Genomic DNA, 144,179 nt, shown 5'->3' with positions numbered 1-144,179 from the left:
TACTCTCGAGCATATTTGCTCAACCGTACAAATTCTCTCATACTCGGTTAGAGTCATACAGCCCTGTTTTAATTCTAAAAACTCTTTATGCTTTTGATCTAAAAATCGTTGACTTATGTATTTCTTTCGGAACTCAGTCTAAAAGAACTCCTAGGTAACCCATTCTCTAGGTACCACACATACTAGAGTATTCCACCACTATTATGCGGTGTCCCTCAGAAGTGATATAGCACATTTTAAACACTCAGCCGGTGTGCAAGAAAGCTCATCAAATACTTTGATAGTGTTTTCAAGCCAAAACTTGACTCTCTTAGGATCATCGTCAACATTAGCTCTAAAATCTTCAGCCCCATGTTTACGGATCTTATCAACTGGAAGCTTATTCAATCTTAAAAGTTCTACACCTTAAGGAGCTACGGGAACTAGTTGTAGATTAAAAGGGGGTGGAGGTTGTTGAGCAGTCGAATTTGTTTGAACATACTACATGAACCATTCGTTCATCATTTGGAAAAAGGCCTCTTTAGCCTCTCCCCTGTGATTACTCGACATATGTCTAGAATCAGCCGGCACTGCCCCTTGAGCGGGAGCTGGAACTAGCACATTAATTTCAACCTCATCAACTATAACTCGATTAGGATCCATTTACCATATGAAAAAACATTTTAAAATGTCAAAAGTCATCACACTATCACAGTTTATAAATGGCATGTATAGCTAGACTCTCACACACACTACGTTAGTCCTAGAATCGGCTAAACCGTAGATCTGATACCAATAAATGTAACACCTTTTACCCGTATTCAATGCCGAAATAAGGCTATAGAGCATTACCGAACTTATAACACATTTATACATACTTTTCACATACATTTAGTCAATTCATACAATCATCATTCAATCTCAATCAATTTGTCCCTAATATGAGCCTACAAGGCCCTAAACATATATTGGGAGTGGTCTGGGACTAAACCGATCACTATGGAAACATTTGGAACACTTATAAAATTTTTGTTAAAACAGAGGACACACGCCAGTGTGGCCAGGCCGTGTGTCTCACACGGCCACCAGACACACCCGTGTCACAGGTCGTGTGGACATTCAAAACAGGAGCACAAGGTCGTGTCTCAGCCCGTGTCCTACCCCGTGTAACTATCTGACTTGGGTCACGCGGCCAACACACACGCCCGTGTGCCCTAAAAATGGCTATACACACCCGTGTGCTAGGCCGTGCCAAACCTGTAAGGAATACTGACATCTGCCACACGGCCAAGTCACACGCCCGTGTGTGAGGCCATGTAGGGTATACTGACTTGGTTTTTAATTCAAAACCAAGGGACACAAGGCCATGTAACATGACCGTGCGTCACACATGGCTGAGACACACACCCGTGTCTCTGCCCGTATGGAAAAAAATAGGCTATTTACCAAGCCATTTTGCCACCCTAAAAACATGTGCCTACACCACAATTCAAAGGCACCAACAAAAGGCATAATAGACATTAAATCAATCTTATATCAAGCATGTTCCATACCATTTCATCACCCATCAATGCAAATCACAATCTACCACAAGATGCCATCTAATTTTTATACCAAATTCACATATACAATTCAATTAACTATACATTCCCAAATATGCATCTTTTAGCCTAATTTCACAAACAAAGCAATGTCCAAAAATTCATCCACAACCATCAACCAACTCATTACACAAGGCATAAACATGTATATATATACAAGCTTCAACCATACCAAAATAACCCAAAATAAGCCATTACTCAAAACTATATATACAAACCAATTCAATTGGCCAAAATCATTACCAAAACATAACCAACATGACATAAAGACCCTATACATGCCATATAATTAAAATACCAAAGTTTATAGGTACCAAGAGATAGGTAAATAGTGTGAAGCGAACTCTGACGATCCCCGAATTCGAGATAGCTGGTAACACTATAAAACACAGAAAAATAAACAAAGTAAGTTATAAAGCTTAGTAAGCTCGTATGAAATAAACCCGATATAATCATAACCACATAATTCAACAATTGATTATAGATAAATGAATTCACATGAACTAAAAAACCTTTCAATTTCTCATTAACAAAACTATATACTTTTTTTACAATTTCTTCGATTCAAAGCTAATATGGTTTATGCACATACTTGTACCATCTTGTACCAATTTCATTCTCAACCACATCATTGTTTTACCCTTTGAACCATTTGGAATAGAGGTTAGATACATAGGAGTCTTACACGATAGGTACCTATACCATGGCCTAAAGCCAAATCAAGGTAACTTATATCCGAAGTACTGATATCATGGCCCAAAGTCAAATCAACCAATATTCATGGCCTGAAGCCAAATCGATATAACTCGCACCTGAAGTGCTAATAACATGACTGTGTCATCTGGTTGTGTGCCACACACGGCTGAGACACACGCCCATGTCTCTACCCGTGTGGACAAAAATAGGCCATTTTCCAAGCCTTATATCTCACCCAAAGTGGTACTATCCTACACAAACCAAATAACATAAAACCATATCATCAATAGACATTCAAACCAATCTTAACCAAGTCCAAATCATTCAATATCGATGCCAACAACCATAACGCTCATAAGCATCACAATTTTCCATTCAAAAAAATATACCAATATCAATTTCAAAAATTCACCTAAATGGTCAAGTGCATAAATTCACTTTTGTGCCTAACACATAATCTATATACCATTTCTAATTTCAACTATATGGGACTCTACTCACACAATCAAAATTTGATCATTTTCAAGACATTTTATACATCATGAAGCTAACCACACACATATACATATACATGCCAATCCATAGCAATTCAAACCACATTAAAATGGCCAATTACATAATCAAAAACATATAGGCTTTCACTAACCAAATGACCTATACATGCTATATAACCAAAATACATAAAGTCCAAAAGTACCAAAATAAGAATTCGATAGTGTGATGCAATCTCAAACAACTTCCAAAATGAGCGAGCTTTCGAATCACTATAAAACACGAAAAAGTAAACAAAGTAAGCAATTAAGCTTAGTAAGTTCGTATAACTGCAAATATAACTTACCAATCAACCACAATTAAGCAAGTAATTTAAACCATAATGCAGTTCAATTCAGTCTCATTAGCTTAACATATAACCAACAACAAAGTTAATTATGAAATCACAAATCTCATAGATCCAATTTCCACATGATTCACGTACATACCTGTACTTGTTCATATTAAACTCAGACATTCCCGGTACATAACCATGCCCGTTGAACCATTTAGAATAATATCGAATACTTGAGTATCTCGCACACTAAGTGCCAATACATGGTTCAAACCATCTTTATCTCATATCTCATATATATATATATGCTTACTCTCGAGCTACCACTAGGTCTGCTCACACAAGCTGACGGTTAAGAGGTAACTACATGGTGCTGCTCACACAAGTTGACGAGTAACCGCAACACATGCCAGAAAACTCAACCACTAGTAGAACATATGGGACTAGCACCCAAAACATGGTAACCCCTAATGACATGTCATTTCTATCTTATCTATTCTTAAGGTTCAACCGAGATCCAAATAATTGACTATATCTCATAGAGAATTTTCATACTATCGTATCATCCTAATTGTATTAATTAAGCATGTAAACACATATAAATTAAAGCTTATTAATATACGAACTTACCTTAAATTAATACGAATAAAATTGACTGATAAATCTACTACTTTATTTTTCCCCGATCTAATTCCGAATATGGCTTTTCTTGATCTATATAATCAAATTTGACCACTTTAATATTTATTCTATTCAATTCAATCCAATATCATATTATGGAAAAATTACCATTTTGCCCCTAAACATTTGACTATTTTACAATTTAGCCCCTAGCTCATAAAAAAGTAAATTCATGCAATTCAACCCACACCCATACAAGCCAAATTCTATATAGACCCATAGCAGCCCATACATTTCATTATTTCACACGTTTACCACATAATTTTCACATTTCTCAATTTAATCCCTATTTAACATTTTCAACCAAAATCACTTTACGAAACTTGTTTATCTAACAACAATCATTTATTTTCTACCACCAAACATCAAAACACATACACATTCATCAATGGTAAAACCCTAATACTTTAACAGTTTCAAAAATTAGTCTATGGGATAGCTAGACTAAGCTACAACGATTCCAAAACCATAGAAATCATTAAAAAACAGTCGAAAATGCACTTACATGCAAGGGGACTATTGCCGAACCTTCAAAAGCACAACAGTGGGCGTTTTTACTTCTTTTTTTCGGTTGAAGATGCACTTAGGAAGATGAAAAATTTTGTTTTCATTATTTTACTAAGTTTATTTTTTAAATTACTAATTTAACTTTAGCAATTAACCTTTGAAAACATCTATTTAGTGTCCATAAATGTCCACTCACTATAAAAATGGTGTTTTTTAAACGGAGTTTTTCATCCAATTTTTCCTTAGTGACAAACTGTGCGGAAGTATATGGACCACCTCCACTTTATGTTTCCATAGCTATTAGACACCTCTAGCTATTAGAACCTTACTTTTACATTTTACGCAATTTAGTCCTTTTTATTAAATTAAGCATACAAATGGTAAAATTTCTTAACGAAATTTTTTATGTGACTCTACTATCATGCTGTAGATATTAAAATAATAATAAAATAAATATTTTCACTTCGGATTTGTGGTCCTGAAACCACTGTTCCTATTTCACTGAAAATGGACTGTTACAAGCAGTCTGCTCCTTGTTGCCACACCTGTCGCATGTCCAGCTCCAGTAGCTCGTTAGGCCTGCTTGATGCACCTACTTGCTACCTAAATACACGTGGCACATTCATGCCCTGCTGCTTTCGCAGGGATCCGCTCGACAATGTCACTTGCTGCCCACGCATCTGCTCACACCGCACAATGCTACTCGCACCAACACCCTTGCCTATCGTACCACACCATCAAGACACCCTACAACCATCCTTAAACCAACCCCTTCTGCTTTATATTTATTTTCTTTGAGTTCTTAGTTTTTATAAAAAGGTGTTATGACAAATTTTTCTCCTAAATTTTTATTTTATTTAATTATTTAATTTTCCAATTTATTGAATTATTAATATTTTATACTAATTAAATTTTTGATAAAATATTTGTTTCCATATTATGTTCAGGTTAATCATGCCTCGCAAGAAAACTTATGCCTCTGTCCAAATTGATGAATCACAAAATAAATTCCACTGTGAAGAAGCCAAAGCGAGATATAAAAGCGTTTTCAAGAATCAACAGATGCACCAAGAAAAAGGCTTTACACTGAAAGAAAGCAACTATATTGATTTCATGGCGTGGATTTGAAAAATTGCTGAAGCTCTCAATTGGGAGTTATTTTGTGAGAAAAAACCTAGTGCAGATGAGCAGTTAGTTCATAAATTTTATGCGAATTTGACCTCAAGCGAATTGATAGAAGTTTCTGTTCACAAAATCAAGGTACCAATAACCCCAAACGCTATTAATGAATTCTTTGAATTAACTGATTTCGAAGACGACAAATGTTTTTCCTTGATGAGCAATATTGAGTTTAAAAATCTGGAAGAAATTCTCGAGGAACTTATAGTTCCAGGTTCTAAGTGGACTGTGTCAAAGCAAGGAATTCATACTTGTCACATAGAATATTTGACACCACTAGCGAAGGTATGGTTCGATTTCATTTGATTCAGCCTTATGCCCATTTCACATGGGACTACAATTTCATTAGTACGAATGGTCTTATTATACTCAATTTTAACTGGAAAGACCATTGATGTGGGAAAATCATCTTGAGAGAAATGCGGAATTGTGCTGTTAGACATTCTGGCCCAACTTACTTTCCCTTTACGATAACAGTTTTGTGCTTGAAAGCTAAAATTCTTGCAAACGTAAAGAAGATAGGTTATAAACAGGGCACAATCACAGATTGGGACCTCTACCGAGTAGTTGGAGACTCTGTTCTATAGCAACGAGTTGAAGAGAGTGAGGATCCTGAAGAAGAAGAAGAAGAAGATCCCACAGAGATTGAACTAATGCAGTCAACTGAAGTCCCTAATAAGGCAGAACCAATGGAACCAGTAACCGAACTTGACGTCAAAACTTCAATGTTCAAGACTCAATCACCTTGCCCAGATCTTCGAGATGAGCTGTCAAAATTGATGGACATCATGCAACATATGCAGTGGCAACAACAAACTTATTAGAGATATTCAAAAATACGGGAGACTCAATGTAAAGTGCTCTTACGAAAATATACAATGACTTTTTTTTTTGTGCCTGAGTTTCCAGATTTCATATTTAAACCATGGAGGCCACTATCGAAGAAGAAGTGAAGTGATTCATGCAAAAACAAAGACGATGGAGAAAAAGATGAGCCCAATTCAAAGGGATTTGCCAATAAATAAAAATGGAGGATCTTGACTTTATTCTATTCTTAGGTTATTTAATAGGATTATGTTTTATTACAAATTTTTATTTTTGCATAATAAAACAAGAGGTGGAAATCATAAATAAAAATGAACAAGTTGCAAAGTAAAAAATGTGGTAATAGATATACACATGTCTAGGATTGGATCTAGAGAGAGCTTGGTACTTAAGCAGTCAAATTGACTCACCTCCACTTTTCTAAAATCCTACCTGGTGTATAGTATCTATTCACTTTTAACAATGAGGACATTGTTCGTCTTAAGTAGGGGGACCGAAAAATTGAAATTATTTCTTCTCAGAATAAATTTTTCTTTCAGTTATGATTAGGTTATATTTTGTTCAAAAATTTGAAATTTTGTTAAGTATGCTAAACTTCAGTATGAATAAAGTTTGATTATTTCAATAATTGTTATGTTAACTAAAATATTACATAAATGTAATTTTAATAAAGCATGCAAATCATACTATAAAATTTTTAGTTCCTTAGGAAAGTTAGGCATGCATGAAAGTTTAAGTCTTGAGAATTGACTTAGTAGTTTCTCGAGGCGAAATCCTAGAAAGCATGGAATGTTGAAAATGAATTAGGCAACTTTTCTTTGGACTGTTTGAGCCTTTCAAGCCAACCTTGATGAATTTTTATCCTTTGAAACCCAACTTTGAGACTATATGGCCTAATTTTATTTGAACCTTTGTAATATTTAGCCATCACTTTTCTCTTAATTATCTTTAAATTGTCCCAAACACTAAACTCAGTACTATTCAGAATATTCTTTGAAACAAGTTTGGGGGAGCTGAAAAGAAGTATCAAATGATCAAAAAATTGTAATACATACAGAAAAATGCTCGTGAAATTAAAAAAGAAAAAGAAAAAAAGAGAGCATACGTACTCGACAGAAATACATGTATAAAAGAGCATGTGAAAGTGAAATAAGTTGGTGTGTTGAAGGTAATTATTTTGAAGGTCCGATTCAAGCTGAGTTTTTAGCCTAAATTTATCTATCTTTTACCTACCCCTAGCCTAGCCACGTTGCAACCTATTTAAAAGACCTATTGATTCAAGTTTCTGTGCTACCTATTTTAGTGGAGAGAAATTGCTATATTCAACATATAAAGGAATAAATTAAACTTAATGATTGCAGTTTAATCTTAAATAAGGGAATAAAATCAAATCGGTAGGGATTTACATGTTTTTATTGAGGAAGCATTTAGTCTATTTTTGCTATCATAGTAGTTGTTGAGATTAATTTAAATATGTATGCTTAAGTAGCATAATTATCAAACTTCTTGTTTTTTAGCATGAGTATACTAAATTCATTATTTTGGGAAGAATGTTGTTCCGAGGAAATTTTTCAAAGGTGTTTCTGAGAAATTCTTTTCAAATTTGTGCTTTACTTGGGACGAGTAATGAATTAAGTTTAGGGGTGTGGAAACACGAAAATATACACACTTTTTCATGCCCTTTTTAACTCAAATCCATGCAGTTTCGTAAAATTCGTGTTGAAAAATAAATAATATTTATAAAATAATTAAATTGCACCAAAATTATAAACATGTTTAATTTTAATTAATTTTATATCAAATTTTGATTAATTTTGATTCATTTCAATAGATTCGCACAAAGGGCCAAAAACGGCTCGGCAGACACTACTAGAAGCGCAAAATCGAGAAGCAATTTTGAAGCATCAAGGTGAATTAATTTTTCAGACTAAGATGGTCCAAATTATGTGTATTAATTCATAATATAATTAATTTTAATTTTAATCCAATTTAATTTGGGTTAAATAAATTATTGTTAATTAATTATGAAACGGGCCCCAGTTGAGCTGAACCAAGAAAACTGATCCATCTGAGCACGAGGCAACCCAAAATCGTCCCATATGCTGACCCAATCAGCTTGCTTGGCTGATTATTTGGCTTGAGAAATGGCCCTTTAAGAATCCTTCAAATTGCATTCAAATACCTCCACTATTTATGCCTTTCTAGATTTGCCCCTACCTTAAAATAGCATGTTTGAAATCTTCAAACATGCCAAATGTGTGGTCGGCCATGAGGGGAGTCTTTCGCTGCTGATTTTGCTATTTTTAGCAGCCTTCTAAACTGATAAATACCCCATTGGCTGCTCACTTCAAACACATCTCAACCCTTCTCATCTCTTCACATCTTTCTCATTTTTCTCTTTTCATTCCCTTCCATTATTCTTTATTTTCTTCCCCTCTTCCCTTGCGTTTTCACCTCTTGAAAAAGAGTCAATCAACCATCATTTGGAGCAGCATTCAAGTGTTCGTAGAAGCCTCGGTTCAACAAGAACAAGTGGAGAAGGAAGAGTGGAGCAAACTAGTCAAGCCACAAAGAAAACACTAGATTTGATTCTTGTTCCCTATCCTTTTAATTTTGTTGTTATGATGAACATGTTTATGAATATTTTTTATGTTGAATTGTTTAACTTAATTAATATGTCTTGAATTTAATTCATGTTAGGCTGATTGCATTTCATCTACTTGAGTTATTAAAATTGTGTTGGTGTTGTTATAGGTCTCGGTAAGATGTTTGATTAAGTAAAACCATGACTAAGTTATTCTTGCATTACAATTGTAAGGTAACTAATGAAATAATTATTTAAACAGATTGAAATTGTAATTAATTGACACAATACTTAATCAGTGCATGTTTAATCATCTAAGGTAGCTGAGGGTTAAATTGGCAATGGTATCTAACGATACATTAGCCTTGCATAACTTGCAAGATTATTGTGATTAAACTATTTCAATGTAGAAATACATTGTTACCTTACGTAATCTTTTATGTGCTTATGAGATTGAATTAATTGTTTGAATTGGCATAGAGATATGTGCAAGAGATTATTTTAATTTCATAAGTATGTATGTGCATTAACACATTTGCTTATTAAAAATTGTTTAATCGGTTGAATTGACGTAGAGATATAGTCAAAAGATAAATGGATTTTGGTAGGTAAGTATGTTCATAAGTTAGAAAATTACCGAGTTGCCGTGAATTTATTTGTAACAACATGAACATGAGTTTAATAATTCAAAGTTAAGAAATGTAATTTAATCTAACACAATTATGTCATCTTGATTAAAATCATCTTTTGAAATCGTGCATTGGAACTTTTATTTTATTTTTATTTATTTTACTTTGTTAAAATTCTAGTTTTTAATCACTTCTTCAAATCAAAATATTTTTCTTCACCAAAATGGTTTTAAAATTGCATTCATAAATAATTCTTTTCACAGTAATTGTGGGTACGATAACTTGACATTTACTTGTCACTTTATTGCTTGTTGCGATTGTGTACACTTGCACATTTGCGTCATTCCAATCTCTTACGTGAGAAATCTAGGACTAGTTCCTATGGGGATTCCCCTTGGTCTAATTCCACGCCTTATGACGAAAGGGGAGTCGGCGTGGCGTAAAGTGAAGATTGAGGGAAGTAGAGAAAAATTCCCTTCTGGGGTATTCCGAAGGTGTAACCTAGGCAACGAAAACGAGGCCCGATGTAACACCCCTTACCCGTACCCAAGGCCGGGATAAGGTACGAGGCGTTACCGGACAAACATACAAACATTAAACTAAAATACGGGCCATAAAATTTCATTCATATTTCAAAACGTTCATTCACTTACACATTTATACCAAGATTATCATCTTACAAAATATCTTCAGCTTAATCATCAAGCATTCATATTTAAAACTAGATCATATCTTTATAAAATACCACAATTCAAATACGCAAAATAACATGTTTGCCTGAAACATTTCAATTCAACTCCGTACCCAACAAGCATTACATTGAGACTAGTCATATATATATATATATATATATATATATACATGTCATGATACATATCATTCTCTTTCTGTTTTCTTATAAACACATATCATTTATTTCATTATATCAATATTTCATATACCATAGTTTCCATGTATTCCACATATATTTATTTTCCTCCTCCTCCTCTCCATTCCACATCCTTAATGTATATAGCATTCTTGTAAGTACGATTTCACAATTTACTAATAAATGCTCACATCAAACTGTCCACACGAGTCATAGTCACTTACTTATTTATAATTCAAGATACAGAGCTCCATATTAAGATCCGTAAATTTCCCCTAAAACTAGATTCACATATCTTTCCACCATAAAATTTTCATAATTTTTGGTTTATCCAATTAGTACATTTTATTCATTAAAATTTCTCCTGTTTCACATTCTAATAGTTTTGACCTCTCTTCACTAAAAATTAATTATCTCATAGTACAGAACTCAGATAATGTTCTTGTTGATTTATCTTGAAAATAGACTCATTAGGGATTTTAAAAATATAAGTTTAAGCCTCTAATTATTTTTATCCAAAATTTTGTGATTTTCCAAAGTCAGAATAGGGGATCACGTAATCATTCTGAACCAGTCTCACAAAAACATAAATATCTCAAAATATAGAACTCATTTTCTTTCTATGTTTCTTTTATATGAAAATAGACTCATTAAGCTTTAATTTTATATCTTATTCAGTCTTTGATTAAATTTATAATATTTTTTGTGATTTTTCAAAATCACGTCACTGCTACTGTCCAAAATAGTTTTATTGCTAATTCACTCTTTCAAACTTTCTTTGTATTAACCTCATTTTAACATACATATCACAAATCATTTTCACCACATTTCATAGATCACAAGTATAGGCCCATGATCACAAGGTCACCATAAAATCATCCTCATGTATAACTTACTTGTTTATAACCTTACCACATCCTGGTCACTTAATGAACACATCATTCACATAACCAAGTTCCTGCACTTATTCATCACAAAACTCACAAAGCAATACATAGAGAGTCTCCCGTTGAACACTTCGGATCAATCTTCGATACTTGGTGGTTTCAGCACATACCTCCACCCATCATATAGTTCGGCTCTCTTGTACACATGGTGAACACTCAGTACCACCCATTTGACCTAGCCAATTTATCTGGTAGCTCTCTTGTCTACATGGTGTCCTTCACCTGGAACCATGCATGCGACCTAGCTACATATATCCCGTAGCTCTCTTGTCTACATGGTGTACACATAGTATCACCCATGTGACCTAGCTACATCATAATGTCTTGTAGCTCTCTTGTACACATGATGTGCACTCAGCACCATACATGTGACCTAGCTACATACTATTTGTATCACCCAATCTTTCCGAAGGTTCAACCGGGATTTCTCTCTCTTTTCCAACAATTTCACCAATCAAGTAATTATCCACAAACATATTCCAATATTATTATAAAATATCATAATACAAGTAATATTGATGTATTACTTACATATAAACTTACATCTCATTTAATATCAAGGCAATAACATTAAATTGCACATTGCCTTATTAAAAATCATATGAACTTACAATTTCCCATAATATCCATAATCATAGAAATCACATTTATGTATGATAATTCAATGCACTTCATGTACCATAGACATATTTTTAAATCAATTCATAAACTTGGCACCATAATCATTTAATTTAACATAATTCAATTAATTCATTAAATTTAACTTTCAAATATAAATTACTGACATTATTGTCGTATTATTATCATACCAACTTACATACTTTCAACACCTCAGAAATTATAATAAATATATCAATTTTACATTGAAACATGCATAAATTAATGCTTATTATACATATGAACTTACCTCGATACTAAAACGGCCATTTTACAAACTTTCCCAACTTTCGATTTTTCTCTCATTCTAGGTTCAAATCTCATTTTTCAGGATCTAAAACATTATATTTTACTTATTTAATTAATGTACTATTCAAAACAATCCTTAACTCAAACTTTTGAAAAATTACAATTTTGCCCCTAAACTTTTGTATATTTACACTTTTGCCCCTAGGCTCGGGAATTAAACTTCATCCGTTATTCTTATGTTTTATGACATGCTGATCACTTTTCCCTTATATGGCAACATCAAATTCTCACTCTAACATTACTTATGACTATTAGGTATTTTTACCGATTAAGCCATTTTACTCGTTTTCACTCAAAACCGAGTAGCACAAGTTGTCTAACATAATTTAAAACCTCATATTCTATCATAAAACAGCAAAATAAACACATTTCACCTATGGGTATTTTTCCAAATATGAACCCTAGCTTAAATTATTGCTAGAATAAGCTTAATCAAATTATCAGGATTCCAAAAACGTAAAGAATTTGAAAAACGGGGTTAGAACGAACTTACTATTGAGCTTGGAAAGCTTTAAAACCCTAGCCATGGCTTCCCCCATGCTAATTTTGGCCTCCATGAAAAAGATGAGTCAATTTTGGCTTTATTTTCCCTTTTTATTTCTTTTAATTACCAAATGACCAAAATGCCCTTCCTTACTAAACTTTCAAAAATTCCATCCATGTCCAATTTTTGTCCATCACTTAGAAATTGGTCAAATTTCTATTTAAGAGCTCCTAATTAATATTTCAAAGCAATTTCATGCTAGAAACTTCTAGAATGCAAGTTTTGCAACTTATTCAATTTAGTCCATAACTTCAAATTGAGCACTTTATGCATAGAATTTCTTCATGAAATTTTCACACAATCATGCAATCATATCATAGACCTCAAAATAATCATAAAATAATTTTTTTATCTCAAATTTTGTGGTCCTGAAACCTCTGTTCCAGCTAAACCCAATTTTGGGCTGTTACACCCGATACTTCAACTAGAGGAGCGACCAGTTGGTTCACCAAACCCCGACCCAGCGTCACACGTTCTCCAGGTCCGAAGGGATCCAGTGCCCAACTACCGACTCCTCCCGGAATTGCGTTATCGGAGCCGAGCCAGGAATGGCCGTTAGTGGACACCCACCACTTTTCACCGGTTAGAGAGGCCCTCTTTAATACATTAAGAAAAGATGTTCACAGGGGCCAGAAAGACTCGGTCATAGGAACTTAGACCACCTACGCGCTGGTAAACGAAAACCACCTCGACCGGATCAGAGAAAACAACAATGTCGAATCAGGCCGCCCCTTGCCTTGAAAGAATTCACACGCGGCCACCAGCTTTCCCAAAATAAGGGGGGATCCGCTGCTTACTGCTCACGGAAACATCCGACCTAAACTATAGTAAAGTCGTCCGCGTATCTTTCTGATCTCTTTTCCTTCTATTCATCAGATTTTTGGCTTTGACCCAAACAAGGTGAAAAATGGTGTTGGCTAAAAAAGGGGGGGAGAGGAGAGCTTTGGGATACGCTCACTTCTGCATTTTTGTTTAGGTTATCGAGATTATCAATCGCTCTTTTTAGTGGGGAAGAATAGTGCGTGAATGGCGGTTCTCAGACGAGGGAATCCTCTCTAAATCAAAATAGGCTAGAATGCTTCTATCGATAGAGCTTTCACGTCTGCGCATAGAATCGTTTTTTTGCCTTTTCATTCCGTTCTTACCATATCATGGGCAGTTGGGTTGGAATCCGTGTGATGGTTCGAGAGTGGTTTCAAATATTCTTCGCATCTATCTTCGGCCTTGTCTTAGAAGTCCCGCGAGACTAAGTTAGTGGTCGAGTCGTTTTTGGTAATTGACACCCGTCGCATTAGTTTCAATTCATATGTTACCATTCATAGTGAAGTAGCCCTCTTTTTGATGTCTGAGTGCCTTATTCTATCTATCTAAGTCCTTCCTTTATCTATAGCTCAGGTCAATCCCCAATGGTTTGCTTGATTTTCTCGAATAGTGTCGGTTCGCATCAGGGGCTCTCGTATGAGCCATGCAATGTTCTCAGGCAAGAACTGCTCCTTTCCTTAAGCTTCCTATTTATTTCATCCCAAGTGTTGATCTAGTAAAAACATTGCTTGAACAATTAGGCAACCAACTAAACAGGTCATTCGGTTACCTAAACATATCAAGTTGTCACACACAGTACTCTAATTCAATTCCAACTAGGTCTAACCTAAACTCTAATGATGCCCACCAGGCTATTGTTTCTATATAAGGCAATCCTACTGCTCCGCGAATTAACAAGTTCACCCAGAATGTTTGGGGTTGGCGAATGGTATTATAAAAGAGTTTGTCAAACCCTAGAGTTCGCCAACCTTAGAGTTCTCCAAATGACGAATTCCACCAAGGCGAACCTTTTAATGGTGTACTGAAGAATTCATGAAACATACGAACCAAAAACTTAGCTGATAATTCACCCTAACACTACTTTAGCTAACTCAATTATAAGCCAAAAGAAAACTAGAATGATTTACACCAGGTGAGTTGTTACAATAAGTGCTTTGTTGGGCCACTAAGGCTTCAAGAAGATGTGTTTCGTCACTTGATCTTTGAATCAGGCCAATGGGTCAAATGAGCCCCATTTAATATGTAGACCTCCGTGACACGCTCTTTATGATTTTTTTCATGGGCTTTGAACCATGGCCCAAGACTTTTTCCCCCACTCATTCTCGCAACATCCTCATTGTATCCTTAGAATGACACTGGTTTGATTCGTCATGGCCCTTTCTTGACTAGTCTCACTATTGGGTAGTCTCGCTCCTCAGAACTTTTTCCTCGACTTCCGTCATCTCCTAACACGAACTATTTCACTCATCTTTCGTTAATCTCATTCACAGTTGCCTGTCGCTCTTATTTGCCCACATTATGACTTGCCTCAATCAAGAATCCCTTTATCTGCACGCATCAACTTCGGTATGGCCACATTGAACATTGGGTTAACCTTGAGTATTCTCGCTAACTCTGGTTTGTAAGCCCATCAGCTTCCTTACTTTATAACTCTGAAAGGGCCCATGTGTCCTTATTAAGCCAACAAATCAAATTGAAAAACACAACAAAAGTGTTTGAGACGTACCTCACTCACAACATTTACTCGTCTTAACTGCCCAATTTGTATCACCACTTGAACCCTAAAGTCTGATGCACAACCCACCTCTCTCATAGATGGTAGCGCCACTGATGACTCAACAGGCTTCATATCGATTTTTTGTCCAAGTAACATTTCTAAAGAGGCTTTCTCAATAGTCTGATCTACCAATTCAATGTTCCTCCCATAAGAAACATCCTTGACTAGCTGGGTTGTCGAAAATACCTTAGTCCCAACCCTAATGTCTCAATTTACCGACACAATAGTTCAAGATATCAAATCATCAAATATATGAATGCAATCGACAATAGGAAAAAAGACACGCCTTAATCCTCTCAAGGAAGTTCAATCCAAGAAAAAAGTCATAGTCATCTAAATGGATTACCTTGAAATCTTCATTTCCCTTCCACTCATCGATTTGTAGCTTTACTCCTCGTGCTACTTGGAAATACAAAAATATATAGACTTTTTTAGCACATTTTGAACATGAATTCATGCAAATTCTAAGTAATTTCAGTCAAATTTTATGGTTTTATTGTAAAATAATTAAATTGAGATTAAATTATATTTCATTCTAAATTTTAGTTATTTTTATATTAAATTTGCATAATTTGGCCATTTTTTGACAGTTTTGCACAAAGGGAGAAAAATCAGCTCGGAAATCACCTTTAATGATTCAAGTATCGAGGCACCTTGGGTGTAATACCCCTAACCTGTATCTGTCGCTGGAATAGGGTTACAAATTGTTATTGAAGTTTTCAAAACATTTACAGATAATTCATGTCAAATACTATACATTTTCTGAGATTATTCATAACGTCCCTTAAATGGACTCTCGAGGCCCAATACGAGTACTAGAATCGAATCGGGACTAAATCAGGAACTTAGAAAATTTTTCATGAAATTTCAATTTTTTTTTCTAATTACAGGGTTCACCGTCCGTGTGGCCAAGGGACACGCCCGTGAGGTCCCATGACATGCCCGTGCTTCAGGCCATCTTTTACCCCGTGTAACTCCCTAACTTGGGTCACACAACCAACCGCATGCCCGTGTGCTAAAGTGTGGTCAATTTATTTTCCTAAAATTAGGTGCAATTTTCACACTGAAAATTTTAAGATGCAGGGAACACACGGTCAGTCTACCCGCCCATGTGCATAGCTGTCTGTCACACACAGCTGAGACACACACCCGTGTGGACGAAAATAGGTCATTTAAAAGCCACTTTTCTCACCTTTTTCACAATCAACCTGCATACAACACTCTCATATACCAATATAACCCAATCAAGCAACCAATACAAGCCAAAAATCAAGTCTTAAACCTAGTATATCATCACACAACTTATTTGCATAAACTTACCACATTAACTCCATTCATTGATTACTATAAGTTATTACTAAGTACATGCATAAAAACATACATATATGTATTTTTACCACTCTCAACCATATTGCAAATTTTCTTCTTTTCAATTTAACCCCACACATGCCATATAAACCTTAAGTTGCATAACAAAATCTACTGGAGTTTCTAGATAGTGTGAACTGATATGTTGATCCGATCCTTCGAACTTCTTGAAAATCTACAAAGAACATTGAAAAACTAAAGTAAGCTTAAAGAAGCTTAGTAAGTTCATTGGCTTTAAATTGGCTTTAAACATAAATCTTACCAAACATACTATAACAATTCATTTAAGTAAATCATTCAATATACTAGTCCTGCCAAACACAACTTCAATCAATGGATTCACTTATTTCAAATCAATATCAAAATAATTTTAAATCTTTAGAATTTAATCCCATATATCACTTATCAACCTTGTCAAATCAGAGAAAATCTTACGGATATGAGTACATCGTATACAGAAGCCTGAATGTTGCACAAAAGCACATAAGTGCTAAACAAAAACCCGTAAGGGTTAAACTGAAGCTTGAAAGAGCTAAATGGAAACCCAATAGGGTTAAACTGAAACTCATATGAGTTAACTAAAGCTCATTTAAGCTAAACGAAAAGTAAACATAGAAATTCGCAACAAATGCTGAACCTCGTTTACTTAGGTAATTTACTGTCAATTCTTTTCTTGCACTGAATGAATGTACTCAATCATGCATTCCGATCGCTTCATACTTTCACTTCAATATACATAGTTTAGTAATTAATATATTTTCAACAATAAACATAAATACTAATTGTCAATTAAATAAATAATATTAAAATTTAACTATACAAACTTACCTGGACTAGTTTGTAAAATTTTGTTGTAGCTTAAGAACTATTCGAATAATTTCCTTTCCTCAATTTTCTTTTTACTCTTGATCTATAATATAAAATTATTCATTCATTAGTACATATATTTCAGCCTCATTCCACTTCACAATTTATATTCAAAATTACACATTTACCCTAAATTTTACAATTTTTACACTTTAGTCCCTAATCAATTAACCCATCAATTGAACTAATTTTTCTCAATTAACACTTTATTCCATTATTTTGAACTACTACACAACCTTTGATATTCTAAATTTTAGCATCAAACCCTAATTTGTAACTTTTTCACAATTAGGTCCTAAAATCAATTTCTATCAAAATCATTTAATAAAATCATCATATAATAAAATTAGAGCTTCAAATCCATGTTAATTCATCATAAAATTCTAGCACTTATCCATGGAAGCTTTCAAAATCACTCATAGAATCAAAAACTAATATCAAAAACTAATGAATTCAATAGTTGGACCTAGTTGTAAAAGTCTCAAAAACATAAAAATTACATGAAATAATCAAAACTTAAACTTACATGAAGTAAAACTATGAAAAACCAGCTTCTTGGATACCTTTTATGGTGTTTTTAGCTAAGAATTAGGAAGAATGGTCTAGATTTTTCAATTTGGTCACTTGTTTTATTTTTTAAAAATTTTAACCAAATTACCATTTTGCCCTTAGTTCACACCAATTTTGTCCATTTTTTCTTTCCACATGCCGTCCAGCCATGGCCCATGTGTCTAATTACCTATTTGGTCCTCCCTAATTACACTTATACTACTTAACCTTTAATTAGCAAGTTTTGCACCTTTTTCTATCTAGTCCTTTTTATTTAATTAACTATCAAAATGTTAGAATTTTCTAACGAAACTTTAATTTTAAATCAATGACACTCCGTAAATATTTATAAAAAAATTTATGGCTTGATTTATGAAATTGAGATCTCGATACCTCATTTTCGACCCAATTTACCTAATAAATTCTTTTAAATCACAAAATTCATTATTCAAAAATACTTTTAAAATCTCACTTAACTAATAATAATTAATTTATTAAATTTTCAAACTCACTCGTCATATTTAGTGATCTCGAATCACTATTTTTGACACCACTAAAAATTAGGTTGTTACAACTCTCCCCCCTTTAGGAAATTTCGTCCTCGAAATTTGTTACCTGAGAATAAGTTCGGATACTGTGATCTCATTGACTCTTTTGTTTCCCAAGTTGCCTCCTCCGAACCATGACAATGCCATAATACTTTAACTAACGGTACTCATTTATTTCGTAGTTCTTTAACTTCTCAAGTTAAAATCTTCACTGGTTTTTCTAAATAAGTCATATCCGGTTGAAGATCAATTTCAGCATGAGGAATCACGTGTGAAGGATTTGATCTATATCGTCTCAACATGGATACATGGAACACATTATGAATCTTTTCAAGTTTTGAAGGCAGAGCTAACTGATAAGCTACAGGGCCAATTCTTCCAATAACCTCATATGGTCCAATAAATCTTAGACTCAATTTCTCATTTCTGCCAAATCGTATACTTTCCTCCATAGTGAAACTTTTAAGAGCACTTGATCGCCAACCGCAAATTCTATATCTCTTCTTTTCAAATCTACATAGGATTTCTAATGGCCGGAAGCTGCTTTCAAACTATCCCAGATCAAGATGACTCCAACTAACTTAGATTCACTCAATTCAGACCAATACAATGGAGTCCTACATTTTCTTCCATAAAGAGCTTCAAATGGTGCCATTTTTATGCTGGACTAATAACTATTATTGTAAGCAAATTTAGCCAAAGTTAAATACCTTTCCTACCTATCTCCAAACTCAAGTATACAACATCTCAACATGTCTTCTAAAATCTAGATCATACATTCTGATTGCCCATCAGTCTAGGGATGAAATACAATGTTGAAATTCAGCTTAGTACCTAGAGCTTCCTGTAATTTACTCCAAAATCTCGAAGTAAATCTTAGATCTCGATCCGAAATAATAGATGTTGGAACCCCATGCAATCTTACAATCTTCGACATATACAATTCTGCTAACTTCTCAAGTGAAAAGTCTATTCTGACCGGGATAAAATATGCTGACTTAGTCAATCTATCCACAATGACCCAAATCGAATATTTCTTTCTCAGAGTCATAGGCAATCCAAACACAAAATCCATAGTGGCATGCTCCTATTTCGATTTAGGAATCATGACAGGTTGCAACAAACTCGTTGGTACCTGATGTTCTACTTTGACTTGTTGAAAAATTAGACATTTTGCAACAAACTCACAGATTTCCCGTTTCATACCAGGCCACCAATACATCTTTTTCAAATCACAATACATTTTCATACTACCTAGATGAATAGAATACATGCTACTGTGAGCTTCAACCCGAATTATTCAGAACACATTTTTGTTGCGATAATATAACATACTGTTATCATCAATGGTATACTCTAAACTCAAATTGCCTCGAACCATCTGTTTTTTCAATACCAATTTCGAATCATCATCTTGCAACTCTTGAATTAGCTGAAGAAACACAGGTTTTGCTCTCAATTCTGCTAATACAGAATTGTCTTCATTAAGAAATAAATGAAGTTCATAACCTAAAGTGCAAACAATGACGATTTTCGACTAAGTGCATCTGCAACCACATTAGCCTTTCCTGGGTGATAATCAATAACTAAATCATAATTTTTTAGCAACTCTAACCATCATCTCTGTTTCAAATTCAACTCTTTCTAAGTCATCAAATACTTCAAACTCTTGTGATCTGTATACACATAACATTTCTCACCGTATAAATAGTGTCTCCAAATTTTCAAAGCAAAAATAATTGTAGCCAATTCAAGATCATGTGTAGGGTAATTTCTCTCATGTGATTTTAACTGTCGAGAAACATAGGCTACTACTTTTCCTGACTGCATCAATCATAACCCTAACCATTGAAAGATGTATCACTGTATACAACATATGGAATTTCAGATTCTGTCTAAGTCAAAACTGGAGACTCTGTCAACATCTTCTTCAATTGATCAAAGCTCTGCTGACATTCAACAGACCACACAAACTCAACATTCTTCTGTAGTAACTGGGTCATTGGTGAAGCGATCATCGAGAAATTCTAAGCAAAACAGTGATAGTATCCTGCTAATCCCAGGAAACTTCGCACTTCTGTTATATTCTTTGGAATTTTCCAATTCACCACTATAAATACTTTGCTCAGATCTACACGAATCCCTTCAGCTGATACAATATGACCTAGAAATCCAACATCGTAGAGCCAGAATTCACATTTGTTGAACTTTGCATACAATTGCTTTTCTCTCAAAATTTGTAATACAATTCTCAAGTGTTGTGCATGTTCAGATTCTGTCTTGGAATAGATTAGTATATCATCAATAAACACAACTACAAATCTATCCAAATAACGCTAAAAAAACTAATTCATTAAATCCATGAAAGCAGCAGGTGCATTAGTCAAACCGAATGGTATTACTAAGAACTCATAATGACCGTACCAAGTTCTGAAAGCAGTCTTTGATACATCAGACTCTTTAACTTTCAACTGATAGTACCCAGATCTAAGGTCTATTTTCAAAAATACTGTAGCACCTTTCAACTGATCAAACAAATCATCAATACATGGTAACGAATATTTGTTCTTAATTGTAACTTTGTTCAACTGTCTCTACAGTCTCAAAGATCCATCTTTCTTTTACAGAAATAATACAGGTGCACCCTAAGGTTGCATACTCGGTTTGATGAACCCTTTGTCTAATAACTCTTGTAACTGTGTCTTCAACCTTTTAACTTAGCCAGTGTCATTTTGTACAGTGTTATAGATATTGAAGATATTCCTGGAATCACATCAATCACAAACTCAACTTCACAGTCTGGTGGTAAACCCAGTAATTCCTTAAAAAAAATATCAATAAACTCATTAACCACTGGTAATTGTTCTAGCTTCGATTCAGAACCTTGAGTATCAAGAATATAGGCTAAAAACACCTCATTACCTTTCCACATTAACCTTTGAGTTGATAAAGTTGAAATAATCCTGACCATTTCTTTCAAATTCTTAGATTCAACATTAATCATTTCACCTGTATGATATTTTAGATCAATCCATTTTTCTTTACAATTCACTACAGCATCATGCTTCGTCAACCAATCCATTCCTAAAATGACATCAAATTCTCAAAAAGGTAGCAACATCAAATCAGTATGGAATTCACAGCCTTTTATTTCCAGTGGACAACCACGACACACTAGATTAGCTACTACACTTTGCCCTATTGGATTAGTGACTTGAACATCATAATCTGTAGGTTCAATAGACAATTTCTTTTCTGATGCTAATGCAGTGCAAACACATGAATGTGTAGACCTATGGTCAATCAATGCATATACAGAATCATCAAAAAGATAGATAGTACCAGCAATTACATCTAGAGCTGTTGCTTTTTCTCTAGCTCAAATAGCATATGTACGTGTAGGTGCCCGAGCTTTTGACCGAGTAGCTTTATCTCTCACATTCGAATGAGTAGCCCCAATGGCACTACATTTGCCTAAGCGTTTGCTTTTTTGAAAACTGACTATTTTCTTTTATTTTTGTTCATCTTCCTCTTTTTGTTGTTGAGGACAGTCTTTAATGAAATGATCAGTAGCTCCACATTTAAAACAAGCTCCCACTTTGCTTTTGCGTTCACCCAGATTATACTTACCACAATATTTGCATTTAGACCTCGATACATTTTGTACACTACCCACACTAGTTGCAAGTTTAATAGTTACTCTAAATTCTTGTTGAGTTTCTTTGTTTCTATTTGATCATTCCGGCATTGAAGAAGATCAGCTAGAATCATCTCTAAACTTTTTAGTAGGAAATGTTGTAAATGACTTAGAGGAGCTTCTTTTAGAGGATTCTTTATTTCTTCTTTCCCGTTGCATTTTTCTATTGTACACCTCTTCCATCTTTTGAGCATGATTTGATAGAACAACAAATTCTCGTATCTTTCGGCCCTCAATCATCATTTTGATCTCATCATTTAGCCCTTCCTCGAATCAAATACACATTTCCTCCTCAGTTGATACAATATCTCGAGAATATTTACTGAGGTATACAGACTCTCTCTCATATTCAACTACTAACCGATTTTCTTGTCGTATATTAAGGAATTCCCCTTTCTTTTTATCCAGGTATCTCTTACCAACATATATATTTTTTTAAACTCACTCTGGAAGAATTCCCAAGTGATTTTCTCTTCTGGTACCACAACCTCAACTATAAGCTTCTTCTTTTAATAAAGAAACAACATATCTGAAATAATCATTTGGGGAACACACTATTTCTATAAAAACTCTTAATATATTCTAGAGCCAATACTCAGCTTTGACAGGATCATCATCTGATCTACCTCGTAATTCCTCAACTCCAAACTTTCTGAGCTTTTTTATCAGACAACGCTTACTAGATTCAGTTATTGGAGGAGGTGGAGGAACAACCAGGGGTACTACAGATGGTGTAGTAGGGGGAAGAGGTTGCTGAGGAGCCTGATTCCTTTCTTGCACCATCTCATTAAACCATTTGTTCATAAACCCATAAAATATATTTTTGAGTTCTTATTCTTGCATCAGAGAAATTGGAACACTACTACTTGTCCCATGCTCAGATGTTTGTATTTTTCCATTAGCTTCATCACATTCAGTATGTTCAGGTCTATCAGACATCTTTACAATCTATAAGAAAGACAAAGATTAGATCGGATCATACACATTACACTATCACAGATTTATATGGAATGTATTTCTAACCACTTTACACATTACATTCATTCCGAGAATCAGTTAAACCGAAGCTCTAATACCAATAAAAGTAATACCCCTAACCCATATATGTCGCCAGAACAGGGTTACAGAGCATTACTGGAGTTTTCAGAACATTTACAGATAATTTATGTCAAATACTATACATTTTTCGAGATTATTCATAACGCCCCTTAAATGGACCCTCGAGGCCCAATACGAGTATTAGAATCGAATCGGGACTAAATCAGGAACTTAGAAAATTTTTCGTGAAATGTTTTACAAGGTATACATGATAAAATGGTTCAAGTTTTTTCTGGTTTCTTTAAAACGGGTCTAAAATCAAGAATTTCAAAACAAAGTTATTGTTTAAAAAAAATTTAAGAAATTCTATTTTCTGTGACTAAATACATGGTTTGTGGTTTTAAATGGTTTGGAGAAAGAAGTGGCACACTGAATCCCCGGCACCAAGTCTGTAAGTATTTCTGTTACTCATACTACACTGTATTAAGATATTACTGTAGACAGAACTGAGACCATATCATGACTTTATAACTAGGGCAATACTAAAAACTCTAGAATATCGAGATTGTAGCTAGGCTATGATTCTGTGAAAATAGAAACTCTAAAATACTATTTCTGCATAAGTCATATGAATAAATAGTAAAATTTTTGAGATCTTTGTAGTTAATTGATATGTGTACTGGTAATGTAGAGTATTGATATGGATTCTGAGGGTAAGCAAAGTCTACCAACTTCGGGTAGCGCTAACTTGGAGCTTAGTACTGAGGCACTGGCCGAGTTAGTAAGGAAAGTGGTAGAGGAAGTATTGGATACCAAAATTAAGAAAATTAGGGAAACGTTTCAAGTAGGGTGCTTGGAGTGTAAGAAAAGGAAGGATCCTAGTTCTTAGAGAACAGAGCCCCGTTCTGTGAAACATGTTAAGGCATGACCAAACTTTTCAACCTGCAAAGACTGCAACGGGCGTCATCAAGGTGAATGCCATAGGAAGACAGGAGCATGTTTTAGATGTGGGTCCAAAGAGCATCGAGCTCGGGATTGCCAAGTTTATTCTATTTGAGTGTGTGTTACGAATTGTATGCGTGCTTGATAAATGTTCCTTTACTTTGGTAATTAGATGTTCTAGGTCGTACTAAGAGTTATTTTTAATTAGAGTGCGCAGCGGAAGCATAGAGGTTTGACTTGAGTAATACGGTTAGTTGATAGTTGGAAATTTCGAGGACGAAATTTCTTTAAGGGGAGTAGAGTTGTAACGCTCTGATTTTTGGGGCCTAGAAGAGTTGGGCTTTGAGTCTGGGATTCGAATAGAAGGAAACCTGAATAATTAAGAAGTTTTAAATATTACCGGTTAAGAAAAAAATTTTGAGTTACTACTAGAAAATTTTTACTATATTTATTATTACGGATATTTTAAATTTTTATGAAATTTTAATTAGTATTATGAGATAAAATTATTATTAGAAAAATATTATTGTATGTATGTTTGAAAATTTTATGAAAATTTTTATTATTTGTTGTATTATTGGTATTTGAAATTTTATTATTAGATATGTTTATGAAATTATAATTATTATTATTATTATTATTATTATTATTATTATTATTATTATTATTATTATTATTAAATATGTAACGAAGGGGTATAATGTAGGGAAAGGTCCAGGGCTCGACCCATAGCTTTAGCAAAATTCTTAAATCTTGCCTCTTAAGGGAATCTGGGTAGTAGGCTTCATTAATAAATTAGGGCTGAGTTTTAGCACAAGCAGGCATCTGGCCCAGTGGCTAAGGACGCTAGGAGGGCGTGGGAGGTGTCTGGGTTCAAGGCGCGGCGTGCGTAGTTTGGGTGTTTTTTTTAATATGCAGATCGCGGCTAGAATAAGGGTTAAAAGGAGTTGCGAGTATAAGTTAATCAAAAAGAGCTTATAGCGCAGTGGCATTAGGGTGCTAAGAGTTCCATAAGGGCACGGGTTCGAGTCTAGGCACAGGTATGTTTTAATGTTATATTTTTAAATGAAAGGGACTTCAGCAGGTAACCTTTAAGATAAAATGTGACGGTATATTGTTGAAAGCAAATGCGCTGGCGTCGGTGGCAAGAAGATGTTGGGCAACTGGAGGTCCCAGGTTCGAGCAGCGTTACGCGCAAGAGGGTGCTTCTTTTTGCTATACGCACGTGGGAAGGACCGTAAGGATTGAAACTCTACCAGCAACAGGAGGAGTCGGCTGAGCGGTGGACTGCTGCTAAGCAGTGGAGAGTTTAAATTAAATCCAAACTTTGAATTTGGCCATGGATTAAGAAGGGATAAGGGGAGAGATTTGGGAGAGGGATTGGAGTTGGCCGAATAGAGGGAATTGGAGAGGGGATTTCGGCAGAGGAGTATTAGATTAGCATTTTCGAAATTTAGGAGCTTGTTGTGTCGTTTTCTTCTGTGTAAACCATAGGGTTACTCTTTTCTTCTTTTTCTTTCTTCTTCTCTAGCCGAACTACCACCCTTTCATCCATCTTTCTTTATTTTTTCTTTTTCCAAAACTAGTTCACTATTCCCTTTCTCAACAGCACTTTTGCAAAAAAGCCTCATATTTTAGTGATTCGGGAATTAATATTTAGATCTATTTTCTACGCACGTTTAGGTTGGATTCACAACAGATCTGGGGTAGGAAGGTATTTGGAACGTTCTTCAATGAGTAGATCTCTTGGTAAGTATTCGAACCTTCTTTCCATTTGTATCTTGTAGTTTAAGAAAAGCTGAAAACCCCTATATACATAGGGTGGCTGTCGACTAAGACTGAAAGGGTTTTTTGGTGTTATTTGGTTTGTTGGTGCTAATGAGGATTAAAGGCTGCCGATCGAGGAGTGTGTGAAAAGCTTGGATCATCGGAGTGACTAAATCTAGATCTAGTCATCAATTTCGGGAAAGGTATGAATTCTAAGGCCATTATGGATGGTGGCCGAATATATAAGTGATAATAGGTACTTTTTGATTTGGTTTAAATATTAACATGATCTAATCTATAAGCGGTTGATTATAGGAGAAATCGCATAGGAGATCTTGTCAAGGAATATCTCAAATTAGGTGTGTAACGAACCCTCTTTCGTAGCTTAACTCGATATTTGCCGAAAAGCCGAAATGCCAAAATTCTGGCATTTCGAGGACTTGTGAGCATGCGAACGCTTATTGGTTAGTTAGATTCGCTAAGTAGATGATCGGGATCGTTGGAACTAGTAAGAGCATGATTTTTGGCATCATGGTAAGTTGGGCCTCGAGGGGCTGAAATTGGGCCCAATGGGCTTCCAGACCCATTTGGGTAAATTTGGTAAAAATTGGAATCTTGTCAGATTGCACATTAATACGGCTAAGACCGTTATAGAAATGGGCTAAATGGGCCTATATGACTAATTCGACTATGTAGGGCCCATTAAGGGTTTTTGGCCCAATAACTCGGTTTCGCTAAGAATGGACTAGAATCGCTGTCAAAACACATGAAATTATTAGTAACTATTAATAAACTTAGAAAACCCTAATATTTGGTAATATTACAAAATTACCCTTATAATACAAAAAATGATTATTTTGCCCCTAGGTAAAAATGACCATTGTACCCCTAGGGTTTAATTATGAATTTGATGCATGAGATTTTGATATACATGATTTGACATGATATGCACATGATATGTATGATATGCACATGATAAATTCATATATGCATGGGTTGGGTTTTTATATGGATGGAGGAAGTGCAAAAGGGCTTTGCCTCAGTTTACCGAAAAGGGCTTTGCCCCAGTTTATCGAAAAGGGCTTTACCCCAGTTATTAAAAGAGGCTAGGCCTCCAGTTATATGTTAAAGCAGCTATGCTGCCAGTGGAGAGTTTGGTTGGGTGGGTTGAGTTATTCCCCACATGGAGAGCTTGGTTGGTACAGGTGGAGAGTAGCGGTTAGTGGGTTGAGTAGTCTCCCCAAATGAGCTTGCATATGTTTATTGATGTTGCATGTATTATTGAAATGGGCCTATGGGCCATATTGTTACAGTAAAGGTTTCGGCCCAGTGATATGAATAATGAAAAGGCTTCGGCCCAGTGATATGAATAATGTAAAGGCTTGACCCAAGATATCTTGAGATTGAATTTGGGCTTAGGCCCAAGAGTGATATTGTTTTGGGCTCGAAAGGGCTTGTTGCACACTGAGTTTCCAAACTCACCCCTTCCTTAACCTTGCAGGTGAGCCTTGATGTGGGGGCTTGGAGCCGGAGGGGATTCAGAGTGGCCACGGTAATCGCTTTTGGGCTTTTGAAATAAGTGATTGGTTTTCTTTAGTTATCTTATTTACTATTTATTTTTGGGTTGTAATAAGGCCATTTTAACTTTATTTTCTTTTCTTTTCTGGGATTATTTTTTTTATATAACTTTAAACTGGTTGATAATAATTCAAATGGGCTAGAGTTAGGACGCGTTTTCAAAACGATACTTGCTTTCAAAATAACACAACGTCACGATTATTCGATTTATCAAAGATATCTACTCAAAGAAATTTCAACTCGTTGTAACCAAGTGTGGCAATGCTTGTGGGCATGTCTAGGATTGGATCCAATCAAAGAGCTTAGTACTTAAGCAGCCTTCATGGCTCACCTCCTCTGTTACGGATTCCTACCTGGTGCCCAGCTTCCATTCACTTGGTTAAGCTTAACAAAAGTTGGTTTTAAAGCGCTAAAACGAAACGTGGATTTTTAACTTCAATATGGCACGTCGGATTCGGCCGTAACGTCTGGGCCGAGTTTGGGGTGTTACATGAAATTTTTAAAAAAAATTCTAAGTACAGGGGTCACACGCCTGTGTGGCCAAGGGACACTCCTGTGTGGTCTCATGACATGCCCGTGCTTCAGGCCGTGTGTTACCCCGTGTAACTCCCTAACTTGGGTCACATGGCCAACAACATGCTCGGTGCTAGATCGTGTGGCCAATTTATTTTCCTAAAATTAGGTACAGTTTTCACATAGCAAAGCCACACATTCATGTGCCTCACACGGCTGAGACAAACGCCTATGTCTGTAATAGCCCAATTTTGGCTAAATCGGAACAGTGGTTTCAAAACCAAAAATCTGATGTTATAAAATTATTTTAATATTATTTTCGATATTTACAGCATATTATTTGATATGTGTGAAAATTTCGTGAGTTAATTTTATCATTTGGTTGGTTAATTTGATAAAAAGGACTAAATCGTGTAAAATGCAAAAGAGTTGTTCTTTTAAAAAAAGGTGCCTAATAGCCATGTTTTAGTAAAATTAAGGTTCTTATGTTGTAATTAGTCCATTTTAATTGTGAGTGGACAAATATGGGCATTAGTATGATGACTTTAAATGGTTTATAATAAGTTTAATAATGTAATTTAGTATTGAATGATGAATTAAATTAAAGAAAAGCAAGATATCATCTTGTTTTCCTCATAAAACACCATTAAAAGGGTTTCAAAGGTTCGGCACACTCCTAGCTTGATTAAGGTACAGGTTTAGCTCGATTTTTTATGATTTCTATGTTTTTGTAATCCTTGCACCTCAATCTAGCTAGCTCGTACCTTTAATTTTGAAACTGTTAAAGACTTTGAGAGTTTCCATTTTTTAATCTATGTTTTCTTTGATGTTTAATGTTTAAATATGAAAGCTTGATGATAGTTTAACAAGTTTTGTTAAGTGATTTTTAGTCAAAATGCATAATAGGGATTAAATTGTGAAATGTGCAAATTGTATGGTTGAAATGTGAAATAAATAAAAGTTTTGGGCTGGTAGGGACCTATATATAATTCTACCAAGTATGGGTTTTGTTGAATTGTGTGAATTTTGTGTATTTGTGAAATAAGGACTAAATTGATTAAATGTGAAAGTTTAGGGGTTAATGTGTAAAAATACCCAAATGTGTATTTTTGGATTAATTGAATGAGTAGATGAATAAGTAAGTTAATTTTGAATTCATATAGATTAAGAAAGAAAGAATTCAGATTTAGATTGGGGGAAAACAAGGTTATCGAGTAGTCAACCCGATCTGTCAATTTTGAATACGAGGTAAGTTTGTATGTGATTATTACATTATAAATGTATGCTAAAATGCTTTAATATTTCATAAATTGTTAAAATGGGATTTTGGATAATATATGAAGTGTGAAAACGACTCTACGAGTGCATTTGATGATAGAAACGAAAAGTGTGAAAGCCTAGTTGAACCGTAAGAATAGTTTTGGCTACTATTGACATGTCAGTAAGTGATATGTTGAGTTGGCTTTAGGCAATGATATTAGCACTTTGGGCACGTATTTTATCGATTTGGCTTCGGGCCATGCATATCGGATGATTTGGCTTCAAGCCATGATAGTAGTTCTTCGGATAAGTTACCTTGATTTGGCTACAGGCCATGGTATAGGTACTTATCGTATAAGACTCCTGAGTATCTGATTTCTATTCCAAATGGTTCAATGGGTGAACGAACAATGTGGTTGAGGAAGAGGTTAGTACAAGGTGATACAGGTATGTACAGAACCTATTCGAGTATTAAATAGTGAAAGTTTGATGAGATGGTATTTGATCATGTTTTGAGACATGAGAAAGGTTTGTACTTAATGTGTATATGGATTTTTCATGTGTAATTGGTTGATTTGCATTGATTCGATGAATTAAGTTATTCACCTGCGAGCTTACTAAGCTATGAAGCTTACTTCATGTTATTTTTCTATGTTTTATAGTGAATCAAGGCTAGCTTGGATCCGAGAGTCGTCGGGAACATCATCGCACTATCAAACATCTAAGTTGGTACTTTTGAGTTAAGTTTTAAGTATATGGCATGTATAGGGACTTTGATCATTATGGTATATGTGAAGCTTATGAAGTTAGCCATTTAAAATGGCTTGTAAATGTATATGTTTTGGTTTGTATATATAGTCATGAGTGATGCCTTATTTTGGTATGTTTTGGTATGATTGTGGTTATGGTTTTATAGTTGCTCAAATGGTTAATTGATTTGTGGAGTATAAATGCTTGAGAAATACCTTGATGAAATATGATTTTAGATGTCGTGTTGGTTATTTGTAGGGTAAGTTATTTATGTGTAAATTATGGTAAATAAGTCATTTATGTGTAAATTATGGTAAATAAGTCATATTGTTTGATATTGTTTTGGTATGTATTTGGCTAAGTAAATGGTATTGATTTGATATTTGGAATAGATGAAATTATAATGATATGAATTGTGCATTTGGTTGATGATTTTGGCTGTCTAATTGTATGATGAAATGGTACCATTTTTCCTTGTGTAGGTACATTGAAGTTGGGGTGGCAAATTGATCTTACGAATGGGCTATTTTTGTCCACACGGGCAGAGACACGGGCATGTGTCTCAGCCATGTGTGACACACGGTCAAGTTACAAGGTTGTGTGTCCCCTGGTGTTGAAATTGAATTGAAATCAGTATGCTCCACACAGTCTCACACACAGGCGTGTGATTGGCCGTGTGTTACAAGTCAATATACCCTTAATTGGCACATGGCCAAGCACACGGGCGTGTGTGCCACTTCGAAGGGCACACAGGCTAGACACACAAGCGTATTGTTGGTCGTGTGACCCAAGTTAGTATGTATGCCCTATTTCCACATGGCCTAAGACACGGGTGAGTCTGGAGCCGTGTAAGGCACACGACCTGCTCACACAAGCGTGTAACCCTTGTATGGTTGAAATTTTTCTAAGTTTCCAAAATTTTCATATGTTATCAATTTAGTCCCGAACCATTTTTAAAGCATGTTTAAGGCCTCGTAAGCCCTTATAAGGGACAATGTGATTGTGTTGAATGATTTATGAGAATGAATGCTTTTTGTTTGATAAATGTATGCTATATGTTGTTAATTGATCGGTAATACCTCGCAACCCTACTCTGGCGACGAATACGGGTTAGGGGTGTTATATTTTATTGGTATCAGAGCTACAATTTAGTCGATTGTAAGACTAACGTAGAGTATGTGAGTCTAGCTATTCATGTCCTATATATAAACTGAGATAGTGTGATGACTCCTGACATTTTAAACTATTTTTTTATATAGTAATGGATCCTAATCGAGTTATAACCGATGAGGTTGAAAGTATTACGCTTGCTTCTACACAAGGGACAGCGCCATCTAATTCTAGACCCATGACGGGCAATCAGGGAGGAGAGGCTAAAGAAGCCTTCTTCTAAATGATGAATGAATGGTTCCCTCAATACGTTCGTATGAATCTGGCTGCTCAGCAATCTCCCCCTACCTATTCCTCAACAAATCCCTATTGTTCCTCAAATTATAGATCCGATCTGGTTGAATAAGCCGCTAGTAGATAAGATTCATAAATATGGGGCTAAAGAGTTCTGGGCTACTGCTGATGATGATGTTGAGAGAGCTAAGTTTTGGCTCGAAAGTACGGTTTGAGTATTCAATGAATTGTCTTGTACTCCTAATGAATGTATTAGATGTGTTGTATCTTTGCTGAGAGACACCGCATATCAATGGTGGAACACATTGATATCTGTGGTTTTGAAAGAATGAGTTACTTGGGAGTTCTTTGAATTCAAATTCTGAAAGAAATACATTAGTCAAAGATTTCTCGACCAAAAGCACAAAGAGTTTCTTGAATTAAAAAAAGGCCAAATGACTGTAACTGAGTATGAAAGAGAATTTGTACGGTTGAATAAGTATGCCAGGGAATATGTTTCTACCAAAGAGATTATGTGTAAGCGGTTCGTTGACGGGTTGAACGAAGATATAAAACTACTAGTTGAAATTCTAGAGTTGAAAGAATTTGTCACTCTGGTTTAAAGGGCTTGTAAAGCCAAGGATCTTAGCAAAGAAAAGATAAAAGCAGATTCAGAAGCTAGAGACTCGAGAAAAAGATCAATGAGTAAGCCGTATTAATCTTCATCAAAGAAATCCAAAGATTCATACGCTTCAAACGGGTTCTAAAGCTCAAGCTACATCAGTATCGAGTGTTGGCAGTGTGAGAGACAACAAACCCGAGTGTCAGTAGTGTGGGAGATGACATTTTGGAGAATGCTGGAATAAAAGTAATAAATCTTGTTACAAATGTGGTTTGTAAGATCACTTCATCTGAGATTGTCCTGAGCTAGATGAGAAAGATAAAGTTCAGAATGTGAGACCAAGTAACACATCGAATAGAGGTAGACCACCTAGAATTGCTGAAAATGTAAGTGGTAGTAGAGGGAGACAAAAGATTTAGCTGTGAGATCTGAGGCCAGAGCACCTGCTAAATCCTATGCTATTCGTGCTCGTGAAGAAGCATCTTCTCCAGATGTTATCATCGGTACTTTCACTCTCTATGATACTAATGTGATTGCATTGATAAATCTAGGATCAACTCATTCTTATATATGTATGAATTTAGTATCTAGTAAGAATTTTCCTGTAGAGTCTACTGAATTTGTGATTAGAGTATCGAACCCCTTAGGCAAATGTGTTTTGGTTGACAAAGTCTACAAGAATTGTCCGTTAATGAATCAGGATTTTTTTTCGGCTAATCTGATGTTGTTGTCATTCGATGAATTTGATGTGATTTTGGGTATGGATTGGTTAATGATGCATGATGCTACAGTGAATTGTAGATGAAAGACAATTGAACTAAAATGTCAGAATAATGAGACTATTAGAATTGAATATGATGATTTGAATAGTTTGTCAGTTGTGATCTCATCTATGTTAGCTCAAAGATTTATGGGAAAGGAGTGTAAAGCTTATCTTACTTATGTACTTGATACGAAAGTGACAGAAAAAAGAATGAATTAGTACCAGCTGTGTGCAAGCATCCAGATGTATTTTTCAAAGAGTTATCGGGTTTACCACCTATCAGAGAGGTTGAGTTTGGTATTGAATTAGTACCGGGAACAACACTGTTATCGATAGCTCCATATAGAATGGCTGCGATAGAGTTAAAAGAATTGAAAGCTCAGTTGCAAGAGTTGATATATAGAGGTTTTGCAAGACCGAGTTTCTCTCCCTAGGGTACACCAGTGTTATTTGTAAAAACGAAAGATGACACAATGAAAATGTGTATAGACTATCGACAACTCAACAAAGTAACGATCAAGAATAAAGTTCCTTTGCCACGAATAGATGATTTGTTTGATCAGTTAAAAGGAGCAACAGTGTTTTCTGATTTGAGATCGAGTTATTACCAGTTCGAGTTAAAGACTCATATGTACTAAAGACTGCATTTAAAACAAGGTATGAACACTACGAATTTCTTGTTATGCCTTTCGAACTAACAAATGCACCTGCTATTTTTATTGACTTGATTAACCGAATTTTTAGGTCGTACTTACAATGATTCGTAATTATATTTATTGAAGACATTTTGATGTACACTCGTGATGAATCTGAGCATGTCGAGCATTTGGGAATCGTGTTACAAACTTTGAGAGATAAACAGTTGTTTGCAAAGTTTAGCAAATGTGAGTTTTGGTTACGAGAGGTTGGTTTTCTGGGACATATAGTTTCAGCCGCGGGTATCCGAGTTGACCCGAGCAAAATTTCTGCAATTATAGATTGGAAACCTCCGAGAAATGTGTAACACCCCAAATTCAGCTTGACGCTATGGCCGAAATCTGGCGTGTCACATTGAAGTGTTTTTTGAAAACCATGTTCTCATTGAAAACCCTTCTTACTATTTAAAACCTCTGGCCATTTTAAAACTTGTGAAAACCTCAATTTCTGTTGATTTATTAAAAGTCATTCTCTTGTAAAACATTATTACCTTTAAAACTTTGTTTGCTGCGGAAGCTTAGTTTAAAGTTTTGCGGAAACGTGATATTTTGAAAAATAGTTATTGATTTGGAAAAGAAAACCGTGTTCTACTCCAGCAGTTATAAAATAGTATATAAAATTCAAAATTTAGAACCAGAAATTAACAGAGGCCTTGTTACAACCTAGATCAAATATAAGTACTTGTAAATAGATAACTTAAAAGAAAGTTGGAAACAATAGCAGTTGTGTGGCCACCTCCGAGTCCCTCGCAGTATCGATCCTCCTAATGCTGGGGATTACCTGCACAGTTAATAAACAGGGTGAGTTTATGAAAAATTAGTGTGTAACCCCCTCCTAAACTAAAACAGTTAGTAAACAGACAAAATTCAGAATCAGTCTGTGCCGAAGCACATTACAGAATCAGTATCATAGCAGATATGCAGATAGATTACCAGCCCAATCCAACCAACACAGCACCCATACCAACCAGCACACCATGTGGGATAAAATCGACCCACCCAGCCAACACACCAAGCTTAGCACCGATTGCGGCACTAAGTCAACAGGACGGCTGTAACACCCCATACCCGATACCGTTTCCGGAGTTGAACACGAGGTGTTAACGGACTTAATTCATTAATTAAACAGCTCATACAATTCATTTTAAAATTTCCAGACAAGCTGGCTAACTGCATCACAGTCGCTTTAAAAATCATATCTCGAGTTACAAAACTCGAAATCCAATTCCGTAAATTTTTCCTGAAACTAGACTCATATATATATCTACTAATTTTTTTCTAGAATTTTTGGTTGGGCCAATTAGTACAGTTTATTAGTTAAAGTCTCCCTGTTTCAGGGTTCAACTACTCTGACCTCTGTGTATTACGAATCAGATATCTCCCTGTACAGAGCTTCAATGACTATGGCGTTTGTCTCTAATAAAACTAGACTCAATAAGGAATCTGTACATATAAAGCGTGATTTCTAATTATCTTTGTAAAATTTATGGTGAATTTCCAAAATCAGAACAGGGGATCCAGAAATCGCTCTGGCCCTGTTTCACAAAAATTTAAACATCTCATAAAATATAGCTCATATACCTGTTTCGCTTATTCCATATGAAAATAGACTCATCAAGCTTCGATTACATAACTTATTCATTATTTAATTCCATTTCTACTATTTTTAGTGATTTTTCAAACTCACGTCACTGCTGTTGTCTAAATCTATTTTATGGTAAATTTTACCTATTTCATGGTTTCCATGGATTAGCTAGCAATTTGACATACGTAATACCAAATATGATCATGATTAGCCATTCCAATGGCTAATCATTACCAAGCATTTCTATTTCCATACCACTCAATAACCATATCATAAGACCATACATATAAAATGATTATAATGCTATACATGCCATACTCAAAATATACAAGCCATTATGCCAAGATGGTATACGGATAGTGTGAGCGTGCCTCCGACCGCTTCCGATTTCGAGCTGGCTTGTCAACACTACAAGGAATAAAAGGAGGAGTAAGCATAAATGCTTAGTAAGCTCACATGCAAATAGCAAGTAACATAACCATATAAGCAAACATAAAACATCATTTGCATAATCATCACCAAGACATTCATATCACCTTTTCATTTATCATCTTACCATATTGTTGTTATATCGAGTTTTCAACCCGAGGGTTAAGTACATACCTGTTCAAAGTATCCATTTCACAACACTTACCAATACGTCCCTTTCATCTTGAGTATTCCTCCATTTGAGTAGAACTTACCCGTTGAACACATCGTAATATAATTCGGATACATGGAAAGTTTGCACATAAGTGCCACATATGTAGCCAAGCTACCATGTAACCCGCCCATAAGTGAACTCGGACTCAACTCAACGAGCTCGGGCGTTCGCATCCATAAGTGAACTCGGACTCAACTCAACGAGTTCGGATGCCTAGTTACATCTCACGAACTCGGACTCAACTCAACGAGTTCGGACGCTCGCATCCATAAGTGAACTCGGACTCAACTCAACGAGTTCGGATGCTCAACCATCCTAGTGACATGTCACTTGTATCCTAATCTATTCCTAAGGTTCAAACGGGCGTTTTCCTTGATCACACATCTTTGCCATCTTCCACGGAATATCGAAATTGATACTTCGGTGATAGTTCATACTCATCAAGTAATTCACATAATTACATATTATTCAACAATAACCACAAAGCATAATATTTCATGATAATAATCAGCATCATATCATATAAACAACATTAAATTGCTTAAAATGACAATTATGTTACTACATTTACACATGAACTTACCTCGTATGCGAAAATGGCTATTTTACCATTTCGTCCACAACTTGGTATTTTCCCCATTTTAGCCCAATTTCAGTTTTCCTTGCTCTATCATTTAAAATATAGTCTAATTAGGACTCACATTATTCAAATTGACCCAAAATCATATTTTGGAAAAATTACAATTTTGCCCTAAACTTTTGCATATTTACACTTTTGCCCCAAAGCTCGTAAATTAAAATTCAGCCTATTTTCTTATGTTTTATGACATGCTGATCATTTTTCCTTCTATGGCAACATCAAATTCTCACTCTAACATGTACTTATGACTATTAGGTATTTTTATCGATTAAGCCCTTTTGCTCGTTTTCACTTAAAACCGAGTAGCACAAGTTGTCTAACATAATTTAAAACCTCATATTCTATCATAAAACACCAAAATACACAAATTTCACCTATGGGTATTTTTCCAAATATAAACCCTAGGTTAAATTATTGCTAGCATAAGCTAAATCGAGCTAGGGACTCCAAAAACGTAAAAATCATTAAAAGCGAGGCTAGAACAGGACTTACAATCGAGCTTGGAAGCTTGAAAACCCTAGCCATGGTTTCTCCTTGCTATATTGGGCCATGGGGTTGAAGATGAGCAAAATTGGCTTTTAATTTTGTATTTTAATTCATTTTACCCTAAATGACCAAAATGCCCTTACTACTAAACTTTCCAAAAATTCCATCCATGTCCAATTTTGTCCATAGACTTAGAAATTGGTAAAATTACTCTTTAAGGGCCTCTAATTAATAATCTAATTCAATTTTATGCAAAATACTTCTAGAACACAAGTTTTACAATTTATTCAATTTAGTCCCAAATTTCAAATTAAGCACTTTATGCATAAAATTTCTTCACGAAATTTTCACACAATCATGCAATCATATCATAGACCTTAAAATAATCATAAAATAATTATTTCTATCTCGGATTTTGTGGTCACGAAACCACTATTCGACTAGGCCCAAAATCGGGATATTACAACTCTCCCCCTTCGAGGATTTTCGTCCCGAAAATCTTACCGAAAAGTGGTCTTCACTTTTAATCTCATATTTGGTGCCGAAGAACTTGCACTTAGACTGTACCTCCAATACATCTCTTCAATTTCTCATATGATCTAAAAGCTTACAGTCTCAACTCTCAACTGTTCTTAAATTTTCAACCCTTCTCAATTTCCCATGATATCATGACATAAAACCCGGATCTCAACTTGATTTAATGGAGACCGGAATTCCAAGAAATCCAACAATCAAAGACACCTGAAATTCCATGAATCTGATGAGTAGGAATTCATTCAATACAAATGTGATTTATAGATCTTGCCAAACATTTAACAATAGGATACATCACATTTTCCTCTTTCCGCCATAGAAATAATTCTGATATGGCCTCAAGAATAATCCTTCTCATTTCCATCCCAATATCAACATTGACAAGGATAATTTTGATAGATCCCAATGCTCGGCTTTAACCCCTTTAACAACTCCGATTTTATGTAACATCGGATGCTCTAAACTATCACATTACCTCACTGTCTTGAAACACATCACAATTCATACAACAATACATTACTGAAAGTCAAGAAGTCTTTGCTCAATGTAGACTAGTCTAGTTCGGATGCTTTGTTACCAATATTCTCATCTATCCGAACTCTGTCAACATGTAATAAACTTTTCAGCTTTCACAAGATGGAAACCTTATCATTCGTAGTGACTTAAACTAATATTCAACTCTTTCTAATAAATATAGACTTCTCGTTCAAACTATTTACTCTTTGATCTGTACAAAATGAAATTCTATTATCAAACTTGGGAAAATAATCCGACATAATTGTCACATGAAATCTTTTAAATAAATAATTTACCATACCGACTAAAACTCGCTTTTATCACCTATGCCTTTCTTGATGTCAAATCCTTACATAGAAATTAGAAAAATCCCAATACTAAAATCACCACATTACCAAGATCAAATTAGAAGTATAGTCATATTTGACATGATTATCATGAGCTGAAGAACGTACTTCGAACATGAGTCGTAATTGACAAATTATGGAACAAAGATAACAAGAAAACCGAATAAAGAAATCCAAGATAGAGAAACCCAGAATAAAGAAATCCAGAATAAAGAGATCCAGGATAAAGAAACCCAAGATACGATACTATGCCGGAGAATCGAAAACCAAATTCATAGAGAAAATACAGAATACCCTGATAATTCTTCAAAGAAAGAAAGTCCAAAAGAAAACATCATTTAATCCCACTGAAATCAAATATAACAAGATCAATATATCTTCCCATACATATATATCAGATGAAGCATCAAGTAGAAGAAACAGAATCATAATATCATATGAATTCTCTCATCAATTCTTATTAGATGAAATGAAATAGAATACCCGATGAAATAGAGCAATATAAATTATAAACCATCGGACTACCAATGCTTTCATCCAACACCGAATTAGAAGACATTCCCATATAACAAGAATTTCTTGAAGATCAATAGCCATAGAAATATTTCGAGAACGGGTGAACACATAGAACATCTCAAAAGAGATCGCTAAATCTGTCCGGTCATAAGCTGTCACACTCGGATAATTCACATTTGAAATATCATTTCCCCAACTAGTTCTGTAGTCACAAATTTCATATTAAATCATTCACTAAAGAATGTCAGTTCTGAATAAATTTTGATTTACCAAAGAGAATTCCTTCTCTAACTGGGACAGTGCATAATTCCAATAATCTTTATATCAATCAGATACTTTCTGGCTCTGACTTTACTTATCAGCTCATTTTCAATCTCGGATCATACTTATAATTATTCTATCTTTGAACTCTTTGGGTTCTCAACCGAAAACTTATTCAATACAAATCTCATGAAATTCCATTATAAGTACCACTTTGGTAAGGGGAGGGTTGTAGGACCTCGACTCGACTTTCTTATACATACACATATGACACAACTTCCATCATCATAGTAACATCATCAAAATCATGTCATTCATTCATGTTGGCTTACACCAATTTTCCTATTGTCCCATTTAGACAATATACTTATGCATACATTCTATGTTTTCTAGACAGCTTTACTTATCCATTCAATTAATTAAATTAATTCATGCTCATGACATTATATAAGGCCAAACAAACATAGATATTTGCATCACAATCACAACTTTCATTTCGTGCATCATCATGTACATATCATTACAATCATATAATTCAGTCCAACAATTTAACATAGATAAGTTCATTTCATTATAATCCTTTACCTCATAAAAATTATATACCATTAACATTCATCAACATTCGACATCCAATCAAGACAAGGACATTTTCATTCAGTATCATAATATTATGACCTTTATTCATACCTCTACTACTTTCTATTTATTCCGTTCATCTTATCAAGTAAGCCACATACACTACATCATATGAGCATTAAGCAAATATGAATATTTATCACAACATGAACTTTCATCTCACATATTATCACATATGTATCATAAACCTTTATTCATACTTTTCTGAACCGAGACTTATCATAATCATAATTTTACTCAAATATCTTTACTTAACATTGAACATGGTTGGCGCAGCTCGGTTGGAGAGTACCCTGTCTAAATAAGACGGTACTTATACGCGTCGGAAGACATCACATTATCACAGATCAGTGGCATGTATAGCTAAACTTTTACACATGCTAGGTTAGTCCGAGAACCGACTAAACCTGCTCTGATACCACTAAATGTAACACCCCATACCCGATACCATTTCCGGAGTTGAACACGAGGTGTTAACGGACTTAATTCATTAATTAAACAGCTCATACAATTCATTTTAAAATTTCCAGACAAGCTGGCTAACTGCATCACAGTCGCTTTAAAAATCATATCTCGAGTTACAAAACTCGAAATCCAATTCCGTAAATTTTTCCTGAAACTAGACTCATATATATATCTACTAATTTTTTTCTAGAATTTTTGGTTGGGCCAATTAGTACAGTTTATTAGTTAAAGTCTCCCCTGTTTCAGGGTTCAACTACTCTGACCTCTGTGTATTACGAATCAGATATCTCCCTGTACAGAGCTTCAATGACTATGGCGTTTGTCTCTAATAAAACTAGACTCAATAAGGAATCTGTACATATAAAGCGTGATTTCTAATTATCTTTGTAAAATTTATGGTGAATTTCCAAAATCAGAACAGGGGATCCAGAAATCGCTCTGGCCCTGTTTCACAAAAATTTAAACATCTCATAAAATATAGCTCATATACCTGTTTCGCTTATTCCATATGAAAATAGACTCATCAAGCTTCGATTACATAACTTATTCATTATTTAATTCCATTTCTACTATTTTTAGTGATTTTTCAAACTCACGTCACTGCTGTTGTCTAAATCTATTTTATGATAAATTTTACCTATTTCATGGTTTCCATGGATTAGCTAGCAATTTGACATACGTAATACCAAATATGATCATGATTAGCCATTCCAATGGCTAATCATTACCAAGCATTTCTATTTCCATACCACTCAATAACCATATCATAAGACCATACATATAAAATGATTATAATGCTATACATGCCATACTCAAAATATACAAGCCATTATGCCAAGATGGTATACGGATAGTGTGGCGTGCCTCCGACCGTTTCCGATTTCCGAGCTGGCTTGTCAACACTACAAGGAATGAAAAGGAGGAGTAAGAATAAATGCTTAGTAAGCTCACATGCAAATAGCAAGTAACATAACCATATAAGCAAACATAAAACATCATTTGCATAATCATCACCAAGACATTCATATCACCTTTTCATTTATCATCTTACCATATTGTTGTTATATCGAGTTTTCAACCCGAGGGTTAAGTACATACCTGTTCAAAGTATCCATTTCACAACACTTACCAATACGTCCCTTTCATCTTGAGTATTCCTCCATTTGAGTAGAACTTTACCCGTTGAACACATCGTAATATAATTCGGATACATGGAAAGTTTGCACATAAGTGCCACATATGTAGCCAAGCTACCATGTAACCCGCCCATAAGTGAACTCGGACTCAACTCAACGAGCTCGGGCGTTCGCATCCATAAGTGAACTCGGACTCAACTCAACGAGTTCGGATGCCTAGTTACATCTCACGAACTCGGACTCAACTCAACGAGTTTGGACGCTCGCATCCATAAGTGAACTCGGACTCAACTCAACGAGTTCGGATGCTCAACCATCCTAGTGACATGTCACTTGTATCCTAATCTATTCCTAAGGTTCAAACGGGCATTTTCCTTGATCACACATCTTTGCCATCTTCCACGGAATATCGAAATTGATACTTCGGTGATAGTTCATACTCATCAAGTAATTCACATAATTACATATTATTCAACAATAACCACAAAGCATAATATTTCATGATAATAATCAGCATCATATCATATAAACAACATTAAATTGCTTAAAATGACAATTATGTTACTACATTTACACATGAACTTACCTCGTATGCGAAAATGGCTATTTTTACCATTTCGTCCACAACTTGGTATTTTCCCCATTTTAGCCCGAATTTCAGTTTTCCTTGCTCTATCATTTAAAATATAGTCTAATTAGGACTCACATTATTCAAATTGACCCAAAATCATATTTTGGAAAAATTACAATTTTGCCCTAAACTTTTGCATATTTACACTTTTGCCCCAAAGCTCGTAAATTAAAATTCAGCCTATTTTCTTATGTTTTATGACATGCTGATCATTTTTCCTTCTATGGCAACATCAAATTCTCACTCTAACATGTACTTATGACTATTAGGTATTTTTATCGATTAAGCCCTTTTGCTCGTTTTCACTTAAAACCGAGTAGCACAAGTTGTCTAACATAATTTAAAACCTCATATTCTATCATAAAACACCAAAATACACAAATTTCACCTATGGGTATTTTTCCAAATATAAACCCTAGGTTAAATTATTGCTAGCATAAGCTAAATCGAGCTAGGGACTCCAAAAACGTAAAAATCATTAAAAGCGAGGCTAGAACAGGACTTACAATCGAGCTTGGAAGCTTGAAAACCCTAGCCATGGTTTCTCCTTGCTATATTGGGCCATGGGGTTGAAGATGAGCAAAATTGGCTTTTAATTTTGTATTTTAATTCATTTTACCCCTAAATGACCAAAATGCCCTTACTACTAAACTTTCCAAAAATTCCATCCATGTCCAATTTTTGTCCATAGACTTAGAAATTGGTAAAATTACTCTTTAAGGGCCTCTAATTAATAATCTAATTCAATTTTATGCAAAATACTTCTAGAACACAAGTTTTACAATTTATTCAATTTAGTCCCAAATTTCAAATTAAGCACTTTATGCATAAAATTTCTTCACGAAATTTTCACACAATCATGCAATCATATCATAGACCTTAAAATAATCATAAAATAATTATTTCTATCTCGGATTTTGTGGTCACAAAACCACTATTCTGACTAGGCCCAAAATCAGGATATTACAACGGCTCAACACAGTAGACAGGATAGCAAATAGCCGTAAACAAGACAGCACATAGCCGTAAACATCGCAACAACACTGCCAGATAACAGAGCGGCTGGAAGCCGTAAGCAGAATGACACAATGGCACAAAGCCATCGATAACTGCATTATGTTAGGCATATAGCCCTCAACTCGAGTAACATAACCGGCATACAGCCCTAAGTAAATGTGATCGACACAGAGTCGTCAATAATCATATATTGGCACATAACCTTAGGCAAATACGTTTGGCACACAGCCATAATCAGGTTGGCACAGAGCCATACGTAGGTTGGCGCAAAGCCATAATCAGAATAATTGGCTTTAAGCCATCAGTAGTTGTATCATGTTAGACACATAGCCATCAGCGATGGTAATATAGTCGGCACAGAACCTTGGGTAAATATGATAGGCACAGAGTCGTCAATAATCATATATTGGGCTTAAAAGCCACCGGTGGATCCACGATAGTCAAGCAACCATGTGATCCTTAATCGATGGATCCACAGTCGTTAAGAAACCATACGATCTTCAATCGATGGATCCACGATCATCAAGCCACCATGCGATCCTTAATCGGTGGATCCACGGTTATCAAGCAACCATGAGATCCTTAATCGGTGGATCCACGATCGTCAAGCAACCATGCGAACCTCAATCGGTGGATCCACGGTCGTCAAGCAACCATGCGATCCTCAATTTCTTCCTCCATTTCATAATCTCCACCCATGTGCAACATAATATTACATGAATGCAGCAAATATACACATGACAAACAAAATCATACAAATCACAGTCACAACAGTCCAATCACAGTTATACATTCTCAGTCAAAAATAGTCCAATCAATCAAATTGTATTATCAGTGAATCATATACCCTAGAGGGGTAGAACGGTTTTTTTACCTATTAAGGGTATTTTAGTCATTTCACCCTACGAGGGTGTTTTGGTAAATCTACAAACCAAAGGTATTTCGATAATTTTGCAAACCAATGGTATTTCTATAATTTTTAAAAGTTAACAGTATTTCTGTAATTTTATAAATCAGGGGTATTTCTATAATTTTCCAAATCAAGGGTATTTCGGTAATTTTCCAAATCAAGGGTATTTTGGTAATTTTAAAAATCGAAGGTATTTCAGTCATTTTAAAATTCGAAGGTATTTCGGTAATTTTACAGGTCAAGGGTATTTCAGTAATTTCACAAATCAGGGGTATTTTGGTAATTTTACAAACCAGAGGTATTTTGGTAATTTTACAAACCAAGGGTATTTTGGTAATTTTGTAAACCAAGGGTATTCAGTAATTTTGTAAACCAAGGGTATTTCAGTAATTCTACCCTACAGGGGCATTTCAGTAATACTAGCCTACAGATATGAGATTCACATAGTCTAATCCAATATTTACTACACAATCATACAATTTATCCACTTGGGCCCATTGGCCCACACGGCCAATCCCAACCCATCGCGGCCCAAAGTAACCTAAGCCCACGAGAGCACTCAGGATGGCCTCAACCATCACGTCAAAGCTCCAACACGTACGCTCGCACGCTCGTGTGGCTGCCATCTCCGTGTGATCGGCATTTCGGCATTTTGGCATTTGTCGTTCTACAGCTAGAGTAGTGCGAAATACACACCTGTTTATGAGAACACACCGAAGTCCACAATCACTAACCTTGGCAGATCCTGCATTGAGTCTTAATCACTTTTTCCCTCACCAACTCATCTTCTTCGCTCTATTTAAAGCCAACTACTCACTAATTCCCATGTTAGCTTCCCGATGTGGGATTACTTTCAACCATTAGGAAAATTCCTTATTTTTTTATGACCACTTCAACCATAGAGTTCCAGTTCAACTCCACCTCCTACATTGCTCGAATAGCAAAATAAATACCCAATTGCGCACCCCAAGACTTGAACCTTAGACCTCACAGTTACACAACATGACACCTTGCCACTCCACCACAGGCTCTTTCTGTGTCATATTTTATCCTCAATTAATTATAAGGCATATGTGCTAACGTCCAAATTCCTTTAAAAGAAAAACTAAAATAAATTGCAAGAGCCAAGACTTAAACCCAGGCTCCCTTGCAACCTTAATGACGCCACAACCACTAGACCACATGCTTTCTTGAGTCATTTATTTACCACAATAATTTAAAAGGCCTTCATCCAAGCACCCAGGGTTTTATTCACTTAAAACCAAAATTTTTGCTAAAGCCCAGGTTTGAACCCAAGATCTCTCCAACACTTCTCAGGGCCATTTACCACAAAAGCAGACATTTAATTGTGTCATTACCTTGTACAATTAAATGCTTATATACAACCTCCTTACGGACCCATACACAAGGCCCAATACTTCTAGGCCCAAATTCGGGGTGCTACAAAATGTTTCCGAAATCTATAGTTTTCTGGGACTAGTAGGCTATTATAGACGATTTGTGAAAGGCTTCTTGATGATTACGATGATAAGATTACTTCAAAAAGATGTTAAATTTGAGTGGTCAGAAAAGTGTCAGCACAGCTTTGAACAGTTGAAAGCATTATTGATAGAGGCACCAGTGTTAGTTCAGCCTGAGTCGGGTAAAAAATTAGTAGTTTTTAGTGATGCATCGTTAAATGGCCTGGGTTGTGTTTTGATGCAGGAAGGTAAAGCTTTAGCTTATGCCTCGAGACAGTTGAAGCCGGACGAAAATAATTACCTAACGCACGATCTAGAGTTAGCCGCGATAGTGTTTGCATTGACAATTTGGCATCATTACTTGTTTAGTGAGAAATGCCATATTTATACCGACCACAAAAGCTTGAAATATCTGATGGCTCAGAAAGATTTGAATTTACTACAGCGGAGATGGTTAGAATTGCTAAAAGACTATGAATTAGTGATGGGCTATCATCCGGGAAAAGCAAACGTTGTTGCTAATGCTTTGAGCCGAAAGTCCTTATTTGCTTTACGTGCTTTGAACACACAATTATCTTTGTCTGATGATGGTTCGATAGCAGCTAAGTTGAAAGCGAGACTCTTATTTCTATAGTAGATTTATGAGGCTCAAAAATTTGATAATGAATTGCAAGCAAAACGAGCTCAGTGTGAGTCGACTTCTGACTTAGAGTTTCGAATAGGGCCTGATGACTGTTTGATGTTTCGTAATAGAATATGTGTGCCAAGAAATTCTGAGCTCACTCAGAAGATTCTAAATGAAGCACATAATAGTTTATCAGTACATCCGGGAAGCATGAAAATGTATAATGATTTGAAACAGCTTTATTGGTGGCACAGCATGAAACGAGATATCTCGAAATTTGTTTCAAAATGTTTGATTTGTCAGCAAGTCAAAGCTGATCATCAAGTGTCGTCAGATTTATTATAGCTTATTATGATTCCTGAGTGGAAGTGGGATAGAATAACAATGGATTTCGTATCGGGTTTGCCCTTATCTCCGAAAAAGAAAGATGGGATCTGGGTTGTTGTTGACAGATTGGCGATGTCAGCTCATTTTATTCCAGTACATATAGATTTCTCGCTTGATAAATTAGCTAAGTTGTATATTTTCGAAATTGTGAGATTACATGGGGTTCCCCTATCTATTTTTTCGGATAGAGATCCAAGATTTACTTTGCGATTTTGGAAGAAATTGCAAGACCCTTTGGGTTAAAAGCTGCATTTTAGCACTACATTTCACTCGCAAATGGATGATCAATTCGAACGAGTTAATCAAATACTTAAGGATATGTTGCGTTGTTACATTCTTGAGTTTGAAGGTAGCTGGGAGAAATATCTACCACTGATTGAATTTGCTTACAATAATAGCTTCCAATCGAGTATAAAGATGGCAACCTATGAAGCTCTATACGGTCGTAAATGTCGAACACCATTATATTAAAGTTAGCTCAGCGACAATAAGATTCACGGAGTTGATCTGATTAGAGAGACTGAAGAAAAAGTGAAAGTAATTCGCGATAGTTTAAAAGCAGCTTCGGATCGACAGAAATCGTACGTAAACTTGAAACAAAAAGATATTGAGTTCCAGATCAGGGATAAAGTGTTTTTCAAAGTGTCACCATGGAAAAAGATATTACGATTTGGTCAAAAAGGGAAATTGAGTCCGTGATTCATCAGACCATATGAGATTACTAAGCGAGTTGGACTAGTGGCATTTCAGCTCCCCTTACCATCTGAGTTAGAAAAGATACATAATTTGTTTCACGTATCAATGCTACAAAGATATCGATCAGCCCCTTCACATGTTATTTCTCTAACTGAAGTTGAGATACAGTCAGATTTATCATACAGTGAAGAACCAATTCGAATTTTAGCTCGTGAGATCACAGAGTTGAGAACCTGAGGATGCTATGAGAAAATAATACCCGAACCTATTCACTGGTAAGATTTTCGGGGACGAAAATCCCTAAGGGGGGACAGTTGTAACAGCTTGATTTTGGCTAAATCAGAACAGTGGTTTTGGAACTACAAATCTGATGTTGAAAAATTATTTTAATATTATTTTGGGTATTTACAGCATTTTATTTGATATGTGTGAAAATTTCGTGAGTTAATTTTATCAATTGGTTGGTTAATTTGATAAAAAGGACTAAATCGCGTAAAATGCAAAAGTGTTGTTCTTTTATAAAAAGGTGTCTAATAGTCATGGTTTATTAAATTTAAGGTCCTTATGTTGTAATTAGGCCATTTTAATTGTGAGTGCACAAAGATGGACATTAATATGATGATTTTAAATGGTTTATAATAAGGTTAATAATGTAATTTAGTATTAAATGATGAATTAAATTAAAGAAAAATAAGATATCATCTTCTTTTCTTCTTCACCTAGCCGAAAGTAGAAAATAAAACACCATTAAAAGGGTTTCAAAGGTTCGGCACACACCTAGCTTGATTAAGGTATAGGTTTAGCACAGTTTTTAATGATTTCTATGTTTTCGTAATCATTGCAACTCAATCTAGCTAGCCCGTACCTTTAATTTCAAAATTGTTAAAGATTTTGAGAGTTTCGATTGTTGAATCTATGTGTTCTTCGATGTTTAATGTTGAAATATGAAAGCTTGATGATAGTTTAACAAGTTTTGTTAAGTGATTTAGTGAAAATGCATAATAGGGATTAAATTGTGAAATGTGCAAATTGTATGGTTGAAATGTCAAATAAATGGAAGTTTTGGGCTGCTAGGGACATATATATAATTTGGCCAAGCATGGGTTTTGTTTAATTGTGTGAATTTTGTGTATTTGTCAAATAGGGACTAAATTGATTAAATACGAAAGTTTAGGGGCTAATGTGTAAAAATGCCCAAATGTGTTTCTTTAGATTAATTGAATGAGTAGATGAATAAATAAGTTAATTTTGAATTCATATAGATCAAGAAAGAAAGAATTCAGATTTAGATCGGCGGAAAAGCAAGGTTATCGGATAGTAGACCTGATCCGTCAATTCTGAATACGAGGTAAGTTCATATGTGATGATTACATTATAAATGTATGTTAAAATGCTTTAATATTGCATAAATTTTTAAAATGGGATTTTGGATAATATATGAAGTGTGAAAACGAATCTACAAGTGCATTCGATGATAGAAACGAAAAGTGTGAAAGCCCGATTGAATCGTAAGAATATTTTTGCATACTATTGACATGTCAGTAAGTGATACGTTGAGTTGGTTTCGGGCCAAGATATTAGCACTTTAGGGGTGTATTTTACAGATTTGGCTTCGAGCCATGCATATCGGATGATTTGGCTTCGGGCTATGATGATAGTTCTTCGGATAAGTTACCTTGATTTGGCTACAGGCCATGGTATAGGTACTTATCGTACAAGACTCCTGAATATCCAATTCCTATTCCAAATGATTCAACGGGTGAACGAACGATGTGGTTGAGGAAGAGGTTAGTACGAGGCGATACAAGTATGTACAGAACCTATTCTAGTATTAAATAGTGAAAGTTCGATGAGATGGTATTTGATCATGTTTTGAGACATTAGAAAGGTTTGTAGTTAATGTGTATATGGCTTTTTCATGTGTAATTGGTTGATTTTCATTGATTCGATTAATTAAATTATTCACCTACGAGCTTACTAAGCTATGAAGCTTACTTCGTGTTATTTTTCTATGTTTTATAGTGAATTAAGGCTAGCTCAGATCCGGAAGTCGTTGGGATCATCATCGTACTATCAAACATCTAAGCCGATACTTTTGAGCTAAGTTTTGAGTATATGGCATGTATAGGGACTTTGATCACTATGGTATATGTGAAGCTTATGAAGTTAGCCATTTAAAATGGCTTGTAAATGTATATGTTTTGGTTTGTATATATAGCCATGAGTGATGCCTTATTTTGGTATGTTTTGTTATGAATGTGGTTATGGTTTTATAGTTTCTCAAATAGTTAATTGATTTGTGGAGTATAAATGCTTGAGAAATGCCTTGATGAAATATGATTTTAGATGTTGTGTTGGTTATTTGTAGGGTAAGTTATGTATGTGTAAATTATGGTAAATGAGTCATATTGTTTGATATTGTTTTGGATGTATTTGGCAAAGTAAATGGTAGTTATTTGAGATTTGCAATAGATGAAATTATAATGGTATGAATTATGCATTTTGTTGATGATTTTGGCTGCCTAATTGTATGATGAAATGGTACCATTGTGCCTTTTGTAGGTACATTGAAGCTGAGGTGGCAAATTGGCCTTACGAATGGCCTATTTTTGTCCACACGGGCAGAGACATGGGTGTGTGTCTCAGCTGTGTGTGACACACAGTCAAGTTACATGGCCATGTGTCCCCTAGTGTTGAAATTGAATTGAAGTCAGTATGCTCCAAACAGTCTCACACACGAGCGTGTGACTAGCCATGTGGTACAAGTTAGTATACCCCCTAATTGGCACACGGCCTAGCACACGAGCGTGTGTTGCCATTTAAAAGGGCACACAGGCTAGACACACGGGCGTGTGGTTTGTAGCACCCCAAACCCGGCCCAGAAGTTATGGCCGGATCCGGCATGCCACATCAAAAACGTAAAAAAAAAATCCATTCTAAGACCAGAAAATCGTACTTGATGTTCAAAAGATTAATTCATTAAGGGTTAAAGTGAATGGAAGCTGTACACCAGGTAGGAAACCGGAAAAGAGGTGGTGAGTCCATCGGATCGCTTAATACCAAGCTCCTTCGGATCCAATCCTAGACATGCATACCGCCATTGCCACACCTTAACGTCATGGATATTTCTAGGAAACCGATTTGATTAAGTCATTTTTAGGAAAAGTGATTAATTTTGGAAAATACTTTCATTGCGGAAGTTTTGCTTGTTGTCGTGTTATTTTGAAATCAATTGTTGTTTTTGAAAACGCGCCCTAAAGCTATCCAATTTCAACAGTTAAAATAAGTATTACCTATCTTAGTAATACATATTAAAAACCATCAAAAATAAATAAGCGGCCTTATTACATTTAAAAGCCCAAAACCTCAAACGTAATTAAAATGATGTCCAGTTCACCAGAAGAAAATCAAACTTTCAGAATGGGTGGCCACTTCGAATTCCCTCACAGCTCCAAGCCCACTATGGTTGGGGATTACCTGCGTGGATAAAAATAAAAGGGATGAGTTTGGGGAAACTCAGTGTGTAAAATAACCCAACCATAGTCTAAATCAGCTCAACCTACAGAAACAGAATAAGTTGGCCTTAGCCCAGAACAGAATTCAGAATAAACCCCATAGGCCCATAGCAGAACAGAACAGATATTACATGTTCATGCAAAAACCTAACCGTATCCAACCGTATACACCCCCATACCAACCTTACACCGTGTGGGGAGACAACTCGACCCACCCAACCGCTACACACCACAGAATTTGCAGCATGGTTGCCAAAACAGATAATGTGACAGAGTGACCAGATACAGATAATCGTGGCGAGCCACTGAATCAGATATATGTGGCGAGCCACAGATCGAATATTTGTGGCAGAGCCACCTGATCAGATATTTGTGGCATAGCCACCAAAACGCTTCCTCCATAATATAACCCATGTCCCCATGCAACTGATATATAATAATGGCATACATCATACAGAATCAGATCGTCATGCTTTTCACCAAATTAACCCTAGGGGTATAACGGTAATTTTGCACCTAGGGGTATAACAATAATTTTCCATACATAGGGTATTATAGTAATTTAGCTACTTTTAGGGTTTTCATGCATATCCTAACTATTTACGTACTATCAAAACACTTATCACAAGATACTTATCAATTGGGCCGTTGGCCCATGAACCCGATCTTTGGCCCATTAAGCCCAAATTATCAAAATGTACGAAATAGCGCGTCTTGCAGTTTATTACTTTAGATTACCAAATATACAAACCCAACTATCTTACGAGCATTCAGACATCAGAAATTCCCAAAATACCGACTTTTAAGCATTTCGCTTTTCGCTTTTGCCAATCTAGTCTATGAGAGGGTGTCAGTTACACACCTATTTGCGACGATATGCTGACGAGATCCACACACGAACCGTCTACAATTGGATTACTAACACGTTAATCTAACTATTCAAATACGAACTACGTATTAATCCCTTACAATATTGACCAACCACACCTACAAATCATAGTAAGCTTATAAGAAATCAATAAGCAACTCATTAACAAATTTTTGTCAATGTTTACCACATAATCATAATTTCACCGCAATTTGTCTTCCCGAGCAACAATCACTAAATTATTTATAACTGGAGCTATGAAACTCCAAATCAAGTGCCGTTAATTTTCCTGAAAATAGACTCATATATCTTTTATCCATAAAATTTTAAGAATTTTGGTATGGCCAATCAATACCATATTTTTCTTAAAGTATCCCATATTTCTTTGTTTGACTAATCGACCATATTTTTCTTAAAGTATCCCATATTTCTTTGTTTGACTAATCGACCACTCTTTATTACTGAATCAAATTTCTCATTGTACAGAATTCAAAATATGTTCTTGTTTATTTCATTAGAAACTAGACTCAATAATATTTAATTACATAATTTATTAATCTTCTAATTCATCTCCCACAATTTATGGTGATTTTCCAAAGTCACGTTCTCTTCTTTGTCCCAAGCGGATTTATTACTGAAATCACTCTTTCACACATACCTTGCATGCATGTTACTTAAACATGTATATCACCAATCAATCATCACATATCTATGATTTTACTTAAGAATAATCTCCATTTCATCATTTTAAAGCACAACATGTTAGCTGATTTTTCCCTTTAACATCTAAGGCACATGCATGCTCATTTGTTTGGCTCAACTTCACCTATCTTCCATTTTTTCATCAAAAGAACATGAAACAACAACCATTTCCTTCATTTTAATTCATGACTAAATGCTCACAACACAACTAAAAACCAAAATATGCTTCAAGAGTTAAGGTAGAATCAAGAAGAACTCATGAACCTCAAAATAGAAGCAAGGTACCAAGAACTTACCTTCAATTTTCCTCCTCCTAATGACCGAATACTCAAGAGCTTTCTCCTCTCCTTTCTCTTCTCTAACTTTCAGCTATGATGAACAAAGATGGACAAAACTTTGTTCTTTTCACCCCTTTTTCTTTTAATAAAACTTCATATTTCATCCATTTAATTCTTTAATACAAAAGACATGAAATTCTTATCATGAAACATTTACCTAACCCATTATCATGAAACATTTACCTAACCCATTATCATGGAACATTTACCAAACCTATTATCATGGAACATTTACCTAACCTATTATCATTGAACATTTACCTAACCTATTATCAATTTGTACCATAAATTATGGATATCAAGTGTACATTTTGTCTACAACAACATGATGGCTGGCCACTTCATGTAAAATGGGAGGTTTGTCATGCAAATCCTCCTATTTTGCACTCCTATTTATTTGGCCACTTCAATTTAGCCTATAGCATTTTCAAACATTTTCACATAGGTCCTATTTCATAATTTCACCCCTTTTTCTTATGGAACAAAAATTAACTAAAATTGTCGGGTTCTATCTTAAGTTTGGGCTTTCTAGAGGCCCACTAACATAATTAAACCTATTCCAACAATCACAGAATTCCGAAAATTGGGCGTTATAACTCTACCCTCCTTAAAGAAATTTCATCCTCGAAATTTACCTAATCCAAACAGATAAGGGTATTCTTTGTTGCATCGTCTCTTCGGCTCCCAAACTCGAAGTTTCCTTCCTTAACTTGTTGAAAACGAGCGACCAAAGACTCATCGTTCAACTGTTTTTCCTTAATCGATCCACCAGTTGGCCTCACTTGCAACTCACCAGCAGACTTCCATCATCATACTGAGACTCGAGACAAGCAAACATTGCTCTCGGATCGAATCTGACTCTACGACTTAGAGCATCGGCTACCACATTAGCCTTGCTTGGGTGATACTCGATTGAGCAGTCATAATCCTTAAGCAACTCAATCCATCTCCTTTGCCTAAGGTTCAGCTCCTTCTGAGTCAACAAATACTTAAGACTCTTATGGTCAGTGTATATAATACACCTTTCTCCGTACAAGTAATGTCTCCAAATCTTAAGTGCAAATATCACTGCTGCCAACTCTAAATCATGAGTCAAATGGTTTCCCTCATGAGGCTTAAGCTATCGTGATGCATATGCAACCACCTTACCCTCTTGCATTAACACGCAGTCCAAACCCACGTGTGATGCGTCACTATACACAGTAAAATCCTTCCCAGACTCCGGCTGAATTAACACAAGTGCTTCAGTAAGAACTTTCTTCAACTTCTCAAAAGCTTCCTGCTGTTTCTTAGTCCATACAAACGGTACTCCTTTCCTTATGTGTTTTGTTAGAGGTGCTGCCATCACAGAAAAACCTTCTACAAACCTTCTGTAGTATCCTGCCAGTCTAGGCGGTTTCCATTCCAAAATCGCTTCAATTTTCTGAGGGTCCACTTTAATCCCCTCAGCAGAGACCACATGTCCTAAGAAAGTTACCTCTCTCAACCAAAATTCACACTTGCTGAACTTCACAAAGAGTTCCTTCTCCCTTAATACTTACAGCACTATACGGATATGCTCATCATATTTCGTTTTAGTTTCAGAATATACCAGGATATCGTCAATAAAGACGACTACGAATTGATCTAAAAATGGTTAGAACACATGATTCATCAAATCCATAAACGCTGTAGGAGCGTTCGTCAGTCCAAATGGCATAACCAGAAACTCGTAATGACCATACCGAGTCCTGAATGCCGTCTTATGGATATTTGACTCCTTAACCCTTAACTAATGATAACCAGATCGAAGGTCGATCTTGGAAAATACAGAAGCTCCTCTAAGCTAGTCGAATAGATCGTCAATCCTTGGCAGTGGATACTTATTCTTAATTATCAGTTTGTTCAACTGGCGATAATCAATGCACATCCGCATTGTACCATCCTTCTTCTTCACGAGTAGCATCGGTGCTCCCCATGGAGACACGCTTGGCCTAATAAAGCCCCTATCCAACAACTCTTGAATTTGACCATTTAACTCTACTAACTCCTTCGGTGCCATCCTATACGGTGCGATAGACACAGGCGCTATTCCAAGCAACAAGTCTATTCCAAACTCAACTTCTCGATTCGGAGGCAATCCTGGAAGCTCCTCTGGAAAAACATCTTGGAACTCCTTTACGGTCCTAACCTTATCCACTGTCAGTCCCTCCTCTTCCGACTGACTTATAAATACCAATTAGGCCTCACAACCTTTCCGAATCCACTTTTCGGCTCTTAATGCCGACACCACATTGGACAAATAATCCCTTCTCTCACCTATCACCATAACCTCATCATCCTTTGTAGTTCTTAACACCATTCTTTTAGAAGCACAATCCAGAGTCGCCTTATGCTTAACAAGCCAATCCATTCCCAGAATGAGGTCAAACTCTCCGAACGGTAACTCCATCAAATCTCCAGGAAAAACCTTGCCTTGAGTTTCTAAGGGTACATTCCTATACAGTTTGTCTACCCTAACCGAGTGACCCAAGGGACTTAGTACAGATACCCCACTCACAATCTCCTCAGAGCAGTCCAAGTTGTCCATAATCCATTCTGTGGCCTCCAACCAATATTTCGCCACATTCGAGGCTATACCAGACACGCCCCTGAAGATCTCCATTCCGTTAGTCCCGAAGTCATTCAGAAATAGATCCCCGAATTTCGTTGCCCGAACTTGCTCCGGCAACCCTTTTCAGAACACGAAGCATTGCCTGTGACAGGGAATCATCCTCGGCACTGCGGTCATGAGACTCTACCTTTGTTGCCGGTGGTACTGGTGCATCTGCAGCTGGCATATGTCCCGAAGACGAAGATACCGCTCGAGCCCTTCCTTGGCCACGTCCACGGCCACTTCCACGAGTAGCTCTTGTACTCATATCGTATTATCTTGATTACGAATTTTTATGCACCAATTAATATTCCAGTGTTTATTATAGATGTTTTATGAATCGAAAGAGTTCGAGTTTGTTTTCGCAGAATCAAGTCTAGCTACGCTTTTAGTCTCTTATCGATTTTCCTATGGTTTTAGTATCATCCTATCTAGAGTATCCTAATAGGGTTTGAAAGACAGATAATTCAGGAAAATATTCGGAAAAGTTCGAGTAATACTTACGTGCTTGGTAGGAGATTGAATGCCACTTTCTAAAGATCTAAATTTTGAAAATCGAGTTTTTCGCATTCTTTATAAAATTTTTGCTTTCGAAAATTTTTGTTTTAGTAAACCCATTCCACAGCCGAGTTGTTGCAACCTAGGCTCTGATACAACTAAATGTAGCACCCCAAACCCTGCCCAGAAGTTATGGCCGGATCCGGCATGCCACATCAAAAACGTAAAAAAAAAAAATCCATTCTAAGTCCAGAAAATCGTACTTGATGTTCAAAAGATTAATTCATTAAGGGTTAAAGTGAATGGAAGTGTGCACCGGGTAGGAAACCAGGAAAGAGGTGGTGAGTCCATCGGATCGCTAAGTACCAAGCTCCTTCGGATCCAATCCTAGACATGCATACCGCCATTGCCACACCTTAACGTCATGGATATTTCTAGGAAACCGATTTGATCAAGTCATTTTAGGAAAAGTGATTAATTTTGGAAAATACTTTCATTGCGGAAGTTTTGCTTGTTGTCGTGTTATTTTGAAATCAATTGTTGTTTTTGAAAATGCGCCTAAAGCTATCCAATTTCAACAGTTAAAATAAGTATTACCTATCTTAGTAATACATATTAAAACCATCAAAATAAATAAGCGGCCTTATTACATTTAAAAGCCCAAAACCTCAAACGTAATTAAAATGATGTCCATTCACGGAAGAAAATCAAACTTTCGAGCGGGTGGCCACTCCAATTCCCTCACAGCTCCAAGCCCACTATGGTTGGGGATTACCTGCGTGGATGAAAATAAAAGGGATGAGTTTGGGGAAACTTAGTGTGTAAAATAACCCAACCATAGTCTAAATCAGCTCAACCCACAGAAACAGAATAAGTTGGCCTTAGCCCAGAATAGAATTCAGAATAAACCCCATAGGCCCATAGCAGAACAGAACAGATATTACATGTTTATGCAGAAACCCAACCATATCCAACCGTATACACCCCCATACCAACCTTACACCGTGGGGAGACAACTCGACCTACCCAACCGCTACACACCACGTAATTTGCAGCATGGTGCGTAAGCGAATAATGTGACAGAGTGACCAGATACAGATAATCGTGGCAGAGCCACCAGAACAGATATATGTGGCAGAGCCACCAAATCAGATCTTTGTGGCAGAGCCACCAGATCAGATATTTGTGGCATAGCCACCAGAACGCTTCCTCCATAATATAACCCATGTCCCCATGCAATGATATATAATCATGGCATACATCATACGTAATCGCATCGTCATGCTTTTCGGTCAAAATTAACCCTAGGGTATAATGGCAATTTTGCACCTAGGGGTATAATAAATAATTTTCCATACATAGGGGTATTATAGTAATTTAGCTACTTTTAGGGTTTTCATGCATATCCTAACTATTTACGTACTATCGAACACTTACTGCAAGATACTTATCGAATTGGGCCGTTGGCCCATGAACCCGATCTTTGGCCCATTAAGCCCAAATTATCAAAATGTACGAAATCACGCGTACTACATTTTATTACTTTAGATTACCAAATATACAAACCCAACTATCTTACGAGCATTCGCACACTCGCAAATTCCCAAAATACCGACTTTTCGGCATTTCGGCTTTTCGGCTTTTGCCAATCTAGTCTATGAGAGGGTGTCAGTTACACACCTGTTTGCGACGATATGCTGACGAGATCCACACACGAACCACCTACAATTGGATTACTAACACGTTAATCTAACTATTCAAATACGAACTACGTATTAATCCCTTACAATATTCGGCCAACCACACCCACAGATCATAGTAAGCTTATAAGAAATCAATAAGCAACTCATTAACAAATTTTTGTCAATGTTTACCACATAATCATAATTTCACTGCAAGTTGTCTTCCTGAGCAACAGTCACTAAATTATTTATAACTGGAGCTACGAAACTCCAAATCAAGTTCCGTTAATTTTCCCTGAAAATAGACTCATATATCTTTTATCCATAAAATTTTAAGAATTTTTGGTATGTCCAATCAATACCAGATTTTTCTTAAAGTTTCTCATGTTTCACTGTTTGACTAATCTGACCATTCTTCATTACGAATCAAATTTATCATTGTACAGAATTCAAAATATGTTCTTGTTTATTTCATTAGAAACTAGACTCAATAAGCTTTAATTACATAATTTATTCAGCTTCTAATTCATCTCCCACAATTATGGTGATTTTCCAAAGTCACGTTCTTCTTCTTTGTCCCAAGCATTTATTACTGAAATCACTCTTTCACACATACCTTGCATGCATGTTATTTAAACATGTATATCACCAATCAATCATCACATATCTATGATTTTACTTAAGAATAATCTCCATTTCATCATTTTAAAGCACAACATGTTAGCTGATTTTTCCCTTTAACATCTAAGGCACATGCATGCTCATTTGTTTGGCTCAACTTCACCTATCTTCCATTTTTTTCATCAAAAGAACATGAAACAACAACCATTTCCTTCATTTTAATTTATGACTAAATGCTCACAACACAACTAAAAACCAAAATATGCTTCAAGAGTTAAGGTAGAATCAAGAAGAACTCATGAGCCTCGAAATAGAAGTAAGGTACCAAGAACTTACCTTCAATTTTCCTCCTCCTAATGACCGAACACTCAAGAGCTTTCTCCTCTCCTTTCTCTTCTCTAACTTTCAGCTATGATGAACAAAGATGGACAAAACTTTATTCTTTTCACCCCTTTTTCTTTTAATAAAACTTCATATTCCATCCATTTAATTCTTTAATACAAAAGACATGAAATTCTTATCATGAAACATTTACCTAACCCATTATCATGAAACATTTACCTAACCCATTATCATGGAACATTTACCTAACCTATTATCATTGAACATTTACCTAACCTATTATCAATTTGTACCATAAATTATGGATATCAAGTGTACATTTTGTCTACAACAACATGATGGCTGGCCACTTCATGTAAAATGGGAGGTTTGTCATGCAAATCCTCCTATTTTGCACTCCTATTTATTTGGCCACTTCAGTTTAGCCTATAGCATTTTCAAACATTTTCACATAGGTCCTATTTCATAATTTCACCCTCTTTTTCTTATGGAACAAAAATTAACTAAAATTGTCGGGTTCTATCTTAAGTTTGGGCTTTCTAGAGGCCCACTAACATAATTAAACCTATGCCAACATTCACAGAATTCCCGAAAATTGGGGCGTTACATGGTTGGCCATGTGACCCAAGTCAATATGTATGCCCTGTTTCCACGTAGCCTGAGGCACGGGCGTGTCTGGAGCCGTGTGAGGCACACAGCTTGCTCACACGGGCATATGACCCTTGTATGGTTGAAATTTTTCTAAGTTTCCAAAATTTTCATATGTTATCGATTTAGTCCTGAACCACTTCTAAAGCATGTTTAAGGCCTCGTAAGCCCTTATAAGGGACAACGTGATTGTGTTGAATGATTTATGAGAATGAGTGCTTTGTGTTTGATAATTGTATTCTATATGTTGTGAATTGATCGATAATACCTCGTAACCCTACTCCGGCGACAGATACGGGTTAGGGGTGTTACAGTGTCTCTTACCGTGTACTCAATTCTGACCATTCTATTTCTAAATTTTAAGATGTATGGGACACACGACCAGTCTACACACCCATGTGCATGGCCGTGTGTCACAAACGGCTGAGACAGATGCCCGTGTCTCTGCCCGTGTGGATGAAAATAGGCCATTTAAAGGCCACTTTTCTCACCCCATTCACATTCAACCTTCATACAACACTCTTATATACTAATATAACCCAATTAGGCAACCAATATAAACCAAAAATCAAGTCTTAAACCTAATATATCAACACACAACTCATTTTCATAAACTTACCACATTAACTCTATTCATTGATTACTATAAGCTATTACTAAGTGCATGCATACAAACATACATATATGTATTTGTACCAATCTCAACCATATTACAAATTTACTTCTTTTCAATTTAACCCTATACATGCCATATAAACCTTAAGTTGCATAACAAAATCTACTAGAGTTATCTGGATAGTGTGAACTGATGTGTTGATCCGATCCTCTGAACTTCTTGAAAATCTATAAAGAACATTGAAAAACTAAAGTAAGCTTAATGAAGCTTAGTAAGTTCGTTGGATTTAAACATAAATCTTACCAAACATACTATAACAATTCATTTAAGTAAACCATTCAATATACAATTCCTGCCAAACACAGCTTTAATCAGTGATTTCACTTATTTCAAATCAATATCAAAATAATTTTAAATATCCAAAATTTAATTCCATATATCACTTATCAACCTTGTCAAATCAGAGAACATCTTACGGATATGAGTACATCATATACAGAAGCCTGAAGGCTACACAGAAGCACATAAGTGTTAAACGGAAACCGGTAAGGGTTAAACTAAAGCTCGAAAGAGCTAAACGGAAACCCAATAGGGTTAAACTAAAACTCATACGAGTTAACTGAAACTCATGTAACCTAAACGAAAAGTAAACACAGAAGTTCGCAACAAATGCTGAACTTCGGTTTACTTGGGTAATTTACTGTCAATTCTTTTCTTGCACTGAACGAATGTACTCAATCTTGCGTTCCGATCGCTTCGTACTTTTACTTTAATATACATACTTTAATATACATAGTTTAGTAATAATTTTATTTTCAACAATAAACATAAATACTAATCGGAAATTAAATATATAATATTAAAATTTAACCATACAAACTTACCTGGACTAGTTTGTAAAATTTTGTTGTAGCTTAGGAACTATTCGGATAATTTCTCTTTTCTTCGATTTTCTTTGGAATCTTGATCTATAATATAAAATTTTTCATTCATTATCACATATATTTTAGCCTTATTCCACTTCACAATTTATACCCTTTAATTTTTGAAATTACACATTTACCCTAAATTTTACAATTTTTACACTTTAATCCCTAATCAATTAACTCATCAATTGAACTATTTTTTCTCAATTAACACTTTATTCCATCATTCTAAACTACTACACAACCTTTGATATTCAGAATTTCAGCACCAAACCCTAATTCTTAACTTTTTTCACAATTAAGTCCCAAAATCAATTTCTATCAAAATCACTTAATAAAATCATCATATAATAAAATTAGAGTTTCAAATCCATGTTAAATCATCATAAAATTCCAGCACTTATCCATGGGAACTTTCAAAATCACTCATAGAATCAAAAACTAATGAATTCAATAGTTGGATCTAGTTGTGAAAGTCTCAAAAACATAAAAATTACATGAAATAATCAAAAATTAAACTTACATGAAGTAAAAATATGAAAAAAAAAAAAAAGCTTCTTGGAGACCTCCTATGGTGTTTTTGGCTAAGAATTACGAAGAAATGTCTAGATTTTTCAATTTGGTTATTGTTTTATTTTTTAAATTTTAGCCAAATTACCATTTTGCCCTCAGTTCACACCAACTTTGTCTATTTCTTCTTTCCACATGCTGTCCAGCTATTGCCCATGTGTCTAATTACCTATTTGGTCCTCCCTAATTGTCACTTATACTATTTAACCTTTAATGAGCAGGTTTTGCACCTTTTTCACTCTAGTCTTTTTTATTTAATTAACTATCAAAACGTTAAAATTTTCTAACGAAACTTTAATTCTAAATCAATGACACTCCGTAAAAATTTATAAAAATATTTACGACTCGATTTATGAAATTGAGGTCTTGTTACCTCATTTTCGGCCCAATTTACCTAATAAATTCTTTTAAATCGCAAAATTCACTGATTCAAAAATACTTCTAAAATCTCACTTAACTAACAATTATTAATTTATTAAATTTTCAAACTCACTCGTCGGATTTAGTGATCTCGATTCACTATTTTCGACACCACTAAAAATTAGGCTATTACATTGGAGCTCAAGATGATAATTAAATTTTTAGCCTTGTAGAAATTAATTTCATGTTCTCGGACTTATTTAAATCAATTGGTCCAATTGAATTTTATCAAGAAAAATCGGACAACTTGAAGTGGATAAAAAGGGTCTGAATTAAGCAACTGAAGAAGGAACAGGGATGAGCCCAAAAGAGCAGTCTAATGCCGACCCAATTGCAGCCCAAATCAGATAAGTAAGGTGATTATAATAATTGCAAAACAAACCTCAAACTTCTCTTAAATTCGTTCTCACCCCTCCATTTTTTGTGCATTTAATTTCTAGCCACAAGCTAAAAATAACAAAACCAAGTCAACCCCTCCCCCTACTATCATGGGCCAGCCATGGGAAGGGGGATTGGCTACTATTTTTATCTAATTTGAGCTGCCAATTTCAAGTATAAATATCCCTCTTCACTTCCTAAAAAATCATCCCTCACTTCACATATCTCTCTCTCTCACACTTTCTCTCTCTTTCTCCTTTCTAGTTGCCTTTCAATTCCTTCTTCCTTCCCGATTTCCTCTATTGAAATAGAGCTTGCACACCTCTTGGAGTAGCAACAATCAAGTGTTCATGAAGGCCTTGGATCCAGTAGAACAAGCAAAGCCGAGAGGAGTGCACTAGGCGGCTTAGAAAACATTGAAATTTGTTCTTCTAATTCCCTTCTCTTAAACTTTATTTTAAGTTTTGTTTTGACCATGAACATGAATATTTGTGTTTTTGTTTTTCAATTAATTAAAATAACTTAAATTTATTTCGTGTTAGATTAATTTCATTCTATCTGTTTAGATTATTAAAATGTGTTGTTATTAGGTCTAATTAAATTGTTCAATTAAATAAAACCATACTTATGTTATGCTTGCATTTTAATTGTAAGGTAAAAATTGAATAAATTATTTACACAGATTGAAATTGTAATTAATGGACACAAAATTTAATTGGTGCATGTTTAGTCTTCTAAAGTAACAGAGAATTAAATTAGTGATGGTATTAAAAAATACATTAGACTTGCATAACTTGCAAGATTATTGTGATTAAATTGTTTCAATATAGATATATATTGTTACTTCACTTAACCTTTTACTTGCTTATTAGAATTCGATCAACCGTTTGAATTGACATAGCTATATAATCAAGAGGTTATTGGGTTTTAGTAGGTAAGTATTTGCATTACTTAGCAAGTTACTGAGTTGTCGTGAAATTATTCGTAACAACATTAACACATCTTTAATTATTCTAGGTTAAAGAATAAAATTGATCTAACACATTTATGTCATATTGATTAAACTCGTCTTTTAGAAATTTTGCATTAGAATATTTTTACTTTTTATTTTCTTTGTTTAATTAATTAGTTAATTTTTAGTTTTTATAACACCTTCTCAAATCAACATTTTTTTCCATCACCAAATTGTTTAACTTTACATTTCATAAATATTTTCTTGCACAATCCCTGTAGATATGATAACTCAACATTACTTGTCACTTTATTACTTGATACGATTGTGCTCACTTGCACATTTCTGTCATTCCACTATTCCCATAGTAGGGACCTCTTCAGAATTCACCGTCTTGGTTGTCTTGGTTAATTTGCTAACTAAAAGACCAAGTTTTCCTACGACTTTCTTTGATAGGAACAAGTTAGATGCTTTTGTGTCAAAAAAAGCACTATTTGCGAAACAAGAATCATTGATCCAATATTCGATAGCCTATCCTCCTTAAGCTCCGCTCAATCTTTTCCATTGGTCACGACTAGATTAGATCATTCTGGACAGTGCCACAACTTATGTAGCCCACAACACAAGAAGCACTCTATTAGTTTCTTCTCATACCCCTTGGCCCTATTGTCTTTGACAACCCTCACAATCAAACAAAGCTTTATGGGTGCTTCTTTTGGCTCATCATCCCTTTTGATGGCAAAAAACGCAGATCTCTTCAGACAATTTCTTACCATATGCAAATTGTCATAAAAAGCATTTTATCTTGCTCCCTTCTTCTTGGGTTATTTTGGTTTTCCACTTCCTATTTTGTGGTTTCCCATTGCCACTATTACCGACTCGATAGCTATCCAAAGTCCTCTAAACTCCAAATAGTTGTCCCATCATGTTTCTCATCCGTAGACTTACAATGCCACCACAAAAGAGCAATATCAATCAAATAAATTGAAGTGGTGTTTACCTTAGTAGTATCATCCTCGATGTTCATCGCTAAAAGTATTGCTCCATTCCCCAAAGAAAGTTGTCCACTTCCTCCTAGACCTTGTCCCATTGAACTCTCTTGGTTTGAGAACATCCATTGCTCGTTGCTTTGGTCCAAGCCAACATCCCATTACTCAAATTTTACAATTTTACACTTTAATCCCTAATCAATTAACTCATCAATTGAACTATTTTTTCTCAATTAACACTTTATTCCATCATTCTAAACTACTACACAACCTTTGATATTCAGAATTTCAGCACCAAACCCTAATTCTTAACTTTTTTCACAATTAAGTCCCAAAATCAATTTCTATCAAAATCACTTAATAAAATCATCATATAATAAAATTAGAGTTTCAAATCCATGTTAAATCATCATAAAATTCCAGCACTTATCCATGGGAACTTTCAAAATCACTCATAGAATCAAAAACTAATGAATTCAATAGTTGGATCTAGTTGTAAAAGTCTCAAAAACATAAAAATTACATGAAATAATCAAAAATTAAACTTACATGAAGTAAAAATATGAAAAAAAAAAAAAGCTTCTTGGAGACCTCCTATGGTGTTTTTGGCTAAGAATTACGAAGAAATGTCTAGATTTTTCAATTTGGTTATTGTTTTATTTTTTAAATTTTAGCCAAATTACCATTTTGCCCTCAGTTCACACCAACTTTGTCTATTTCTTCTTTCCACATGCTGTCCAGCTATTGCCCATGTGTCTAATTACCTATTTGGTCCTCCCTAATTGTCACTTATACTATTTAACCTTTAATGAGCGGGTTTTGCACCTTTTTCACTCTAGTCTTTTTATTTAATTAACTATCAAAACGTTAAAATTTTCTAACGAAACTTTAATTCTAAATCAATGACACTCCGTAAAAATTTATAAAAATATTTACGACTCGATTTATGAAATTGAGGTCTTGTTACCTCATTTTCGGCCCAATTTACCTAATAAATTCTTTTAAATCGCAAAATTCACTGATTCAAAAATACTTCTAAAATCTCACTTAACTAACAATTATTAATTTATTAAATTTTCAAACTCACTCGTCGGATTTAGTGATCTCGATTCACTATTTCTGACACCACTAAAAATTAGGCTATTACATTGGAGCTCAAGATGATAATTAAATTTTTAGCCTTGTAGAAATTAATTTCATGTTCTCGGACTTATTTAAATCAATTGGTCCAATTGAATTTTATCAAGAAAAATCGGACAACTTGAAGTGGATAAAAAGGGTCTGAATTAAGCAACTGAAGAAGGAACAGGGATGAGCCCAAAAGAGCAGTCTAATGCCGACCCAATTGCAGCCCAAATCAGATAAGTAAGGTGATTATAATAATTGCAAAACAAACCTCAAACTTCTCTTAAATTCGTTCTCACCCCTCCATTTTTTGTGCATTTAATTTCTAGCCACAAGCTAAAATAACAAAACCAAGTCAACCCCTCCCCCTACTATCATGGGCCAGCCATGGGAAGGGGGATTGGCTACTATTTTTATCTAATTTGAGCTGCCAATTTCAAGTATAAATATCCCTCTTCACTTCCTAAAAAATCATCCCTCACTTCACATATCTCTCTCTCTCACACTTTCTCTCTCTTTCTCCTTTCTAGTTGCCTTTCAATTCCCTTCTTCCTTCCCGATTTCCTCTATTGAAATAGAGCTTGCACACCTCTTGGAGTAGCAACAATCAAGTGTTCATGAAGGCCTTGGATCAGTAGAACAAGCAAAGCCGAGAGGAGTGCACTAGACTGGCTTCCGAAAACCACTGAAATTTGTTCTTCTAATTCCCTTCTCTTAAACTTTATTTTAAGTTTTGTTTTGACCATGAACATGAATATTTGTGTTTTTGTTTTTCAATTAATTAAAATAACTTAAATTTATTTCGTGTTAGATTAATTTCATTCTATCTGTTTAGATTATTAAAAATGTGTTGTTATTAGGTCTAATTAAATTGTTCAATTAAATAAAACCATACTTATGTTATGCTTGCATTTTAATTGTAAGGTAAAATTGAATAAATTATTTACATGATTGAAATTGTAATTAATGGACACAAAATTTAATTGGTGCATGTTTAGTCTTCTAAAGTAACAGAGAATTAAATTAGTGATGGTATTAAAAATACATTAGACTTGCATAACTTGCAAGATTATTGTGATTAAATTGTTTCAATATAGATATATATTGTTACTTCACTTAACCTTTTACTTGCTTATTAGAATTGATCAACCGCTTGAATTGACATAGCTATATAATCAAGAGGTTATTGGGTTTTAGTAGGTAAGTATTTGCATTACTTAGCAAGTTCTTGAGTTGTCGTGAAATTATTCGTAACAACATTAACACATCTTTAATTATTCTAGGTTAAAGAATAAAATTGATCTAACACATTTATGTCATATTGATTAAACTCGTCTTTTAGAAATTTTGCATTAGAATATTTTTACTTTTTATTTTCTTTGTTTAATTAATTAGTTAATTTTAGTTTTATAACACCTTCTCAAATCAACATTTTTTTCCATCACCAAATTGTTTAACTTTACATTTCATAAATATTTTCTTGCACAATCCCTGTAGATATGATAACTCAACATTACTTGTCACTTTATTACTTGATACGATTGTGCTCACTTGCACATTTCTGTCATTCCACTATTCCCATAGTAGGGACCTCTTCAGAATTCACCGTCTTGGTTGTCTTGGTTAATTTGCTAACTAAAAGACCAAGTTTTCCTACGACTTTCTTTGATAGGAACAAGTTAGATGCTTTTGTGTCAAAAAGCACTATTTATGAAACAAGAATCATTGATCCAATATTCGATAGCCTATCCTCCTTAAGCTCCGCTCAATCTTTTCCATTGGTCACGACTAGATTAGATCATTCTGGACAGTGCCACAACTTATGTAGCCCACAACACAAGAAGCACTCTATTAGTTTCTTCTCATACCCCTTGGCCCTATTGTCTTTGACAACCCTCACAATCAAACAAAGCTTTATGGGTGCTTCTTTTGGCTCATCATCCCTTTTGATGGCAAAAAACGCAGATCTCTTCAGACAATTTCTTACCATATGCAAATTGTCGCAAAAAAGCATTTTATCTTGCTCCCCTTCTTCTTCGGGTTATTTTTGGTTTTCCACTTCCTATTTTGTGGTTTCCCATTGCCACTATTACCGACTCCGATAGCTATCCAAAGTCCTCTAAACTCCAAATAGTTGTCCCATCATGTTTCTCATCCGTAGACTTACAATGCCACCACAAAAGAGCAATATCAATCAAATAAATTGAAGTGGTGTTTACCTTAGTAGTATCATCCTCGATGTTCATCGCTTAAAAGTATTGCTCCATTCCCCAAAGAAAGTTGTCCACTTCCCTCCTAGACCTTGTCCCATTGAACTCTCTTGGTTTGAGAACATCCATTGCTCGTTGCTTTGGTCCTGAAGCCAACATCCCATTACTCAAATTTTACAATTTTTACACTTTAATCCCTAATCAATTAACTCATCAATTGAACTATTTTTTCTCAATTAACACTTTATTCCATCATTCTAAACTACTACACAACCTTTGATATTCAGAATTTCAGCACCAAACCCTAATTCTTAACTTTTTTCACAATTAAGTCCCAAAATCAATTTCTATCAAAATCACTTAATAAAATCATCATATAATAAAATTAGAGTTTCAAATCCATGTTAAATCATCATAAAATTCCAGCACTTATCCATGGGAACTTTCAAAATCACTCATAGAATCAAAAACTAATGAATTCAATAGTTGGATCTAGTTGTAAAAGTCTCAAAAACATAAAAATTACATGAAATAATCAAAAATTAAACTTACATGAAGTAAAAATATGAAAAAAAAAAAAAGCTTCTTGGAGACCTCCTATGGTGTTTTTGGCTAAGAATTACGAAGAAATGTCTAGATTTTTCAATTTGGTTATTGTTTTATTTTTAAATTTTAGCCAAATTACCATTTTGCCCTCAGTTCACACCAACTTTGTCTATTTCTTCTTTCCACATGTCTGTCCAGCTATTGCCCATGTGTCTAATTACCTATTTGGTCCTCCCTAATTGTCACTTATACTATTTAACCTTTAATGAGCAGGTTTTGCACCTTTTTCACTCTAGTCTTTTTTATTTAATTAACTATCAAAACGTTAAAATTTTCTAACGAAACTTTAATTCTAAATCAATGACACTCCGTAAAAATTTATAAAAATATTTACGACTCGATTTATGAAATTGAGGTCTTGTTACCTCATTTTCGGCCCAATTTACCTAATAAATTCTTTTAAATCGCAAAATTCACTGATTCAAAAATACTTCTAAAATCTCACTTAACTAACAATTATTAATTTATTAAATTTTCAAACTCACTCGTCGGATTTAGTGATCTCGATTCACTATTTCTGACACCACTAAAAATTAGGCTATTACATTGGAGCTCAAGATGATAATTAAATTTTTAGCCTTGTAGAAATTAATTTCATGTTCTCGGACTTATTTAAATCAATTGGTCCAATTGAATTTTATCAAGAAAAATCGGACAACTTGAAGTGGATAAAAAGGGTCTGAATTAAGCAACTGAAGAAGGAACAGGGATGAGCCCAAAAGAGCAGTCTAATGCCGACCCAATTGCAGCCCAAATCAGATAAGTAAGGTGATTATAATAATTGCAAAACAAACCTCAAACTTCTCTTAAATTCGTTCTCACCCCTCCATTTTTTGTGCATTTAATTTCTAGCCACAAGCTAAAAATAACAAAACCAAGTCAACCCCTCCCCCTACTATCATGGGCCAGCCATGGGAAGGGGGATTGGCTACTATTTTTATCTAATTTGAGCTGCCAATTTCAAGTATAAATATCCCTCTTCACTTCCTAAAAAATCATCCCTCACTTCACATATCTCTCTCTCTCACACTTTCTCTCTCTTTCTCCTTTCTAGTTGCCTTTCAATTCCCTTCTTCCTTCCCGATTTCCTCTATTGAAATAGAGCTTGCACACCTCTTGGAGTAGCAACAATCAAGTGTTCATGAAGGCCTTGGATCAGTAGAACAAGCAAAGCCGAGAGGAGTGCACTAGACTGGCTTCCGAAAACCACTGAAATTTGTTCTTCTAATTCCTTCTCTTAAACTTTATTTTAAGTTTTGTTTTGACCATGAACATGAATATTTGTGTTTTTGTTTTTCAATTAATTAAAATAACTTAAATTTATTTCGTGTTAGATTAATTTCATTCTATCTGCTTAGATTATTAAAAATGTGTTGTTATTAGGTCTAATTAAATTGTTCAATTAAATAAAACCATACTTATGTTATGCTTGCATTTTAATTGTAAGGTAAAATTGAATAAATTATTTACATGATTGAAATTGTAATTAATGGACACAAAATTTAATTGGTGCATGTTTAGTCTTCTAAAGTAACAGAGAATTAAATTAGTGATGGTATTAAAAATACATTAGACTTGCATAACTTGCAAGATTATTGTGATTAAATTGTTTCAATATAGATATATATTGTTACTTCACTTAACCTTTTACTTGCTTATTAGAATTGATCAACCGCTTGAATTGACATAGCTATATAATCAAGAGGTTATTGGGTTTTAGTAGGTAAGTATTTGCATTACTTAGCAAGTTCTTGAGTTGTCGTGAAATTATTCGTAACAACATTAACACATCTTTAATTATTCTAGGTTAAAGAATAAAATTGATCTAACACATTTATGTCATATTGATTAAACTCGTCTTTTAGAAATTTTGCATTAGAATATTTTTACTTTTTATTTTCTTTGTTTAATTAATTAGTTAATTTTAGTTTTTATAACACCTTCTCAAATCAACATTTTTTCCATCACCAAATTGTTTAACTTTACATTTCATAAATATTTTCTTGCACAATCCTCGTAGATATGATAACTCAACATTACTTGTCACTTTATTACTTGATACGATTGTGCTCACTTGCACATTTTGTCATTCCACTATTCCCATAGTAGGGACCTCTTGAATTCACCGTCTTGGTTGTCTTGGTTAATTTGCTAACTAAAAGACCAAGTTTTCCTCGACTTTCTTTGATAGGAACAAGTTAGATGCTTTTGTGTCAAAAAAGCACTATTTATGTAAACAAGAATCATTGATCCAATATTCGATAGCCTATCCTCCTTAAGCTCCGCTCAATCTTTTCCATTGGTCACGACTAGATTAGATCGTTCTGGACAATGCCACAACTTATGTAGCCCACAACACAAGAAGCACTCTATTAGTTTCTTCTCATACCCCTTGGCCCTATTGTCTTTGACAACCCTCACAATCAAACAAAGCTTTATGGGTGCTTCTTTTGGCTCATCATCCCTTTTGATGGCAAAAAACGCAGATCTCTTCAGACAATTTCTTACCATATGCAAATTGTCGCAAAAAAGCATTTTATCTTGCTCCCCTTCTTCTTCGGGTTATTTTTGGTTTTCCACTTCCTATTTTGTGGTTTCCCATTGCCACTATTACCGACTCCGATAGCTATCCAAAGTCCTCTAAACTCCAAATAGTTGTCCCATCATGTTTCTCATCCGTAGACTTACAATGCCACTACAAAAGAGCAATATCAATCAAATAAATTGAAGTGGTGTTTACCTTAGTAGTATCATCCTCGATGTTCATCGCTTAAAAGTATTGCTCCATTCCCCAAAGAAAGTTGTCCACTTCCCTCCTAGACCTTGTCCCATTGAACTCTTTTGGTTTGAGAACATCCATTGCTCGTTGCTTTGGTCCTGAAGCCAACATCCCATTACTCAAAGTAGCTTTGTAAATCATGAGCTCCCCGTTAGGCTCTGTGATCTCTTCTTTAAAAGTTATCACCAAGGCCATGAGAGCATCATCCCTTTCCATCAACTTGTCCACAGTGAAATCAATAGAATTCAACACAAAGTCCTTAAGTTGATCCCTTATTGAGTCCAACTCACCAATACATCCCTCAACCACCTCGAACGTCTCCCTCACGTTCCCCATGGACTCCTCGAGATTGACCACCTAATTTTCCAAAATCGACAGCATGTCCCTTAATCGGATTGCTTTCCTGGCTCTCTCATAGGTCTCTATTGGCTCAATATTATTGGAAACTTCTTTTGACATCTCAAACAGTTCCTTCATAACCTTAGCTCGAATACCAACTGTCACAGGGTAGACCTTTCGTCTCACAATCTAGGTGGCCTTAGGCAATTCTTTTTCTTTAAATGTGCCTAGGTTGGCCTAATTCTTGCAATGTGAGGATTCTTGCAAAATTCCTTTAAGACACTAAAATATAGTGGAAGCAATGTTAAAGAAAAAATAAGCTCGAAAGAGCAGATAAGACACAGAAAAATAATGCACACAAGATGTTTGAGTAAATGCTATCAATCTAGTATTGAATACAATGGATTCAATGGATTACTACAATTGAGGGAAGGCTCTCTATTTATTAAGCTCCTCAAAAATCGACGGTACAGATTGAGTTACATTGACGGACAAGATCAAAGCCTATATACAATTAAGGAATTTAAAAAATTCCCAAGATTACAAAATTAAGTCTTATCAAATTACAAATTTTCTAAGATTACTTTCCCTATTTACCAAGGTAGTCCTAATTTACCATAAATTCTTTGTAGGGCCACCAAGGCTTCAAGAAGATGGGCTTTATCACTTGTTCTTCGAATCAAGCCAATTCAAGTGGGTCAAATAAGCCCCATTTAATATGTAGACCTCTATAGGATGAGCTTTGTGCGTTGGTCACGGACTTTAAACCGTGGCCCGTGACATTGACAAATCCTAAAAAGGGTACATATATAAGGTTTTTTTGTAGGACCCATATTATGGTCAACATTCATGCCTATAATAATTTCCCACTCCTTTATAGTTGAAGGAAATGTTATAAAGTGACTTTGCCTAAGACGAAAAATAATGGTAACATTGTTTTGCTTTAAGTAAGGTTAATTTGCATTAAGGAAAATTTATTTGTATTTCTTCTTACAAAAATTGTGGTAATTCGCAAATATTTGGAATTTTGCTTGTGGCATCAGCATTGCAAATGTTCATAGGTATTTAAAATTACATTAATTTTGAAGGTAAAATGACCATTCGAAATTAAGCTTACTTCAAAGGTGGTAGCAACCATTCGAGATTATGCAGATGTAATAAGATGAACCACCATTTGATGAATAAACCATTATTGGAATGAACATGAAACCTTAGTGGAAGAGTGTGAGAGTTGTAACTTAGGTGGTCCCAATAGGAGGGTACCATGGAAGGGTATCATTGGAGGGTACTCATGGGAGGGTACCATGGAAGTAGTTCCGGGAGGATAACATGTGTAGATTTTTGAAGATGCACCTCACCTCTGCGGAGAGCTGATGTACAGTTCAAGGAGGGGTCTGAATGTTGATTTTTGAAGATATACTTCACTTGAATAGTTCACATAGGGGCCTGTATGTTGATTACAAGTCGGTAGCACTACCATCAGCTTTTATGGCCCAAAATTACATGGAGAGTAACAAATATCCTACTCCCGCACATGGGGGAAAACTTATAAGGGGTCTCGCTCCCATACATGGAAGGAGGAATATAGGGGGTCTTGCTCCTACACTTAGGGAAGGCTTACTAGAGGCTCTGCTCCCACACATGGCAGAGGCTTATAGGAAGAATCATATGTCTATTGTACTATCGTTGACTCTCGTAGCTCAGAATTATATGGAGAATGAAATCTTACCACGTCGAATCACAACCATCAATCAAGTCTACTCATCTTAGGTTTACGTGATGAATGTCGAGTTGACGGTTATACACTCAAGATCTTTTAGTTAAGTAACTCCCCATGGAGCTCTACTTAAGTTAGAATAATGGCCAAACGTTACACGATTATTAGTACGTGTGAAAGCATAAGGAATTAGGTTTATGTACTAATTGGATAGAAATCCATGTTCTTACTAGTTGATCATGATCACCCCATAGTGGCTTGATTCAATGGGTGTGGGAATTATTGTTGCAACAACTTATAAATGTTTTGCAAGGTTTAATGTAAGACACATGCATCATCTTAATACATATCGCAACTTTGCAGCTTTTTCAAACATTTTCTTATACAAAGATATTATTAGATGAATTTTTTATTTTTAGTTCAAAATGAAATCTACTCCCTTATTGAACATACTGAAAATAAACTGAACATAAATAACTATGTAACATCCTGATTTTCGGGTTTTTCGCGATTCCTGATATTTTAAGTAAATTTCTAAAATTTGGTATGTGATGATGGAATTCATAATTTGGGTATGTAAATGGGCTTATGGAAGGCCCATGAGTTGGCCAAACCCAGTAGAATTTTTAAATTTTGAACTTAGGAGTTAGGGGTTCGCTAGGTGCCCTTATATTAAGTTGTGGGTAAAGTGTATCACAAAAAGAGCTTTGGTAGAGTGGCAAGGGTGACGCCACTAAGCTCCTAAAAAGGTGGCATGTGGGCATAGAGGAAGACACAGGTTCGATTCCTGTGTTGGCAAATAAGAGTATTTATTTTTGTGTGCGGGAAGGGTAAGTGTTGGAACTTAAGTGGATTCTGTAAGAGGAGAGTTGGATCAAGTCAAATGCATAAATTAAGGAGGGATAAGGGAGAGATTTTAGGGATGTGATAGGAGATAGAGTTGGCGAATAAGGGACATTGGAGAGGGATTTTCAAAGGGGCATTAGGTTAGTAATTTCGGCATTAGGGTCTTAGTTGTGCTGATTTCTTCTTTGGTGTGTAGCCTTTTCTCTCTTTTATTTTCCAGCCGAATCTACCTCCCTCCTATTCATTTTTCTTCCTTTTTCTTCTTTCAAATCAGCCCACTATTTCCCTCCGTTCACCATTGTTTCTTTCCCTTATCTCTATTTTTGCCGAAGTGCCGCAAAAAAAAGCCGAAATCAGTGAAGATAGGGGGTGCCGATTCTTTGTGACCAGCAACCTTTTTTCTTCCTTCTCAATAGTTGGCGTTCAATTCCCTTACCTTTTAGACATCCGGATTCAAGAGGAGAAAGACTGTGGTAAGTGTTCAAACTCTAAACAATTCCTAGTGTAGCTTTGGTCAAAAGCTGAAACTCCAAGTTTAGGGAGATGGCCGAATATGGGCATAGACTCTATGGGGTCTTCTTTTAATATTTTTGGTTTATTTATTGAAGGAGCAGCAAGGTGTAGTGTCGATTTGGAGTAGCTTGGATCGCCGGAGTAGCTAGGCCTAGTCATCAATCGCGACAAAGGTAAGGTGCCTAAGGCCATTATGGATGGTGGCCGAATGTGTAAGTGTTAATATTGGAAAGTTCTTGATTTGGTTCAATTATTGTGAGCTGATCTATTTAACAATTGATTATAGGAGAAATCGCATAGGAGATCTCGTCAAGGAATATCGCAAATCAGGTGTGTAACGAACCCTTTTATAGCTTAAAGCGATAAGATGCCGAAAAGCCGAAATGCCGAAATTCTGGAATTTCGAGGACTTGTGAGCAAGCGAACGCTCACTAGTTAGTTAGAATCGATGAGACGGTGATCGAGAACGATGGAAACGGTAAGAATGTGATTTTGGCGTTCTTGGTAAGTTGGGCCTCGAGGGGTCAAGTGGGGCCCATGGGCTTTCGGGCCCATTTGGGTAAAATTGGTAGAAAACGAAATCTGTTAAATTGCATGATAAGACCGTTAAAACCGTTATGGAATATAGGCTAAATGGGCCTAGATGACGAAATTGGCTAAGTAGGGCCCATTAGGGTTTTAGGCCCAATAACTCGATTTCGCTAAAATGAGCCGTAATCACTGTTTGCACCCATGGATTGTTAGTAATCGTTAATGAACATGGAAACCCTAATTTTTGGTAAAATTATGAGATTACCCTTATACCATGAAAATGACCATTTTGCCCCTAGGTAAAAATGACCATTATACCCCTAGGGTTTATGTATGATTTTAATACATGGGATTTTGATAAATATGGTATGTATGAGATGCACATGACATGTATGATATGCACATGATATGTATGATATGCACATGAGGTAATCATAACGCATTGGGTTGGGTTTTTATATGGATGGAGGAAGTGAAAAGGGCTTATGCCCGTTATCAAAAGGGCTTATGCCCTGCTTATCAAAAGGGCTTATGCCCCGCTTATAAAAGGGCTTATGCCCTGATTATTGAAAGGGCTTTTGCCCATTATTAAAAGAGGCTAGGCCTCGGTTATATGATAAAGCTATCTATGCCGCCAGTGGAGAGTTTGGCGGGGTGGGTCGAGTTAATCCCACATGGTGTGTTGGTTGGTACGGTGGAGAGTAGCGGATGGTGGGTTGAGTAGTCTCCCAAACGGGTTGCATTCTTTCATTGAAATTATATGTGACATTGAAATGGGCCTAAGGGCCATACTGTTTCTGATAAAGGCTTGCCCAAGAATATGAAATATGAAAAGGCTTGCCCAAGATTATGAAATATGAAATATGAAAAGGGCTACTGACCAAATGCATGATTGAGATTGGATTTGGGCTTAGACCCAACAGCCGTTATTGTTTTGGGCTCGAAGGGGCTTGTTGCACACTGAGTTTCCAAACTCACCCCCTTTCCTTAACCTTTGGTGAGCCTTGATGTGGGGACTTGGTAGGAGGGATTCAGAGTGGCCACGGTGATCATCTTTGGGCTTTTAAATAAGTGTTGGTTTTCATTTAATTTCCTTTAATTATTATTTATTTTTGGGTTGTAATAAGGCCAATTTTAACTTTCCTTTTATTTCTTTTCTAATTATTTTAATTTTAATAACTTTAAAAATTGGTTAATAATTATTCAAATGGGCTAGACTTAGGACGTGTTTTCAAAATGATACTTGTTTTCAAAATATCTCAACACCACGATTAATCGATTTATCAAAGACGCCCACTTAAACAAATTTAAACTCGATATAACAAAGTGTGGCTATGGTTGTGGGCATGTCTAGGATTGGATCCAATTAAAGAGCTTGGTACTTAGCGACCTTCATGGCTCACCTCCTCTGTCTCGGATACCTACCGGTGCCCGGCTTCCATACACTTTGTTAACTCAAATTAATGTATGGTTTTAAAACACTAAAACGGAACGTGGGTTTTCAACTCCAATGTGGCACGTCAGATTCGGCCATAACGTCTGGGCCGGGTTTGGGGTGTTACAAACTATAAGAAATGAAAAAGGAACCTGATAATTGTCATGAGCTATGAGAAACTTAAAACAATTATTAATACTAAGTGTCCTCAGCCACTCAAGTTGAGGCTAGAAAATGCTGGGAAGAGTCTAATGAGATAGCTCATTGCTAAATGCTGGCAAGCATGACCAACACTTTGTATAAGAAACTGGAGAGTTGTAAGACTGCTAAAGCGATTCTAGAAAAGCTAGAAGACATGTTCAAAGGCCAAGCTACCTAGCTCAATAGTCTGCCATAACTAGTTTGATGAATGCCCAACAAAAGCCCGACATTCTAGTCAAAGACCATATGATCACTCTTATGGGCTACTTTGCCAAGGCCGCGAAAAATTAGGGCAATTTGGACCAAAACACCCAAATAGAGATAGTGTTCAAAAGTCTGTCCAAGGATTTTGTTGGTTTTTGAGTTATTTATAACCTTGGGAACAAGAATTTGACGCTTACACAACTTGTGAATGAACCACAGTCCTATGAGTTGATGTTGAACGATAATCAATCAGTTTAAAAAGTAGAAACAAATACAATCATCACTTCTTCCTTAAAAGGGAAGGAAAAGTGCGCTAAGAAAGGCAAGGCTAAGGCCTCTAGGCCACCACAAGTGGAAAGGAAGAGAACCAGGAATCCTAAAGACTTATCTAAGTCTAAGTGCTTGAAAGGGCATTTCAAGGTGAACTGCAAAAAGTGGAAAGAATACCTAGCTACTAACTAGCATACGATGCGCGCAGGAAAACAATGATTTTATAACTATTTTAAAAGAGCGGGTTTTAACTACAAGCATACAATGTCAGTTGTAATATTTGTAGTTTCGATGGAACACAGAGTATTCCAAGGGTTCGAATCCAAAGGATTTTTAAGTGGGTAAATGTGTTTATCAAATTAATTACAAGTTAAGTAATTACTAAACTAATCGAGTCGAAAATTATTAGTGCAAGTCTAAATAAAATTTTTTATAAGATAAAATTAAACTATTAATTAAACTAACTAATCTAAAATTTCTTCCTAATTTATTAGATAATGTAAATGATTAAACGATGTTCAGATTTTTAGTTGAATGCTAACTAAACTAATGAACCTATACTGATTATATTGGTTGTCACTATTAGTTAGGGATCTCCTCTTGGTCTCTTCCTAGACTAAAAGATACCACCTAAGGTTACCTCTCGGTCTCAGATAGGCATATAGATTACCTCTTAGTCTCACTACTCGGCACTATTATATTGAACTATCTAAGAATAAACTCTCCTCTCAGTCTCGTTTATCTAGGTTTTCCGTTAGAGACGTCAGTTCTAACGTATTAAGCATTTCAATATAATTGAATAACTAATCAATCGAAAATAGACATTAACCTGAAATAACAAACAACCAATTAACCAACCATCCAACCATCCAACAAATTTAGCACATACTTAAACTTAAAGTCCTAACAAGCATTTTATCAAACATATTGTAAGCATAAAATGAAAGCAAAGGGGTTTAAAAAAAAGCTCATCCAATTGTTGAAGTTCCATTGAAGCTCAAGAGTTTGTCTGTAACAACCCTTACCCGTACTCGAGATTGGGACAAGGTACGAGGCGTTACCAGAAACATACTCGAACACTTTTGAAAAATACAGGTTATAAAATTTCATTCTAATTTAAATCTGATCAAACAACATCATAGTGTCCCGATTATGGACCTACAAGGTCCAAAACATAAATTAAAAGTGATCTGGTACTAAACTGAGAACTATAGAAAATTTTAGTAAAATACCTAGGATTATGCCTCACACGCCCGTGTGGAGGCAAAGCACACGCCCATGTACTTGGGGACACACCCGTGTCCCTCACTCGTGTTGAATTATTTGGATTTATTTTTCATTTCAAACCTACAGGGGTTTTCACACAGCCAAGCACACGCTCGTGTCCCTGGCCCGTGTCCCTCACACGGCCTTAACACGACCGTGTCATCACCCGTTCCAAAAACCTAGACATTCTATTTATGACATCATCACTCATTTAGGGATACACGACCAAGGGACACGCCTATGTGCTAGGCCATGTCCTCCACACAGCCGTATCTCTGCCCGTGTGTTTACTACCATGAAACTGACCTAAAATTTTAGGTGCAGGGGACACATGGCCAAGCAACACGCCCATGAGGGCTAACCGTGTGTCACACACGGCCTAGACACATGCCCGTGTGCCTACCCGTGTGGACCTTTTTAGGGCTATTTTCCAAGCCTTTGGTCACCATCCATACATACTCATAAACTTCAATGGTATTTAACATGGCCTAAATACACTCTTAAACCACTTTGGCATAACTCATTGCATGTTAACCTCACCTCATCGGTTTAGCACATGCTAAATTATCCTTTTGTATTAAGGATTAACATAGCACATTTCACATTTTACACTTAGACCATATTATAACCGTATACCATTTTATTCCCTATCCACTCTCTATTTATTAGGTCGCATTTTGTGCATCCAACCATGATAAACCTCATCAACATATCATATGAAACATTTAAACATAAACATGCATCATTAGTAGGCTTACAACCTACATCTATATGAGCCATATCTCATGACCATATACAAAAGAATAAGTATATCATTATGAGCCATTACATTGGCTAACCAAATGACACATATAAAAAAATGACCATAACCCTATACAGGCCATCATAATAAAATAAGAGTTTCTATATACCAAGGCAAAGACAAGTTGATAGTGTGTTGACTTCTCCAACTGCCTTCCAACTTTCACGAGTCCTCAAGCTTTGAAAAACAAGGGAAAAGAAAGAGGGGTAAGCATTTACATGCTTAGTAAGTCCGGATAACTGGAAAGTAAACTTACCAGTTGTTTAGCATACAATCACATTAGATATCCATGCCAAAGATGCATAGTATAACTTCCCTATCACATACACTCAATCAACAAGTTAGTCTCATGCAAATACATCATAACATTTTTCTTGGATGAGCTCATCATTTCAAGTATTTCCATTTCTTTCTTTCATTTAAATCCCATTGAACTTCTCGGAACTTCGATGGATATTACATTATTGTCAAATCATGGAAGTGATCATTTCAAGCATGTACTTCCGCGAACCTCACATTTTACTGCGGGATTACCAGTTCAGGCTAAATCCCCCGTAGCATAAACTCGAATCTGAATTAACAGTCCAAACTAAATTCAGTCCTTAATCGGATTACCCGTTCGGGCTAAATCCTTTATGCAACTATATTCTTCGGGAGGCTCGATCACTCAAGGAACACCCATCCGGGCTAAATCCTTTCTATATTGAGATCAACAGATTACCTGTCCCGACTAAATCCTTTTCTGCAACACATGCAGGATCTCATGTCATGTAAGCCATAATTTATCCATCAAATTTCCCTTTTTATTTCAACTGGGACACTTGTCATCTTCTCATTTACATTACCACATTTCATGGATTATCATGCAATGAATATCAAATTTTATCATACATTAAAGAATATGTATTTTAAGTATTTTAAGAGTTTACTTTGGGTTATGCGAACTTACTTGGTAGTCATTTTGGATCCGTATCTCGGTTATTCCAAAAGCTTTCGTTTTCCACGATCGACCTCCGAAATTGGTTCCTCGGGGTTTATATCAGTAAAATAAATCATTAATACCTTAGATTATTCAATTTCAGCTAAAACTCACCCAAGGAAAAATGACCATTTTGCCCTTAACGTTTCAAATATTTACAAATTAGTCCCTAGGCTCGTATGATGAAATGCATGAAATTCCTTGGATACCCATGCCTATCCGAATGTATCATAAGCTCATACTAGCCCACATTTTCCTCCATTTCACATTTCTACCCCACATTTTATACCTTTTTCAATTAGGTCCCTTTTTGGTGTTTTCATGAAAAATCACCTAGTAAAAGATGTTTATCCAGCATTCCACTTCCATAATCCTCCATAAATCATCAAAGAACAATCATCTCATGCATGGGTCAAATTTCTAACATGAACCCTAGCTTGAAATATGGGAAGAAATGGATAGAGCATGTTATGAGGGTTTTAAAAATACGAAGAACATTAAAAACGGGGCTAGGAAACACTTACTATTGAGTTTGAAATGTTGGAAATCCCTAGCTATGGAGACCCCTTCAAATTCGACAGCATGGAGAAGAAAATGAGTGAATTTTTTCTTGATTTTCCCTTTTTATTACATTAATTAACCAAATGACCAAAATGCCCTTCTTTACTAACCTTTCCAAATTTTCCATGCATGCCCATTTTTGTTCAAAAACTTAAAAATTGGGAAAATTACTCTTTAAGGACCTCTAATTAATATTCCAAAGCAATTTCATACAAATTGCTTCTAGAATCCAAGTTTTGCAATTTATTCAATTTGGTCCTTAATTTCCAATTGAACACCTTACCCATAGAATTTCTTCATGAAACTTTAACACATGCTTATTTTCATATCCTAGACCTCATAATGATCATGAAATAATTTTTTAAATGTCGGATTTGTGGTCCTGAAACCACTATTCAGACTAGGCCCTATTTCAGGATGTTACATTGCCCATCTTTTTACGTAGTCTTCAACAATGAGTAAGAAAGGAAACAACAAAAACAAAATCTAATCTAAAAAGAAAAGACAAAATCTAATCTAAAAATGAAAAGAAAAGAAAAAGAAAAGAAAACCTAACCCTAAAACTATGGAAAATTAATGAAACTATTCAACCACAAAAAGTCTAAGTTCAAATGCTTATAAAGTGGTATTTATATCCTACTAACATTTAACCTAATATTGACAATTTTGCTCTTAAGTAAAAAGAAGACATATGCTTGTTTGGACACAAAATTGCCACTATATTTTTTTTCACTCGTTAGGCAACGGTATTGCGATACCTAGGCTTGGGTATTGCGATACCCACAACAATCTTGAGATTGAGAGTCTTGGGGCCTCCGTATCGCGATACATATGGTCTGGTATTGTGATACCACTCTAGATTACCTCTATTCTCCTCATTTCAACACTGTCAGGGGTATCACAACTTCCATGCTTCAATATTGTGATACCCTATTCTTGATGATTTTTATTCACGTTTGGGCCACCGTCAACTCCCTACAACACTCGATCATCTTATTAGGTTCCCCATGGCACGATTGGTCAATTTTGGTCTCAAAAATGTTTTAAAACTAACAAAAATAATTTATTAACAAAAAAAATAAAAATCGACAAAAACATATAAAAGACACTAAATTGCTTGAGAATAAGCTCTTCAAGTGTATTAGAGAGCTTAATTTGACATATCAAATTATGACAGATCAAACTCCCCTATACTTAAGTCTTTGCTTGTCCTCAAGCAAACACACTAAACATGCAAAAAGATGACCCTTGGACTAAATCAAAAAATTAAGTCACATAGTGGTAAAACATCAAACTTTTATGAGAACTACCTCACATGCAACTTAAGTGATATCTGGCTAACTCGGCATCCTCAACGCAAACACAATTAGTTCAATAAATTAAAGTGTTTACAAATATAAAGGCAACTAAAATGAATATATGTACAAATGTTATCCATCAAAATGAATTAGGTGGATAGCTTATAAATAAAAAAAAATGAATTGGTCATGTTCATTTGGAAAAATGCAACCAGTTCAAGAATTATTGTGTTAGTGAATTATTCAGGTCTCAAAGGTCTTCTAGGTTTGTAACTTTCTAAGGATTAGGACAGTTTAGAGTTGAAACAGTAGATAGCTCAAAACGGTTTCAAGCACTAGAAATGGTTAAAGCAAATAACATTGTTCCCCTTCGTCATTAATTTATTCATAAGCTCGCCTCCTTACTTCTCCAAAATTTTAAAAGATACTATGCAAAAATGGAACATACACAACTAGTTAGCGTTAATACATTATGACTTGAAAGATTATCTTTTCGAGCTAGATTTTTCTTTTGTTTAAACTCTTTTTACTTTTTGCACTATTTCACTCATAATGATTTTAACCTTCACATTGCTTTTATTCACTCAACATTTCTATTTTTTTCTCTTTTGTTTTATTACTTAACTTAGCAAGGTTTCATATGTACTATATCGCGTAGTCTCTTATTTTCCTTTTTATCACACAAGAAGCCACCTTAACATCTTGACCACCTCTAGATGTACTGTAACACCCCTTATCCGTATTCGACGACGGAATAGGGTATGAGGTATTACCAGACTTAAACACAAGCAAACATACATTTCTAAGCCATACATTTGCGTCTAAATTAAAACCATTCATGCACAATCACAATGTCCCTAATACGAGCCTACGAGACCCAAAACATACTATGGAAGTGGTTCGAGACTAAACTGAGAACTTTAGAAAATTTCACAACAACTTAGAAATTTTTTCACTAAAACAGGGGTCACATGCCCATGTGGGCATGGGACACGCCTGTGTGGGAAGGCCATGTGGTCACACACGCTCATGCCCCAACCCCGTGTAACTCTCTTTTTGTCACCCAAGAACAAATTGAAGACACACGGCCAAGTCACACGACCGTGTGCTAGGCCGTGTGGTCAATTTAAAATTTATGATTTTTCATAAAATAGGTGCAAACTTCACACGCCCAGGACACACGCCCGTGCCTGAGGTCGTGTAATCCACACAGTTGAGGCACGCGCTCATGTCTCTACCTGTGTTCTCAATTCTAAGCATTCTGTTTTGCAAAAATTATAGTGCAGGGGACACACAGCTGGGGCAGACCGTGTGTCGCACACGGCCTAGGCACACTCCCGTGTGCCTACCCGTGTGGACAAAAATAAGGCTATTTACCAAGCCATTTTTCCACTCTTTGATGCACACACCTATACAACACAACATAACACCAATTCAAGCATTTACATACAACTAAATTAGCCACAACCAAAACATCAACATATCATTCACATGCTACCATTCATCATACACAAACATCACATACTTACCAACTCAACTCAAGTAAAATCCCACATCCATGAAAGATACCACCATATAGATTACTTATACAATAGTAGCCAATTTCAAATGGCTTTATACAGCATGAGCTTTCAACCATTAATAGCCAACACTTTTGGCCAAATCAATTATGACATATAACAAAATAACCAAGTCCCCTATATATGCCATAATTCAAAATGTTGAAATCATTGGTACCAAAATAATTGTTGATAGTGTGAATGGATCTTTGACGGTCTCCAATCCCCGAGGTAGCTTCGTGACATTATAAGACAAAGGAAATGAAAGGGGAGTAAGCTTTATAGCTTAGTAACTCGCTATGCAAATAATAAGCATCATATCCACACATTTAACGTACTCTTAGCATGATAAAAATTAACATGAATGATATCAAAACCTTTAGTCTTAACTTACTCAATCATGACCTTACCAAGGGTTCATCACTTATCGAGCTCATTACGTATGAGTTTTACGTACATACCTGTACCAACTCGTAACATACCATAGTCTTTCACAACTTTGACATTCCCGTTGAACACTCGGAGTATTAACGGATACTCAAAAAACTTGCACATAAGTGTCATACATGTAGCTAAAGCTACCTCATATCTCATAATACATATAGGCTCATATTCGAGCTATTCACGGGCCTACTCACACAAGCTATCAGTCAGGACGTAGCTACACAGTGCTGTTCACACAAGCTGTCAGGTATCCGCAATATATGCCAGACTACCCAGTCACTGTAGGACGTACAAGACCAGCACCCAGATCACATAAACACATGGATTCTTAGTGACATGTCACTCATATCCTATTCTACTCCTAAGGTTCAACTGGGAATTCTCGCTTGTCAAACTTTTTCAAATACGTTCAGTGAGTAAATCACAATTCATACAATATTAAAGCATTTAAAACATAAATATAACAATGCATTATTTACATACAAACTTACCTCGGTACGAAAATAGTGAAATTAGACCTAATCGTCAAACACTTTATTTTTCCCCCGATCTAGGTCCGAGCCTCATTTATCTTGATATATAATAACAAATTTAACTTATTTAATACACAAATTGTTCAATTTAGTCCAAAAATCATATTATGGAAAAATTACATTTTCACCCCTTATATTTCACATTTTTACAATTTAGTCTCTAAGCTCGTAAATTGAAATGTATTCAATTTCTTCAAAATCCAAGCCTAGCCAAACCATTTTCATACTCATACCAGCCCGCATTTTCCATTTAATTACACTTTTACTACTTATTTTATAACTTTTACAAATAGGTCCTTTTTGACATTTCCATTCAAATTCACCTAGAAAAAGTTGTTTATCTTACATCTAGCATACATTTTCTACCATTAGACATCAAAATACACAATTATCTATCATGGGTAAAATTTTATACTTTGATTATTTCTTAAATTAGTGGTAGAAATAGGTAGATCGAGTTACAACGACTTCAAAAATGTAAACAGCATTAAAAACGGGGTTAGAACGGACTTAAAATTGAGCTTAGAAGTTGGCCAAAACCCTAGCTATGGAGACCCTTCAATTTTTGGCACTAAGAGATGAAATTAGAAAGATGACCATTTTTTTTTAGTTATTTTGGCTTTATTTACCAAATGACCAAAATGCCCTTCACTTAAAACTTTGAAATTTCACCCTACCATGTCCATTTTTGTCCACTAACTTAAAAAATGGTCTAATTACCATCTAAGGGCCTTCAATTTAAAATTTCATAGCAATTAAACATATATAGCTTCTAGAACTCAAGTTTTGCACTTTTTGCAATTTAGTCCTTTTTACTAATTTGAGTGCTCAAACGTCAAAATTTTCGAATGAAATTTTCACAGAATCATTCCATAAAACTGTAGACTATAAAAATATAAGAAAAATAAATTTTTCTGCCTCAAATTTGTGGTCCTGAAACCACTATTCCGACTAGGCCCAAAATCGAGCTGTTACACGTTCCAACGTCCAAAGCAAAAATCATGCACAAAATATATGAAAGGTGATATCTGCAAGTATACGGGTCAGGTTGTAACATAATTACAACAGAGCAGGTGAGTACTCTGAGGATCGTACCCAAGGGAGGCGAGCACTAAATTAATTTTAACCTAAGCATAAATAAATCTAATTAGTACTTTAATTGAATTATACTACGATGAATAAAAGAAAGGTTTTGGTAATCTAAACTAGCAATAATAATGAATGAATGAAAATAAATAAATAAATAAATCACGAGAAATCAAATAATGAAATATAACAAATCTGAATATGGGTGATTAGCTCACTTTAATAATCATAACCAACTGTTGTTTCGAGTTTTCTTGTTCAAACAACTAGTCAATACCCTAGCAAGTTCTTTCGATCTTCTACTAGAATAACGAGTTGATAAGAAATACTTGTCTTTCGACCTCGCAGTCTAGATCGATTTAAAGTTAAGATGTTCACAAATAGTGCATACCAAATTTAGGTTAATCCTCACCTTAATGATTTCATAGGGTTGTCAGGCCTAGGGTGTAACAACCCGTTTTTGAGTTAAATCGGAACAATGGTTTCAAGACCACAAATCTAAAGTCAAAATATTTATTTTATTATTTTATTTAAGTTTACAGTATGATAGAATTATTGTGTGAAAGTTTCGTCAAGAAATTTTACTGTTTAAATGGTTAATTCGATAAAAAGGACTAAATTGCATAAAATGTAAAATGCATGTTCTATTAGTTAAAAGTATTAAATAGCTATGAAATTAAATTGTGGGAGTCCTTATGTTGTAATTAGCCCCTTATTAAGGTTAGTGGACATTACTGTGCATGGATTATATGAAATTTTAATGTTATAATAAAGGTTAAACTAGTAAATTATAAATAACTTCAAGTTAAAATAATAAAAACATGATATTATAACCTTCATTAAGCTCCCACCACCGAAAATAAGAAGAAGAAACTCCATTTTTATGCTTTTGAAGGTTCAGCCTTGTCTTCTTGAGCATGTAAGTCCATTTTTGTTCGATTTTTAATGATTTTTATGTTTTTAAAATCGTTGCAGCTAGGTCTAGCTAGCCTAGGAACTATTTTGCAAAACTATTAAAGATTTTAGATGTTCCATTGTTGAATACATGTGTATTTTGAAGGTTCTTGATAGATTATGAATGGTTGTTAATAGTTCAGCAAGTTTTGTAAAGTGATTTTTAGTGAAAATGCAAAATAAGGATTAAATTGAGAAATGTGTAAAGTTAGTGGTTAAAAGTGTGAATAAATAAAAATTATGGGCTGATAGGGGTATTATGGTAATTCGCCTAGCATGGGTTAGTCTTGAATTTCATTAATTTGTGATTTTGTGAAATAAGGACTAAATTGTGAAAAATGTGAAATTTGTGGAGAAAAAGTGTAAATGTGTTTTAAAGTGTATTTTGGACTAAATTGAATAAAAAATAATTGAATAAGTTGATTTTGAATATAATTAGATCAAGAAAAGCGGAATACGGACTTGGATAGGGGAAAAGATAAAGTTATTGACTAGTCGACTTGATTCGTTGTTTTAGCATCCGAGGTAAGTTCGTATGTATTAAGCATTGTAATACTTATGTTTTTAGTGCTTTGATATTCTATAAATTGTATATACGGGACTACAGTTATGTTCAATGACAAATCGGCTAAATATAGCACTTAGTGTGCGATTTGAGATAACTTTGGCTATGTACAGCACTTAGTGTGCGAGACATCGAGTATGGCACTTAATGTGCGAGACATCGAGTATGGCACTTAGTGTGCAAAATATTAAGTATTCAACGGCATTTCGTGTATGTATGAACTTGTTAAGGACTGGTACAGATATGTACTTGTATATTATGAGCTTAAAAACGAAGAAGTTACAAAGCTTGTATATAAACTTATGAATAAGCAGTTGAAAGGTTTGTTAGAAATTTTAAAGTACATGATAATATGTTTAGATTGATGAATGTTGTATTTGTGATTATTTAAGTTTATATCATACGATCTTACTAAGCTATAAAGCTTACTTTGTTTATTTTTCCATTTCTTATAGTGATTTCAAAGCTAGCTCGGATTTAGGGATCGTCGAAGAATACGTCACACTATCCAACCATCACATTGGTACTTTTGAGCTCTTGGTTTAGTTATATGGCATGTATAGAGACTATGGTTATGTTGGTTATGTTTTGGTAATAAGTTATGCCATTTGGGATGGCTTGTGAATGATTGTGTTTTGGTTTGTATTTATATAGTCATGAGATTTGGTTTAATTTGGCTAGTTTGATTATGTATATATAAGTGTGATTATGACTTAAACTATGAAGTTTGTGGAATTTGTATTATGCTTGAGAATTGGAATGCAAAATGATGCATGTTAAGTAAAGGTTTATCTAGTCAATTTGCATATGTATTTTCGTATGTTTTAATAGAGTAAGATTTGAAGTTATAAGCATGTTGGAATATTGATATTTGATATGGTATGAATTAGTCTTGATTGTGGTTGAATTGGATGTTTATTTAGACTTTGAATTGGCACCATTTTGGTTGTGTGGCAAATTGGCTTGGTAAATAGTCTATTTTTGTCCACACGGATAGAGACACGGGCATGTGTCTCAGCCATGTGTGACACACGGTCACGTTGCACGGCTGTGTGTTCCCTGGTGTTGAAATTAAAATTAAGTCAGTATGTTCCACACGGCCTTACACACGAGTGTGTGACTTGACCGTGTGGTATAAGTCAATATACCCTACAGGTTTGGCACAGCTTAGCACAAGGCCTGGCACATGGACATGTGTGGCCATTTTTAGGGCACACGAGCTAGCCACACGGGCGTATGTGTTAGCCGTGTCACCCAAGTCAAAGAGTTACACGGGGTTGGACACAGGCTGGGACAAGGCCATGTGCTCCCATTTTAAATGTCCACACGGCCTGTGACACGGGCATGTCTAGTGGCCGTGTGAGACAAACAGCCTGACCACACGGGCATGTGTCCCCTGTTTTGAGAAAATTTTTCAAATTTTCGTGAAAGTTTCTTGAGTTATTGGTTTAGTTCCAAACCACGTCTAGAGCATGTTTAGGGCCTCGTAGGTTCGTATAAGGGACAAATTGATTGAGATTGTAAGTAATGGTTGTAAGTAACGATTGAATGCCTGAAAAAAGTATGTTTAATTGTGTTGTAAGTCTGGTAATGCTAAAGTATGTTTAATTGTGTTGTAAGTCTGGTAATGCTCCTTAACACTATACCGGCATTGAATATGGGTGAGGGGTGTTATATAGGGTCTTAGGATCTTCCTTTCCTAAATAGTTGATCCGAAAAAAGAACCCTACAAAATAATTAATTAATCATACCTTCACTCGCTAATCTCCCACAGGAGGATTAGTTCCTCGTAGATCTAATAAACAATATAAACTTGATAGAAAGATTAAAGATTAATAATTCAAGAGTACAAAGCTGAGAAGAAGCCTGATTCATATTAGAATTGAGCGTCGAATCCTCATAGAGTTTATTTGTGTTTCACAAATATGATTTCTCCCTACAAAAGTAAATAACAAGAACTGAAATAAACCTAAAGCCTAAGAGAAGAGAAAAACTAAAAACTAAATCTAGGAAGAAATTATAGAATATGAAAGTCATCCATAACATGTGCTAAATGAGTCTATTTATAGACTTTAAAATGGTTGCCGTCCTTAACCCTAGGTCAATTGTTGTCCTCATGCTTAACATTTGATTGTGCAAACCAAAATGCCCTTGGCTCATAATTATTTCCAGTATAGAGGTGATGTCGCGACACACCAGGTCCTATGTCGCGACATCGAGGGTAGTATGCTCATCTTTAGGGGTGTGTCGCAACATCATCAGGGTGTGTCACAACACCAAAGGCAATCTTGGAATTCTTCTGTTCTGCTACCTATGTTGCGACATCCAAAACTCTGTGTTGCAACACAGCGACCAGTATCGAGTTAGCATGCCTCCTAGTGGTCTCCTGCACGCTCATAAAGTATATTAGCTCACCCTTAGGCCTCTTTCGGCCCCTAAGGTCAATAAAAGACTCAAATTACACACTTTATTGAATTTAACTAAATTTATGAAAACATAATTAAAACTTAACTAAAACTCTTGTGTTCAAGCTCCTCGTGTGCAAAAACTAGTTTAATCTGCTACACCAAATTACGGCAGTCAAACTCCACCATACTTAATTCATTGCTTGTCCTCAAGCAACACAGACAAAACAATAAATGAAAAGATGACCCTTAAGCAAGTATGATACAAATGTTAGTTTTGGAGCACATGAATAAATATTTCATATTCATACATAATCTTGACATGATATCAAAAACGTCAACTACCCTAAACCCACAACATTGGTTCATTAGTTGTGTTTTTTCCAAACTCTCCCTAGATTTTTTTTTTTTTGGTTCAACATCCTCTCCCCTATGACCCCAAGTTTTTCCTAAAACACCATAAACGAAACATTTAGCTTTTAGTTATAATTTTAGTTAAATTTTATTATTAGTCCCTATACTTAGCAAAGATTATGAATTTAGTCCTTGTACTTTCATTTAATCACTTTAGTTTCTATACTTTTCGAATTGGTAGTTCTTAGTCCTTATACTTTTCAAACTTTGAAATTTAATCCTGACCTAAATATTATAGTTAAATCCATTTGGTTAAACTCATTTACTAGTCCCGTACTATGCATACAATTATAGATTTAGTTCATTTTCTCCAATTGGAACAATCTAAGTCTCCATACTTTTCGAATTTTTAAATTCCAGTCTTAATGCAAAAGGTAATCAACAATCCATTAACTAGATTTTTAATGAGTAATATATGAAAATGATAAGCTGACATGACATTATACATATGATAATATGTTTTGCTCATCATATTCTTGAAATAGCAAAACTTATTGAATTTAACATTATTGTTTGGTGAGAAGAGGAATTTTAAAATTTGAAAAGTATATAGACTAAAAATAACTAAATAAAAGTATAGGAATTAAAATCACAAATTTTACTAAGTTCAAAAACTAATAATAGAATTTAACCTATACTTTTTTTTTCCGAAACCCATAACCTTTTTTGGGAAAAGCTTTAATATTCGACACACCAACAAATCAAATTCTAAAGCCAGATTCACCTCATGGCTTCTTCAAGTTGAAGTTCAAAACCAACACATCAGTGAGGGGAATTTTCCATCATTGTTGGCTTAGGGCTCCGAAAAAAAAAATCATTCACCAACATTTCCCTAAACTAGAAACATTTTCTCATCAAAGGACTGAAACAATAACCCAAAATATCAAACAAATTCAAATCTAATAAAAACAAACAAACATTTAAAAAAAAAAAAAAAACCTTTACATACCTGACTAATCGAGAAAATATGTTAACCGAAATCAATGGAAGAATTTGGCTTTGATGAAAGAAAGTGTTTTTGTGATTGATAAGGTTTCGATAAAAGAAAAGTCAGTAAAGCAAGTCACTTTTAAGCGTTTTTTTTTCTCATAAAAAACAATTAATTAATGAAAAACAATTATAATTCAGGCATTTCCAAATTCCCATTTTTTTATTTATTAAAACTAATTTATCTTGAGTATATTTTCTTATGTTAAATGTGCACCTATTGCATAAGGATAGGTGGATTTAGCTAAAATTAATGGTGTTATCCAGGTATTTTTTTAGTTAACGGAATCTAAGCTTCCATAATAAAAAAATGCAAATACCAAGTTTATACAAATTGTCAAATTTATGGGTTAAAATATATAGTTACTCTTTATTAAAACTAAACATCTCAAGCATTGCAACCAATCTATGATCATTTATAGGTTTTCGACCGACTAAGCAGCCCATGAGTCGTTATGGTAATCTGTCATTATCTAATGGCATGCTACTCAAGTTAATACAATCTGATTATAATACTCTTCTTCTTGTACGTATTTGCAAAACCTTGCTTCAAGTTTTGGCATCATGATTCAATTGTCAACTCCTATTTGATCTATGTTCTCTTTTTTTTGTCCTTAAAAGCATGTCTTTAAGTTTGTTCTGAACAAGCATCTTAATAGCACTAAACAATATCTGTGTTAGAATTTTGGGTGTTTTAAAAATAACCCATTTTCATCATATAATATATAACGGTACCAAGAATGCCGACATGCAAGAAAGAAATGGTATCTTAGTCCCCACATTGCTGTTAAAAATGAAATAATAAATATGGACCAATCTCTTACCTTGTCATTTTCATAACGTTTTGAATTTCTAAGATAGTGAGAGCCGATGGTTTGGAAGAAATTAATCATACACGAGTCTGGCACTAAAATGAATGTATGAAAGCACCCTCTCAACACCCACCCTCAATTTCTCCTTTCAAAAGCTAATAAACTTGAATGGAGGGAGGGAAAGATAGTAATAGCAACAGTAGCTTCAATTTCAAAACCAACTTTTTACTTTATTTTTTCCCTTTCATCTGCTTTTTCTTTTACTTCAAGTACTACATCTCTCTTTCTAACTGATATATGTTGGTTGGAAAAAATGGTGTTGAGTACTCTTTAAATCTAACTCCACTTGCTCCATACGTGTCCCTGTACTATCTAACCTCTTTCAGGCAAATCCTTAGAACCATTTCCTTTTCTTTATATTGTATCGAGCATCCACTTAATAAAAGAAGTAGCCCAAGTCTTGATCTCTTCATGTGTTGTCTTCATTTATTTTACGACACCTAGCTAATTCTCATAATTCCACAACGGCCATGCAACTAGACTCTTGTTCCATTTGTCAGTCAATTCAATCATCAAGCATTGATATAATAATGCCTTTCCGGTTAGCCTCAGCATGGAACAAGCGCCGCAGAAGCAACAACCAGGATCATACTGACCCCTGTATTTTGTTTTCCTTCATGTGATAACCATTTTATCCTTTTGCAGTGCTGGGGCTTTTAAAGTTTCAACATATTAAACTACCTACTTTTCAGGGATTTACAAACCTGCAGAGTACTGGGAAATTGAAGATCAAACACCCCGGCCAACAAAACGGTGCCATGGATCATCAGTTTTCACACTCAAGGAGATGGAGGAGGCAACAAGCTCTTTCAGTGATGAGAATCTGCTTGGGAAAGGAGGATTTGGCCGGGTCTACAAGGGCACTCTACGATCAGGAGAGGTATTCATAATTTTATCGGTGTTTGTTTAGGCATGGCATGCTTGTTCGATGAATGAGTTATGCTACTTCAATAACTCAGTCACATCATCTATATCTACTTTAATTCCTCTGATGAAACACCTATATTATAGACAGTAATGTAGCAAAGAGTGATGGAAACATACAAATATTCTCTCTGTATTCTGAAGGTTGTTGCAATCAAAAAAATGGAGCTGCCACCACTCAAAGAAGCTGAAGGAGAACGTGAGTTCCGTGTAGAAGTTGATATCTTGAGCAGACTTGACCATTCAAATCTGGTTTCGTTGATAGGTTATTGTGCAGATGGAAAGCATCGGTTTCTAGTCTATGAATACATGCAAAAAGGGAACCTGCAAGATCACTTAAATGGTTGGTTTCCACTCAAAATCCGTTTCTAACCTGGTCCCTTGTACAATTAACATCCATCAATTTTAAACTGCTGAATAGGTATTAGTGAGAAGAAAATTGATTGGCCTTCAAGGCTCAAAGTGGCAATTGGTGCAGCCAGAGGACTTGCTTATCTCCATTCTAGTTCTGATGGAAGAATTCCAATAGTTCACAGAGATTTCAAGTCCACAAATGTTCTTCTAAACACCAACTTCGAAGCAAAGGTAAGGAACATAAGTACTTTTTCATCAAGGGTTCACATTAAAAAGCATTCCTAACTAAAACTCAATATGCTACTCATCACAGATATCTGACTTCGGACTAGCCAAACTTATGCCAGAGGGCCAGGAGACTGATGTGACTGCCAGAGTTCTTGGCACATTTGGCTATTTTGATCCCGAGTATACATCAGTATGCATCCTCATGTCTTACTAACTTTTCTTTACATTAGTTACATGATCCTTATACTCATGTCTGAAGATTTTCAATATTATCTTATCAGATTCTCTGATTTTCAACATATGTTAAAACTGTTGAGCTTCATGCATTCTGAGAATCGTGGGTGCTAGGGCATTCCAAATTTATGAACTTCTCTAGGTCAAAAATTTCCATATATGTTTTCTTTGAGACTTTTAGAGTTGTATTTTGGTTCACTGTGTCAAACACATAGCTAAACATGACACAAAAATCCAACAAAGCGTAAGACTTCTACAGGAGATTGTAAAATGCAAACAGATCACTATTATGATAATTCCTAACAAAAAAGTATTGGTAAGTCTAAAATATTAGAAAGAACTTTAATAAGCAAATAGATCATTCTTTAACCTTCAATAAAATAATATTAGATGTCAGATTTTCTTTAAGTAAACTAGATTTTCTTGTGACAGACAGGAAAATTAACTTTAAAAAGTGATGTTTATGCATTTGGAGTGGTTCTTCTAGAGCTTTTGACGGGACGCAGAGCTGTGGACTTAAACCAGGGACCAAATGACCGAAACCTTGTACTCCAGGTATGTCATAACAGCTTCTCATTCAAAGAGACGATGGTTCAAAAGTTTCAAGTACTTGCTACATATTAGTTAGTGGGTGGTCCATGTTTCAGGTTAGGCACATTCTGAATGACAGGAAGAAATTACGAAAGGTGATCGACCCAGAGATGGCTCGAAGTTCATACACCATTGAATCTATAGCTATGTTTGCAAACCTGGCATCACGCTGTGTCCGTGTTGAGAGCAGACACAGGCCCTCAATGTCAGAATGTCTGAAGGAACTCCAACTGATTTTCTGTACAAATGCAAAACGCCTAGGGCAAGGCTTTTAGGATGGGTTGAGAAATGTGGATCTTTCACCAGCTGTGAAAATTAAAATCCTATCAACAATAACGACACTTCAAATTATGAAAAAACACTATTACCAGGGCAATTGGATAAAATACATGAAAACATAAGGTATTTGAGTTATCTATGAGTCAAAACAAAAGCAACTTTAGTAGGACCACATCGAAAGTCATTCCATGGTAAGGAAACTATTGGAGAACTGAAACTTTTTAAGAGAATATTTTCTCAGTAATTTTAGTTCTAGTCTAGTATCACCAGTTTGTTTGCTAATATTTTGCTTGATGTAGCTAATTCTATGCATTATACATTGTATAAACACAGTGATTTAGAAACTATTCTGCACCAAAATAAAAAATGTAAACAAGTAGTGGCTTTAATTTCATTTGTACCAACAATGACAAAAGCACATGGAAAGACATTTCGTTTTCTCCCTTTCCTGATCATAAGTTCATGCTCGAGAACACGTAAACAAAGCAGGAGAGAGGAAGTGCATTAGAAGTTTGTTTACGAGCTAAGACAACAACTTGACAAAAAATGACAAAAGCAATGGATATGCTGGATGCAATTTACCTTTCAAGCGTGCTCTACCATGCACATGATAAACTAAACACAAGGAGATATTGAAAGTAGCCATCAAGTTCCTAGTACGAAATCCACCCAAATGGATGATACTAGCAAGCTTTCTGAACTACATTAGGGATTATGAAAAGAGACAATGCAGAAGAAAGATACAAGAACTAAATCATCTCAAAGCAGCAAAAATTGACAGATTTACAATAACAGTAGAAGAGGAGGTGAGAGTTTCATTAAACATGATAAACATAAAGGTATCGTGTATGACTTGAACTGCTTGTAGCTCAAAAGGTTATGATTACAGTATGATTGCAACTTACATGTTTATGAGGGAGGTTCCTCACCGGATTCTGACATATCTGGCTCTGGGAAACTGTTAGATACAGGGAGTTTCTTGCACATCAAGTGCTTACGTCTCTGTAATGTCAACAAGATAAAGATACTATCTGTCTGAATAACATTGTATCCTGCTTTTATGTACATGTTGAATGGAGCCTCATCAATCATTCTGCAATGCAAATAAACCTCTTTTGAAGAAGTCATTTGGGATATTAGCTCCTCGCTTGCTTTGAGAAGATGCCAACCAATGCCCCTCCTAAATGATTCAAATGCAAACACCAACAATTTAATTAAATAAATAAATAAAAAAGACTTTTTTTTTTTAAAAACTGAACAAGCTGTGCAGAGAAAATATCTTTATAATTACAATTCATAAGAGCCATTAAAGCACAAAGGATTGGAGCAACAATTCAGTATAGCAAATATCATGCACAGAATTAGTCAGCCTCTTGATTCCATTCTCAAACTAGAAAATTTTGAATTTGCAGATTAATAAGGATTCATGGAACTAAGAAAAATCAAGCATTGAGACTTTTAGAACTATAACAATAAAATCATTAAAAAAAGGGTTAAATTTAAAGAATCTAGTAGCTTGTCTATGAAATTTAAATTCCATCTATGTAAAATTCCATCACAAATTAAATGGAAGAGATCTGAATTACCATTACAACATTATTCAATCAATATCATTCCCAGATTTAGCAAATCGTAAAATTTTTATTCTATGCCTCAAATTCTTTTCCATTTTTAGAGCCAAAGAACAGGCCATTGTACAAAGATGTGAAAAAACTGACAAAGGAAAAACTCAACCTGCAATGAGAGCTTATTGACTACAAGAGTAACTTTTTACATAATGGCTTGAACATTACAAATACCACGTTGTCTTTCAATTGGTGGTTAACCTACCAATAATCTTTGACCCTACTATTGTGCAGCCACCATTATCCAAATGAACAACTTAACTTGGACTAAATTGAACACAATAACTAAGACATTTAGGCATAATATGGTTTTAACATTACAAAACATCATGTCATAATTCCGTTCCACTAATATCCACCAAATAAAGAATACAGAAAACTAAAACAAAAGTAGAAGGAAAAACAAATAAAACCCTTTACCTTCTAAGCTCCTTTGTGACGGTCATGTTACAAATATATGGAGAATTCCTGGGAGGTGTAGGTGTAGGAGGAGAAGCGTTAGCACCCCTTTTGTCAAAGCAAACCTCCACTGTTCCAGCCAGCTCCTCAGCTCTCTTCCCACCTTCCTCTCTATAGAACCCAACAAGAGTGACAGCGTGTGGCATCGAAGCTCTCCTCTCAATCAAATACTGTTTCACGAAGAACCTCAACAAAGCCTCGTATTGCAAGGACATGAACATTGATTCAGCGAATGACAAAGCCAACAACCCGACAGTCATATCCATCTCCTCAATCCTCATGACCCGAACCCACAACGACCCAGATTCCAACTCTTGAAGATAAACGAAAGACTCCAAAGCTTTGAACTTTTCAAGCTCTTCATTGGTTAAAACACGGATTCCCCAAAATGATTCATCGAGAAAGGAGTAGTATTGAGCTGGAGTGACGGAGTTGGTGGAGGAAGAAGAAGGGAGACAACACTTGAAATTGTAACGATGGAGTTTGCAGACACAAAGGAGAGGGTTTCTAGATGAAAGAAAGGGTACCCTTTTTATGGGATTAAATTCGGTTTGTAAGCGTGGCTGTTGTTGAGGATCTAAGTAAGGAGACAGATTAAGTGGTGGTGCTGCTGCTATTGCCATAGAAATTGTTTTAACTTATTTGAGATCAAAATCAGTTGATGATGAGATAAATTTGGGAAACATCATCGAATAATTTATCAAGGTAAAATCTGCTAACAGAATGTCTTCCTCTTTTCGTTGGTGGGAATTGTCTTTATTTACGATTTTGTGAACTGACGAAGTGACGGAAGAACACAAATAGAGAGCCAGTTTGATCGGTTGAGGGCAAACCAAATCTAACCATGTTTGTCTCAAGGCACGTGTTGTATTATTCCTCCAATGTGTACTATATATACCTTATCATGGCCGGGCTGGTTCGGGTAAGATCGAAGTTAAAATGTCTGGTTGTTTTTTAAATTCGGCTTAAAAGATAAGTTTAAAATTTTATTCAATTTCAATTCTGATAAGGAATATTAATTTCGAGCTTGACTTGGCATGTATTAAATTTTTTATATAAAATAAATTTTAAAAATATAATATATCATATATATCAAAATATTAAAATAAATATTTTCTAAAAATTGAAAATATATTAAAATGTAATAGCAAAATAACAGCAAAACAATAGGAGAAAAAAAATTAGTCAGGTTCTTACCCAGCTCAAAAAAAATCTTACCCAAAGCTCGGCCCGTTTAGAAAACAGATTTTATTTTTTGTCCAAACTCATTTTTCATACTTACATTTTGCCCAAACCCTCTCACTTTTTGAACGAGCCTTCAGGCCTAGATGGGTGGCCCGACCCATGATCAGGTTTAATGGTAAACAGTATCTTCATTTCTTAAATTTTTTAAGATTATTTGATTCTATTTTATTTTTTACATAATCAACCCTCTCTATAACAATTATTCTCTATTACAACATTTCGTTATAATAATCAAGTTTTTAGTAGAATCAATTTAAATACTTTATTTCACCCTTCTTTAACAAATTTTCATTTATTACAACAACATCCATAGTTGTAGAGTACATTTTATTAAGTTAGTTCTCTATAATAGCTTATTATCTAAAATTTTAAATAAAATTATAGATATTTCATATAAGCAAATCTATTAATTATAATTTATTAATAAAATGATTTTAATTAAAATATTATTTCAATAAAATGTTTAAATTTCACATCAAAAGATTTAGGAAAAACTATATAAATGGTCACCCAAACTATGCCCGCGTTCCTGTTTTGATCACCAACTTTAAAATTTTTCAATTTCGACACTAACGTTTGAATCCGTTCATGTTTTGGTCACTCATCGTTAAATTGATAACAGAAAGCCTTTTTTCTAACCAGTAGAATAACACATTTAATCATCAATACTTACATATCCTATCGATTTGATCCTAATTCTAAATAATTTAATAAATTTAACCCTTCTTAATTAAAAATGCTATTAATCATATTTTATAAGTGGAGTTAAAGATACCGATTCAATAAATTATTAAGTTTCCTAATTAAATATTCTACTATGAATTTGGAATATTATAAACTTACAAATTGATTAATTGAATTTAATAACTCATGTTAATTAATTGAATTTATTAAATTTATGAATTAATAATGTGAAAGAATATAAAATAAAAGGCGCATAAAAGCAATAATGCATACACCTGTTATGCATATTTTAATGTTGTTGATTTGATTCTCGCTTTCTTTCTTTTTGAACACAATTCACACTTTATTTATTTGATGAAAATTCACAATATGACCTCTTCGGTAGGTCTAGAACAACTACCTCTCTATAATGGAAAAAATTTTAATAGACAAATGGGATTCTAGAGACTTCACTACATTTCAAGGCTAATTCTCTCTATTTTTTTAAGGAAATCTTGATATTGATGGATGATGAGGTCTAAGAAAAAAAAAGCTTAACCTATAAAATTATATCTAAACTATGTCATTTTCTTTGGCACCTCAACTCTTTTTCTTTTTTTGTCACAAGTGATACATAAACTTTTTTTTAAGCTGATATCCCGTTAGTTAAACCATTAAGTCTATTAAAAAAACTCAACCCACAATTTAGTAAACTGTTTTTTTTTTTGTCACAAGTGATACTTAAATTATTTTTGCATTACTTATTGTAACACCCCAAACCCGAGACCATCGCCGGTGTCGGACCCGAGGGGTTAACAAGCCAAGTTCACATGTTTTGCCCACCAATTTGACATTTCCAGTCAGGCTGGAAAACTGCGTCACTGTCGCCTTAAAAATCATATCTCGAGTTTCAAAACTCAGAAACTGGTTTCGTAAATTTTCCCTGAATTTAGACTCATATATCCATCCATGGATTTATTTCTAGGATTTTTGGTCTGGCCAATTGGTACAGTTTATTAGTTAAAGTTACCCATGTTACAGGGATCGACTGCTCTGACCTTCGCGCGGTATAACTTGAATATCTCTCTGTACAGGGCTTTAATGCTGGTGTCGTTTGTTTCTAATGAAACTAGACTCAAAATGGAATCTGTACATATAAGGTATGTCTCCTAATTCTTTTTGGATAATTTATAGTGAATTTTTAAAGTTGCGACAGGGAACCCAGAAACCATTCTGGCCCTGTCTCACAATAGCTTTAATATCTCTTAACCTGTAACTCCTATGACCATTTCGTTTCTTCCATATGAAAATAGACTCATCAAGGTTCATTTACATAGCTTATTCACTATTTAATTCCATTCCTATGAATTTTGGTGATTTTTCACATTCATGCCACTGCAGCTGGCAGCATCTGTTTTTAAGGTAGGACTTACCTATTTGGTAGTCTCCATGAATCAACTAGTCTTGCCATACATAGGTTCATATATGATCATTTTAACCATGCCAATGGCTGATCATATGACCAACATTCCCATTTCCAAGCCATAGCCACATCATGACACCAAATATATACATACAACCCACAATTAGTCTAAGTTCATGCTTCCCTTTTCGAGCCATTTTCGCATGGCCGTACATACTTACGTTACAACATATTTAACAAACAAGAGGTAGTCCTATACATGCCATCTCAAGTTCAATCAAAAATTTATACCAAAATGGAGGCTTGATAGTGTGAATGACTTCGACTTCAACGATCCCAAATCCAATTGCTTCGAGTGAAATCTAAAAAAAAACTGAGAGCCAAAGCAACGGGGTAAGCATTTTTATGCTTAGTAAGTCTCAAGGAATATAATCAACTCTAATTACAGCAATACATTCACATAGCCAAATGCATCATTTCATTAATACACATTCTTACTTCACACTTCATCATTATATGATTTCACAAAATATCAATCAATTCAATAACTGAAATTCATTAGTCGATTGAGCGAATGTTGCTCAAACATGTCGACTTTCCAATGCACATATAACGTACCTTATCCTTTGGGCTTTTCGAGTGTACTAATTGAATTCATTACAGCAACCAACACTCACCTCCAGCCCAAGATTCTTCGGAATATAACCGGATATAATCACGTGCACAAATGCCTTCGGTCTTAGCCGGATAGAATGTCTCGCACGAATGCCTTCTGGTCTTAGCCCGGATGTAGCCACTAGCGCAATTGCCTTCGGGTCTTAACCCGGATATAATTTCCAGCATAATTGTCTTCGGGATTTAGCCCGGATATCATTCAATTTCCCATGAACACATACATCAATTATCATTGGACATACATAATTCATTTTCGTTACTAAGGCTCAAACGCAATTATAGTCACAAGCATATTCGCCTTGGGACTTAGCCCGGTAGAATTCAAATACTCATGCATACACAATCAATAATCAATACACATCCATACTTTATTTCACACAATTCAAGTAGGGTCACTTCTTGAGGACTTACCTCGGATGTTGTCGAACGGCTTTTTCGGCTATTCGATCACTTTCTCCTTCCCCTTGTCCAATTGTGGCCCTCTAAGCTCTTGAGCTAATTCAAACAAATTCAATTTATTAAAACCTCATTGTGCTAGCTTTTGGCCGAATATGACAAGGAGTTTAAATGGTCATATGGCCACCCTTTAGCTTGAATACACAATGGTCATGCACATTTTATACTACATCAAGCAATTCAATACAATTTATTCGAGCATCAAGGAAATGCTAAGGCCTTCAATAGGCTACCCAAGGCCGAATATTCATGTACATGTTGAGGTCAATTTTGCACTTAATACCTCACAAAACAGCATGCAATTTACCAATTAATGCTTTGCACATTGTGGCCCAAAACTTATAATATAGCATCAAGCACCTACATGTGTGCTAGGTCAATTGTGCTTGCAATTTCACAAGCATTCTTCCACATCTTCTTCTTTAAACCAATATATTCATCACTTAGTTCATAACCAAAACATAATGTGCAATCATATATATGCATATATGAGCATGGCGAATTTTCAAGGTGTCCATAGCCATCCAAAACACAAATTTTAACTAACATGCAAGAAGCATGAATCATGCTCAAGAATGCATCATGGCCGAATATGACAATCATGCTCCTTTTCAACTTCAATCATGATAAAACAAAGAGAAAACTCAAAATCTTACTCATGAGTAGAAAATCCATCATTGCATGCATCATCATCAAGCTTCACACTTAGCATGCAATGGCTTTATCACCATAACAACTTTGGCCAAATACCATTTCCATGGCATAACAAAGATTTGAGCCATGGCTAACATGCACATCAAGTTAGCAACCAAGACATGCATGAAACTCCTAACACAACCTCATACATACCTTAATCTTGATGCAAACTTAGCCAAATCTCCTTCTAGATCTCTTCCAAACCAAGCATGAAGCAAAAATCCTCCCCCTTTTTCCTTAGTATTTTCGGCCAAGAAGTGAAAATGGATGAGCAAAATTTTTCTTTTCTTTCCTTAGGACATTCGCCAAGAGCTATGGTGAAAGATGAACACTTTTTTTTCCTTTTTTTCCATACTCTTATTTTATTATTTCTAACATGCACCACTAGCAAAACATGTTTAAGACATGTTTTCTTTTGCCCATATTCATCACCATGGCGGCCACTATAGTCAAATTTGGGGAATTTGACATGCAAGGACAACATTTCTAGTGTGCATCAATAGGCCACTTCCACATTTGCCTATCTCAATTCTAAATTTTCTCACACAAGTCCTTTCTAGTGAAATTCACCTTTATAACACTAAATCAATCATCAAAAATGTCATACATGAATACTCACATATTATAGGCATCGAAATAAATTTTAAATTATTGTTATGCCTCGGTTTTGTGGTCCCGAAACCACATTCGGCTAGGGTCTATTTTGGCTGTCACAACTCCCCCTCTTAAGGAATTTTCGTCCCGAAAATCTTACCGTAAATAGGTTTGGATATCGTTCTTTCATAGAGTTCTCGGTCTCCCAAGTAGCTTCTTCTATCCCGTGCTTGAGCCATAACACTTTCACTAGCGGAACCCGCTTGTTTCGCAACTCTTTCACTCTCGTGATAGGATACGAATCGGTTCTTCCTCATAACTCATATTAGCTTGAATTTCAATTTCGATGGACTAATCACGTGCGATGGATCGGATCTATAGCGTCAAGCATCGAAACGTGAAAGACATCGTGAACCTTTTGAGTTCGGGGCAAAATCAAGCGATATGCCACTAGACCGACTCGCTCGATATCTCATATGGTCCAATGAACCTCGGGCTCAACTTGCCCTTACTACCGAACTCGAGTATCTTTTTCCAAGGCGATACCTTGAGAAACACTTTATCACCCACCGATACTCGATATCCTTACGCCTCAGATCCGCGACGACTTCGACGATCGGAGGCTATCTTCAGACTTTCACGGATTACTTTCACTTTCTGCTCAGCATCCCTAATCAAATCCACCCGAAAATCTTGCTTTCACCGAGCTCGGTCCAAAACAATGGCGCACGGCATTTACGACCGCATAAGGCCTCGTAGGGTGCCATCTTAATACTTGATTGAAAGTCGTTGTTAAGCGAATTCAATCAACGGCAAATACCGCTCCCATGAACCACTAAACTCGAGGACGCAACATCTTAACATATCCTCAAGTATCTCGAATTATCCGCCGGATTGACCATCGGTTTGGGGTGAAAGGCGGTCTGAAATGCAACTTGGTACCCAAAGCTTCTTGCAACTTTTTCCAAAATCGCGAGGTAAATCTCGGATCTCTATCGACACGATAGAAATAGGCACCCGTGTAATCTCACAACTGAGAAACGTACAATTCCGCTAATTTGTCCATTGAAAAATCCAGACGACGGGGACAAAGTGGGCCGACTTAGTCAATCGATCTACCACGACCCAAACCGCATCCTTCTTACTTGTCGACAATGGCGTCCAGATACAAAGTCCATTGTGACTCGATCCCATTTCCACTCGGGTATCGTGATTGGTCAAGTAATCCTCGAAGGCACCGATGTTCCGCTTTCACTTGTTGACATATTAAACATCTCAAACAAAGTCGGAGATGTCTCGCTTCATACCATGCCACCAAAAGCGACGTTTCAAATCATTGTACATCTTCGTACTCCCGGTGGATTGCCATTCGGCTACAATGGGCTTCATTCAGAATTATCGAAATGAGTTCAATTCTTTGGGACACAGACGACTTTTGAACCTCAAACAATCGTCATCGCCGATTTGAAACTCCGAGTCCTTGTTCGAACACACGCAGCCCGCTTTTGCAACCAACTCGTCATCGACTTTTCGAGCTTCTCGAATTTGGTGTGTCAATAATGGTTTGGCTTTCAATTCAGCCACTAACACACCGTGTCGGATCGGATAGACAAGTGCACATTCATCGTCGTAAAGTGAATAACGATTTACGACTCAAGGCATCCGCAACCACATTCGCCTTTCCGGGTGATAGTCAATGATCACTCATAATCCTTTAATGTACTCGAGCCAACGTCTTTGTCGCAGATTTAAGTCTCTTTGGGTCATCAAATACTTGAGACTTTTGTGATCCGAGTATACATGGCACCTTTCACCAAATAAGTAATGTCGCCAAATCTTTAAGGCGAATACGATGACGACCAATTCGAGATGCAGAGTCGGATAATTTTTCTCATGTGGCTTTAATTGCCTCGACGATAGGCCACAACTCGACCTTCTTGCATTAATACGCAACCTAACCCAAGTAGAGAGGCGTCGCTATAGATAACAAACTCCTTGCGGACTCGGGTTGTACTAGAATTGGGGCTTCGGTCAAATAAGTTTTCATTGATCGAAACTTTTTGGCATTTCTCCGTCCATTCGAACTTAACGTCCTTTTGGAGAAGCCGTCATCGGCGTGGCTATCGTTGAGAAGCCTTTACAAATCGTCGGTAATAACCAAGCAAGCCCCAAAAAGCTTCAACCTCAATAATATTTCTGAGGCTTCCAATTTAGTATGGCTAAAATTTTATTCGGTCGACTCGAATACCCGATGTAGATACCACATGACCCAAGAAGCTAACCTCTCTTAACCGTAACTCACACTTGCTTGAACTTAGCATATAATTGCTTGTCCCGTAAAATTTGCAAAGACTAACCGCAGGTGTTCAAGATGTTCGGTCTCATTTCTTGAATAGACCAAGATGTCATCAATGAACACGACTACGAATCGATCCAAATATGGTCTAAAGATTCGATTCATTAAATCCATAAATACCGCAGGGGCATTAGTGAGCCCAAACGGCATCACTAGGAACTCATAGTGACCATATCTCGCTCAAGGCGTCTTGGGCACGTCGAATCTCGGATTCGCAATTGATAGTAGCCCGATCTCAAATCTATTTTCGAGAACACCGAGGCTCCCTTCAGTTGATCGAACAAGTCATCAATACGTGGCAACGGATATTTGTTCTTTATCGTCGCTTTGTTAAGCTGACGATAGTCGATGCACAGTCGCATGGTTCCATCCTTCTTCTTCACGAACAACACCGGCGCACCCCAAGGCGAAAAACTCGGGCAAGCAAAACCTCTATCCACCAATTCTTGCAACTGAGCTTTCAACTCCTTTAATTCCGTTGGTGCCATACGATACGGAGCTATCGAAATTGAGTGGTACCGGTACCAATTCGATGCCAAATTCTATTTCCGAACAGTGGTAAACCCGCAATTCCTCGGGAAAACATCCGGTATTCACAAACCACGGGCACAGATTCGGGTTGCTTCTCGATTCCTTGTCATCGAAAGCACGACGCAAGGTACGCCGCACCCTTTTCTTACATATTTCGGGCCAACATCGCCGATATTACGGTGGCAACCCTTTAAGTCCGTGGACTCAACCCGAACTATTTCATTATTCGCGCACCTCAAATCGATAGTCTTGCTCTTGCAATTTACAACCGCATCGTGCATGGTCAACCAATCCAAACCAAGAATAACATCGAACTCATCGAACGGCAAAAGCATTAAGTCCGCGGAAAATAAGAACCTCGAACACTAGGGGACTTTTCTTGCACACTTTGTTAACAAGCACGTAATGACCCAAGGGTTTGACACCAATTACAAACTCAATAGACTCAATAGGCAAAGTCTTCTTGGATGCTAAGGTTTCACATATATATGAATGAGTAGAACCAGGTCAATCAAAGCAATCACATTTGTATTGAAAAGAGTGAAAGTACAGGTAATAACATCCGGAGAGGCAAGATCCTCGCGTGCGCAGATGGCATAAGTCCTAGCAGAGCACGAGCCTCGAGATCCGATGGTAGCATCTCTAGATCCTCTCGACCGCCAATCGACATTGCCCATATTTCTAGGTGGCCTACCTCGAGCGTTGGTAGCACCCGGGTTTGCACTCGACTTACATTCTGCTCATGCATCCTCGGGCAATCCTTCATAAAGTGGTCGGCCGATCCACACTTATAGCAGAGCGATCACGAAACCAACAGCTCCCGAATGCCATTTGCCACAATGTGGACACTCCGCCTCTCTCGGCGATCATTTCCACCATCGGCGATCAAGTGACTCGTGTGGTCACAGGGGTCGATCGCGTCCTCGTCTAGAAAAGCCCAAACGCTCTAGACCGGCTCGCATCATCTCGAAATCTCTTCGATGCTTGTTGAAGAGACTTTCCGAGGACCTCTTCGAATTCTCCAATCCCCACATCAGCTTTTTGTTTCTCCTTTCTAAGCTCTTGACTTTACAAGCTCGCTCAACAAGTACTACGAACTCTCGTATCTCGAGAATGCCAACAAACATCCTTATATCATCATTCAGCCCATCCTCAAGCGTTTACACATAATAGCTTCGGACGAAATGCATTCTCGCAGCATCGGCTAAGCCTCACAAACTTTCGTTCGTAGTCGGTAACGGACATAGAACCTTGCTTAAGATCAAGAAATTCCCTCCGCTTTTGGTCGATGAATCTCTGACTGATATACTTTTTTCGGAACTCGGTTTGAAAGAATTCCCAAGTCACTTGCTCTCTAGGCACCACAGAAGTCAGAGTACTCCACCAATAGTAGGCGGACTCGCGTAGCAAGGAGATGGTACACTTTAAGCACTCATCGGGTGTACAGGATAGCTCATCAAGCACCCGGATAGTGTTATCTAACCATAATTCAGCTCGCTCGGCATCATCATCATCCGTAGCCTTAAATTCAGTGGCCCCATGTTTTCGAATCCTATCGACTGGGGGCTTACCTGACCTTATTTGGTCAGTCACCGGAGGTATTGTAGGTGCGGGGGTTGCATTTGTCGGGAATGGAGGTTGTGGAACAGCCGTGTTGGTTCGAATGTATTGATTAAACCATTCGTTCATCACACTATAAAAGGCTTGCCTAGCCTCGTCATTAGGATTGCTGGCCATAGGTTGAGAGTCCGCCGGCGCTGTCCCTTGCTTGGGAGCAGCGCCACACTCTCCACATCATCAGCTATCGCTTCGGTTGGGATCGGATCCATTGCTATAAACAAACATAAAGTCAAATTGTCAGAAATCATCACACTATCGATTCATCATTTAATGGCATGTATAGCTAGACCCCAAACACATCACGGTAGTCCTAGAATCGACTAAACCGTGGCTCTGATACCAATAAAATTGTAACACCCCAAACCCGAGACCATCGCCGGTGTCGGACCCGAGGGGTTAACAAGCCAAGTTCACATGTTTTGCCCACCAATTTGACATTTCCAGTCAGGCTGGAAAACTGCGTCACTGTCGCCTTAAAAATCATATCTCGAGTTTCAAAACTTGGAAACTGGTTTCGTAAATTTTCCCTGAATTTAGACTCATATATCCATCCATGGATTTATTTCTAGGATTTTAGGTCTGGCCAATTGGTACAGTTTATTAGTTAAAGTTACCCATGTTACAGGGATCGACTGCTCTGACCTTCGTGCGGTATAACTTGAATATCTCTCTTTACAGGGCTTTAATGCTGGTGTCGTTTGTTTCTAATGAAACTAGACTCAAAATGGAATCTGTACATATAAGGTATGTCTCCTAATTATTTTTGGATAATTTATAGTGAATTTTTAAAGTTGCGACAGGGAACCCAGAAACCATTCTGGCCCTGTCTCACAATAGCTTTAATATCTCTTAACCTGTAACTCCTATGACCATTTCGTTTCTTCCATATGAAAATAGACTCATCAAGGTTCATTTACATAGCTTATTCACTATTTAATTCCATTCCTATGAATTTTGGTGATTTTTCACATTCATGCCACTGCAGCTGGCAGCATCTGTTTTAAGGTAGGACTTACCTATTTGGTAGTCTCCATGAATCAACTAGTCTTGCCATACATAGGTTCATATATGATCATTTTAACCATGCCAATGGCTGATCATATGACCAACATTCCCATTTCCAAGCCATAGCCACATCATGACACCAAATATATACATACAACCCACAATTAGTCTAAGTTCATGCTTCCTTTTCGAGCCATTTTCGCATGGCCGTACATACTTACGTTACAACATATTTAACAAACAAGAGGTAGTCCTATACATGCCATCTCAAGTTCAATCAAAATTTATACCAAAATGGAGGCTTGATAGTGTGAATGACTTCGACTTCAACGATCCCAAATCCAATTGCTTCGAGCGAAATCTAAAAAAAAACTGAGAGCCAAAGCAACGGGGTAAGCATTTTTATGCTTAGTAAGTCTCAAGGAATATAATCAACTCTAATTACAGCAATACATTCACATAGCCAAATGCATCATTTCATTAATACACATTCTTACTTCACACTTCATCATTATATGATTTCACAAAATATCAATCAATTCAATAACTGAAATTCATTAGTCGATTGAGCGAATGTTGCTCAAACATGTCGACTTTCCAATGCACATATAACGTACCTTATCCTTTGGGCTTTTCGAGTGTACTAATTGAATTCATTACAGCAACCAACACTCACCTCCAGCCCAAGATTCTTCGGAATATAACCGGATATAATCACGTGCACAAATGCCTTCGGGTCTTAGCCCGGATAGAATGTCTCGCACGAATGCCTTCGGGTCTTAGCCCGGATGTAGCCACTAGCGCAATTGCCTTCGGGTCTTAACCCGGATATAATTTCCAGCATAATTGTCTTCGGGATTTAGCCCGGATATCATTCAATTTCCCATGAACACATACATCAATTATCATTGGACATACATAATTCATTTTCGTTACTAAGGCTCAAACGCAATTATAGTCACAAGCATATTCGCGCCGGACTTAGCCCGGTAGAATTCAAATACTCATGCATACACAATCAATAATCAATACACATCCATACTTTATTTCACACAATTCAAGTAGGGTCACTTCTTGAGGACTTACCTCGGATGTTGTCGAACGACTTTTTCGGCTATTCGATCACTTTCTCCTTCCCCTTGTCCAATTGTGGCCCTCTAAGCTCTTGAGCTAATTCAAACAAATTCAATTTATTAAAACCTCATTGTGCTAGCTTTTGGCCGAATATGACAAGGAGTTTAAATGGTCATATGGCCACCCTTTAGCTTGAATACACAATGGTCATGCACATTTTATACTACATCAAGCAATTCAATACAATTTATTCGAGCATCAAGGAAATGCTAAGGCCTTCAATAGGCTACCCAAGGCCGAATATTCATGTACATGTTGAGGTCAATTTTGCACTTAATACCTCACAAAAACAGCATGCAATTTACCAATTAATGCTTTGCACATTGTGGCCCAAAACTTATAATATAGCATCAAGCACCTACATGTGTGCTAGGCCGAATTGTGCTTGCAATTTCACAAGCATTCTTCCACATCTTCTTCTTTAAACCAATATATTCATCACTTAGTTCATAACCAAAACATAATGTGCAATCATATATATGCATATATGAGCATGGCCGAATTTTCAAGGTGTCCATAGCCATCCAAAACACAAATTTTAACTAACATGCAAGAAGCATGAATCATGCTCAAGAATGCATCATGGCCGAATATGACAATCATGCTCCTTTTCAACTTCAATCATGATAAAACAAAGAGAAAACTCAAAATCTTACTCATGAGTAGAAAATCCATCATTGCATGCATCATCATCAAGCTTCACACTTAGCATGCAATGGCTTTATCACCATAACAACTTTGGCCAAATACCATTTCCATGGCATAACAAAGATTTGAGCCATGGCTAACATGCACATCAAGTTAGCAACCAAGACATGCATGAAACTCCTAACACAACCTCATACATACCTTAATCTTGATGCAAACTTAGCCAAATCTCCTTCTAGATCTCTTCCAAACCAAGCATGAAGCAAAAATCCTCCCCCTTTTTCCTTAGTATTTTCGCCAAGAAGTGAAAATGGATGAGCAAAATTTTTCTTTTCTTTCCTTAGGACATTCGCCAAGAGCTATGGTGAAAGATGAACACTTTTTTTTCCTTTTTTTCCATACTCTTATTTTATTATTTCTAACATGCACCACTAGCAAAACATGTTTAAGACATGTTTTCTTTTGCCCATATTCATCACCATGGCCGCCACTATAGTCAAATTTGGGGAATTTGACATGCAAGGACAACATTTCCTAGTGTGCATCAATAGGCCACTTCCACATTTGCCTATCTCAATTCTAAATTTTCTCACACAAGTCCTTTCTAGTGAAATTCACCTTTATAACACTAAATCAATCATCAAAAAATGTCATACATGAATACTCACATATTATAGGCATCGAAATAAATTTTAAATTATTGTTATGCCTCGGTTTTGTGGTCCCGAAACCACATTCCGGCTAGGGTCTATTTTGGGCTGTCACACTTATTTTACACCAATTTATTATATCCGTTAAAAAGTTCAGCCAATAAATAGATTGTGAGGTCATATAAAATTTTAAAAATAAATTTTAATTATTTTATTTTATTTTACATTATTTTTCTCTTTATTTTTTTCTACTTTTTCTTATTCTTTCTTTCTTCTTCCTTTATAATGTTTGGCAATGCCAACAATACTCTAAATTGGTCCTCTTGAGATTGAGATGCATGTGATTAATTCTATTTTTGAACTTCATCGCCTACTTGCTTGACCTAACTAGATTGGAAAAGTTCTTTCATCGATCAAAACCAATGTTTTCAGGATTGAACAAGAATGGTAGGTTAGATTGGGAATCAATCCGGAGATAGGAGTTGAACCATTAACTTGTAAACCAATACAAAACATTTGAACCAACTAAAAATTGATTGAATTAGTTTAACTAGATTTCTCCATTTTTTATTTTTATTTTAATTTTTAGTGAATTTCTAAATAATTTTTTAAATACATATATAAAGAAAATAATACTTTGTATTTTCTTACTACATGGCAAATTTTAGGTGGCTATCTTTTCTTTTCAAATATACTTAACGAGTTGACTAGCAACTGAACTAAAAGAGGTATCAATTTGGGAAAAAATAGTTTAGATATCAATTGTGGCAAAAAAAGAAGGTACCAAAATGAAAAAAATGGCATAGTTTAAGTACCAATTTATGGGTTAATCATTTTTTAAAAATAAACTTAACAGCTTGAGTAATGAAAATTTTTTATGTTTAGGGACTCATTAAATACAAAAAAATAAAATGAGTATAGTAACTTAATCAAATAGGTAATTTACATTAGTAGTCGTCCAACTATGATTTTTTTTTATCACTCAACTATGAAAAGTTATAAAATGGTCACCCAACTATTAGTAGTATTATTTTTTGGTCACCTAACTATAACTACTTACAAAATGGTCACTCAATTATTCAATTTTGTCTTTTTTGGTCACCCAACTATCTTGAAATTTGGGTGTTTCTATTTTTATTTTAGCCAGCTGGTAGCAAAAAAGAAAAAAGAAAAAAGAAGAAAAAGATAAAATTGTAGTTGGATGATCATTTTTAATTTTTCATACTTGGATGAGAAAAAAACATAATTGAGTGACTACTAATGTAATTTGCCTTGATCAATTTATAAAAATTCATAAACAAATTCATTTATAAGAATAAATGAATTGAACCCATTTTATTTGAGATCGGCTTGTTTCTTAAAAGTGAACTTTAACTTCATATAAACCAATATATAGAATAAATAGAATTGCTAATAGCTAAATGTTTTATTGACTTTTAAAAGAAATGTTGGTGGGCCAGGTTGGGTCAATGTTCGAGTCGGACTTGGACTTTGAATGTTTGAGCCTAATATCAACCTATATTTTAAATGAGCCTTTTATTTTGCCCAAGCCCTTTTTTAGGTCTAATATGTTTACTTAAACTCTCCTAAATTTTAAGTAGGCCCTCAAGTTTGGATAGGTAGCTTGACTATTAAACAAGTCTACCTCTAAGACTATTTCATTGCATGTGAAGAAGGCAAAGAGAGCAAAGCCAAAAGAGAGAGAAAATCATTAAGTTAAGGTTAAGCAAAAAAAGAAATCAAGATTCAATTTGAACTATGGTATTTGGATGATTTTTGGAATACAAGTTATCAATGTTATCTAAATCAAACTTAATTCTATTTTTATTTAATTTTACTTTTTTGTGTTGTAAAATAAATATTTTATATTTAAAATTGTAACTCCCCATACCCGACTTGTTTGTTGGGTCTGAGCTACAGAATGTCACATTCATTGACTGTGCAACTACGATCATAATTTCTATTGATTCAACACTTTATATTCACTAATATATTCATTAACATGTTCATTACATCTTTATATTATAATATGGGTTTATCTGAGCTTACGAAAGCTCTTATGATAACCCGAGGCTATTGGAGGACTAAACTACAAAGTTTCAAAATATTTCGGGTTGGAGTCACGACTTCAGGGGTGCAATGTCGCCACTTTCAAAACAATAGGTTGGCATCGCAACTTCAAACAAGAGGAGTCGTGATGTTGGGAGCTGGTGTCGCGACTCTGATGGCAGACTCTTACAGAGCTTACTTCTTTTGGATTCAACCTGCCAAATTATAGACATCAATGGTCCAAGGACCCAATATGCAATTCTATTCAACTTAAAGGTATTCATTTTCACTTTAAAACACATTAAAGACTTCAAAACACTTTTTAAACATGACTAAAACAATTCACAAATCAATTCCATTTAACATTCTCTAACCAAAATATCTACTTGACCAATTAAAACTTTAAACAGATAAAATTCTAGTTACATGCCATCTATTGAAATGTAAAGATAGTACAAACATTTTTTAGTCAAGATTCAGTGATCTAGATGCTGCACCACCTTTCAAAACTTCGAGATCTCCTGATACTTACGTACAAAATAATAAACCGTACATTAAGCAATAAATCTCTATGGTACTTTCATGATTCAAGTTATATAAATACCATGGTAACAAGATACATATATGTTATTGCAAGATCACGTTCCAACCATATCATATTGTCTTGAAATAATTCGATTTATTTGCAAGTATACACAATTGTTGACAAGCAATAAAGTCATGAGTAAGAGTTATCATGTTCACAGGAACTATTTATACGAATCAAGTGTTGCAAAATTAATTATTAAGAAAATTGGTCGGTGATGAAAATAAATTAAAGTGATGGGTTTTAATTATATTAAACTAACCTAAGTATGCTTAAATTAAATTAAATAAATAAAGAAATAAGTATGCAAGTTTTTAAGAGAAATCACAATAGCATGCATGTGTTAGAATAATTTTTCTTCCTAACTCATAAATATTTAAATAATGCAAATGATGTATAGGAAATCCCATGGCAACTCAGCTATTTATTAACCATATTTTAATTACGAGTACTTTGGCTTCTTTTGAAGTCCTAAGTTTAACCTCTTATTTGCATATTTCTATGTCTATTCTGACTTTAAGATTACCTTTTCAGGCATCATCTAAGAATTCATACTTATTAAATTATTAAGTCTAGCATATATCTATGGCAACAACTTAGTATTTTTAATAAGCATAAAAAATTATGTGAGGTAACTGTGATATTTCTATACTGAAATAGTTTAATCACATAAATCCCAGGGTTATGTAAGGTAATAATGTTTTTTCGAATTATTACAAATTTTAACCTAATTTTCTCAAATATAGATTAAACATGCCCCATTCAGATATTGTGTCAATTAATTACAATTCGGTTCTAATTTAATAATTAATTTAATTGCATCCTTACATTTATAATGCACGGATAACAAATGCATGATTTTATCTAATTGAATAAGAACCAAGGCACATAACATCATTAACAGAATTAATTAATCTAATCTACGAAATTTAAATCATTCTAACACTAAAATAATTAAGAAACCATGATTATATTAAAAACATAAAACTCAGTTGCAATCATGTTTCTTGAATTGTACAAAATCTAAAAAAAGGCAAAGGGAAAGAGAAAAGAAATACAAGTCATTTCCGGTGGTTCTCAAGGTACAACTCACTGTGATCCCCCTTTGTTCTTCACTTCTTGTTATGGAAACCAAGCAAAATTGCTTCTAAAATGGCCAAATTGGGCTTCTCTCAATGCCTTGCAAAACTCTCTTGAAGAATGGAAAAATGGAGAAAAAGGAGAAAAGAGAGAATGAATGAGGGAATGGCAAAGGGTACTTATACTAGGAGTGAATAACTTGAGTTTGCTAAAAATAGCATGTCAACCCCCATTTTTTCTCTCATGCATGGTCAACCACCTTGAGAAAAGGAAGGGAGGTGGATGGCTTTGCTAAAAATAGTTAGTCCAAGTTTGATTCAAGAGAGGGAGGTGAACGGTCACTTGAGGAAATTGTTGGGGTTGTTTTGTGATTTTTTTTAACAAGGCTAGGTAGCCTAATTTAATTAATTTATGGATGGTTGGGCTATACATTGTCGAATTTGGGCTCTTTCCTCTTTAATGGATGGTTTAGCTTCAAATTAAGTAGCAGGCTTGTCCACTTCAGTGACCCAATTTTGAGTTAGGTCAAGTTTGTCCCATGATTCACAAATTTAATTAATTGGACGTCTAAAGCTGATTAATTATCAGCCCTCCATTGCATGGTGAGTATTACAGGATGCTACAGTATTTGACCGTCAAAAGGTGAGTTTCAAGACTATCTTTTCTCCTTTGGCACCAAATTGCTTCAAATTTGGAAAAAATATGTAAATTTAGCATATAAAAATTAAAAAAGGAGATTTGTTTTAAATTTTTTCTAGTTTAGTTATTTTGTAATAAAATTTAAAATTTTCTATTGAAACACTCAGAATTTACATGAATTACTACTTAGAAGGTGCTAAAAAAATCTATATAATTTAGAGTTATCACATATCAAGTGTTTCATTTTCATACAATGCCATTAATTTCAATCTGATTTATACATATCATGTTATCAATCTATTACTAATCATGCATGTATTTCCATCTCAACTGTCACCAATTAATTAAATCAATATAACATATCAAACTTTACTTTCTATTAGCACTAATACATTTAATTTCATTTCAATTCAAGCTATTTAACTTATCATTAGTCCATTTTCGTATCGAATTTATTAATTTGCTATATTTTCATATCAATCCTTTGGGCTCGTATAAACCATTTTGCATGGTCTTTCACATGCTATCTTGAAACAAATTTCACATATATGTACTTGTAATACCATTCTATATTATCGAATCATTGCAAGCATCATTTAACTAATACACATGTCATATTTCAATTTCAAAATTAAATGTAACGTTTCGCCCAATGCAGTCTTAGTAAAATGGGTTAAGATATGCAGGTGAACTACACCACACCAATATAGCTCATCTAAGCATAACTACACCACACTAAGGCACCGAATACAAAGCCCGTAGGCATCAAATGTATGTATTCAAATACATCCCTCCACCACACCAAGGTCTCCGTAGAGACAATGAATGCTCGATGATCCACAACAAATGTTGGATCTCAAAATAACATATCATAATCTCCACATCATGAATTGTCCCATACACATGCGTGCATATGACCCTATTGGCATGTCGATTGTATCCTAGCCTTTTACTAAGTTCAAATGAGCATCAACCATTCATATATCATAATCTCATTTCATTTTATCATCAATTCATATACATGTATATAAATATTCAATATCATATAATTCATATAACATATCATATATAAATAATATCATAATATTTTATATTATATTCAGTTTAGTCTAAATTCTTGATATTCAATATCATTTAATATTGTTAACACAAGTCAATTCATATAACTTAGTATTATCAAATTCACATCACCACATATTTCACACCATCATTCCATACCATTTCTATCATCAATTCATAATATAATACGCTTATCAATTTATATATTTACTTATTTCTATTTTATTCAATTAAGTCCGATTTCTCAATATTCAATTTCACTAATCACGAATCATGTAACAACACGTCTTTCAATGGTACTGAAAATGACAATTTTGAAACCCTATTTTTTGATGACCGAGTCAGTAAATATTATTTATTAATATTTACGAGTTTTTTATAGTGTTATATTAAATTTTGGTTAGTAATTTTATTAAATGGTTAGTAATTAAGGTATAAAGTCTAAATTGTAAAAGCTTATTGTTATAGATTTTTTTATTTGCCTTAATTTGGTATAACAGATTAAACTAGTTTTCACACTTAAGGAGCTTGAGTATAAGCATTTTCATTATGTTTTCGTTAAGTTTTTATAGTTTTTTTTAAATCCAATAAAAAATGTATTTGGAGTCTTTTATTGACCTTAGGGGTTGAATGAGGCCTAAAGGTGAGCTAATGTACTTAGTGAGTGTGCAGGAAACCATCAAAGGGTGTACAAACTCAATATCGATTGTTGTATTGCAACACAAAAAGTTTGATCTCGTAACATAGGAAGTAGAATGCAAGAATCTTGAGATTGCCTTTGGTGCCACAACACAACCATTGGATGTTGTGACACACCGCTGAAGCTACCCTAAACCTGAGCATACTGCCTTTCATGTCGCAACATAGGCACTAGGGTGTTGCAACATCAGTCTTGTACGGGAAACACTTACAAGCTAGGGGTGTTTTAGTCTGAACAATCAAAAGTTAAATACAATAGCGTTAGTTGACCTAGGTTAAGGACGACAGCAACCCTAACTTTATAAATAGGCTCTTAAACACTTGTTAAAGGACAACTTTTGATATTCAAAGTTTTTCTTTGTAATTTAGTTTTTAGTTTTTTTTCTTTCTCTTAGGGTTTAGATTTCTTTTTAGTTCTTTTCATTTGTGTTCTATAAAGAACTTGATTTGTAGACGCAATCAAACTATTTTGGATTCTTGCTCTTTCATCAATCAAATACAATCAGAATTCTCTTAAACTTCACTCTTGATTTATTATTTATGCATATCTTATTTATCAAGTTTACTGTGTTTATAGATTTCATGAGGAACTAATCCTCTTATAAGGGATTAGTGAGTGGAAGTATGAATAATTAACTATTTTGTAGGTATTTCTTAATGGATCAGCTGTTCAGGAAAGGAAGAATCTAAACCGTTGACAACCCTAGGAAGACATTAAGGTGGGAATTAACCCAAATTTGGTATGGCCTATCCGTGAACACCTTAATCCTAAATCGATCTGGACTGTGAAGTTGAAATATAAGTAGTTCTTTTCGACTCAAGATTTCAGTAGACGTATCGGAAGATCTGCTAGGGTATTGACTAGTTGATTGAACAAGAAAACCCGAGACGATAGTTGATTATGACTACCGAAGTGAGCTAATCACCCATGTTTAGATTTGATTAAACTTATATTTTAGTTATTCAAAGTTCACTTTATTTATGCAATTCTTATTCATTCATAAAAACCTAAAAATCTCTTCTTTATATTTTGTCGTAATATGATTTATCTAGATTACTAATTAATTCTATTTGCATTTAGGTTAAATTTAATCTAGTACTCGCCTCCCTTGGGTATGATCCTCGGAGTACTCACCCACTTTGTTATAACTATATTACAACCTAACCCGTATACTTGTAGACACCGCCTTTATTCCACATCTTTAGTTGCAGTATTCACACCCTGGACATTGGTACGTTGGAGGCAGTCAATTTTAATGGATAAAAGGGATTTTATGGTAATATTTCAATTATTTAAATGGAAATTATCCACTTTTAAATAATAATGGATGGTTGGTGCTTATGTGTAAAAGAAAAATATTTTTTATTGTAACAACCCATTTTCAGTAAAATAGGAATGGTGGTTTCGGGGTCACAAATCTAAAGTCAAAAAAAATATTTTATTATTATTTTGTTTCCTACAGCATGATAGTAGTACCGTATAAAAATTTCATTTAGAAATTTTATCGTTTACATGCTCAATTTGTTAAAAAGGACTAACTTGCTTAAAGTGCAAAAGTTGAGTTCTAGTAGCTAAAGGTATTAAATAGCTATAGAACTTTAAATTTTAAGTCCTTATATGGAAATTAGACCGTTTATATGTTAATGGATGAGAATGGTTTGGCAGTATTGAAATTTTGATTAATTTTAAAAGTTAATTAAGTAATTGAGTAATTAAATGATAATTAAAATAGGTAAAATGCTTTCATCTTCTTGAATAAAACATTTCAACCAATTTTAGCAAGGAGAAACCATAGCCAGGCTCGGCCACGCTTGTCTTGCTTGATTAGGTATGTAATTTGTCCCTTTTTTATTATTTCTATGTTTTCGGGATCATTGTAGCTTAATCTAGCAAGCCCAGGGACTAATTTATGAAACTATTAAACTATTAGGGTTTTTCATTGTTGAAAATACATGATTTTTTATGTTTGATGATAAAAAATGGATGGTTGTTGTTAGATAAACAACTTTTGTAAAGAGATTTTTGGTGAAATTGTCAAATAGGGAGTAAATTGAAAAATAGAAAATTTTACATGGTGAAATTGTGAAATAAATCAATATAGGGCTTTCTAGGGACCTAATTGCTATTCAGGTATAGTGGGTTGTGGTGGAATTTCATGAATTTCCATTTTTATGAGCTAGGGACTAAATTGCAAAGAAATTAAAAGTATAGGGACAAAATGTTAATTTTGGCAAAATATGATTTTGGGTTAAATTGAATGAAATATATATTGAATTAAGTTAAATTTATCTGTATAGATCAAGACAAACCTTGTACGGCTTTAGATGGGCAAAGAGAAATCTCGGGTTAGACACCTCCGTATCTACGTATACTCGTCGAGGTAAGTCCGTGTAATTAAATCGATTTTATATGTTTTTAATTGAATAATACATGTATTGTGAAATCTCATACATATATACCGATTTTGTAACGACCCGAATTTTAAGGTTATCAGAAAAATATATTTTCGAGTCTCCATTTCTAAAAAAAATGGATTAGTAAATAGTTATTAAAAATATTTATGAAGTTAGTCGAGGGGTTAATTAGAGTTTAATGAAGTAAATTTAGCTTAATTAAGGATAAATGGATAAAATGATTAAATTAAATGACGTGTGAAAGTTTAATTATAGAATAAAGAAAATTGAGGGATTAAATAAGCAAATAAGCCAAAGTGAGTGCCAAGTGTGTGATAAAATAAAATACGTGTGATAAATAATGTACATACATTTGTAATACATGTATGTATTTACTTATTATTTAAGTAAGTATTAATGTATTTATTATTATTAAATTGATATTATATGATAAATAAATAAAAGAAAGATAAGTGTATGAAAATGATTTGATATAAGTGTATAAATAAAAATATACACATTTGTAATACAAGTATTTGATAATAAATAGATATTTATTTAAATATTAAATTATTACTATAATTATTAATTAATATTAATATTATATTATATTATGAAATAAATTAAAATAGTGACAAATGTGTGGTAATTATAAAATAAATGTGTAATAAATTGAATACATACATTTGTAATATGAATATTTAATTATTAGTAGATATTTATTATTTATAAAAATATTTATTAATTAAATATTTATATTATAAGATTTTTATGTAATAACTATATTAAATTATGACAAGTGTGTGGATAATAAATGGATACAAATGTAAAATAAATATTTGATATTAATTAGATATTTATTAAGTTAACATATATATATATATATATATATATATATAAAGTAAAACAAAAGAAAAGAAATTAAAAAAAGATAGAAAAGAAACAGAATGAAACGAAACAGAGAGCAAGGAAGGAAAGAAAAGAAAGAAAGAGAGAAAATGGAAATTTAGATTTCAAGGTTTGAAAGTTTAATTGGTAAGTCAATTTAGCCCTTTTTACTTAATTTTGATGTTTTAGAAGCTTTAGAGCAAGATTTTGATGACACTAAGTTAATATTTTGAAAGTTATTAGATTTCTAGATAATGTTCATGTTGAGTAAAATGATGAATTAAGGGCTAAATTGATAGAAATTCAAGTTAGAAATGAAATAAGGATTGAATTGTAAAGTGATTTATAAGTTTTATGCTTTAAGGACTAAATTGAAAGAATTTTGAAATTATGGTTTTATGATGAAAAATAGATAATTATGTCTAAGTTTCGTTAAAAAATTGAGTAGAAATAAAGTATGAATTAAGATAGAAAAGTAAGTGAATTTAGTTAGGATTAAATTGAAATTAAAAGTAGAAAATCAACATTTTGCACTAAGACTATTTTGGACAGCAGCAGTAGTCTAAGTTTGAAAAATCACCAAAAATTTTAGAAATTGAATTATAGGATGAATAAAATATGGAATTAAAGCCTATTGAGTCTAGTTTCTTATAGAAGAAACGGTATAAGAAATTGAATTGTAAATTATGAGATATAATGAATTTTGTGAGACAAGGGCAGAATGAATTTGGGTTCCTCTATTTTGACTTTGGAAAATCACCAAAAATTAGAGAAAAATAATTAGAGACTTAAAGTTATATTTTTAGAATCCCTAATGAGTCTATTTTTAGGAGAAATCAACAGGAATATTATCCGAGTTCTGTACTGTGAGATAATTAATTTTTAGTGAAGAAGAGTCGAAATTATCAAACAGCAGAATAGGGGTAAATTTAAAGAATAAACTGTACTTAATGGCTAAACCAAAAATTCTAAAAAGTTTATGGTAAGAAGATTTGTGAGTCTAGTTTCAGGAAAAATTAGCGGATCTTAATTTAGAATTCTTTAACTCAAGATATAAATTAGTAATGTATTAATGATTATGAATTGTATTAATTTCGTAGTCAATGTGGTACCGGAAATCTCGGCTAAGAAAGGACAAGACAAAGTCAACGGGAGTTAGCTCGAAAATTACGGTTTGTATTTCTATAACCCGAACTTAATATTTAATTATTGAATTTATTATTTATTATGTATGGTAGGTGCATTGATTAAATTATTTGAAATAAAATGAATATTGATTGAAATTGAAGGGTGAATTTAATTAATAATTGTTGTATTTTAATTGAATGTTATGGTAAATAATTAAAGTATAAATTATTGGTATTGTGTTTTTATTGAAATGATTTGATTTGAAAATGTGGTGAAATAATTATGAACATGTGTTTATTGTGAAATTGAATATTTATTAGTGAAAAGTGAATGGAATTATATTGAATTGAAAAAAAAATTAATTAATTAAAATATGAATTAATTGAAAACTGAAAAGTGAATTAAATACCCTATTAGCTAGTCGGGCTTGTCGGATATAGTTGGCATGCCATAAGATATGAAAGAGTACGGGTTTTTGCCGGCTTACTGATCAGGCACTTATGTGCCGACTACTGTTATTGTTACCGTTACTATTACCGATTCGGCACTTTGTGTGTCAGATATTGTTACTGTTACCGTTACTGTTACTGTTCGGATTTGTTCGATGAGGTACTTTGTGTACCGTACTATTACTGTTCCAGATTTGTTCTGAAGAGGTACTCTATGTACCGTATTGCTACTGTTACTGTTACTGTTTCGGCTTCGGCCGATGAGGCACTATGTGCCGTACTGGTGTGTTGGTTGGATCCGTGTATCCGTCTGAGTCCGAGTCATGTTAATAGGGGTAAATAAAGGAACTGGAAAGATCGACTGTTACTGAATAATTTAATTGTTACTGAATAACTGATTATTATTGAATAATTGATTGTTACCGAATAACTGACTGTTACTGAATAAATAATCGTTCTGATTGACTGGTTGTTAATGAATATTACTGATTGATTAATTGCTATTGAAAAATAATAAATGATTTTGAATTTAAAGTAGACCAAAACATTGGTTGGAAAGTGAATGTTTGAATACTCATTGAGTTTGAATAGTTCAATATATAAAAATTAATATGTTTTATAATTGTTTAAGTGTTGGATTATAGAAATACCACTGAGTGTATACTCATTGTCTGCTTTGTTTCCGTATGCAGTTAAGGTTAGACTGTTGAATCAGCATCCCAGGCCGATCCCGAATTCAATGAGGTAAAGTATGTTGAGTATTGGTAATGGCATGTACCTAGGATGTCTTATGAGAGTCATTTAGGTTGTGAAAGTATTGATAAAATAAGTAAATTATAGTTGGCAATGGTATATAGTATGAATTTGAAATTTGAAAGAAAAATTCGTAGTAATTCAAAACTAGTTCCGAATTGATTTTACTGTTCATATTAGACCACGAGGGCCCATTAAAGGGACGACATCTTAAAATTATGATGAGTCTGAACGTTTATATTTAATTAATGTCTGTATTGTACTGTACTGACTGGTAATGTCTCATAACCCTGTTTCGGCGACAGTATGGGGTTAGGGGACGTTACAGATTTTATATCCAACGACGTACGACAATTATTGAGCCCCGTTGAACCTTAGGAATATGTAGGATACGAATGACATGTCATTAGGGCTTACATGATTTGGTCCTGGTCTTGAATGTCCTACCAATGGTTGAGGTCTGGCATGTGTTGTGGATACTCCACAACTCGTGTAACCAGCATCGTGTAGCTACGTTCTGACCCACAGCTCGTGAGAGCATACTGATTTACAGCTCATGTGAGCATACAAGTACAGGATTTGACGGATTACAGTTATATGATTTAGCACACTATGTGTGAGCTATCCCGAGTATCCAACAGTGTTCTAAATGGTTCAACGGGCAATATTCTGATACGAAATGGTAAGAGTTCAATATGAATTATTACAGGGACATATGTAAATTACAAGGAAATAATGATACAAGGTGTAACACCCTTAACCCATATCCGTCGTCAGGTTAGGGTTAAAGACATTACCGGACAAATCAAAATATTTACGAACAATTCATATACATCATTCCCAAATCATAATCAAATAGCAAAAATAAGTCCCTTACTTATCAACGATACATTAAATATACTTTAGAAATGAGTCGGGACTAAACTAACCACATACAAATTTTTCCAAAAATTAAACATTTTTCTAAGTTATAAAGGTCACACGCCCGTGTGAACAGGCCTTGTGCCTCACACGGAATTAGACACGTCCGTATGTCAAGGCCGTGGCATAACAAGGCATACATACTAACTTCACCACACAGCCACAAGACACGCCCGTGTGCCTTGGCTGTGGTCAAAACTACTTGGGTCACACGGCCAACCACACGCCTACACGCCTGTGTGTCTAGCCCGTGTACCGTTCGGAACGGCCACGCATGCCCATGTACCAAGGCTGTATGTCTCACACGGCCACCAGGCACACCCATGTGTCTAGGCCGTGCTCAAGACTGACTTGAATAACAAAAATACAACAGACACACGGTCGAGACACATGCCCTTGATGGAAACACCAAAATTCATATACTTTTTCATACCCATTTTATTCATATACTTTTTCATACCCATTTTTACTTAAATTCATGCAAATCCGGTTAAATTCTTGTCGAAAAATAATTAAATATTATAAAATAATTAAAATGTGTTAAAAATATAAACATGGTGAATTTAGTTAATTTTATACTTAATTTTGATTAATTTTGACTGTTTTCAACAGATTCGCACAAATGGCGAAAATTAACTCGGCTGACACTGCTGAAAGCACAAAACCAAGAAGCAATTTGAAGTTTTGTAGCACCCCAAACCCGGCCCAGACGTTATGACCGGATCTGACATGCCACATCGAAGCGTTCAAAACATTTTATATTGTTGATCCAGAAAAACTTACTTAGTGTTTTAAAAGATAATTTCATTATAGGATAAAGTGAATGGAAGATGTGCACCAGGTAGGAAACCGGAAAAGAGGTGGTGAGTCCATCGGACTGCTTAAGTACCAAGCTCCCTTCGGATCCAATCCTAGACATGCATACCGCCATTGCCACACCTTAACATCATGGATATTTCTAGGAAATCGATTTGATTAAGTCATTTTTAGGAAAAGTGATTAATTTTGGAAAATACTTTCATTGCGGAAGCTTTGCTTGTTGTCGTGTTATTTTGAAATCAATTGTTGTTTTTGAAAACGCACCCTAAAGCTATCCAATTTCAATAGTTAAAATAAGTAATACCTATCTTAGTAATACATATTAAAACCATAAAAAATAATTAAGCAGCCTTATTACATTTAAAAACCCAAAACTTCAAACGTAAATAAAAGGATGTCCAGTTCACCAGAAAAAAATCAAACTTTCATAACGGGTGGCCACTCCGAATTCCCTCACAGTTCCAAGCCCACTATGGTTGGGGATTTCCTGCGTAGATAAGAATAAAAGGGGTGAGTTTAGGGAAACTCAGTGTGTAAGGAAAACCCATTCAAAGCCCAAGTCAGCTCAAGCCTATTGGGCCTAAGCCCATTCAGGTAACAGTGGTACTGGACCAGAGCCCTTTTCAGATTACAATAAACTAGGCCTTAGCCCCTTATTCAGATAACAGTATGGCCCATAGGCCGATTTCAAAACACATGCAACATCAATAACATATGCAAGCCCATTTGGGGAGACTACTCAATCCACCAACCACTACACTCCACCCGTACCAGCCATACACTCCATGTGGGGATAGCTCAACCCACCCAGCCCAACACTCCACAGTTGCATCATTGTCGCTCGCTTAAAAGAATTGAGGCAAAGCCTCCAGTACGTGGACAAGCCACTTTCAGTACTTCCTCCGTCAATATCCCAATCCCATGCATCAGATAATAACAACATGGCATGCAGTAAATAACAACAGTCAAACATGCATTTAAGTCAATTTAACCCTAGGGGTATTTCGATAATTTATCTCCTAGGGGTAAAACTATAAATTTTCCACTTTTAAAGGTATTTCAGTAATTTATCTATTTTAGGGTTTTTCATGCATATTCCTACCTTTCACATACTACAGAATCACGTACCGAGGGTTTTTACCGAATTGGGCCCGTTGGCCTATCATTCCAATTTTGGCCCATTAAGCCCAAAAATATCGAGGGCACAGAAATCATGCACTTTACAGTCCAAACATTGCAGCTTACCAAAAACATTAATCGATTTACCTTACGAGCATTCGTACACTCGCAAATCTACAAAATACCGGTTTTTGGCATTTCGGATTTTCGACTTTTGTCGATCTAGACTAAGAAAGAGGGTGTTAGTTACACACTTGTTTGCGACTATATGCTGACGAGATCCACACACGAACTGCCTACAATTTGATTACTAACACGTTAATCTAACTATTCAAATACGAACTACATATTAACCCCTTACAATATTCGGCCAATCACACCTACAGATCATAGTAAGCTTATAAGAAAACAATAAGCAACTCATTAACAAATTTTTGTCAATGTTTACCACATAATCATAATTTCACTGCAAGCTGTCTTCCTGAGCAACAGTCACTAAATTATTTATAAATGGAGCTACGAAACTCCAAATCAAGTTCCGTTAATTTTCCCTGAAAATAGACTCATATATCTTTTATCCATAAAATTTTAAGAATTTTTGGTATGGCCAATCAATACCAAATTTTCTTAAAGTTTCCCATGTTTCACTGTTTGACTAATCTGACCACTCTTCATTACGAATCAAATTTCTCATTGTACAGAATTCAAAATATGTTCTCGTTTATTTAATTTGAAACTAGACTCATTAATCTTTAATTACATAATTTATTCAGCTTCTAATTCATCTCCCACAATTTATGGTGACTTTCCAAAGTCACGTTACTGCTGCTGTCCTAAGCAGATTTATTACCAAATTCACTCTTTCACACATAACTTGCATGCATGTTATTTAAACATGTATATCACCAATCAATCATCACATATCTATGATTTTACTTAAGTATAATCTCCATTTCATCATTTTAAAGCACAACATGTTAGCTGATTTTTCCCTTTAGCATCTAAGGCACATGCATGTTCATTTGTTTGGCTCAACTTCACCTATCTTCCATTTTTCATCAAAAGAACATGAAACAACAACCATTTCCTTCATTTTAATTCATGACCAAATGCTCACAACACATCCAAAAACCAAAATATGCTTCAAGAGTTAAGGTAGAATCAAGAAGAACTCATGAACATCAAGATAGAAGCAAACTACCATGAACTTACCTTCAATTTTCTTCCCCAAATGACCAAACATTCAAGAGCTTTCTCCTCTCCTTTCTCTTCTCTAACTTTAGGCTATGATGAACAAAGATGGACAAAACTTTGTTCTTTTCACCCCTTTTTCTTTTAATAAAATTTCATATTTCATCCATTTAATTCTTTAATACAAAAGACATGAAATGCCCATCATAGAACATTTACCTAAACCATTATCATGGAACATTTACCTAACCCATTATCATGGAATATTTACTTAATCCATTATCATGGAACATTTACCTAACCCATTATCAATTTGTACCATGAATTATTGATATCAAGTGCTCATATTGTCTACAACAACATGATGGCTGGCCACTTCATGTAAAATGGGAGGTTTGTCATGCAAATCCTCCTATTTTGCACTCCTATTTATTTGGCCACTTCAATTTAGCCTATAGCATTTTCAAACATTTTCATATAGGTCCTATTTCATAATTTCACCCTCTTTTTCTTATGGAACAAAAATTAACTAAAATTATTGGGTTCTATCTTAAGCTTGGGCCTTCTAGAGGCCCACTAACATAATTAAACCTATGCCAACATTCACAGAATTCCCAAAAATTGGGGCGTTACAACTCTACCCTCCTTAAAGAAATTTCTTCCTCGAAATTTACCTGATCCAACTAGTTGAGGGTATTGCTAACGCATAGTCTTTTCTGATTCCCAAGTAGCTTCTTCCCTTCCATGATTACACCAAAGTACTTACCCTAACGGGACAGATTTCCTTCTGAGAACCTTAACATCTCGAGCCAATAATTGCACAGGCTCCTCCTTAAAGGTCAAATCAGTCTGAACTTCAATTTCAAGCTGGCGGGGACATGAGCGTGGTCAAGACGATAACGCCTTAACATGGAGACGTGAAAACATCGTGAATCTGTCTAACTCGAGGCAATTCCAATCGATAAGCCACTTGGGCCTACTCGCTTCAAAACCCGATAAGGCCCAATGAACCATGGACTCAACTTGCCCTTCTTATCGAACCTTAATATCTTTTTCCAAGGAGAAACCTTTAAGAAGACCATATCACCCATCGAGTACTCAATCTCCTTACGCTTCAAATCGCATACGACTTTTGCCTATCAGATGCTTCTTTTAACCGGTCCCTAATTATTCTGACCTTATCCTCAGTATCAGCTACCAACTCTGGTCCAAGAACTTGTTGCTCTCCTAGTTCGGTCCAACAACTAGGTGTACGACACCTTCGTCCATACAGTGCTTCATACGGTGCCATTCGAATACTCGCCTGGTAACTGTTATTATACGCAAATTCTACCAACGGTAAGTAATCCTCCCAACTACCTCGAAAGTCAATCACGCATCCCCTCAACATGTCCTTCAGAATCTGAATAACCCTTTCCAATTGACCATCAGTTTGGGGATGGAAAGCCGTACTAAAATTCAATCGCGTCCCCAACGCCTCATGCAACCTTTGCCAAAACCGAGATGTAAATCTGGGATCCCGATCAGAAATAATTGAAACTGGGACTCTATGAAGTCGCACAATCTCCGCCACATACAACTTGGCTAACTTTTGAAGTGAAAAGTCAGTTCAAACAGGTATGAAATGGGCCGATTTGGTCAACCTATCCATAATCACCCACACCTTTCTTTGATGGTGTCAAGGGCAGCCCACTCACAAAGTCCATGGTTACCCTCTCCCACTTCCAAAGTGGTATCTTCACTGACTGTAACAATCCAGAGGGTAATTGATGCTCAGCTTTCACTTGCTAGCATGTCAGACATTTCCCTACAAACTCTGTTACTTTTCGTTTAAGTCTAGGCCACCAGTACAATTCTCGTAAGTCGTGATACAACTTGTTCCCTCCAGGGTGCATGGCACAAAGTCCTCCATGAGCTTCCTTCAATATTGTCTGCCTCAAATCAGAGTCCTTCGGAACATAAATTCTTTCTCGGAAACACAGAACTCCTTCGCCATTTAACCCAAACTCAGAAGTTTCCCCTTCCTTAACTTATTGGAAACGAGCGACCAAAGACTCATTGTTCAACTGCTTTTCCTTAATCTGATCCACCCAGGTTGGCCTTACTTGCAATTCAGCCAACAAACTGCCATCATCATACAGACTCAAACGAGCAAACATTGCTCTCAAGATCGATAACGGTTCTCGACTTAAAGCATCGGCTACCACATTAGCCTTGCTCAGGTGATACTCGATCGAGCAGTCATAATCCTTAAGCAACTCAATCCATCTCCTTTGCCTAAGGTTCAGCTCCTTCTGAGTCAACAAATACTTAAAACTCTTGTGGTCTGTGTATATAATACACCTTTCTCCGTACAAGTAATGTCTCCAAATCTTAAGTGCAAATATCACTGTTGCCAACTCTAAATCATGAGTCAGATAGTTCCCCTCATGAGGCTTAAGCTATCGTGATGCTTATGCAACGACCTTACCCTCTTGCATTAACACGTAGCCCAAACCCACGTGTGATGCGTTACTGTACACAGTAAAATCCTTCCTGCACTCTCTTTGAATTAACACAGTGCTTCAATGAACTTTCTTCAACTTCTCAAAAGCTTCCTGCTGCTTCTTAGTCCATACAAACGGTACTCATTTCTTTATGAGTTTTTTCAAAGGTGCTGCCATCACAGAAAAACCTTCCATAAACCTTCTGTAGAATCCTGCCAGTCCTAGGAAACTCCGTATTTTCGACATTGACCTAGGCGGCTTCCACTCTAAAATCGCTTCAATTTTCCGAGGGTCCACCTTCATCCCTTCGGCAGAGACCACATGTCCTAAGAAGGTTACCTCCCTCAACCAAAATTCACACTTGCTGAACTTCGCAAAGAGTTCCTTCTCCCTTAACACTCGCAGCACTATACAGAGATGCTCATCATGTTTTGCTTCAGTTTTAGAATATACCAGGATATCGTTAATAAAGATGACTACGAACTGATCTAAAAATGGTTGGAACACAAGATTCATCAGATCCATAAATGCTGCAGGAGCATTCGTCAATCCAAATGGCATAACCAGAAACTCGTAATGACCATACTGAGTCCTGAATGCTGTCTTATGGATATTTGCCTCCTTGACCCTTAACTGATGATATCCAGATCGAAGGTCGATCTTGGAAAATACAGAAGCTCCTCTAAGCTGGTCGAACAGATCATCAATCCTTGGCAGTGGATACTTATTCTTAATCGTCAGTTTGTTCAACTGGTGATAATCAATGCACATCTGCATCGTATCATCCTTCTTTTTCACGAATAGCACCGGTGCTCCCCATTGAGACACGCTTGGCCTAATGAAGCCCCTATCCAACAACTCTTGAATTTGAGCCTTTAACTCGACTAACTCCTTTGGTGCCATCCTATACAGTGCGATGGACACGGGCGCCATTCTAGGCAACAAATCTATTCCAAACTCAACTTTTCGGTTCGGAGGCAATCTTGGAAGCTCCTCCAGAAAAAACATCTTGGAACTCCTTTACGGTCCTAACCTTATCCACTGTCAGTCCCTCCTCTTCTGACTGACTTACAAATGCCAAATAGGCCTCACAACCTTTTCGAATCCACTTTTCGGCTCTTAAAGCCGACACCACATTGGACAAATATTCCCTTCGCTCTCCTATCACTATAACCTCCTCATCCTTTGTGGTCCTTAACACCATTCATTTAGCAGCACAATCCAGGGTCGCCTTATGCTTAACAAGCCAGTCTATTCCCAAAATGAGATCAAACTCTCTGAACGGTAACTCCATCAAATCTCCAGGGAAAATCCTACCTTGAGTTTCTAAGGGTACATCCCTATACAGTTTGTCTACCCTAACTGAGTGACTCAAAGGACTTAGTACAGATACCCTACTCACAATCTCCTTAGAGCAGTCCAAGTTGTCAATAATCCGTTCTGTGTCCTCCAACCAATATTCTGCCACATTCGGGGCTGTACCAGACACACCCCTAAAGATCTCCGCTCCATTAGCCCGAAGTCGTTCAGAAATAGATCCCCAAACTCCATTACCCGTACTTACCCCGGCAACCCTTTCCAGAACACGAAGCATTGCCTGTGACAGGGCATCATTCCCGGTACCGCGGTCATGAGACTCTACCTCTGTTGCCGGTGGTACCGGTGCATCCACCGCCGGCATATGTCCCGAAGATGAAGATCTCGCTCGAGCACTTCCTCGGCCCCGTCCACGGCCTCTTCCACGAACGGCTCTTGTACTCATATTGTATTATCTTGATTATGAATTTTTATGCATTGATTCAATATTCCAGTGTTTATTACAGATGTTTTATGAATCAGACAGTAATTCAGAGTTTTTTTTTGCAAAATCGAAGTCTAACTATAGTTTCAGTCTCTTATCAAATTTTTCTATGGTTTCAGTATCATCCTATCTAGAGTATCCTAGCAGGATTTTAGTACAGACAGATAATTCATGAAAATATTCAGAAAAATTCAGAATACTTACAGACTTGAGCCGAAGATTCAGAATGCCACCTTCTAAAGATCTAAATTTTGAAAATCGAGTTTTTTGCATTCTTTATAAAATTTTCGCTTTCGAAAATTTTTGTTTTTGTAAACCCATTCCACAGCCAAGTTGTTGTAACCTAGGCTCTGATACCGCTAAATGTAACACCCAAACCCGGCCCAGACGTTATGACCCGACCCGACATGCCACATCGAAGCGTTCAAAATATTTTATATTGTTGATCTAGAAAAACTTACTTAGTGTTTTAAAAGATAATTTTATTATAGGTTAAAGTGAATAGAAGATGTGCACCAGGTAGGAAACCGGAAAAGAGGTGGTGAGTCCATCGGACTGCTTAAGTACCAAGCTCTCTTCAAATCCAATCCTAGACATGTATACCGCCATTGCCATACCTTAACGTCATGGATATTTCTAGGAAACCGATTTGATTAAGTCATTTTTAGGAAAAGTGATTAATTTTGGAAAATACTTTCATTGCGGAAGCTTTGATTGTTGTCGTGTTATTTTGTAATCAATTGTTGTTTTTGAAAACGCGCCCTAAAGCTATCCAATTTCAACAGTTAAAATAAGTAATACCTATCTTAGTAATACATATTAAAACCATCAAAAATAATTAAGCAGCCGTATTACATTTAAAAACCCAAAACTTCAAACGTAAATAAAATGATGTCCAGTTCACTAGAAGAAAATCAAACTTTTAGAACGGGTGGCCACTCCGAATTCCCTCACAGCTCCAAGCCCACTATGGTTGGGGATTTCCTGCGTTGATGAAAATAAAAGGGGTGAGTTTGGGGAAACTCGGTGTGTAAGGAAAACCCATTCAAAGCCCAAGTCACCAAGCCTATTAGGCCTAAGCCCATTCAGTAATAAAGTGGTAATGGACCGAGCCCTTTTCAGATTATAATAAACCGGGCCTTAGCCCATCATTCAGATAACAGTATGGCCCATAGGCCCATTTCAAAATACATGCAACATCAATAACATATGCAAGCCCATTTGGGGAGACTACTCAACCGACCAACCACTACATTCCACCCGTACTAGCCATACACTCCATGTGGGGATAGCTCAACCCACCCAGCCCAACACTCCACAGTTGCAACATTGCTGCTCAGTTAATAGTAAATTGAGGTAAAGCCTCCAGTACGTGGACAAGCCACTTTCAGTACTTCCTCCGTCAATATCCCAATCCCATGCATCAGATAATAACAACATGGCATGCAATAAATAACAACGATCAAACATGCATTTAAGTCAATTTAACCCTAGGGGTATTTCGATAATTTATCTCCTAGGGGTAAAACTGTAAATTTTCCACTTTTAAAGGTATTTCAGTAATTTATCTATTTTAGGGTTTTTCATGCATATTCCTACCTTTCACGTACTACGTAATCACGCATCGAGAGTTCTTACCGAATTGGGCCGTTGGCCCATCATTCCAATTTTAGCCCATTAAGCCCAAAAATATCGAGGCACGTAAATCATGCACTTTGCGGTCCAAACATTGCAGCTTACCAAAAACATTAATCGATTTACCTCACGAGCATTCGAACACTCGCAAATCTACAAAATACCGGTTTTTGGCATTTCGGATTTTCGACTTTTGTCGATCTAGACTAAGAAAGAGGGTGTTAGTTACACACCTGTTTGCGACGATATGCTGACGAGATCCACACACGAACTGCCTAAAATTTGATTACTAACACGTTAATCTAACTATTCAAATACGAACTACATATTAACCCCTTACAATATTCGACCAACCATACCTACAGATCATAGTAAGCTTATAAGAAAACAATAAGCAACTCATTAACAAATTTTTGTCAATGTTTACCACATAATCATAATTTCACTACAAGCTATCTTCCTGAGCAACAGTCACTAAATTATTTATAAATGGAGCTACGAAACTCCAAATCAAGTTCGGTTAGTTTTTCCTGAAAATAGACTTATATATCTTCTATCCATAAAATTTTCAGAATTTTTGGTATGGCCAATCAATACCATATTTTTCTTAAAGTTTCCCATGTTTCACTATTTGACTAATCTGACCACTCTTCATTACGAATCAAATTTCTCATTGTACAAAATTCAAAATATGTTCTCGTTTATTCAATTTGAAACTAGACTCATTAATATTTAATTACATAATTTATTCAGCTACTAATTCATCTCCCACAATTTATGGTGATTTTCCAAAGTCACGTTACTGCTGCTGTCCCAAGCAGATTTATTACCAAATTCACTCTTTCACACATAACTTGGATGCATGTTATTTAAACATGTATATCACCAATCAATCATCACATATCTATGATTTTACTTAAGTATAATCTCTATTTCATCATTTTAAAGCACAACATGTTAGCCGATTTTTCCCTTTAGCATCTAAGGCACATGCATGTTCATTTGTTTGGCTCAACTTCACCTATTTTCCATTTTTCATCAAAAGAATATCAAACAACAACCATTTCCTTCATTTTAATTCATGACCAAATGCTCACAACACAATCAAAAACCAAAATATGCTTCAAGAGTTAAGGTAGAATCAAGAAGAACTCATGAACATCAAGATAGAAGCAAACTACCATGAACTTACCTTCAATTTTCTTCCCCAAGTGACCAAACATTCAAGAGCTTTCTCCTCTCCTTTCTCTTCTCTAACTTTCGGCTATGATGAACAAAGATGGACAAAACTTTGTTCTTTTCACCCCTTTTTCTTTTAATAAAATTTCATATTTCATCCATTTAATTCTTTGAATACAAAAGACATGAAATGCCCATCATGGAACATTTACCTAAACCATTATCATGGAACATTTACCTAACCCATTATCATGGAATATTTACCTAACCCATTATCATGGAACATTTACCTAACCCATTATCAATTTGTACCATAAATTATGGATATCAAGTGCTCATATTGTCTACAACAACATGATGGCTGGTCATTTCATGTAAAATGGGAGGTTTGTCATGCAAATCCTCCTATTTTGCACTCCTATTTATTTGGCCACTTCAATTTAGCCTATAGCATTTTCAAACATTTTCACATAGGTCCTATTTCATAATTTCAGTCCCTTTTTCTTATGGAACAAAAATTAACTAAAATTGATGGGTTCTATCTTAAGCTTGGGCCTTCTAGAGGCCCACTAACATAATTAAACCTATGCCATTGGAGCGTTACAAGTTTCGAGGCGTATTAATTTCCAGCCTAAGATTATCCAGAAATGTGTATTAATTCATAGTTTAATTAACTTTAATTTATTCCCCATTTAATTTGGGTTAAATAAATTATTTTTAATTATTTATGGAGAAATGTCCAGTTGAACTGCACTGGTCGAACCATATTGAGTGAACCGAACCAGCCACTAATTGGGCAGCCCAGAACCGTCCATATGCTGACCCAAATCAGCATTTTAGCTGATTAAATATGCTTGCAAAAAGGCCCTTGAAGAACTATCAAAATGCATTCAAACCCCTCCTTTAATTGTGGCTTTATGAAACTGCCCCAAGCTTAGAATAGCAAAGTTGAAACTCTTAACTTTGTCATGTGTGTGGCCGGCCAATGGAGGTCTCTTAGGCTGATTCTTTTTGCTATTTTTAGCTGCCATATTCAGCCATAAAAGCCACCCCTTTTTGATCATTCAAAGCATCCCTCATCTATCCCTCTTTCCACAACATTCTCTCATTCACTCTCTCACTTTTCTCTCATTTTTCCATCCCATTTCCCTCTTGTTCAAGTGCCTATTTCTTCTCTTGGGAAAGAGGATCTCATCAGCCATTTTGGAGCAGCAATTAAATGTTCATAAGCCACCTTGATAGCTGAGGGCAACGAAGAACGAAGAACGGAGCAACTAGTCAAGCCACGGAGAAACACCGGATTTGCTTCTTGTTCCCTATCTCTTTAATTTTTTTTGTTGTTTTGACGAACATGTTTATGAATATTTATGCTATTGAAATGGTTATTTCAATAAATTTAGCTTAAACTTAAGTTTGTCTTGGGTTGATTATATTCTGCCTGCTTGAATTGTTAAAATCGTGTTTATGTTGTTATAGGCCTCGGTAAGATGCTTGATTAAGTAAAATCATGCCTAAGTTATTCTTGCGTTACGACTGTGAGGTAGCTAATGAATTAATTATTTAAACGGATTGCAATTGTAATTAATTGACACAGTACTTAATCAGTGCATGTTTATTCTTCTAAGGTAGCTGAAGGTTAAATTAACAATGTATCTGGCGATATTATTGCCTTGCATAACTTTCAAGATTATTGTGATTAAACTGTTTTAAGGTAGGGATTCCATGTTACTTCACATAGCCTTTTATATGCTTATCAGATTAATTAATCGTTTGAATTGACATAGGGATATGCAAGAGATTAGTTCAGTTTAATGAGTATGTATGTGCAATAACATGTTTGCTTACTAGAATCTGTTTAGTCGATTGAATTGACATAGGGATATATCAAGAGATGAATCGATTTTTGTTTGTAAGTTTGTTCATAAGTTAGCAAATTACCAGGTTGCTGTGAATTTATTCGTAACAGTGTAAACATGAGTTTAATAATTCTAAGCTAAAGAAATATAATTAATCCAACACAAGTATGTTACCTTGATTAAATCTTATTTGAAATCGTGCATTAGAACTCCTTTGTTTATTTTTAATTACTTAGTTTTTTTAAACAATGTTTGACCATCTTTTAAAACCAAATTATTTTTACCTCACCAAAGTGTTTTACAATTAATTTCATAAATAATTCTTTTTACAGTTTCTGTAGGTACGATAACTCGACATTTACTTGTCACTTTATTACTTGTTGCAATTGTGTACACTTGCACATTTTTTTCGTCGTTCCACTTGTGCTCATCCATGTAGGGTGAAATTAGGCTTGGTTTAAGCCACATTTCCCACCTATCTCAAGCATTCCAAAACCACAACATTTTTGTATTATTTGTATACTTTCATAGACAACCAAGTCAACTATTTTATATATATTGCATGCCATTAAATTACCATCCAATTTACTACTAAATTTCACAACCACATACCAAATCAATGTACCAAAATGATCACAACTTGCATAAGTTCCAAATACTTAAACTCATAATTTTATCACATACTTCATACCACAAAACTTACCAATTCAACATTCCATATTCAAACCATCACATAAACATTATATTTATCATATACCTTACCTATCAAACACATCATTTAGGCCAACTTAAAAGGCCATACCTACCAACATTTACAAGCCAAATCTCATGGCTAGATATTCACATTACATAACATACTAAAATACTTCTAGCCTATACATTCCATATACCGTATATACAACTCTCAAAATGGTACCAAAATAGATATTCGATAGTGTGATTAAATCGCTGAGGATCCCTGGATCCGAGCTAGATTTATCATTGTAAAACAGAGAACATTTCACACAGTAAGCTTAAAAGCTTAGTAAGTTCATGGTATAACACATTTAACTCTTCAATTAAAATATAACTCTATCAATTAGCTAACACTTAATGCAAATCATCTCATCCTTCATTTACATAACCTTTCATCTACTTCATACTCAATATCATCGACCACATAGGTTCCGTACATACCTGTATCATCACGTTCTTATCTATCACATTTATCACTTCGATGCTCGATGTACTACTTCATTCGATCATACTTGAACATTCAATGAACTCACACACTTAGTTCCAATTAATTAGTCGAAGCTATAATAATATCGCACACTTAGTGCCATTTCATACACATAATGCCATTTATTCAGCCATCGTTGTTATTTTCTCACACACTCAGTGCCATTTTTAATAGCCGTAGCTATTTAATTTCTCGCACACTTAGTGCCTCAAATTCGATTCACATTTCACATACTCCAACTTCTCAATCTCATTTCTATTTATTTTATCACATACAAACATTATACAAACAATATGTATTTGATGGTCGCTAAACTAACTAAAAAAAACTCGACTAAGGCAAGTGTACCTATCAAACAGTAGTATAGTTATGGTGAGACCGAAAATATCGTATCCAAAAGGACTAAAAGTACTAGTAATTACTATCCTTTTATTATCTAGCCTAAGAATTAAAGGGATGTTTTTAAACTAAGGCTAATTATCTAACTAATTAAAGAAAATACGACAGAGATGAAAGTTGAAAAATGCTTTTGAAAACCGATGGAGAAGACAATACCTAAGGAAGAATCCACCTAGACTTTACTTATTACTTCTGAATTAGACGATTTATTCACTTGACTTAATCCGTAGAAATCCCTGATTTATGTTACTATCTCTCTTGGGACTAAAAACAACTGACTCTAGGTTGATTAATTGAAATCTCTTTCCAATTAAAACCCCTATTGTCGCATTAATTCGATCTATGGATTCCCTTGTTAGATTTGTCTCTAATCCGACAGATTTATGTCATCCTATGTCTAGGATTGCATGTAACTCTACTTAATTATGAAAGATCTACTCTTAAACAGGGACTTTTGCTCCACTGAATAAGCACATTAGACCTGAATTAATATCCTGGAATATTAAGGCAAGGATTAAAACTCATAACTTAAGAGAAAAGTAATTATCATATAATTCAAATAATAATAAGATCTGTCTTAGGTTTCATCCCTTTTAGGTATTTAGGGAGTTTAATTCATAATGAAGGGGAAAAACATCTCAAAATTAGGAAAACAAAAAAACATAAGAAACCCAAAAACTTCGATAGAAATTGAATGGAGATTTTCGTTCTTGACGTAATTCCTACTTTTGAGTTGTTTCCAATGGCTGTTCTTGAGTATTTCTTGCCTTCTGCTCTCCGTCCCCCTTTTGATCCTTTTTTAAGGTGTTTATATAGACTTTGTAATGCTTCCAAACCCTAAAAATTAGCTTTTTTCTGAGTATAATTAAACTTAGGCTCGACAGGGACACGGCCGTGTGCCACTTCCGTGTGAAGGTGCTCAAGCCGTGTGTAATTCTGAGTTGGTTTTTAGTCGACATGGTCATGACACACGAGCGTGTGGCCTACCCGTGTGTTACACACGGGCGTGTGGATTACCTATGTGGAAGTGTCTAGGCCATGTGAAACACTGAATTAGGCCCATTTTGTCTATTTTTAGCCCGTTTCTTGCTCTTTTTGCTTTCCTAAGCTTTCCTGAATATAAAACATGAAATTAAAGGATTAAGAGCATCAAATTCATTAAATATTATGATAAACCATCCAAAAATATTTCAAGCATGGGATTAAAATATGTTACATTTGAGATTTATCAAATATCCCCACACTTAAGCATTTGCTTGTCTTCAAGCAAAATCCTCAATTCATAATTAAAATAAAGTCTTCTCAACTTATAACTCTCATCAATAATGGTTCGAAATAATCCACAAATAATCATAAATTGAGAATTCAACTAAAAGAACATCAAAGTTTCAAACAATCCAAGTTGAGTATTTTAATCATAAAATCATAGGTAACTCCCATTATTTAAATAATCACCTTTAATTCCAAATTGACAAGGATTGAAATCCTCACTAAAGATTCACTCAAATCATTCGAAGTGTTTAAGATTCGATAAATAAGCACTCAATAGTCAAACATGAAATGTTATTACCATACGCTTGCATGAAAATCAAATCTCCACCACTATAATTGAGATGATACACAAATCAAAAGGTCTTTAACAGGGTTGTAATGGGGCTTGGGTTAAAGGTGTGGATAAAGGCTGAAAAAAAGGGTTAGAATCGAAATTAATTTAATAAATTACCCCAACTTAGTAGAAAAAAGCTAATTACTGAATTACAAACAAGTGCCAGAATTAAAACTTTCTAAAATGAAGTGAGCTTTCCCTCAATATAATAATTTTAACTTATCCAAGCTCCTTAAAGAAAAATGTAATTGAATGAATATACGGTTTTTTTTTAAGAATAAGAACAAGTAGAAAGTACATAAATAAGAAATAATTCAGTAACTGAAATGAACGAACATAGTTAGGTAACTAATCAAATCAGATCTTGATAAAAAGGGAGTCAAGGGGAAAATTCTTAATTAATCAAAAATAGGCTTATGGGTTAATATTAATGGTAAATTAAGAAGGGGTTTGTAAGCCCAAGGGGGTTCACTAAGAGTTGACTATGAAGGTAGGTTTTTTAGAGAGTGGGTGGGTTAAAACCTAAGTGCCTTTATCATCTCGGTATATCAAATCAATGGTGTGGTCTCGACATGTATTTTCGAAGCAAGTTCTAGAATAACAAATTAGTATTGACACACTCATAAGCAACAGTAAAAATTAGCAAGAAAGGGTATATGCTCTAAAGGCTCAAGATCTCACAAAATTTATGGCTTTTGATGTCAATCATGTGAATTCAAAACTTCAAGATAATACCTCAATTCAGGGAAACAACCTAGCAATTTTAATTCTCAAAAGTCAACTTATCATGCTTGATTCTCTAATATCTTAAAGTGAGACAATCAATGCATAATTACCTATGTTTTAATTCAAAACATATCAATAAAAATTATAAGTCAATCAGAATTCACTCTAATAATAATATGAGACAATTATTTGAGAACGAGATGAAAATTCAGGGATTTTCTGATAATCGTATAAATAACCTCCCCACACTTAAGATGTACATTGTCCTCAATGTACAAAGATAGATAATAATAACATAAGCATAATATCATAGAATAGGGGGAGAAATGAAACTGCCCTGAATTTGGATGTAGTCTTGGGAGTATTGAAAGCGGGTTCATAGTCATTCTGAGTGAAGTGCATCTGGAACTAGGCAAAGGGGAAGGTGGTGGTAGAGGTTGGGTTCCACAATCACAGCACCAAGTGAAGAAGTTATCGTGGTGGTTGGTGTCGTGGTGGCTATGGTCGTGTTGAGTAGGACATGGTAGTCGTGGATTCTCTTTCCCCATAGGATTATTGGTATATTCCTGAGTAGCACTAATCGATTGAACCTTTTGAAACTGCGATAGCACCAATAATATTTTAGGGAGTTATATTGATGGGGTTGTTATGGTTACTCATAGAAAAACAACCATAAAATTTAGATATTTAAAATATACTAATCAAAGTCTTTTTAAAACATAAAAGAATGGAAAAAGAAATAAAAATAAAAGGGAAAATAAAAACAAAAGTAAAAGCGACTAAAGTGAAAATAAATGGTCTCAAAAATCCTCATCGGCAGCTGGATCGTGAGGTGGCGGTGTTGGAGGTGAAATAAGGAAATGCTGGCAAATCTGTTGCAGAGTTGCCTTTATGCTGTCGAATCGCCGAGTACAATAGTGCTCAAATCGATCCAGGTGGTCAAAAATTTCTGTCAATGAAACAGCTGCATAAACTGGTCAGGGACTTGGCGGTGATGGAGAAGGTGGGTCCTCATGAAATGAAGGGATATAGTCAAGAATATCCTCGGGGTCATCCTCATTGATGGCTCGTGCTAGTCAGTATTGAGGAGGATTGAACCCATGACGACGCTATATCATCCTCATGTGGAGCATACTCGAAATGCCCTGTGGGGACATCTGGCCCATGAGTGTGAGCGATGAGGACTGTGCTGATGTGCTCAGGAGCCCAAAGTGTCGAGCTAGTCGAGTCACGTAAGGGTCGATGCTGGTGGCTCCCTTTCGGTGCGATTCTGTTTGATGGCGAAAGGTAAGGGCGATAAAGTATGTGAGATCGAAAATATGTCATTGCCTTATGCTCCTAGAAAGTATGCATCGTGAGTGTTAACGACGCCGGTGCTCTCTCGTCGCCCTGTTAAGGTATGGGCTAAAAGGGCATGGAGGTATTGCAATGCTGGAGAGAGAGTTGACGCCTTGGAGCAGCTGGGATCATAGATACCGGTAGCAGGCATGAGGGCTGCCCAACAAGAGGAAGGTGTGTAATGGATTTGAAGGTGGAGATAGGGAAAATTGTCGGCCTCCATAAAGTCCTCTGTATAAAGTCCCAAGGCAACTCCGAATTCTGAGACACTCAGTTGTCGCACAAGACCGCCAAGACGGAATTAGACTATGCTTAGTCGTTGTACTCTACCATAACCGTCTGCAACTGAAAGGTCGAGCAAAGCTCCAACGTGAGTTCTGAGTATGTTGGCTCAATAATGTTGAAGAACTAGTCCCAAGGATCGGTAGCGAGAAGGGCCCGGACTGAGTCAACCAGGTGGACTTGCTCTAATGCAGCCCAATCGATGCATCGGCCCACACTAAGGGGTCAGGCACATAGAATCTGAAACAATTCCTTCTGGGGCCCTAGTGGAAATTTGAGGAATGGATGGCGTATCTCGGTGGTGGCACTCGAGGAGGTCAGCCCTGATCCTTTTCACTTTTTAGAGACAGGGATGGCTGATTTCTTACCTCTTGTGTTTGTCATAGTGTCCTGCGACAGTAAACATAGAATTCAATTTGGACAAATCAACATAATGGGCAAACTAGTAGGCATCCAAGTTCAACTTTAATCAAGCAGCTGAAATACGTAGACTCTTAATACCTAGTCGAAAATTAAATAAATGATTACTAAAATATATATATATATATATATAAATGAGCCTAGTAAAATATGAATTAAATCAACAAAACAAATGACCCGAAAATATAAATGCAGAATATTGTAAACGTTTGAAAACTAACTTAGGCATAAAATTATTAATAAGAACCAACAATATCAGTGAAGCAATTACGATGTATAGAATTAATAGGATAAATAGGAATAAAGTAATACGAGTAATAATACTAAAAATAATAATAATAATAGAACAATTAAAATAATGTAACGCAACTAGAGGTGCAAAAGAGGAAACTGATAGTGGTGGTCGGTGGTGGTCGCGACGGTGTACGGTGGTTGAAGGGTCGGTGTTACCGGTTGAAGGTATGGGTGGTTTGTGTGAGTGGAATGGGAGAAAGAGGGAGGAGATGAGAGGTTTTGTAGGCTATGGGGGTGAAGGAGAAGGGAGAAGGGGCAAGTATGAGGAGGAAAAGAGAGTGGGGAAGGTTAGTCGCCAGCGGCTCGTCAGAGAATGGTGGCTGGAGTGGAAAGGATGAATAGTGAAAAAAGGGGTTGGATGAGTGAATAGTGGAGGTTTAAATAGGAATGGGGGAAAATTAGGGTTAGGGATTTGATTTAAAAGGGGGACACGATCGTGGAGGCTCAGTTTTAGACCACACGGCCGTGTCCTACGCCTATGTGTCATGTTTCCAGCCCGTGTTTTTCGTGAAATTGTAAGTCAATATTGTACACGGCCTGTGGCCATGCTCGTGTCCCAAGGCCGTGTGGAATGCACAGTCATGTGCTTGTTCGTTCATTTCTCCCACGCCCATATGTCACGTTCTCAGCCCGTGTTTTTCGTGAAATTGTAAGTTAGTATTGTCCACGTCCGTGTGCTCGTTCGTTCATTTCTCCCACGCTCGTATTAAGTCCCACATGCCCATGTTTTCGATTTGTGCTTATGATATGATGATTCAAGTTAGTGGTGCACATGGCCTGTGGACACGCCCGTGTGTCGCCACCATGTGTCCCACATAGCTGTATCGCACAGTTATGTGCTGATTCATTTGCTTCTCTCACGCCCGTGTGAGTGTCAACACGCCCGTGTTATGTAAGCAGGATTGCCCACGACTTTTGGGCATGGCTGTGGCATAAGCCCTTGTTCCATTCTAACTTGTTAAAAGTTTCAATGTTTGTGCAAGTTCCTACATGGCCTCAAGCATGCCCGTGCTCATGACCGTGTGTCTTCCACAGACACCTCACACGGCTGTGGTGATTTAACGCATGTCATGCCTCTGCTGATTTTTGGGGAATTAAAGTGCAGTTTCAGCACGCTATGGGACACGCCCATGGCCCTTAGCCGTGTGGTGTGCACGGCTGTATCGCATGGTCGTGGCTATTTATCGCAGCCCGTTTGTAATCTTGTCTTGGGAAAAATGTCTGTCCTATATTAACACGGCCATGGACACGCCCGTGTCTTCAATCCATGGTACGCACACAGCCTAGGACACGCCTGTGTGTCAGGCCGTGTGGGTCAAAATAACTATAGTTAGATTATAAAAAAAAATGAAAGTGAAAAATAAAGTAGATTAGTGGGGTTAGTGCTCGGGTTGCCTCCCAAGGAGCGCTTATTTAAAGTCTAAGATTGACTTTACCTTGTGAGCATATTCAAGCAGGTTTACGGAGCCGTAGCTTCTCTCCCTTATCTTCAAAATCCTTATGTACCTCATTGTCCGGGATGTCAACCCCAGTGATCGGGGAGACTAGAATAGAAGAGTCCGTCGACTTTTTTTAGTTTTAGAAGGTTTAAATTAAATTAAATAAGTGTCTGGAGACGCAAAGTAGTGTGATGGTGTTCTTTGTCTTTTTTTAGTGTAAATCTACTCTGATGCCTATTGGAGATAGACTACTCCTATCTATGTTTTAAACAATATCCGTTTACCTTGAAAGTGCCGTGGGTTGGATGACTTACCTTTACTGTTCCATATGGCAAAACGGTTTGGACTACGAATGGACCTGACCATCGTGATTTTAACTTCCCAGGAAATAATTTGAGCCTTGAGTTGTATAGCAAGAAAAAATCTGCAGCTTCAAAGTGCTTGTGTTGCCTTAAACGAGCATCATGGCAGCGCTTCATGGCTTCTTTGTATAATCGTGAGTTTTCATATACATTATCTTGCCATTCATCTAACTCATTCAACTACATCAACCTCTTCTCACCTGCGAGTTTGGGATCCAAGTTTAGGAATTTTATAGCCCAAAATGCTTTATGTTCTAGTTCAAATGATAAATTACAACTTAGCCCATAAACAAGTTTGTAAGGAGATGTTCTTATGGGGGTCTTATAAGCAGATCTATAGGCTCATGAAGCATCGTCTACTTTCACTGCCCAATCCTTCCTATTCAACTCTACAGTCTTTTCTAGGATACGTTTAAGCTCTCTGTTTGTGACTTCGACTTGTCCACTAGTTTGAAGATGGTAGGGGGTAGCTGTTCTGTGGTAAACTCCATATTTCTTAAGGGTTTATCAAGTTGAGCATTACAAAAATAAGTACCCTTATCACTGATAATTGCTCTTGGTGTTCCAAATCGAGAGAAGAGTTTCTCAAGGAACCTCACCACCACTCTTGCATCATTAGTAGGTAAAGCTTGGGCTTCCACCCATTTGGACATATAATCAATGGCTACTAAGATGTATTTATTCCCAAATGAGCTAGGGAATGGACCTATAAAATCAATACCCTATACATCAAATATTTCACATGAAAGCATATACATTTGAGGCATTTCGTCTCTTTTAGAAATATTACCTGTTCTCTAGTATTTATCACAAGAAGTAGCATACCTGTTGGCGTCCTTGAATAGTGTGGGCCAATAAAAACCTAATTTGAGTGTTTTATGGGTGGTCCTAATCCCACTGTAATGTCCTCCACCCGATCCTGAGTGGCAATGTTCCAAGATTTTAATTGCTTCTGACTTCGTAAAGCATCTTCTAATGACTTGATCTGCACATATACGAAAAAGAAAAAGATCTTCCCAAAAGTAATTTTTCACATTAGTAAAGAAGCATTTCTTTTGGTAATGTGTCAAACCTTTTAGTGTAACATTAGCAGCTAAATAATTCACAATGTCTGCGAACCAAGGTTTCTTGGAGTCAGATATAGCAAAGAGTTGTTCTTCAGGGAATGAGTCATTTATTTCATGTTCATCAAGCTCCTTCAAATGTGGGTTTTCTAATCTGGATAGATGATCTGCTGCAAGATTTTCTGCTCCCTTATTATCTTGAATTTCTAAATCGAATTCCTGCAACAACAAAATCCATCTTATTAGCCGAGGTTTTACATCTGTTTTAGTAAGGAAGTATCGAAGTGCTGAATGGTCAGTGTAAACAAAAACTTTAGATAATATTAAATATGGTCTAAATTTATCGAATGCAAAAACAACAGCTAGCAATTCTTTCTCAGCTGTTGTATAATTTTCTTGTACAGCTGTTAATGTCTTGCTAGCATAATAGATCGGTTGAAAATGCT

At 35.4% G+C, this 144,179-nt stretch overlaps 2 protein-coding genes and 1 long non-coding RNA gene across 3 annotated transcripts; 1 reads left to right on the top strand and 2 right to left on the bottom strand.

The window, feature by feature from the left end:
- Positions 1-50,494: 50,494 nt before the first annotated feature.
- Positions 50,495-132,862, bottom strand: LOC128290269 (uncharacterized). Its single transcript, XR_008279954.1, has 3 exons — positions 132,739-132,862; positions 131,780-131,821; positions 50,495-50,739 (listed from the first exon to the last, which is right to left on the bottom strand). It is a non-coding gene; the product is annotated as an uncharacterized LOC128290269 (long non-coding RNA).
- Positions 91,340-94,498, top strand: LOC108474723 (probable serine/threonine-protein kinase PBL28). The gene is made up of 7 exons (XM_017776728.2): positions 91,340-92,060; positions 92,153-92,340; positions 92,529-92,727; positions 92,806-92,969; positions 93,052-93,156; positions 93,633-93,755; positions 93,848-94,498. Exons 1-7 carry the CDS (start codon positions 91,931-91,933, stop codon positions 94,064-94,066), a joined length of 1,128 nt encoding a protein of 375 aa, XP_017632217.1. The 5' UTR covers positions 91,340-91,930; the 3' UTR covers positions 94,067-94,498.
- Positions 94,812-97,021, bottom strand: LOC108474724 (uncharacterized). The gene is made up of 2 exons (XM_017776729.2): positions 96,116-97,021; positions 94,812-95,250 (listed from the first exon to the last, which is right to left on the bottom strand). The coding sequence occupies exons 1-2, from the start codon at positions 96,775-96,777 to the stop codon at positions 94,980-94,982; spliced, it is 933 nt and encodes a 310-aa protein (XP_017632218.1). The 5' UTR covers positions 96,778-97,021; the 3' UTR covers positions 94,812-94,979.
- Positions 132,863-144,179: the final 11,317 nt, after the last annotated feature.

The sequence above is a fragment of the Gossypium arboreum genome, chromosome 3, assembly GCF_025698485.1.
Source record: "Gossypium arboreum isolate Shixiya-1 chromosome 3, ASM2569848v2, whole genome shotgun sequence".
NCBI classification, from domain to species: Eukaryota; Viridiplantae; Streptophyta; class Magnoliopsida; order Malvales; family Malvaceae; genus Gossypium; species Gossypium arboreum.
This window is presented reverse-complemented; position numbering and strand designations above follow the sequence as displayed.

What these genes read in the sequence shown, in the direction of transcription:
- LOC108474723 (XM_017776728.2), top strand. Translation starts at nt 91,931, where the DNA reads ATGCAACTAGACTCTTGTTCCATTTGTCAGTCAATTCAATCATCAAGC. An exon ending in TTGATCCCGAGTATACATCA is followed by an intron (nt 93,157 to 93,632) that starts GTATGCATCCTC and finishes TTCTTGTGACAG; the next exon opens with ACAGGAAAATTAACTTTAAA. An exon ending in ACCGAAACCTTGTACTCCAG is followed by an intron (nt 93,756 to 93,847) that starts GTATGTCATAAC and finishes TCCATGTTTCAG; the next exon opens with GTTAGGCACATTCTGAATGA.
- LOC108474724 (XM_017776729.2), bottom strand. Translation starts at nt 96,777, where the DNA reads ATGGCAATAGCAGCAGCACCACCACTTAATCTGTCTCCTTACTTAGAT. An exon ending in GTCACAAAGGAGCTTAGAAG is followed by an intron (nt 95,251 to 96,115) that starts GTAAAGGGTTTT and finishes TGAATCATTTAG; the next exon opens with GAGGGGCATTGGTTGGCATC.